The 128,450-nt window shown below is 39.9% G+C and overlaps 1 protein-coding gene and 1 non-coding gene across 3 annotated transcripts; both read left to right on the top strand.

Annotated features, from left to right (window-relative positions):
• Window positions 1-4,771: 4,771 nt before the first annotated feature.
• Window positions 4,772-4,875, top strand: LOC114110351 (U6 spliceosomal RNA). The gene has a single exon (XR_003586632.1). It is a non-coding gene; the product is annotated as a U6 spliceosomal RNA (small nuclear RNA).
• A 27,381-nt stretch (window positions 4,876-32,256) lies between these two features.
• On the top strand, window positions 32,257-109,640 carry ASAH2 (N-acylsphingosine amidohydrolase 2). 2 transcript variants are annotated; one of them, XM_042238522.2, is made up of 22 exons: window positions 32,257-32,372; window positions 33,445-33,560; window positions 36,566-36,723; window positions 40,761-40,960; window positions 42,637-42,786; window positions 49,398-49,574; window positions 49,840-49,967; window positions 51,080-51,157; window positions 68,797-68,917; window positions 70,418-70,543; window positions 72,310-72,396; window positions 74,677-74,781; window positions 74,891-74,972; window positions 77,451-77,566; window positions 78,554-78,648; window positions 80,529-80,568; window positions 81,350-81,445; window positions 87,855-87,950; window positions 90,094-90,240; window positions 101,402-101,461; window positions 104,554-104,642; window positions 106,857-109,640. In XM_042238522.2, the coding sequence occupies exons 3-22, from the start codon at window positions 36,597-36,599 to the stop codon at window positions 107,047-107,049; spliced, it is 2,313 nt and encodes a 770-aa protein (XP_042094456.1). In that variant the 5' UTR covers window positions 32,257-32,372; window positions 33,445-33,560; window positions 36,566-36,596; the 3' UTR covers window positions 107,050-109,640. The 2 variants fall into 2 exon arrangements, with proteins under 2 accessions (XP_042094456.1, XP_042094455.1); XM_042238521.2 differs by lacking the exon at window positions 32,257-32,372 and having other exon boundaries at window positions 33,356-33,560.
• The last annotated feature ends 18,810 nt before the right edge of the window (window positions 109,641-128,450 follow it).

Here is a 128,450-nt window from a genome sequence, read left to right as displayed (position 1 = left end):
ACATGCATTTTTAGGTTGGCATCCAATTTTTTCCCTCATATTTAAAAACACAGGCATACCTCAGAGACATTGTGGGTTCAGTTTTAGACCTCTTCGATAAAGCAGATACTGCAACAACATGCAGAGCCACATGAAATCTTTGGTTTCCTAGTGCACGTAGAATTTATGTTTATATACTGTAGTCTATTAAGTGTGCAACCTGTCTAAAATAACAATATATATCCCTTGATTAAAAGTAACTTATTGCTAAAAATTGCTAACCATGATCTGAACCTATAGAAAGTTGTGATTTTTTTTTTTATAATAGTAACTTCAAAGATAACTCACTGATCACAAATCGCCATGACAACTGATCATAACGAAAAAGTTTGGTCATGAGAATGACCAAAATGTGACACTGAGCCAGTAAGGGAGCAAATGCTGTTGGAGAAAAATGGCTCCTTTAGACTTGCTCCTTTCACGGTCATCACAGATCTTCCGTTTATGAAAACTGCAACGGCTGCAAAGCATGATACAGTGAAGCAATAAAGTGAAGTATGCCTGTCGTTAACGAAGGTTAGCAGCTCTCGCTATGTGGTCATTCAGGCTGATGGAGGCTTTTCACTTTCTTCTTTCCATAACCTCCAACGTCACTAGCAGTATCTCCCTCCAAATCTTTGCCTGGAGCCCAGAAGATCACACACAGGAAGATATTATAGGTTGAAAATGGAATTGGTACATACCCCTTCTGCTCACTTTCCATTGGTCAGACTTCCAGTTGCATGGTTATTCCTGATGGCACGGGAGGTGAAGAAGAAGAGAGGAACACAGATTCTGTAACAAGAACTACTGAGTTCTTGCTACAGAACATAGGTAAAGCGTTTAGCTCATTGGCTGCCAGACAGTAAGCATTTAACCTAGTAGCTACTCCTATTGCTACAATATCGCTATTATTACACATTCAGTTTACAGGCTGTGTTCTGTGCCCAGATGGATTTGTACTACCTTTGCTGGAGCTTACAGGCCCCCAGGTAGATGCAACTTTAGGCAAAGGAGGCCCTAGAGCTTTGGAGCCCAATCAGCAGCTGATAAACCCTAGCTGGCAACTCTGCAGCTCCAGTCAAAGGGGTAAGAAGAGAGAACTCTTGCAGTAAGTCCCCACACAATTGGCTATTTCCTGCCTGCCTGCAATAATCATTTCCAAACAAATGTCCCTCCCTGTACACTCCCCTCTCCTCCACTTCCTCTCCATGTGAATCCTAGGCTAGGCTCAGCCAGAGCCTGAAGAAAAACAAGGACTTGACCTAGGCTGGGAGCAAGTTTTTGCCCCAGCAGCTGCTAATTCAAGGGGCCCACCAATAACTGGAAAGGCAGTATGGGTTTTCTTTAGGAATTCTAACCTTCTGTGCCTTCTGTGTGTGACCTGGGTGGAATGAAATGGACTTCAAAGACTTAATCGAACCTTAGAAATCTTTGCTTTGCTTTCTTTTCCCTGCCTTCAATACCTGCTGATCTGGGCCCCAAGGGGTTAGAAGAATGAACAACGTTTTCACTAGGGATCCTTGTAACCATGTGATGAAAACAAAGACACTTGTGGGAAACTGATGTTTGGTTTAGCCTGGGAAAGACATCAGGGAAAACGTAAGCACTGTCCTAGTAGATGCTTTTCCAAATTACCAAGGTGACTATGTATAGTCAAGTTTCTCTGTCCGGTCACAAGCTTTCTAGAAAAGAGGGGGCATCTCCTTGCCCAAAGTGTTGGTTGCTCAGTCATGTCTGACTCTTTGCAACCCCATGGACTCTAGCCCACCAGGCTTTTCTCTTCATAGGATTTTCCAGGCAAGAATACTGGAGTGGGTTGCCATTCCCTTCTCCAGGGGATCTTCCAGACCCAGGGATTGAAACCTAGGTCTCCAGCATTGCAGGCAGATGCTTTACCATCTGAGCCACTAGGGAAGCCAAGCTGAAATCATTCATCTAACAAGGTCCTAACTTACATCTCTGTGCTGATTTGTCCTACAAATTCTCCTCTTAGTGGTGTGTGGTGGGTGTGGTGGGGGGGAAAATTTAGTATTTTCCAAATCAAATGGAAGGAGCAGTTCAGTGTGAGATAATGAATGATCCTTCCCCGACTGTGCGGGATGCAAAAAGATGAGATGAGCTCCAGGCGTGACCTTTCAAGGATGGTGCAGGACTTCAGCCCGTAAGCAGGCTCGGCTGGGGTGCGCCCTGCCCTGTGCGTGAGTCAGCACGTAAGTAGTTAAGTTGGTTGGCGAGCCTTGGCTTGCTGGGGTAGAGCATTCAGCCTACGAGCATTAGCCTGCAGGCTGACTCAGAAGAGCAGGGGCCGAAGATTCAGAAGCGTCCTGGCACTCGGGCTTGGAGCAGTGACACGCGGCTCTGAACAAGCAGCTGCCGCAGTGGGTCTAGGTATGTACGGAGCTTTGCTTTGATTGATAGTGTTTTGTTTTCTCCCGTGAGAACAAAGCAGTGGTTGTTCATGTTTGCAAACAAGAACCCTTGCACACTGAAAAGGAACAGCTGTTTATTAGCTGCTATTTATAATGAAATAATAGAGGGGCAGGGAAACAGATTCTTAATACTCATTTATGTTTCTGATTGGCTGAGTTTCTTTAATGTTTATCTGAATTCTGGTGCTGTGTGGTCAGGTCATTTGAATGTCATGGTTATAGTAGGATTCAAAAGGTATCATTTTGGCAGTTCCTTCTGTGAATGATCATATCTACATTCGGAGATATGGATTGAGTTTGGAGAATTATTTGCTGAATGGATGAAGCCAAGTGGCAGAAATCCACTTTCCTACCTCATTTTGGAAAGCGAGGTTCATATTCTTAAGCTTAAAGAACAAACTTCTCCAAATTTACCAAATGCCTGAGTGAGAGCAGTCACATTTGAATGTGGTATTTATCTTTCTTACAGCTTGACTTTCATCTCAGGTGTGTGCAGCATGACCTGAAATAACCTTTAGAATCTCAGTTCTTTTTGTAAATGAATCCCCTCATCTGGATCTCCTGGGCTTTCCCAACACTTTTAGTGACTTTCTCTATTCTATTGATTTTAGAACAACTCAGATTTAGAGTGGACTAGAACTACTCCAAAAACTTGGATTGGATGGAATTTCCAAGGATAGAGGGACTTAAGTTTGCGTGCATCTCATTGAATCTCCATTCTGACTCTGCAGCAACATCTATCAGCTGACACTGATGACCTTTTCACCAGTTAGTACCTGCAAGATTTAAAATGGCGGCAGGGGCTGGGGGGTTGCTACTTGTCGAGTTTATTTTTTAGTCTCTAAGTCATGTCTGATTCTTTTGAAAGCCATGGACTGTAGCCCACCAGGCTCCTCTGTCCATGGGATTTCCCAGGCAAGAATACTGGAGTGGTTTGCTATTTCCTTCTCCAGGGGATCTTCCCAACCCAGAGATCGAACCTGTGTCTCCTGCATTGGCAGGAGGATTCTTACCACTGAGCCACCAGGAAAGCCCTTGTCAGGCTCAGACCCTACTTAACAAGTTACTGCTTCTCAGCACAGTGATCAAAACTGGTCGTTAATCATCCTGGAATTAACCTAAAATATTTCCTCCCCAGTGCCCACTGGAGTGGGTAGCCTTTCCCTTCTCCAGGGGATCTTCCCAACCCAGGAATCCAACCCAGGTCTCCCGCATTGCAGGTAGATTCTTTACCAGCTGAGCTATGAGGGAAGCCCTCAGTGCCCACAGCTTCTCATATATTCACCTGAATTTCCAGCCCATGGGAGACTCCTTCTGGTAAGCAAGTTTTTCTTTGAAAAATGCAAACAATACTTTAAGATTTAGGTAGGCTGTCTCAGTCCTTAATACCTTCATACAAATCAGTTTAGTGTCTCTTTAAAATCTCTCTTCCTGAAGTAAAGGCGTTTTTCCAGAATGAAGGAAAGGTGGTGAGAATCAGGAATTTGAAGCCTAGGTTCTGAAGGCAGAGGGTTAGAGAGAGAAATCTAGATGGGCACTGCAGTAGTGGCCAGGGGGCCGGTTTGAGAATCCTGAGGCACGAAAGAGGGAAATTTGGGATGTGAGAGCAGGATCTAGAAGGCATCGTTCACAGCAGCGCAGGTAAAGGTACCTAAAGATTTCAGGGGCTGCTGGGCATAGTTAGCATTGAAGGGGATTAACTTCCAGATTCCCAACTTCCATTTCAACTGCTTTCCAAGAACTTTTTTTGCTGGAGGATCCATATGAGTTCTGCTTCAGCAAGTAAAGGCAAACTTCTACTCATCTGGAGCCTCACTCTGGGCATATAGTCTCACTCTGGTTTCAAGACCCATAGAAATCTCCTGGGCATCACCCCAGAGATGATTTCAGAGCACATTGTTCCAGAGAGCGAGCCTGGTAAGCCCAAAGCAAGCAGAAACAGACCGCATCTTGTTTCTCTAGGTTTCAAACTGGTGCCAAGTACTGTGTCTTGTTTCAGGGTTTCAATGAAGGAGTGAGAAGGTTATCACATAGATAAAGTGTATGTATGAATATGTATGAATATGTCTATTGAAATTGAAACTGAAGTCTGATAGTTTCTAGTAGTAATTCTGGTTTGTCAGCCCAATTTGATAAAAATGGGTTTGACTAAGGTCTGTGGATATTTTTTTGTAAATCTAACATACAGATTCTTCTGCTTAAGGTTTTGGCCAAAATAAATTTCAAATATGTGTACAGTATATAGAAATTTAGAAAATACAATTTTTCCAAGTATTTCAGCATGTGAGAGCTTTAGATGCCCTCTTTTGAAACACACGAGACTGCTCACTTTGGCAGCACATATACTAAAATTGGAATAATACAGAGATTAACATGGCCCCTGCACAAGAATGTTACTCAAATTTGTGAAGCATTCCATATTTTTATTTATTTTCAGGGAAGCAATGGAGAAACAGACATAGAGAATAGTCTTATGGACATGGGGAGAGGCGAGGAGAGGGTGAGATGTATGGAGAGAGTAACGTGGAAACTTACATTGCCATGTGTAAAATAGATAGCCAATGGGAATTTGCTGTATGTCTCAGGGAACTCAACAGTGACTCTGTATCAACCTAGAGGGGTGGGATGGGGAGGGAGGTTTAAGAGGCAGAGGACATGTATACCTATAGCTGATTCATGCTGAGGTTTGACAGAAAACAAAAAATTCTGTAAAGCCATTATCCTTCAATTAAAATATAAATTAATTCAAAAAATACACAAGGAAGTAGAAAATTCTTTTAGGGGTTTCAGGAACCAAAGCTTTTGAAGACCACTTGTCTGTATTATCCTTAAGGTGTGATATGCCTGCCTGACAGCAAGTGCCTCTGCCGTCAGAGAGCCCCAGAGTCTGTGCCTTGTTCTGTGCCTCCTGCATCTTTATTTCCACCCCCAACCCCAGCTTCAGGATCCTGCCATTTCCATCACTCAGCCCCCATAACTTCCTCTATGAACTAGCTGATTGATTGATTTTTTGTATTTAGTAGCTGCCTGGTGATCTGAAGATAGAGTGTGAGTGGTAGAGGAACATTTTCATCAGGCCAGGGTTAAAGAAAAGGAGGGTTTATCGGGCATGTTACTGATCACCTCTCCTGTGTGAGGGTGATGTGATGGCGGCAACTGGAATCCAAAGATGTGAATTCGCATCCTGTATCTGCAACTTCCTAGCTCTTTGAACTTCCTTGAGCCTCAGTTGCATCACTGGTAAACTTAGGGTTCTGTGTGTGAAACTCTAGGATGGTGCAAGTGATACAGGGAGGAACAGAATGGGACTCAAACACCAAATTGACATATGCTCATTAAATAGTAAGTTCCAGAATAGAAGAGTGTATAAAGTTTAAGAGGAAGAAATAAATTAAGCCCTTGACTCCATCTGGGGGATCACTGTGAAGATAATTAATGCCTTTTCAGCACTCCGCAGCTTTCACAGTGATATCACACATTTCCTCTGGGTACGGCTTCCGCATGCTGCGAAGTAGGTTCTCGGCAGGAAGATGAGGAAAGGCATGCCCCCCACCCAGTCATCTTTGCCAAAAGGAAACAGTTGTGCTGTGAAGGGATAACAGGAGACTGAGCTCATTGGTTAAAGCAGAGATGTCAAGAGCCAGCTCCAAGTTCAGTTCAGTCACTCAGTCGTGTCCGACTCTTTGCAACCCCATGAATCACAGCACGCCAGGCCTCCCTATCCATCACCAACTGTCGGAATCTACCCAAACCAATGTCCATTGAGTTGGTGATGCCATCCAACCATTTCATCCTCCGTTGTCCTCTTCTCCTCCTGCCCCCAATCTTTCCCAGCATCAGGGTCTTTTCAAATGAGTCAACTGTTCACATCAGGTAGCTAAATTGTTGGAGTTTCAGCTTCAGCATCAGTACTTCCAATGAACACTCAGGACTGATTTCCTTTAGGATGGACTGGTTGGATCTCCTCGCAGTCCAAGGGATTCTCAAGAGTCTTCTCCAACACCACAGTTCAAAAGCATCAGTTCTTCAACACTCAGCTTTCTTTATAGTCCAACTCTCACATCCATAAATAACTACTGGAAAAACCATAGCCTTGACTAGACAGACCTTTGTTGGCAAAAGAATGTCTCTGCTTTTTAATATGCTGTCTATATTGGTCATAACTTTCCTTCCAAGGAGTAAGTGTCTTTAAATTTCATGGCTGCAATCACCATCTGCAGTGATTTTGGAGCCACAAAAAATAAAGTCAGCCACTGTTTCCACTGTTTCCCCATCTATTTGCCATGAAGTGATGGGGCCGGATGCCATGATCTTAGTTTTCTGAATGTTGAACTTTAAGCCAACCTTTTCACTCTCCTCTTTCACTTTCATCAAGAGGCTCCTTAGTTCTTCTTCACTTTCTGCCATAAGGGTGGTGTCATCTGCAAATCTGGGTTATTGATATATCTCCCAGCAATCTTGATTCCAGTTTGTGCTTCCTCCAGCCCAGAATTTCTCATGATATATTCTGCATATAAGTTAAATAAGCAGGGTGACAATATACAGCCTTGACGAACTCTCTTTCCTATTTGGAACCAGTCTGTTGTTACATGTCCAGTTCTGTTGCTTCCTGACCTGCATACAGGTTTCTCAAGAGGCAGGTCAGGTGGTCTGCTATTCCCATCTCTCTCAGAATTTTCCACAGTTTATTGTGATCCACACAGTCAAAGGCTTTGGCATAGTTAATAAAGCAGAAAGAGATGTTTTTCTGAAACTCTCTTGCTTTTTCAATGATCCAACGGATGTTGGCAATTTGATCTCTGGTTCCTCTGCCTTTTCTAAAACCAGCTTGAACATCTGGAAGTTCACGGTTCACATACTGCTGAAGCCTGGCTTGGAGAATTTTGAGCATTATTTTCCTAGTGTGTGAGATGAGTGCAGTTGTGCAGTATTTTGAGCATTCTTTGGCATTGCCTTTCTTTGGGATCAGAATGAAAACTGACCTTTTCCAGTCCCATGGCCACTGCTGAGTTTTCCAAATTTGCTGGCATATTGAGTGCAGCACTTTCACAACATCATCTTTCAGGATTTGAAATAACTGAACTGGAATTCCATCACCTCCACTAGCTTTGTTCATAGTGATGCTACCTAAGGCCCACTTGACTTCACATTCCAGGATGTCTGGCTCTAGGTGAGTGATCACACCATTGTGATTATCTGGGTCGTGAAGATCTTTTTTGTACAGTTCTTCTCTGTATTCTTGCCACCTCTTCTTAATATCTTCTGCTTCTGTTAGGTCCATACCATTTCTATCCTTTATCTAGCTCATCTTTGCATAAGATGTTCCCTTGGTATCTCTAATTTTCTTGAAGAGATCTCTAGTCTTTCCCATTCTGTTCTTTTCCTCTATTTCTTTGCATTGATTGCTGAGGAAGGCTTTCTTATCTCTTCTTGCTATTCTTTGGAACTCTGCATTCAGATGCTTATATCTTTCCTGTTCTCCTTTGCTTTTCCTTCTCTTCTTTTCACAGCTATTTGTAAGGCCTCCCCAGACAGCCATTTTGCTTTTTTGCATTTCTTTTCCATGGGGATGTTCTTGATCCCTGTCTCCTGTACAATGTCACGAACCTCTGTCCATAGTTCATCAGGCACTCTGTCTATCAGATCCAGTCCCTTAAATCTATTTCTCACTTCCATTGTATTTGATTTAGGTCATATCTGAATAGTCCAGGGGTTTTCCCTTCTTTCTTCAATTTAAGTCTGAATTTGGCAATAAGGTGCTCATGATCTGAGCCACAGTCAGCTCCTGGTCTTGTTTTTGCTGACTGTATAGAGCTTCTCCATCTTTGGCTGCAAAGAATATAATCAATCTGATTTTGGTGTTGACCATCTGGTGATGTCCATGTGTAGAGTCTTCTCCTGTGTTGTTGGAAAAGGGTGTTTGCTATGACCAGTGCTTTCTCTTGGCAAAGCTCTATTAGCCTTTGCCCTGCTTCATTCTGTATTCCAAGGCCAAATTTGCCTGTTACCCCAGGTGTTTCTTGACTTCCTATTTTTGCATTCCAGTCCCCTATAATGAAAAGGCCATCTTTTCTGGGTGTTAGTTCTAAAAGGTCTTGTAGGTCTTCATAGAACCATTCAACTTCAGCTTCTTCAGTGTTACTGGTAGGGGCATAGACTTGGATTACTGTGATATTGAATGGTTTGCCTTGGAAACGAACAGAGATCATTCTGTCGTTTTTGAGATTGCACCGAAGTACTGCATTTTGGACTCTCTTGTTGACTATAATGGCTACTCCATTTCTTCTAAGGGATTCCTGCCCACAGTAGTAGATATAATGGTCATCTGAGTTAAATTCACCCATTCCATTCCATTTTAGTTTGCTGATTACTAGAATATTGAAGTTCATTCTTGCCATCTCCTGTTTGACCACTTCCAATTTGCCTTGATTCATGGACCTAACATTCCAGGTTTCTATGCAATATTGCTCTTTACAGCATCGGACCTTGCTTCTATCACCAGTCCCATCCACAACTGGGTGTTGTTTTTGCTTTGGCTCCATCCCTTCATTCTTTCTGGATTTATTTCTCCACTGAGCTCCAGTAGCATATTGGGCACCTCCCACCTGGGGAGTTCATCTTTCAGTGTCCTATCTTTTGCCTTTTCATACTGTTCATGGTGTTCTCAAGGCAAGAATACTGAAGTTGTTTGCCATTCCCTTCTCTAGTGGACCATGTTCTGTCAGACCTCTCCACCATGACCCATCCGTCTTGGGTGGCCCCACATGGCATGGCTTAGTCTCAGTGAGTTAAACAAAGCTGTGGTCCGTGTGATCAGATTGGCTAGTTGTGATTGTGGTTTCAGTCTGTCTGCCCTCTGATGCCCTCTCTCAGCACCTACCATCTTACTTGGGTTTCTCTTACTTTGGACATAGGGTATCTCTTCACGGCTGCTCCAGAAAAGCACAGCCGCTGCTCCTTACCTTGAACATGTGGTAGCTCCTCTTGGCTGCCGCCCTTGACCTTGGATGTGGGTAGCTCCTCTCTGCCGCTCCTCTCTGCCGCTCCTGCGGCATCACAGCCGTAGCTCCTTCCAAATAGGCACCATTCCAAAGCCTTTCTGCAGTGAGTTCTTTGCTAGTCTCTCCAATTCCTCATCAGAGGAGGAGGTGCCTGGTTCTCTGCTAAGAGCTAAGGACAAGTCAACACTGGGTGAGAAAAGTGGAGAACATGTCAAATATCAAGTGCAAATACCTTGTTGAGAGGAATGGGAGGAACTAAGCTTACGTGGACCATCTCTCAGGGCAGGCATCAGGGCAGAATGTGTATCCCTGAAAAAATTGTAATAGGAATTTTGATATGGCCCGTTTTCCATGCCCAGGATCAAGACTCCAAATCAGGAGGACAACTACCCCGTGTCACTGGACATGAATGTGTGAGGTCACCCTAAAGAGACGAATCTGTGACACCCAGGCTCCCTGCAGTGCAGGATGCTTCCGGCTGTGACTCCCAGCTACTTTCCCATTCAGATGAGGAAATTTCCCCCAAATTTTTCCAAAAGGTGTGCCCCAGGACAGCAGTGTCATTTCAGACCATACATGAGAAATGCCTCATTGGTGGCTTGAGAGGTGGTTTGTGTACTGACAATGATTTATTCAAGAAAACGTTTATTTTGGCTCATTGGAGCAGATTGTGCATAGATCTTCCAACTTAATATTCCTTTGGTTGCTTGAAATCAGCCATGGTAGAAGCAGTTTTTGTGTTGTGTGCTTTAAAAAAAAATTGAAGTATAGTTGATTTACAATGTGTTAGGTTCGGGTATATAGCAGTGATTCAGTTACACACACACACACGCACACACACACACACACACACATTCTTCAGACTCTTTTTCCTCTTAGGTTATTAGTTTCCTGTGTTTTTATGCAGTAAGTCCTTATTGGTTACCTATATTATATAGTAGAGTGTATATGTTAATCCCAAACTCCTAATTTATCCCCTGCCCTTTCTGCTTTGGTAACCATAAATTTGTTTTCTGTGTCTGAGTCTCTTTCCATTTTGAAAATAAGTTTATTTGATTTTTAGATTTCACATATAAGCAACATCATGTGATGTTTATCTTTCTCTTGTCTGGGTTACTTCACGTAGCATAATATTTAGGTCCACCCATGTTGCTACAAATGGCATTATTTCATTCTGTTTTATGGATGAGTAATTGTCTGCCTAACTTCCTATACAGGAAAGACACCTCAGAGTGGGGAGTCCTCTGAGAATTCCCTTTACAGAAGGCATTAACTCATTCGCAGGTCTTAAAGTTCCTCCTCTACTCATGCCAAGTCAAGCGAAATTTTTGTTGTAGAAAATAGGAGATCTCATGGGTTAGACTAAAGTATGAGAGGAATTATTCATTAGTGCTTGGTAAAAGTATCTATACCAGAGAGAGTAATTGTGAAGCAATCCTGTTTAATAACTTTTGAGTGCACTTACCATGTGTTTCTCAATTAATCCTCACCAGAACCTTTAGAGGTTATGATTATTTCTGTTTTACAGATGAGAGACTAGAAGCATAGAGAAGTTAAGTGACTTCCTCTCATTAGAGCAGTAGTGGGATTTGAACTTAGGAAATCTTGAGCCAAACCCGTATTCTAAACCGCAGTTATTTATCCTCTCCATGCAAATTTGATGTGCGTGCATGTTCAGGCATGTCCAACTCTTTGCGACTCCAAGCAAAGAGCTAAAACTCCAGCCCCTTTCCTCTGTACGTGAGACCCCGCTTTTATTGTGTGAAACCCTATCTCAACCAGCAGCAGAACAGTAGATTTCATAATTTACTGGAGTCTCTCGTGTATCTCATTAAGTGCGAACTTCAGACACAGAACAGAGTTGGAAGATGGAACGTGGAACATCAGGTTTCAGCTTGCTCAGCCGCGGTCCATTAGGCAAAACAGGAGCCATTCCTCCCAGTGTTTCTTATGCAAAAGTAAAACAACACTCTTGGGCAACCATGTTTTCACCTTTCTTCCATTTCTGGATTCTGCCAGAAATCTTGAACAAGGTTGTAATACTTTTAGGGAAAATTAAGTCTATTTCTCTCCCATATGCATTTTTTAAAAATTCCAATTTGCTAGACTCTTGGAAGAACTGCTATATTCATGAGATTTTTGTTCTCTCTTGCAGTCACAAACATTAACCTCAGGTTTCACTCTAATGCTTTTAGACCTGCCTGAATAGCCAGTACTCGAATCCGTTTTAACAATTTGTTTTCCCTCATCTCCTTTGGTTAGTGGCATCAAATTCTCTCAATCTTAAAAAAATTTAAGTGACGTCTGGTTTCCCCCGTCCTTCACCTCCCTCATTGAGCAATTGTCAAATCCTGGTGACAAGCTTCACCAGTACTTCCCAAATTATGCCCTCTTTCCATTCCCACGGCCACCTCCATGCACCGCCTTGGTTCTGCATCCCTCCCAAATGGGATTCCACCTTTCTTTTTAAATGGTTGTCCATCTCTAGCCCCAGGTTCCAAAATGTTTTTTTAGCTTCCGAAATATTTGTCAGCATCCTTTTTTTTCCTTATTACCAATTTTTAAAAATTGAAGTATAATTCATTTACAGTTTTGTATTAATTTCAGCTATACAGCAAAGTGATTTAGATATATATACATTCTTTTTTAAAATATTTTTCCATTACAGTTTATCATAGAATATTGAATAGAGTTCTCTGTGCCATACAGTAAGACCTTGTTCATCCATTCTATACATAAAAGCTTGCATCTCCTAACCCCAACCTCTCTCTATATCCTTTCCTTATCTGACTAGTTTTTTTGTTGTTTTTCATTTAATGTTTACTATTTTCTATGTCTGTGAGTGTATTTCAGAAAATAATTTTGAATAAAGGAAGCAATGGATTAAATTGGCAGTTGCAACTTGTGGTTGACATATGTTAAGTGGTAAAACATTTATTCAGAATTGTTTGCCTGCATTTGAAATCAAGAAATTAAGATAAATATTGATATCACTGGCTTTTTGGACATAAAGGTTATCATACTAAGTGAAGTCAGAGAAAGACAAATATCACATGATACTTCATATGTGGAATCTAAAAAAATGATACAAATGAACATATTAACAAAGCAGAAACAAACTCACAGACATAGAAGAGAAATTTATGATTACCTGAGGGGAGGGGAGGGGAGAGATAAATTAGGAGTTTGGAATTAACAAACTCACTACTACATATAAAATAGATAAACAACAAGGACCTGTTAGAGCATAGGGTGCTATATACAATATCTTGTAATAAGCTATAATTAAAAAGACTGATAAATATGTATATGTATGTATTTGCATGTGTATATGTATAATGGAATCACTTTGCTGTACATTTGAAAGTGACACAATGTTATAGATCAATTATACTTTACCTACTGACTTTTCATTAAAAAAATGAGAAAATCTGTCAACACTGGCCTTTCGTCCCCTTCAGATGGGCATACACTTTCTGACTGTGATAGTCCTCACTGATCCCATTTTCTCCTCAACACCTGGTGTTGCTATGATGCACCTGTCTTGCAGATGTCTTTGAGTTGCAGTCAGCTAAAGCACACCTCAGTCCTTGGGAGAGTTGCTGATAAACATGTCCACTTATTTACTTCTACCTTCAATGTGCATATGATGTAGGCAGTCTCCTTCCTGGGCAAGATTTTAAGCATCGCTTAGCATCTCATTTTCTCCTCTACAGATTGGGTTTGTTTTTTCTCCCTGCAAAGACTTTTCAAGGATAATTTGGCTTATGACCTGCTTAAACTAGAGCAAGATGTTTTCTTTTGTTTCATAATTCAGTTTCATTATGGCAGGAATTGTGGTTTGGCTAGAGATGTCCTCTCCCAGCAGTGCTGGCAGGCCTGTCAGGAGCATCACGCCAATTTTCCCATGTTTTTTTCTCCCTTTAATTGTGCTGTTAAGGGCCTACATATCCTGCTATTGGTGGCCTGTCTCTTTCAAGATATTTTGAGGTAGTTTTTCAGCAGTGTGATGTGAGACTGGAAGCCCTTTTTCTTTTTTTTTTTTTTTGGTTGACTACTCATTCTGTTTAAAAGGCTTATAGCTCAATGGTTTGGTTTTTGAAAGAAATAGTTCCTCAGCCAATTTATAATTCCAGCTTTTAAAAAGAAACTCACTAAGGCTGATTGATGTTCAGCAAGAATGCATTGATATAAACAGACCAGTTGTTTACCCTGGCATCTCTTTAAATGTGTCAGTGATCAGGCTAAACCTCAGTAATTAAATCTTTTGAATATACCAAGCTGGGAATTGGCACACTGGAATGGAAAAAATATGAATCTTCCATCCTGTCTTTATCTGTGGACTTATTTGTTAGGCAATGGTCACAGCCCTATGTCACATTGTGGCCAGTTAGTTAGTTAGTACAGTCATTCAGTCGTGTCCAACTCTTTGCGACCCCATGAATCGCAGCACGCCAGGCCCTCCTGTCCATCACCATCTCCCGGAGTTCACTCGAACTCACGTCCATTGAGTCGGTGATGCCATCCACCCATCTCATCCTCTGTTGTCCCCTTTTCCTCCTGCCCCCAATCCTCCCAGCATCAGAGTCTTTTCCAATGAGTCAACTCTTCATATGAGGTGGCCAAAGTACTGGAGTTTCAGCTTTAGCATCATTCCTTCCAAAGAACACCCAGGGCTGATCTGCTTCAGAATGGACTGATTGGGTCTCCTTGCAGTCCAAGGGACTCTCAAGAGTCTTCTCCAACACCACATTGTGGTACCTGTCCTTTTAGGAAAACACCAATATCCTTATCAAATTCAGGATAACTTTGATCTCTTATGATACATGCAAGGTTTAGCTCACCTGGGCATGAAGAGGCAGCTCAGCCTATTTACTGATTAGAGAAATTAATAAGCAGGTAGAACCTGCTCTGTTCCATTAGACCTGACTACACTAGTTGATGCCTTAGTTTTTCTAAAAGTGCCACATGATCCGATCATTGATGGGTTGGTTGGTTAGGAGCTCAACCAAGATGTAGTCAGGTGAGCACTGTCTGCCTCATGTTTCCACGAAAAAAAAAACCAAACTGTTTTCAGTGGTGTTTTTCATTTGATGATGCCTAAGATTGGCTAATTACAGCCATGAAATTAAAAGACGCTTACTCCTTGAAAGGAAAGTTATGACCAACCTAGACAGCATATTAAAAAGCAGAGACATTACTTTTGCTGACAAAGGACCGTCTAGTCAAGGCTATGGTTTTTCCAGTGGTCATGTATGGATATGAGAGTTGGACTATAAAGAAAGCTGAGTGCCGAAGAATTGATGCTTTTGAACTGTGGTGTTGGAGAAGACTCTTGAGAGTCCCTTGGACTGCAAGGAGATCCAACCAGTCCATCCTAAAGGAGATCAGTCCTGGGTGTTCATTGGAAGGAGTGATGTTGAAGCTGAAACTCCAATACTTTGGCCACCTGATGCAAAGAATTGACTCATTTGAAAAGACCCTGGTGCTGGGAGGATTGAGGGCAGGAGGAGAAGGGGACGACAGAGGATGAGATGGCTGGATGGCATCACCAACTCGATGGACATGAGTTTGGGTAAACTCCGGGAGTTGGTGATGGACAGGGAGGCCTAGTGTGCTGCAAGAGTCAGACACAACTGAATAACTGAACTGAGGATTGGCTCAGTGGATAATGAATCCACCTGCAGTACAGGAGACACAGGAGCTGCTGGTTTGATCCCTGGCTCAGGAAGATCCCTTGGAGGAGGAAATGCAACCCATACCAGTATTCTTGCCTGGAGAATCCCATGGACAGAGAAGCCTGACAGGCTATAGTCCATGGGGCTGCAAAGAGTTGGACACAAGCATGTCCTTGTCCAAGAGTAGATTAGCAGGGTTGACACCGTTTTTTTTAACCTAGTTGAATTAGTTACTCAGCATGACTTTTTCATACCCTACATTCATCCTTTAAAAAAATTAGCTTTGTATCACAAAAATAATACATGATCATAGCACAAAAATTAAATGTTTAAGTAAAATGCAGAAAATAAAAATTCTCCAAATCCCAACTTAATAAAACCTTGTAGCATTTGGAAACAGATTTGTTTGTTTTTGTCTCTTCATTTTTATTTTTTAAATAGCTTTAAAGCATGAAGTTCTTTCTTTTAAACCCCAAACTTAAAAAAAAAAATCTTGGAGGAAAATGTTTTCAAATATGGTACACATTCTTCTGCTGACTTACAGACTATTAAACAAAAATGACTCAAGCTGTTTCTCTGATCACTGACTATTGTCATAGACTGAGTCATTTTTCATTTGAGCCCTCTTTCAGCTATCACTTTTGCTACCCATGTGCCTGCTTCTAGAAACAATCTGTGATTGGAAGACAAAGAGTGGTTGGTTAGAATTTTATGTAAATTAAAAATCACCAAGCCCTGCATGAGCTGAAGAGACTCTCCTGTGGTACAAAATGCACGGATTTTCTTTCATAAGTTTTGATGACCTGGGAGCCTTTTATATTTCCTCCCCATTTTAGCCATGTCTTAGAGTTGAGAGTTGGAGAAGGCAATGGCACCCCACTCCAGTATTCTTGACTGGAAAACCCCATGGATGGAGGAGCCTGATGGGCTGCAGTCCATGGGGTCGCTATGAGTCGGACACAACTGAGCAACTTCACTTTCATGCATTGGAGAAGGAAATGGCAACCCACTCCAGTGTTCTTGCCTGGAGAATCCCAGGGACGGGGGAGCCTGGTGGGCTGCCATCTATGGGGTTGCACAGAATCGGACACGACTAAAGTGACTTAACAGAGTTGAGAGTACATGAAATGTGATCTCTAAATTAGAGAAATTTTAATATATTTCAAAATGTTGAGTATCCTTTGATATACCCTTTCATCGTTTGGATGTCTTTGGGAAAAAAAATCTATGTATTTCCTCTGCTTATTTTTCAATTGAATTGTTTGTTTTTTGGTTGTTGAGTTGTATGAGTTCTTTATATTTTGTATATTAACTTCTTATCTAACATATGGTTTGCAAATATTTTCTCCTGTTCTGTAGGCTGTCTTCTCATTTTGTTGATTGTCTCATCTGCTGTTTGGAACTTTTCCATTTGCTCTAGTCCCACTTATTGATTTTTTTGTTGCTTGTGCTTTTTGGGGGGGGCATATTCAAAAAAATTATTGCCAAGATCAATGATCTTGCCTATATTTCTTCTAGGAGTTTTGTAGTTTCAGATGTTATGTGTAAACTTTTCATCCATTTTGAGTTAATTTGTGTGAGTATTGTGAGATAGGATTTCAATTTCAGTTTTCTATATGTGGATGTGAAACCATTTGATTCATGGCATTTATTGGACTGAAGGAAACTCTAAAAGAGGATTTATAATTTGGATAAGGAGTCAGTGTCATTAGCTGCTTTAATCAGGTGGCTGTGTTAGTCATGATGGATGGGGGTCTTTGCCGTGGTAAAATCTTTATTTGCTTAACACATAGGCATTTACTTCTTTATGCAAAGCACACTCCTGTCTGAGGACTCTGAGGTAGATTTCTTCCAAATGGTGCTTCAGAGATTTTGTAACCTCGGGGATATGCAGTTACCAGGGTCACCAGAGCAGAGAGATCACGGAGAACTCACACTTGCTCTCAAATGCCTCCACGTTAATACTTCAATCCAGACATGATACCCGTCAATGCCATCTCCAGTCCATTGACCAATGAAATGACTGCCAGAGGGCTGGAAAGTGTGAACTTCCTGCGTGTTTGCAGAGGAATGGAGAATCAGGTATGGATGAGTATGAAGTCTCAATGACAGTCACTTTGGGCAAGTAACTTATCCATATGACATGGAGGTTGGACTAGATGATTTTAGAATCCTTACCTCTTCTCACAGTTCCTGAGTGTAAATATTTGACCTCCTATTAGCCTTGGTTTTATAAAAAAAATATTTATTTATGTATTTATTTGACTGTGTCGGGAGTTACTTGCAGCACTTGGGACATTTTGTTTGGCTCATGGCCTCTCTAGCTGTGGTGCACGGGCTTGGCTGCTCTGTGGCATGTGGGATCTTAGCTCCCCAACCAGGGATTGAACCCATGTCCCCTGAATTGCAAAGCAGATTCTCAACCACTGGACCCCCAGGGAAATCCCAGCTCTGTGCTTTTAACTACTTTGTAGGAATTATTTGATTGTTACCCTAAGGAGGTTGGTCTTCCCTGGTCACTCAACTGGGCTGCAGTGCAGGAGACCTGAGTTTGATCCCTGGGTTGGGAAGATCCTCTGGAGAAGGAAGTGCCAAACTATGCCAGTATCCTTGCCTAGAAAATCCCATGGACAGAGGAGCCTGGTAGCCTGCAGTCCATGGGGTTGCAAAGAGTCAGGCACGACTGAGTGACTAACACTTGCACTAAGGAGGTCAGGTATGTTAATACTATTAATAGTAAAAGACTTTTATTGCATGGTGTAGCCGATGGTCAAGCTGGAAGGCTCTGAAGACAGATGATCTGGTTTTGAATCCAGCTTCATCTCCTGCTTGCAGTAGGACTCTTGGCTATTTGTTTAACTTCTCTATGATTGTTTTTCTTTTCATTCAAATGGAAAATAGGGATAGGAATAATACCATCCTCAAAGTATGAGTATTAAATGAAGCAGGTTGTGTCATGGTTTTTTTTAGAAGAGGTCAGGAACATACAAAGAGTCAATAAATTAATTTCATTTTATTTTTTATTGTTATTTTAAAAAGATAAGTCCTCCTTGTTCTGTTTTAATAAATTTCTTTGTGGCAGCAGCTCAGTTAAGTTGTCACCCTTTGTGTTGCTGTGATTAGCCAGCCCAGCCCATGCAAATCTCCTTAATCTACTGACGTGCAAAATGGAGTCACAAACACTACCTATAGGTGATCTGGGTCTTTACACAAGACTGCTAACCCTTTGGGTTTTGTGTCTCATGTGCTTTAACTTCGATTTCATCCCTGCCTGGCCCTGTCTTGACTCCATATCTGATGGATCCTGCCTTTGACTCCTGCAAGCTTGAGATTCCTGCCTGGTTCTGACTTCATAGGCTGACCTCCTTGATTCTTGGGGAATCCACTCACCTCCAGTGAGACCTCCCTACCCTAATCTCAGCCTCTCAGGATCAAAACCCTTCCTCCGCTTCTGGTTCACAATGAGGCTTGGTTCTGACCTCACACAGTGGAGGGAGTATCAGATAGATACCCCTCTCAATTCATTGGCCATACCATTTGAGTCTGGCTATCTCAGAGGCCACCTAAGCCTATAACCATCCAAAATCGATGACAAACCTACAATGTTAAGTTCTCCTGCAGACATTTTATCATTCCAGGTAGAACACATGAGTAAGAACTTTTTCTTCTTTCCCCTGGATCTTCAGTGGGTTATCCTTGGGGAAAAGTCGGACAAACTGCAGCAAGAAAGAGCATGAGATTGGTATGCATTTGCTCTATAGCATGGGGATGGCCTGCTTTCCTTCCTCTTAGCATTTTGGCTGATCCAAGGCAAGGGTGGGTGGTGGGTGGGAGAGGGGATGGAATCCTCTGTGAATGGTTCAAGTACATTTGCTCCAGGCAGGCGAGACAGTAGTTTTCACCAGGCAAGCTTCCTTCTGAGGCTGGTTCTGCTCAACACAAGAAAGACAGTGTACTTAAAAAAAAAAAATGATTATCTCTCTTTAAAAAAAAAATTACTTTTATTTAGTTTTGGCTATGCTGGGTCTTCATTTTGCCTCATGGGCTCTTTGTTGCTGTTTAGGTTTTCTCTAGTGGCAGGTTTTCTCTAAGGCAGTGGATTGCTGCTCACTAGTTGCAGAGCATGAGCTCTAGAGTGCACAGGCTCAGGGGTTGTGGCACTTTTAGTTTCTGACCAGGGATCGAACCTATGTTCTCTGCACTGGCAGGGGATTCTTAACCACTGGGACACCAGGGAGGTTCTGACAATGTGCTTTAGTGTCAAGCTCCCATTGGGCTTAGAGAGTGTTGAGTCCCATTGGACTTTGATAAGGAAGTTGCTTTGTTTCTCTCGGTCCTTTTTCCCCCCAAGTTCTATCAAAGGATTGTTTTGGGATTTTTCTGGTGGTCCAGTGGTTAAGACTCTGCATTCCCAATGCAGGGGGCACAATTTTGATCCCTAATTGGGGAACTAAGATCCCAGATGTGGTGAGGTGCAGCCAAAACCTCAACAGCAACGAAAAGGACAGTGAGGTACTCTTCCCCACAAGTGCACAGTACAGGTGGGAGATGCTATGCATCTGAGATTTATGTGGAAGGAAAAATTACATCAAAGATATTGTCCTTTGACCCTGAAATCATCATGATAAATGCAGCTGTAGCCCACTTTCCTCCAATCGGCCTTCATAATCTTGTAGGGCAAACAGGTAAAATTTGTCACTGAGAAAGGCAGTAGATTCTTATGTGTGGTTTTGGAAAGAGACAAATCATCAGAAAAATTTCCAAATGCTCTGCCAAGTTATATAGCTCCACACTGTTTATCTAACGGTAGAGAAGTAGGGAAGTTTGGCAATTCCAATTTTATCTAAATTTTAAAGTCCTCTGGAAGTTTTGAAAATAGCAAAATCCTACTTCTCCCCAAGGCTGAGTACATCAAACTCTAATAGGGAGATCTATAGAACCAAGCTTGAGGAATGCACCAGGAAAACGACTGTGCTATAGGGTTTTAAAGGTACAGAACCTGCCACACTTGGGCATCCACATTCAATTTATTTATTTTTTAAATTTTACTTTATTTTACTTTACAATATTGTATAGGTTTTGCCATACATTGACATGAATCCGCCACGGGTGTACATGAGTTCCCAATCATGAACCCCCCTCCCTCCTCCCTCCTTGTACCATCCCTCTAGGTCATCCCAGTGCACCAGCCCCAAGCATCCTGTATCCTGCATCAAACCTGGACTGGTGATTCGTTTCATATATGATATTATACATGTTTCAGTGCCATTCTCCCAAATCATCCCACCCTTGCCCTCTCCCACAGAGTCCAAAAGACTGTTCTATACATCTGTGTCTCTTTTGCTGTCTCACATACAGGGTTATCGTTAACCATCTTTCTAAATTACATATATATGCGTTAGTATACTGTATTGGTGTTTTCCTTTCTGGCTTACTTCACTCTGTATAATCGGCTCCAGTTTCATCCACCTCACTAGAACTGATTCAAATGTATTCTTTTTAATGGCTGAGTAATACTCCATTGTGTATATGTACCACAGCTTTATCATCCATTCATCTGCTGATGGACATCTAGGTTGCTTCCATGTCCTGGCTATTATCAATAGTGCTGCAATGAACATTGGGGTACACGTGTCTCTTTCAATTCTGGTTTCCTCGGTGTGTATGCCCAGCAGTGGGATTGCTGGGTCATAAGGTAGTTCTATTTGCAATTTTTTAAGGAATCTCCACACTGTTCTCCATAGTGGCTGTACTAGTTTGCATTCCCACCAACAGTGTAGGAGGGTTCCCTTTTCTCCACACCCTCTCCAGCATTTACTGCTTATAGACTTTCGGATTGCAGCCATTCTGACTGGTGTGAAATAGTACCTCATTGTGGTTTTGATTTGCATTTCTCTGATAATGAGTGATGTTGAGCATCTTTTCATGTGTTTGTTAGCCATCTGTATGTCTTCTTTGGAGAAATGCCTATTTAGTTCTTTGGCCCATTTTTTGATTGAGTTGTTTATTTTTCTGGATTGAGCTGCATAAGTTGCTTGTATATTTTTGAGATTAGTTGTTTGTCAGCTGCTTCATTTGCTACTATTTTCTCCCATTCCGAAGGGTGTCTTTTCACCTTGCTTATAGTTTCCTTTGTTGTGCAGAAGCTTTTAAGTTTAATTAGGTCCCATTTGTTTATTTTTGCTTTTATTTCCAATATTCTGGGAGGTGGGTCATAGAGGCTCCTGCTGTGATTTATGTTGAGAGTGTTTTGCCTATGTTCTCCTCTAGGAGTTTTATAGTTTCTGGTCTTAAATTTAGATCTTTAATCCATTTTGAGTTTATTTTTGTGTGTGGTGTTAGAAAGTGTTCTAGTTTCATTCTTTTACAAGTGGTTGACCAGTTTTCCCAGCACCACTTGTTAAAGAGATTCTCTTTAATCCATTGTATATTCTTGCCTCCTTTGTCAGAGATAAGGTGTCCATAGGTGTATGGATTTATCTCTGGGCTTCTTTCTATTTTGTTCCATTGATCTATATTTCTGTCTTTGTGCCAGTACCATACTGTCTTGATAACTCTGGCTTTGTAGTAGAGCCTGAAGTCAGGCAGATTGATTCCTCCAGTTCTGTTCTTCTTTCTCAAGATTGCTTTGGCTATTCGAAGTTTTTTGTGTTTCCATACAAATTGTGAAATTATTTGTTCTAGCTCTGAAAAATACTGCTGGTAGCTTGATAGGGATTGCATTGAATCTGTAGATTGCTTTGGGTAGTATACTCATTTTCACTATATTGATTCTTCCGATCCATGAACATGGTATATTTCTTCGCTCCTCTGTCCATGGGATTCTCCAGGCAAGAATATTGGAGTGGGTTGCCATTTCCTTCTCCAGGGGATCTTCCCGACCCAGGGATCGAACCCAGGTCTCCTGCATTGCAGGCAAATGCTTTAACCTCTGAGCCACCAGGGAAACCCATATATAGGTCTTTAGTTTATTTAGGTAGATATATTCCTAAGTATTTTATTCTTTTCGTTGCAATGGTGAATGGAATTGTTTCTTTAATTTCTCTTTCTGTTTTCTCATTATTAGTGTATAGGAATGCAAGGGATTTCTGTGTGTTGATTTTATATCCTGCAACTGTACTATATTCATTGATTGGCTCTAGTAATTTTCTGGTGGAGTCTTTAGGGTTTTCTATGTAGAGGATCATGTCATCTGCAAACAGTGAGAGTTTTACTTCTTCTTTTCCAATTTGGATTCCTTTTATTTCTTTTTCTGCTCTGATTGCTGTGGCCAAAACTTCCAGAACTGTTGAATAGTAGCGGTGAAAGTGGGCACCCTTGTCTTGTTCCTGACTTTAGGGGAAATGCTTTCAATTTTTCACCATTGAGGATAATGTTTGCTGTGGGTTTGTCATAGATAGCTTTTATTATGTTGAGGTATGTTCCTTCTATTTTTGCTTTCTGGAGAGTTTTTATCATAAATGAATTTTGAATTTTGTCAAAGGCTTTCTCTGCATCTATTGAGATAATCATATGGCTTTTATTTTTCAGTTTGTTAATATGGTGAGTTACATTGATTGATTTGCGGATATTGAAGAATCCTTACATCCCTGGGATAAAGCCCACTTGGTCATGGTGTATGATCTTTTTAATTTGTTGTTACATTCTGATTGCTAGAATTTTGTTAAGGATTTTTGCATCAATGTTCATCAGTGATATTGGCCTGTAGTTTTCTTTTTTTGTGGCATCTTTGTCAGGTTTTGGTATTAGGGTGATGGTGGCCTCATAGAATGAGTCTGGAAGTTTACCTTCCTCTGCAATTTTCTGGAAGAGTTTGAGTAGGATAGGTGTTAGCTCTTCTCTAAATTTTTGGTAGAATTCAGCTGTGAAGCCGTCTGGACCTGGGCTTTTGTTTGCTGGAAGATTTCTGATTACAGTTTCAATTTCCATGCTTGTGATGTGTCTGTTAAGATTTTGTATTTTTTCCTGGTTCAGTTTTGGAAAGTTACACTTTTCTAAGAATTTGTCCATTTCTTCCACGTTGTCCATTTTATTGGCATATAATTGCTGCAGCTGCTGCTGCTAAGTCGCTTCATTCATGTCCAATTCTGTGTGACCCCATAGATGGCAGCCCACCAGGCTCCCCCATCCCTGAGATTCTCCAGGCAAGAATACTGGAGTGGGTTGCCATTTCCTTCTCCAATGCATGAAAGTGAAAAGTGAAAGTGAAGTCACTCAGTCATGTCCAACTCTTAGCGACCCCATAGACTGCAGCCTACCAGGCTCCTCCATCCATGGGATTTTCCAGGCAAAAGTACTGGAGTGGGGTGCCATTGCCTTCTCCATAATTGCTGATAGTGGTCTCTTATGATCCTTTGTATTTCTGTGTTGTCTGTTGTGATCTCTCCATTTTCGTTTCTAATTTTATTGATTTGATTTTTTTCCCTTTGTTTGTTGATGAGTCTGGTTAATAGTTTGTCAATTTTATTTATCCTTTCAAAGAACCAGCTTTTGGCTTTGTTGATTTTTGCCATGGTCTCTCTCTCTCTCTCTCTCTCTCTTTTTTTTTTTTGCATTTATTTCTGCCCTAATTTTTAAGATTTCTTTCCTTCTACTAACCCCAGGGTTCTCCATTTCTTCCTTTTCTAGTTGCTTTAGGTGTAGAGTTATGTTATTTATTTGACTTTTTTCTTGTTTCTTGAGGTATGCCTGTTTTGCTATGAACTTTCCCCTTAGCACTGCTTTTATAGTGTCCCACAGGTTTTGGGTTGTTGTGTTTTCATTTTCATTTATTTCTATATATATTTTGATTTCTTTTTTGATTTCTTCTGTGATTTGTTGGTTATTCAGAAGTGTGTTGTTCAGCCTCCATATGTTGGAAGTTTTAATAGTTTTTCTCCTGTAATTGAGATCTAATCTTAATGTATTATGGTCAGAAAAGATGCTTGGGATGATTTCAATTTTTTTGGATTTATCAAGGCTAGACTTGTGGCCCAGGATGTGATCTATCCTGGAGAAGGTTCCATGAGCACTTGAGAAAAAGGTGAAATTCATTGTTTGGGGGTGAAATGTCCTATAGATATCAATTAGGTCTAACTGGTCTAATGTATCATTTCAAGTTTGTGTTTATTTGTTAATTTTCTGTTTAGTTGATCTGTCCATAGGTGTGAGTGGGGTATTAAAGTCTCCCACTATTATTCTGTTATTGTTGATTTCCCCTTTCATACTTGTTAGCATTTGTCTTACATATTGCAGTGCTCCTATGTTGGGTGCATATATATTTATAATTGTTATATCTTCTTCTTGGATTGATCCTTTGATCATTATGTGGTGGCCTTCTTTGTCTCTTTTCACAGCCTTTGTTTTAAAGTCTATTTTATCGGATATGAGTATTGCTACTCCTGCTTTCTTTTGGTCTCTATTTGCATGGAATATCTTTTTCCAGCCCTTCACTTTCAGTCTGTATGTGTCTCTTGTTTTGAGGTGGGTCTCTTGTAGACGACATATACAGGGGTCTTGTTTTTGTATCCATTCAGCCAGTCTTTGTCTTTTGGTTGGGGCATTCAACCCATTTACGTTTAAGGTAATTATTGATAAGTATGATCCTGTTGCCATTTACTTTATTGTTTTGGGTTCGAGTTTATACACCCTTTTGTGTTTCCTGTCTAGAGAATATCCTTTAGAATTTGTTGGAGAGCTGGTTTGGTGGTGCTGAATTCTCTCAGCTTTTGCTTGTCTGTAAAGCTTTTGATTTCTCCTTCATATTTGAATGAGATCCTTGCTGGGTACAGTAATCTGGGCTGTAGGTTATTGTCTTTCATCACTTTAAGTATGTCTTGCCATTCCCTCCTGGCCTGAAGAGTTTCTATTGAAAGATCAGCTGTTATCCTTATGGGAATCCCCTTGTGTGTTATTTGTTGTTTTTCCCTTGCTGCTTTTAGTATTTGTTCTTTGTGTTTGATCTTTGTTAATTTGATTAATATATGTCTTGGGGTGTTTCGCTTTGGGTTTATCCTGTTTGGAACTCTCTGGGTTTCTTGGACTTGGGTGATTATTTCCTTCCCCATTTTAGGGAAGTTTTCAACTATTATCTCCTCAAGTATTTTCTCGTGGTCTTTCTTTTTGTCTTCTTCTGGGACTTCTATAATTCGAATGTTGGAGCATTTCATATTTTCCTGGAGGTCTCTGAGATTGTCCTCATTTCTTTTAATTCATTTTTGTTTTTTCCTCTCTGATTAATTTATTTCTGCCATTCTATCTTCTACTTCACTAATCCTATCTTCTGCCTCCGTTATTCTATTTGTTGCCTCCAGAGTGTTTCTGATCTCATTTATTGAATTATTCATTATATATTGACTCTTTTATTTCTTCTAGGTCCTTCTTAAACCTTTCTTGCATCTTCTCAGTCCTTGACTCCAGGCTATTTATCTGTGATTCCATTTTGATTTCAAGATTTTGGATCATTTTCACCATCATTATTCGGAATTCTTTATCTGGTAGATTCCCTATCTCTCCCTCTTTGGTTTGGTTTGGTGGGCATTCCTCCTGTTCCTTTACCTGCTGAGTATTCCTCTGTCTCTTCATCTTGGTTATATTGCTGCATTTGGGGTGGTCTTTCTGTGTTCTGGGAATTTGTGGAGTTCTCTTTATTATGGAGTTTCCTTGCTGTGGGTGGAGTTGTATCAGTGACTTGTCAAGGTTTCTTGGTTAGCTTGTGTCGGAGTTCTGGTGGGTGGAGCTGGATTTCTTCTCTCTGGAGTGCAGTGAAGTGTCCAGTAATGAGTTATGAGATGTCAATGGTTTTGGAGTAACTTTGAGCTGCCTGTATATTGAAGCTCAGGGGTGTTCCTGTGTTGCTGGAGAATTTGTGTGGTATGTCTTGCTCTGGAACTTGATGACCCTTGGGTGGTGCTTGGTTTCAGTGTAGGTATGGAGGCGTTTGATGAGCTCCTATCGATTAATGTTCCCTGGAGTCTGGATTTCTCTGATGTTCTCAGGATTTGGACTTAAGCCTCCTGCTTCTGGTTTTCAGTTTTATTTTTACAGTAGCCTCAAGACTTCTCCATCTATACAGCACCAATGATAAAACATCTAGGTTAAAGATGAAAAGTTTCTCCACAGTGAGGGACACCCAGAGAGGTTCACTGAGTTACATGGAGAAGAGAAGAGGGAGGGGGAAGTTAGAGGTGACTGGAATGAGATGAGGTGGGATCAAAAGAGGAGCGAGCAAGCTAGCCAGTAATCACTTCCTTATGTGCACTCCACAGTCTGGACTGCTCAGAGATGTTCATGGAGTTATACAGAGAAGAGGGAGAAAGTAGACAGAGGTGGCCAGGAGGATAAAAGAGGGAAATGAAAAGGAGAGAGACAGATCCAGCCAGTAACCAGTTCCCTAAGTGTTCTCCACCATCTGGAACACACAGAGATATACAGAGTTGAGTAGAGAAGAGAAGGGGGAGGGAGGAGACAGAGGCAACCTGGTGTAGAAAAAGGAGAGTCCAATGGAGGAGAGAGTTGTCAAGCCAATAATCTTGCTCTCAAGTAAAAATGGGTACTGAATATTGGGTTTTTAAAGGTACAAAATTGATAACAAATACCAAAAAGCAAAGATTAAAAATCTAGGGTAGAGGTTGGATTTTTCAAAAATACGATATTAAAGAAAAGAAGAAGGAAAAAAAACAGTCACAAGAATTATTAAAACAACAACGACAACCACAAATATATATATATGGCATTTGCTTTAAAAATAGGGCCTTTTTTTTTTGAAAAGTAATAGTAGGTTATAAAAATAAAAATTAAAGGAGAAACAGAGGACTTAAAAATTAATGTTTAAAAAAAGTAAAAGAACAGAAAAAAACAAAACAAAACAAAAAAAAGAAGGATCATAAAAATAGTAAAGATATATCTGGGACTTTCTCTGGTGGTGTTGTGGGCAGTGTGGGATCAGTTCATTTTCGGATAGTTCCTTGGATGTTTCTCAAGATCTATAGGCCCCTTCCTATGTAGTTGGTACTAACGACAGGGTTTTAACCTACTGCAGCTGTCACTTCCAGTGTGGTTCCCTCTGTTTTAGCTTCTTCTGTTTGCTGGTCTCTTCAGTGTCCGATTTCCACCCTGACACAAGGGGGGCGGTGGTGGACATTTTTTTAGGCTCACTTTTTCAGTCGTGCTGTAGGGAGGAAGGGACGCTGCAAACGAGTAACACTGGCGTGTGCTCGCAGTGTCAGCCACGCTGGGCCTGCCACTGCTCAAGGCACACAGCTCAGGCTCTGGGTGGCTCCGCTGGAACCACCCGAGGCCGGCCCCGGGCTGCATGCACCTCCCTGGTCTAAGCCGCTCAGGCTCGGCTCTCAGGTAGTCCTCAGAGGCGCAGACTCGGTTGGGCCTGCGTTTTGTGCCCTTCCTAGGTCCGAGTAGCTCAGGTCTCTGGCACAGTCACTGCGGCTTATCGCCTTTCCCATCCCTGCTGCTCAGTTTTCTGGGTGTACCATGGGCGCCCCTTCTCAGGTGGATGGTGACTGTCCAGAACCCCAAGAAGTCTTAGTTAGCAAAGGAGCTTGTTTGCAGTTTGGTAGGTAATGTCTCTCTGGGGCTGCGATTGCCCCCTTCCTGCCCTTCCATCCCTGGCTGCCTGTCGCTGGAGGGGGATGGTCTACAGCTGGCTAATTCGGTTCTGCCCTTTGTTCTGTGTGCAGTCCTGGCGGTGTCTTATGTTAGAGCTTTTCGCGTGGTAGCTATCCCACGGTCTGGTATGCTAGCCCAGGTTAGTTCGCTCTGGTTACACTTGGGGCATTCCGGCCCGATTCTTAAAAAGCATTGCAGCCCGCGCCTCCCTGCCCAGCCCCCACTTGCTAGTGGTGGATGCAGGCATCTGCGCTGCTTCTCCACTGGGGGAGTTACCTGTTGGGCTCGTAATCTGTTGATTTTAATTATTTACTTATTTTTCCTCCTTGTTATGTTGCCCTCTGTGCTTCCAAGTCTCGCCACAGATGCGGCAGTGAGAGTGTTTCCTGGTATTTGGAAACTTCTCTCTTTTTAAGACCCCCTTCCCGAAACAGGACTCCTTTCCAGGGACGGAGCTCCCTCCCTGCCTCTTTGGTCTCTTATTTCATCTTTTATATTTTTTCCTGCCTGTTTTTGAAGACAATGAGCTGCTTTTCTGGGTCCCTGATGTCCTCTGCCAGCATTCAGAAGTTGTTTTGTGAAGTTTACTCAGCATTGAAATGTTCTTTTGATGCATTTGTGGGGGAGAAAGTGGTCTTCTTGTCCTATTCCTCAGCCATCTTAGGACTGCCCCCCACATTCAATTTAATAACTCAATGCATCATGCTGTAGAGTTAGCAAAGAACTTAAAAAAATACCTATATTAATCAGGTGATTTTTGTGTTAGTCTTTATTTTTCACACTAGGAAAATGAAACTTAGAGGGATAAAGATCACTGAGAAAAAAGCCTCAATCTTTAGATTCTTAATTACAATCTTTTCCATACCCTCAATGTTTCTGTTTATCTTTTGCCCTTTGTGTTGAAAGTAGGACTGGGGTATATTTGTGAAGAGGAGCTCTGTAGACTTGGAATAGTTTCTCTACCCTTTTGTCTGAGAAAAGCAGTACTGTCAGTATTGCTGGGAACGTGTATGAATGTTAAGTTGCTTCTGACTAAGCTAAGTCATGTCTGACTCTTTTATGACCCCATGGACTGTAGCCTGCCAGGCTCCTCTGTGCATGGGGTTTTCCAAGAAAGAATACCTAAGTGGGTTGCCATTTCCTTCTCTGGGGAATCTTCCCAACCCGGGGATCGAACCCACATCTCTTATGTCTCCTGCACTGGCATCCAGGTTCTTTACTACTGGTGCCGCCCGGGAAGCCTGTGAACATGCCTGGGAATATGGGTTTGGAAATTGCTAGGGGAAGGAGAGCTATGGTGAGCTCCTCGATCGCATGCAGTCTTCCTCCCACTGTGGCCAGAGCTGGGACCTCCTTTGTAGAACTTGGGCTCCCAACGGAAGGGAATAACATTCCTTAGTTGTATTTTCAGGTTTAACATATGACGGGTACATAAAGAACTCAATAAACATTCTCTCCAGTTTGGAACAGAAAGAACCCTGTTCTCTCTTCTATTCCTTGTGGTTTGAGGTCGAGATTCAGCTGCAACAAGTGAAAACATCACTCAATTGATGATGGGACTGCTTTTGGGTTCAGGGGGATTTTTCAGTCCTTTGTAAAACCTATAAAGTGGTAAGGTATCACTGTGTTAGCCCTGTGTACTTAAAATTACTTTCTTTGCCAGCATAATGAAAAGTTCATTGTGCCAAACTGCTCGTCAATTTTAATTTTGAAAGTGTTCCCAGAGGTGGCTTGGCGTACACAGTGTCCAATACACATATTCTCCAAAGAGGTCCATTACTCATTCTTGTGAGATTTCGCTTAGATGAGTTCTTTATTGGAGATAACAGAGTCCCCTCCTGTCAGCTAAAGAAGAAAGGGCTTTATGAAGGGAGAGAGGTCACTTGCAGAATCTTTGTGAAGGTTGAAGACAGAGAATTGAGACTGAGCTTCTAGGAACATCTCCCCGCCCCCGCCACCACCAACTTAAAATGCAGAACTGATCTGGTTAGGGATGGGCTATCTTGGTCATAGTCATGGAATAAGGGAGCAGCTCAGAGTCATGCTGCCATGCCGTGAACTAGGAAGACGGATGTCCCATGCCCTTTCTCCCCAAGTAGCTCAGTTCTGAATCAAGATCTCACACGAGTGCCTCTGAAAGGCAAAGCCTAAACTACATCTGGCATTCAAGGCAAATGAGGATCCAGCCTCTGCACACAGGTGGGCCTGGAAAGGGTGTGGAGCGAAGTTTGCCACAGTATCTGCTGCAGGGCTTTAAACTGCCTCTCTGCTGTCCACTGGCATATTAAAGAGCACAGCTGACTTCCCCTCCACTGGTTCTCCCATCTGTCCTCTCTATCACCCATCCATTGATCTGAGTTTTGCACTTTTGGTATTGTTTCCTTTTGCAAACAAAAACAAGAACAAAACCTGATACTGAATGTATTTGAAAGATAAAGATTTCAAAAAATACATAATCACAGAAGCATTATCTCACTAACATTCTAAATAATAATCCCTTAATATCACCAAATAGCTAGTTAGTGTTCACATTTTCCCAATTGTCTCGTAATTTTGAAAAACAGTTTGAATCAGGTTCCATGGAGACCACAATCTGGGTGTTATATGAAATACTTCAGTTCAGTTCAGTAACTCAGTCATGTCCGACTCTTTGCGACTCCATGAACTGCAGCATGCCAGGCCTCCCTGTCCATCACCAACTCCCGGAGTCCACCCAAACTCATGTCTATTGAGTCGGTGATGCCATCCAACCATCTCATCTTCTGTCGACCCCTTCTCCTCCTGCCCTCAATCTTTCCCAGCATCAGGGTCTTTTCAAATGAGTCAACTCTTCGCATCAGGTGGCTAAAGTATTGGAGTTTTAGCTTCAACATCAGTCCTTCCAATGAACACCCAGGACTATCCACCATCTCCTTTAGGATGGACTGGTTGGATCTCCTCGCAGTCCAAGGGACTCTCAAGAGTCTTCTCCAACATCACAGTTCAAAAGCATCAATTCTTCCGTGCTCAGCTTTCTTTATAGTCCAACTCTCACATCCATACATGACTACTGGAAAAACCATAACCTTGATTAGACAGACCTTTGTTGGCAAAGTAATGTCTCTGCTTTTTAATATGCTATCTGCTGCTGCTGCTGCTAAGTCGCTTCAGTCATGTCCGACTCTGTGCAACCCCACAGACGGCAGCCCATCAGGCTCCCCCGTCCCTGGGATTCTCCAGGCAAGAACACTGGAGTGGGTAATATGCTGTCTAGATTGGTCATAACTTTCCTTTTTAAAAGTAAGTTATTCTTTAATTATTCTAAGAATTAAAGAATGAAAAAGGATGTGACCATTATCATGGAGTATATAAAATTAGCCTGAAACCTTTTAAGGCCCCTACCCCACAGGCATAAGTAAAATATTAAGAAAATTCATAGTGTTAATAACTATCAGTTAATGGTTTAGGAGTTGGGCACTTGGGAAAGTCTCCCTCAGTGTCAGGATGTTAAGAGACAGAGGGCATGGTCAGCTTCATCATCCGCTAATGAGGAGTGAACACATGACTTTATCTATCCCCAGAGACTGCAATGCCAGGGCCAGGGTGGGAGTGTGGTAGACAGCAAGAGTTTGATGAAAAGCAAGAGATCTTGTCTGGGAATCTGGAGACCTGGGTTCACATCCTAGAATAATTATTATTTAATCATGCTCACTTTTAACCATCCTTTCCTGTTGTGGAAGCCCTTTAACTTTTGTGTGTTTCCTCATCTGTAAAATAGGTAGAAGATAAGTGAGTGTCTTGGGGTGATGAATTGAAAAGGATAGCCATCCTATCCTAGCAAACAGGATTTGTCTGGCCATTCACAAGGCAGAGTACTAACTACTATATAATCACGGCTGTGTGGCCATTCAGACAGAAATAAAATACATGTACAGATAATTCACAGTGATTACATTTTCCCCTCACCCGGAGATAGTCTTATTGCTGACTATTGGAGCCCAGTGTCTTGCTGGATGCCACAAATCCCCTTGGCCCAACATTTTTCCTGCACTGACTCTGTCACAGTGCTTGGAATCTCCTTGATTCTCACGTTCTTAGTGTTCTGGTATGGGCATTCAACTGTTGTATGGGAGAAATGATACATTATGCCATGATTGTCTTCTAACACCCAGGTTAAAGTGACTCCATCTTATCTGACTCCATTGTGGATCATCTTGCTAGACTCAGTGCGAACGATCATGGCGTGGCTCCATATTATAGAGAGAAAGATGGCTGAAGAGGTCCCGAAGAGACCATATTTTAGATCAAAGGGCCAGTGTAGAAGGCCTCCCCCATAAGAGAGAAGGATGGGAGAAGGAAGTCGAATGCCAAGTCAGTAGTGGATATGTTGTTTCTGTTGCACCTTGATTATATTTTGGAGAACTAACCTTCCCTCTTTGGTTATAGTCTTGTTATATATCCCCTCAGTGGAATATGGGGATGGGGAGGTATATATACAGGTATATGATCTGAGCTAAGTCAGGCAGATGCTGTCTTTTAGGTACTAAATCCAGAGTGGAGCGATCGAAAGACCTAACACAGTTGGTATGCATCTTGAGCGTGATGCCCTGAAGAGATGATTCAATAGCTCCTGCCACATAGAGCTTCCCTCTGGGCTTCTGGTAATTTTTTTTCTTTCTCTTTCCCCAGCTATCTTTAAGTTAGCTAGAGTTGGTCTCAGAATTCTTGGTGTCAAGCAACAAACATAAATAAGCATGAAAAGGGAAAACAAAATCTTATCTAATACCATAGTTTAGCTTTTCCCCTCTGTTGTAGCAAAGAGGTAGCTAAGACACATTACTAAATGCCCTATCTGAAAGCACTTAAATCTAATGTTTCCATCAGAACTTTGGAGTTGGTCTCTCTTAAAACTCTGTGTAAAACTTAGCAGCCTGTGTGGTCTTCAAATTGCTTCCTGAACAACATGAATTTACTAGGAAAGAAGGAGAACTTTGGTCTATTTCTTGTCTCTGTCTTTTGTGGGCCATTGATTAACTTCATGCTGTTATATAGGATACATTCTCTGAGATGAGGTAAGATAGATATTTACAAAAAAGCTGCATGGCTTATTATAGAAAATGCCAAGAACCAAAAAGTTGAAAACAAAACTCACTCATGATCTTCTCACCAGATAATTGCTTCTTAATATTTTTTTGCTATACTTTTTTACAGTCTTTGTGATCAATACATAAACATTATACATTTTATATATATTATATATTTTGCAAAATATTGTAAATATTGTATATTTTACAAAAATGAGGTCATAATGTTTTGAAATTTTAATGATGTAAAAAAAATTAAATGTCTTGAAATTGTTGTAAATGTTGCCTAGTGGGGCCCATAGCCCACACTAAGGTCCAGCATACATTATCATTCCCTCTTGATAAACTGGTTGAATGACCATGGGTAAATAAATAAAATGGGTACTTTGTGTGTGTGTGTGATCCAGGTTAGAGCTATCGCACAGATCTTGATGGGCTGAAAGAGTTGTGTTGAAATCTGAAATGACCTTCAGCCTGGCAGGCCTTCTGCAGCTCAGTTCCTCAGTATCAGGCTGTGCCAGGGGAGAATTTGCTAATAAGCCATTTGTTATCAATACGCTAATCTCTTCCAAGTACCAAACCCACAAAACTGTGCTAACAAGAACTCTTAACTTGCTTGGACATAACTGTGAAGATCTTTCCTCGGTAGGTTTCAGAAAGTGCTGAGAAGTCTCAACTGAGCAGCGGTCCAGGGGACGGGGGACAAGATTCTGGGCCACCATTTGCTTTACCAGGACACACAAGTTCATCTGAGTGGTTGAGTCGGTAAGAATGCCTGCATTTTCTTGGAGGGAGGGATCTTGAATCATTTTGTCTCAGGGATCTTAATTACAGCTGGTTTTCTTAGCTTTGGAAACCTTTTTGCCAAAACACTACTTTATACTGTTGCAGTCCTGAAAAATAGGGGACCTCAGGGTGATATGGCAAGTGACATGCTGCTGGATCATTAGTGCCTTGCCAATGACCTTGCAGGATTAAGTGGGAAGTATTTGAAAATGTACAGTTCTTTATTTTTAAACATTTATTTATTTGCTTACTTTTTGTGGTGAGTGGGCTTTCTCTAGTCACAGTGAGCGGGCTTCTCATTGCAGTAGCTTCTCCTGTTGCAGAGCATGGGCTCTAGGGGCATTTGGGCTCAGTAGTTGCAGCTCACGGACTCTAGAGCGCAGGTGGCACGTGCACTTAGTTGCTCCACAGCATGTATGATCTTCCTGGACCAGGGGATCAGACTCATGCCCCCTGGCATTGGCAGACAGACTTTTTTACCACGGGACCACCACGGAAGTATAACAGTCCTTAAAAATATAATCACTGGTTCAGCTCTCCAAGGCACATTTCCCTTTCAAAGAGACGTATAAGGCATTTGCTTTCATGTTTACATTCAGATTTTAATCATTTTTGAAGGATAGTGTGTTGAAAAAAAAAGGTAACATTGGATTGGCCAAAAAGTTCATTCAGGTTTTTCTATATGAACTTTTTGGCCAACCCAATATGTTGGTGGTAATTTTGGGAACTAAATCGAGTGGTGAAATACTTGAGCTATATCACTGTAATCCACATAAGAAGTAAACTCTAATGTTAAGTTAAGTGCCATTGTTGACTTGTGTAAAAGGTCAGTGGTGACAATTAGTTTAGCAGAGCAAAAGTAGCAAAAAAAATCTGTCTACACACATGCATATACATATGTTATATCATGTCTATTACATAGGCTTTTACCATGGAGCCTCATTTCCACATGTGATCTGCATATACATGCTTTAGGGTTGAGGGGTCTAGCTGCCAGTCTGGACCATTTTTAATGGCCTTCTTTGTGCTATCTCAGCTAGCAGGAAGGCTCATAGGAACCAAAGCTTTAAGTAAGAACTAGGTTTACAAGGTCTGAAGTCTGTTACTGAAAACAAACAGCAACTGACTAGCAAACTTCTTTGAGTTATCAAAATTTTAGATGCACATCTTAGATGTACTTTCTGACTCAGGGCCGAGAGTGAAAGTTGTTTTGCCCTAAATTTGAAGGTGTCCCTACCAGTGGTGGTGAGATTGACTGCAGCGGTGATAAATGGTTGAGGAATGCCTACTAACAAACCACCAGGAAGTACAGGAAGATGTTTCAAGCTCTTCACCCACTCCCAGTTCAGCACTACCTCTGAAGTGTTTGCTCTCAGACTGTTTATTAACCTTTAGTCCAAGGGTTGCAAAATAAAATGATGACAAAGACCATATAGATAAGGCTCACTGGGTACAGACAGTGGCAGGTTGCAGAAGGGCTGCCCCATTGAAAAGAACAGCAGCTAATAAGCTTTACAAAACTCCTGGTGCACAGGAATGCTGGCTCAGTGTTGCCATATATTATGGAATATTTTGAAAGGAAGCCTGAAATTTCATATTTGTAGATATAGGTTCTATTTTTACTGATAAACTGTCACCTTTTATCTTTCATCTTGTTGACTAAGTCAAATTGAAATGAAAAATTGGGCCATAATAAACACAGTTGATTGTTGCCAATTTACAGCTCTTGGGGTAGCACCATCTTACCCAAGTCTTGGGACTCCAGTCCCACCTTACTACGCAAGCGTCCTTAAGGTTAAGATTCTGAAGTTCCCACCTTGGATTTGTGATTCTTGAATACTAGTCTCATATAAACTCTCTTAGGCCAATGAGGAGCACAGAGCCTTTGCTTTTTTTTTTTTTTAATTTAAATTTTATTTTTTTACTTTACAATACTGTATTGGTTTTAATTGATAAATGCTAACATTCTGGACACTTACTACATTCCTTGTAACAAAGTATAACTGCATCATCTCATTTTTATAAAAACTATGTGATAGGTACCAAAAGTATCATCGCCACATCCCTATTTACAAATGGGGAAACTGAGGCTCACTGTCAGGCGTAATTTCCCAGGGTCATCTAGTAAGTGGCAGATGTGAGATTCGAACTCTGACACCAGACCTCACAACCCCATTTGTAACCATATTATACTTTCTCCTACTGCATCATGTGAACCTGCATAATTTGCGTATTCACGAAGCTTCTCTAGTCCCTCTGAGCTGTGATGAGTTCGAGGCCTAAAACGTCTTCATGAATCAGTAAGGACGTTTTCTGCTTTTGTAGCACACAATGGCACTCTCTTGATTCTCATCCTTTGACTTGGGGTTTGCAAAATGTGTGGGATCCTTCCAATCCCTGAAGAGAGAAATTTTACAAATGCCTGGCTTTAGATCAGAGACGCCAATCTCCTTTTCCATGTTGTTTTCTATTTGGGTAGAAATCAAAAGTTAGGACAGGAGGTTTAAAGGCCAGAGTTATGTGTTTCACCTCCTTGTTGACAAGTTATTTAACCATGGCCACAAAGTACGGCCCTAACCTCAACCAGCTTTCTCACAAGTACAAGCCATGTGGGTACCTCAGTTATCCTTGTTGGCAGAAATGCTTCAGCCTAGACCAATATACAGAGAGTACCACTGCCGTGAATGAAAGCTGTATGATGTATCCTAGGAGTACATATATGTTTTAGCTTTGTTGTCAATGCCAGATGACAGGTGGTGGCTTCTAAGATGAGCACTGTGCTGAAAAGCATTTGGAAACCCCATGTGAATTCATCAGAGTGCTGTAATTGATTGGTCATGTCTTGCATGAAGACATGGGAGATATGGGACATGGACCTAGTGGCATTCCTGGTACAATCTGTTCTATGAAAGAGCTAAGATATCTTTGCCTTTGCAGCTTGAAACCTGTGTATTTTGTTATTCTTTTACCTGTCTCTTTCACAGTTCTTCTGACTCTTGCTTCTCCTGGGAAAAAATGGCCAAACGCACCTTTTCCAGCTTCGAAATATTCCTGATTTTCCTCCTTGTGATGATGACAGGGATCACGGTGGCTCTTCTCAGTCTGTTGTTTATCACCAGTGGGACCATTGAAAATCACACAGGCAAGTATCGTGAGTACTCTTAGATGCTATTCCTGCTGCTGCTGCTGCTAAGTCGCTTCAGTCGCGTCCAACTCTTTGCAACCCCATAGACGGCAGCCCATCAGGCTCCGCCATCCCTGGGATTCTCCAGGCAAGAACACTGGAGTGGGTTGCCATTTCCCTCTCCAATGCATGAAAGTGAGAAGTGAAAGTGAAGTCTCTCAGTCATGTCCAGCTCTTAGTGACCCCATGGACTGCAGCCTACCAGGCTCCTCCGTCCATGGGATTTTCCAGACAAGAGTACTGGAGTGGGTTGCCATTGCCTTCTCCGATGCTATTCCTAGCCAGTAGGAAATTTCTTCATTATAGGGAACACCAAGGTAAGAAACAGTGTCTGCTGATAATAGGGCAGTTCACTGTATACCTAAGCACCAACGGATGGTCATCTAACCTTTCCATTAGTTGCTCTTTATGCAACGATAGCAATTTTTATCAAGTTTACCTTTGCTCCCAAATAGCCAGTGTGGTGTTCTGACACGCACTTATTTGTTTCACTTTCCCATTGATCTAAGTACAGCTTAGGATTCTTCAAGGCCCAGTGACTCCTGAGCCTCTTCTTTTTCTCTTTGCCTTCTTTCTGGCATCATCTCCTGGGGGGCAAAAGGAGAAGGAAAGACCTGCTGAATGTCAATTAGTCTGTGAAACTTTAGAGAAGGGATCTTGAACTCAAATGCTATGAAGGTCAATCAAGTTCCATAAATGAGGGGAGGTGGCCCAGGGTGGGTGCAGGTGTATTTCTGGTGAAGAGGGTCCACAGGCCCTCCTGAGTGCCAACCGTTTGTTATCATGTTGTCACGTGGAGTCAACTCTCCTGAGTTTTCAATGAAAGCTAGAAATTGGGGGAGGCAGTTTAGATACCTTCCAATTTTTTTTAAGGTTGGAGACTAATTTAGATTTTGGAAACTAGGCTACATTTACAGGCAATCAGGTCCATAGGCCTTTGATGGTGCCTCTTCTTTGATAGGTTATATACCTAATAAAACTGCTGAGATTTTCCTGCTGAGACAATTGCTTCTCAGTAGGAAAGCTATGACAGACAGACAGTGTGTTGAAAACCAGAGACATTACTCTGCCAACAAAGGTCTATATAGTCAAGGCTCTGGTCTTCCCAGTGGTCACATATGGTTGTGAAAGCTGACTGTAAAGAAGGCAGAGCACCAAAAAATTGATGACTTTGACCTGTGGTGCTGGAGAAGACTCCTGAGGGTTCCTTGGGCAACAAGGAGATCAAACCAGTCAATCTTAAGGGAAATCAACCCTAAATACTCATTGGAAGAACTGATGCTGAAGCTCCAGTGTTTTGATCATTTGATGCTCACAGACAACTTGTTGGAAAAGTTCCTGATGCTGGGAAAGGTTGAGCGCAGAGGAGAAGAGGGCATCAGAGGATGAGATGGCTGGATGGCATCACTGATGCAATGGACATGAACTTGGGCAAACTTCGGGAGATAGTGAGGGACAGGGAGGCCTTGTATGCTCCAGTCCATGGGGTTGCAAAAGAGTCAGACATGACTTGGTGACTGAACAACAACAATAACTAATCAACAGTACAAAAGACAGGTGGGGGATTGAATGCTTTGACCAAAGTAAAGGGTGGGCTTTACAAACGAGTTCATCTCTATCATTTTTCTAGATTCCAGAGATTGGACTTGACATAAAAACACTACTGTGTATCAAACAGATAACTAATGAGAACCTACTGTGTAGCACAGGAAACTCTACTCAGTGCTCTGTGGTGACCCAAATAGGCAGGAAATCCAAAAAAAGAGGGGATCTATGTATACATACAGCTGGTTCACTTTGCGGTATAGTAGAAACTAACGCAAGGTCATAAAGCAAATGCATTCCAACAAAAGGCAGGGAGGGCGGAGAGAGGGCTGTCCTCAGGCCCCGTGTAGAAACAGGCAGTGTTTTTCAGCTCCGTTTTCTCTTTTGCGGCCTCTTCTCTTTTCCAGTGTGTTCTCTACCTGTCTTCGTATTTCAGATTCCCTGAAAACCCAGAAAAACAGAGATCCTCTTTTCTGGCAGTGGACAGAATGAGTATTATTGCTAGAAATGAAAGAATCCATAGGACTGAACCTAGTTTTCTGTTCTAAAATTAGAGAACCTAGAGTCTGAGGCTCAGAGAGGTAATAGTGAAAATACGAGCCGCTATTTTCGTTTAGTGTACAGGTGGGTTTAGTTGCTCAGTCGTGTCCAACTCTTTGTGACCCCATGGACTTTAGCCCACCAGGCTCCTATGTCCATGGGATTCTCTAAGCAAGAATACTGGAGTGAGCTGTTATTTCCTTCTCCAAGGCATCTCCCAACCCAGGGATTGAACCTGAATCTCCTGCACTTCAGGCAGATGAAATGAGAAATTTACCTAGAATGCTTGCCATAGTGGTTGATGCGAAGCAATCCTTCAATAAACAATAACTTCTATGATGCAAATAGTAAGCATTCTATGTAAATTTCTCATTTAATTCCTACAAAACTGCCATAAAGCTAGGTGCTAGCCTTAGCACCATTTTAGACATCTGAAACTCCGAGATGGAGAATAAGCCCCACGGCTATGTGACTAGATTTGGCATTGGCCTCCACCACATTTCTTTGTTGGTATCCGTAAGGCAGAAGCGAAGGTGCCTATTTTCCTTCCTTGCAATACTTGATGTTTTGTAGAATACTTGGGTTTAGGGGTAGGAAGGCATGGATTCTAACTGCACTTAGCATGTGGATGAAAGAGCAGCTGATTCTGAGCTGGAGGGTCTGATCGGGCACCTGATTCATCATATGCTTTCTATGGAAACTTGGTTAAATCCTTTCTCTGGGTTTCAGTTTCTTTATAAGTAAAACGGAGGTGATTGGATGATGTGATCTCTACACTTTCTTGAGTTCCAGAATTCTGGAACCCAGAAGAAGTCTGCTGTCAATCTCTTGCCTAAGCACTCTCTGACCACTGATGCATGTAACACTGACGTGTGTTGCTTTGACCAACCCTGGCTGTTGTCTGAGGTAGAAACAGACAAAATGAAATATACAAGATGTCTAAATGTGTAAATAAAACTGAAGCTATATGTCAGCCATCAGCCATTGCTCTAAATTTTGACTATGTCTTGAGATATTAATTGTCAATAAACTCTAGTCAGTAGGAGACGATTCAGGTTCTGAGAAAGTTATGTTACTTTTCTTCATAGACGAAAAAAGTTGAGGTGAAATAGGTTAAGTCATTTATTCAGCTAGTAAAGGTAGAGTTAATTTTCAAACCCCAGTTGTTTCTGACATCTGCCCTGTTAGTCTCTATCCCATTTGGCCTCCCTTATATTGGGATGTGTGTGTGATGTTAATATAGGGTATATATATTAGTGTGCATACCTATATGGTGATATGAGAGCAGTTAACATAAGGTGGGACTTAAATACAATAATTTAAGTTGGCATTAAGCATTAAAGATCTAGAAGACCTTTTAAGAATAAAAGATCTAGGTTGCATTAAGCATAAAGCATCTAGAGCAGGACAGAGACAGTAGGGTTACCTCCTGGAGGTAAGGAGTTGAGCTGGATTTGGGTAGGGTGGAAATGGACCACTCTAACATGTAGTGGAGATTGACTGGTAAAAATGGAGAGGAGTAAGGTCTCTGGATGGAGAGAATATTAGAATCCAGAGGCCGGGTTTAGTAGACTGTGTGCCAGGAACCTGGTGCCTGATTTGTTTGGCTGGAGTAGAAGTGCCAGGTGAGTGAATGAAGGGCTACAGGTTTAACAGGAACAGCCTGAGGGAGAAGTTGAAGGACATTTGTCAGAGACCTTTATTGTTAGGCTGAAACATTTCTGAGCCATGAAAAAGATCCTCCTTGGGATTATGATATAAACCAAGTTCCTAGGATATTTCTCACAGTGTATCTTGAATGTAAGAAAATACACAGATTCTTCCTTAAGAAGCTGAATCTGTGTGTCCTAACTGAGGCCAAGTGCAAGGGTTAAAATTTCTTAAATATCTTATTTTGGTTTTTGATTCAGGTGTTCCATCCACCCAGAGCCCTCCAGCTACCCAGGGCTCTGCAGCCCCTCAATACTCAACACCCTCCCGGGCCCCCACAACTACCCAGGTATCTCCAACACCCAGCACCCCAAAGACTACCCTGTTTCAGAACTTCAGTGGCTACCATATTGGTGTTGGGCGAGCTGACTGCACAGGACAAGTATCAGATATCAATTTGGTAGGTAAATCATGGGATCCTTGAAGAGACTGTGAAACAAATGATTTTATTTGTTCAATACCCTGCATTTATTCCTAATTGTTATGTCTTAATCTTCATTTGTATTGACTTCACTGCTATCTAACATTATGAATATTGTACTATAAGGAAGAGGGATTTTTTACTTAACCACAACTTCCTTGTAAACTCAACTGGCCCTTTTTTATGAATGAAACTGGCAGAGTGGGCAAACTCTGATACTACAGGGAGGGGATGGGAAGGTACCCTAAATGATTGAAGCAGGCCAATATAAGATAAATGTCTAGTACATCCTAAGTGTGGGGGGCAACAGAAAGTGGGTACAACTAGAAAGTTTGAGTGGTTTTAGCTGATCATTGGCATGTAAGAGTGTGAAACTAGGGCTGCCTCACTTTACAGTATTTTAAAGAGAAGCCAGGGATTCCCTAGAGGCTCACACAGATTAAGAATCTGCCTGCAATGTGGGAGACTGGGGTTTGATCCCTGGGTTGGGAAGATACCCTGGAGAAGGAAATGGCTACCCACTCTAGTATTCTTGCCAGGAGAATTCCATGGGCAGAGGAGCCTGGCAGGCTACAGTCCATGAGCTCACAGAGTCGGACATGACTGAAAGACAGAGAGAGAGAGTGAAAAAGTTCCTGGATTGAAAATCTGAGGATTTAAATCTCTCTGTGGGAAAATGTAAGCAACTCTAGTTAAAACCGGAAATCTGGTGTGGGCCAACACTGTGTTAGCAAAGTAAAACCCTTTTTGGGGCCAGAGATGGCCTGTGGGCTGCTGGCATGCAACCTCCTGGCTGTGATGTTAGACACACACATCTAGCTACCCTTTCCTAGGGAATCAGAGCATGAGATTTCCTGATAGGATATTTTTCCCCCCTCCAACCAAATAATCTTTAGATTCTAGAAATTATTCTTAGTTGTCCTTTCTGAAAAGTGACTCTGGAATGTAAACTCTAAATGAGCACTTGCATGAGGGATAAGCAAGCAGTAGAGGGACCATGCTGGAGACCTGGGTGCAGCTTTTATGGGTACGCTTTGTGACATGGTGAGAGAAGGGGTTTAAGATTGATGTATTTGGTGGGCTACAACGTTGGGAGGGACAACATTGTAAAAGCCAGGGTGAGGTACCCTCAGTAAAGATAACTGTCCTAAAGAAACCATTTTTTTTAGGAAAAAAAAAACAAAAAACAAAAAAAAAACAACCCACACACCAGAAAACCAAAGTGAAGAGGCCTTCAGTCTTCAGGGTATTCCTGGAAATGTAGGATGATACTTGAAGAAATATTTCCTTCTGTAGTACCTTACATAGGCTCGAGAAAAGATCCTGTTTCAAAGAACAGAAAAACCCTGACAGGTCTCCAGCATTATAACACAATTCCCAAGTCACACCAGCTCCTGCCTTGTCCACAGGCCAGCGAGTAACTTCTTCCAACCCGGCCATTACTTTGCCTCTATCTACACAGAACAGTAAAGACTTTTGTGTGTGTGTGATGTTGGCTTTACTCTTGAAAACACATATGCTGTCTCACTCAGAGCCATGTTGTCAAGTGGATTGCTTTTCTCTGCCTACATATCTCTTGTGGGGTTGTGCCTGGCTTCTGGTAGCAGGGGAATGAGAAGAAGTGAGGAGTGGTCTGATGCTCTCTTCCTCTTTAGATGGGCTTCAGCAAAACTGGCCAATATGCACGGGGCATCCTCACGAGGTTGTACAGTCGTGCATTCATCATGGCGGAGCCGGATGGGTCCAATCGCGTAGTGTTTGTCAGCATCGACATAGGCATGGTATCCCAGCGACTCAGGCTGGAGGTAAGTGATTGGGGTGAGAAAGAGTTGCCGTGCTTTAAAGGCAAAGCCTGCAGGTGAATTTAACTAAGTAACTAAGCTCTCCTGGGTTTCTCACCCAGTGAATTTCCACTACCCTCAGGATTATAAGCTTTTGACAATCCAGCTGATAATCAACTGAGGAGGATGAGCCTTATTATTCCATTGTAAATCAGCTTGGTCAGAACTTGCTTTCCATACTGCTGATGGCTTGTCATCATTATTAATGCCAATGTATTTCACAAGCTTATTATGTCCCACGTTACTTTCCTGTACACTGGCATTTAATCTTCCTTTTTAGAAGTCTGAGAGTGCCAACTAATTACTAACCCTTCCTTCATGGTTTTAGACAATTGAAAATAGTTGCAAGGAATGAAAGAGAATTCAAGTGCAACTCTAAGATGAAATTGGCCATAAATTGCCGAAGCTGGGTGAAAGGCACATTGTACACATTCTGATGTGTACATATTTGAAAATGTCCATAATAAAATTTAGAAGAATACAACATTAACCCTCTTAATCTCTAAACTGTATTGTAGAATATCGCAGGGCCTGTGATTTCCCCCCAGTTTAGATCATGTTACCCCACTGTGGGAAAGATGAGCTCAGCAGCAAGGTACCTGGGAGTCCTGGGCAGGCAGCTTGTAAGATGCAGGGGGTAAAGGAGGAAGAGAGAAAAAGTGACAGACAGATGGACTTCCAAGTCTGTCTCTCAGCCAATTTCTAGACCCTGATCCAATTATATTTTCTCCAAGGATCAGGACACAGAAAGAAAGTATACTCTCAGTGTCTTCTCACGTATTCACAAATGTGAGAAAGAGGAGCGTTTAGAACCTCCAGAATATCCACTATTATCCATCAAATATCCGCTATTCAGTGTCATGTTCTATCAGTCCCACCAAATAAGACTTGCTCCTCTTGTGTGAAAGGGCTGTGTGAAGGAGCCCAGAGGAGGGATGACAAGAGAGCTTAAAAACATGTCTCCAGTGTCACCCACTTATGGGGAGTAGGATGGGAGCCTCTCACATCTGTGGAAACATGCTGAGCAGAGAATGCAGTGCTTTTCCAAGCCCTGCACTTAACACAACTATGAGGTGGATCTGTTATTACCCCCAATTTATAGATAAAGAGACTGAGTCTTAGAGAAGGTTGAGTAACTTTCCAAAGTTCACACAAGTTAGCAAATGGTAGAGCTGAATTCTGAATGCATATATATGCCTGGTACCAGAGCCTACATTCTTAAAAGGAGGTCATTCTATTATCTTGGAGAGCATCGACTTTTTGCAAGGCACTTTGTTGGTCACTTCAGGGGGCACACAGCTAAATGAATCATAAGCCGTGTTGATGAACTCACTACCTGGTTGGGGGATTAGAGGAAGGACTGTACCAGAAATACGCAAATAACTTTAATTTATTGGAATAAAGGACAATGGTTTATTATAGTTATCTATTCATGAGTAATAAATAGCTCCTCCCAAATAGGGACTTAATGAACATCTGTTGTTTTATCTCACCATTCTGTTGATGAGGAGTTCAGAGCTGGCTTAGCTAGGTGGTTCTGAATTAGGGTAGTTGGCTGTCAAGGTGTTGGCAGAGGCTGCAGTCATCTGAAGGCTCAAGTAGGCTAAAAGATCCACTTTCAGGATGATCCAGTCTTGTGGCTACTGACCACTTCCTCACTGTCCATATCCTCATGACACAGCAACTCCCTTATAGTGAGTAACTCAAAAGAGCAGTGGAAACGACACTTGAATGGGTAGTTTTATTTATTTAATATTTGTTGTTATTTATTTATTTGGCTGTACCGGGTCTTACTTGCAGCATGTGAGATCTAGTTTCCTGATCAGGAACTGAACCCAGGCCCCCTGCATTGGGAACATGGAGTCTTAGGCCCTGGACCACCTGTGAAGTCCCTGAAAGAGTAGAATTGGTTGATTTGGGGGAGAGAGCTATCAAATCAAGGGGACAGCTTGGTTTGTACGTGTACAAATCATATACACAGAAACACAGGGAGAAATGCAAATGGAGAAATGCCTGGAAGATATGTTGGTCATAATTTGTAGGTCTCTGGAATGCTTGGTTGTTTATGATTCTGGGTGATGGAGATTCTTAGACAACTTTTGCAAGGGAGTGATGCAAACACAGTTCTACTTTAGGATGATTAATCAGACAGTGATGTTTGAGGTGGGTTGAAATAGACCAGAGCCAGAGGTGAAGACGCACATTGGGAGAGTCCTTAAGTTAACATCAAGGCTCTACTGATGAGAGTTCAGTTGGGAAAACAGTAATCACACCAGGCATTTCAAACAGGGGATAAGGTATGGGGAGATTTCCCAAGGCTAAAAGAACTGAAAAGGGAAACTAGCACTGCAGGAAGGATTCCCACTTTTCCTGGCAATTCCCCCTGTATTGTGTGATGCTGCAGAAAAGTCTTGAGCCAGTGGGACAGCAGTGAGACTATACGGCGCTAGGAAGTCAGATGTTAACGTGACTTGGGGATGAGTTGGCATACGAACTAACGCTTAACATAATCCTATGATAAATCAGGTATTGTTCCAAGTGCTCCATATACATTAGTTCATTTAATCCTCCAAAAAACTGTATGAGGGATATACTATTATTATGTCATTTGACAGATTGGGAAACTGAGTTTCAGAGGACCAAGTAACTTGTCCAAGGGTACAGAGCTAGAAACCATCAGAACTGGGATTCAAACACTGACGCCTTCCTGCTGGAGAGTATGGTCATTACCACAGCACCATACTGTTTTTCTGAGGAATCAAAAGTGGTTCTGATTGGGAAATGGTGGGGTCATTAAGTAGAAATAAGACTTCAAACCTCTGTCTCTCCATACTCTACCTTTGGGGGTAGAGTATGGAGGGGATGGGGATTTAATGTGTTGGGTTAGAGACCACTATCCAGTCAATAGTTGGCACCATTTAACCATCTCTTCCAATTTTTACTTCCCCCTGCAATCTGAGACCCAGAGGAAAGACTTTGAAATGAACCCACTTACTTATCCCAAGTTAATCCAAGGGGAAAGTGTGAAAAATAACTCTTAACTAGACTAGTGCCATTAAGTTTATTATAACATCCGGTTTTAGTCAGGTTCTCAGTCTCACCTTTAAGAGTGATAACATTTTCAGCATGGAGAAAAGATTAAAGAAAGGATCTCTAAGCAGTGATGCTGGACAGGAAAACAGAATGACTTTCTAGCTCTTTCTATGTCACGTTTCCAAGAGTGTCAGCAATAGGAAATGGAATAGAAACGGAAGTCAGACAATTGAGCTATAGACATTAATATAACTTTATAGGTCTATGATAAAAATACCCCTCCTTTCATGAAGTAGGAAACATGCTACTTATAATAGTTATTGGCAGGCATTGTTATTAGATGATGGAGTCTTTAATTTTTTTCTTTTTTCCAGAAGTCTCACATGTCTGACTTCATCTCAGAGACTATAGTTTAGGATAAGATTTCTGTGAGCTGTTTGTAGTCTTTTCGTTTTAAAATTCAAGATTCATAACTTCTGTGTTTTTAAGAGCTTGATTCCTGCATAGAATGTACTTAATTCTAAAAATCCTGTTACAGTTCATTAGAAATAAAAATGGGTGGGACATTAGAGCTGTAAAGTTGACTGGCAGTTCCTTCTTTTCCACAACCTTCTTGCCTTGGTTACAGGATTGTAAAATTATCAGCTTCTACTTTTAATAAAGTTTTTATTTTATATTGTGGTATAGCCAGTTAACAACGTGATAGCTGCAGGTGCACAGCAGAGCGACTCAGCCATACATACATACTTATCCATTCTCTGCTAAACTCTCCTCCCATCCAGGCTGCCCCATGACATTGAACAGAGCTCCCTGTCTTTCTGGTAGGTCTTTCTTGGTTATCCATTTCAAGTATAGCACTGTAGAACGTCAGCTTTTTAACTGCTTAAGCTTTCATGTTGTCCATTCATTGATGGTTTCCCCTTCTCCCTACAGACATTTCTTCTTCATGAAGAAGGGTGCTTGCCCCACCCAACTCTGGTATTACACAGTAATAGTTACTGTGTAAAAGAGTATGTAAGAGTGATGAAGCGTTGGGCTGGAATTAGAATCAAACAGAAAGAACATGGAACCTCACTGGGATGGAGAGTGTGGGCTTGTAATGTTGGTCTTTACTGTTGTTCAGCCACTACGCTCTGTCCTACTCTTTGCGACCTCCATGGACTGTCCATGGGGTTCTCCTGGCAAGAATACTGGAGCGGTTTGCCATTTCCTTCTCCAGGGAATCTTCCCAGATCAGGGGTTAAAGCTGTGTCTCCTGCATTGGCCCGTGGTGCAGATTCTTCATCACCGAGCCACCAGGGAAGCCCAGTGTTGGTCTAATTACTTTCTATTTCTTTTCCACATTTTCCTGGTGTTGTTTGGTTGCTTACATGGATGTGGTAAACCTAGCAATCAGTATATGGGGCATGGAGAGGTTAAGGAGACTAGATGGTTTGTGATATCTCTTCCTGATTCAATGACCACATGACTAGAATGAGGGTGGTGGAGCTCTTTACCTAAAATAGAAGAAGTTAAATGGATGTGTTTATGTAGGTTCAGTAGGTAACACACCAGTTGCTGCTGTTTCCTTATGTACCCGTGATGTGCTGGAACGGGCTTGTACCACCTCATGAGGGTTGATTGTTAAATATGTAGAAACTTTGTGAACTGGTTAAACTTTTGGTAGCTTGAAATTCACTATGGTGAGAGTATTTACACCATGGAAATTGGCAGATGATACAAATAAGGGTTTTCTTTTAATCAAAGTGGACAGCACTGCCAATCAAAAAAGGCACTCTTTGGGGTCTTCCCTGCTGGTCCATTGGTTAAGGTTGTGTCCTCCCATTGCAGGGGGCTTGGGTTTGATCCCTGGTCAGTGAACTAAGATCCTACATGCCCCATGACATGCCACCCCCACCCCAAAAGTACTGTTTTTTGCTAAGCCCAGATTTGGATTCAGAATCCTTCTCAGCACATTACTTCTGATAGTAGCCACCCACGAACAGGACTAAATGCATGAGATAAGCAGTATTTGCCAGCTCTGACGTAAATGAGTTTTCACCATTGTCCCTGGTATTAGGTTATAGTATCTTACATCGAGGAAGGTTGCTTTGGGATTGACACTTTCACTGGAACATTTTAATAATTTTTGACACAAAAAAGTCAAAACATCTTTCACAAACCACAGTGATACCAAACTTTTTATTGCAGATGATTAAAGCAAAAATAGAAATAGGTATTCGGCACTAATGCAGTATTTTGAAGTCAATTATACTTCAATAAAAGGAGTCATTTTAGCCAAAAAAAAAAAAAAAAAAAAAGAGAGAGAGAGAGAAATAGGTACTTGGCAACATCACTAATTTTCTGTTGTTTTCTTGATGTGTGTATATCCTCCAAAGACCTTATTTATTATTTCTTTGGATGTTCATTGACTAATTCAGTGAACACTTACTGACTCTTTAAGGTATCTACTGCTGTGCAGCAAGTCATCAGAAAATTCAGTGGCTTAGAGTAACAAAATTTTGTATTATTGCTCAGGATTTTGGTGAATGGCTGGGTTGGGTGAGTCTGACTTGTGTTAGAGCCACAGTCATTATCGTTACTTTTGTTATCATGAGGTTTGACTCAAGATATTGGCTGCAGCTGCAGGTGTTTGAAGCTTGACTGAGGCTGAAGGATCACCTTCTATGGTTGCTCACCAAATGGCCAGCAAGTTAATGATGGCAGGGTGATTCCTTTCCCCATGGGCCTACCCACAGGGCTGCTGGGGTGTTCTCAGGTCATAGCAGGTGGTCTTCCCAGACCAATAAGTGTAAGTGTCTGTGTCTGGGAATACGGAGTTCTTCATTGTGGGAAATGAGACAGTAAAGAGGCTTTTTCCCTGTCTGTTCACTGCTCCCAGGGTGCTTGCTCCACCCAACTCTGGTATTGCATGACCACCTTGCTCTCTTTGGTTAAGCCTCTGATGAAAGGAAACATCTGTGGAAAGATCTTTCCTCACTAATGCCTATCACATTATTTATCCTTACCTAGCAATATTTTTTCTCAGCATTTATCACTCTGTAATATAATATTACATATTTATCTTTCCCTCACTAGAATAAAAACTTTTTCAGGGTAGGGACCTCATATATCCCTAGTGCTTGAAACAGTGTCTGGACAACGAACTGGTGAGAGCACTAGGTCTACAGGTAGGCTTGGATCTAGACTCTGACTCTGCTATTTATTATATCACTGGGCAACTTATTTTAATTCTGGACGCATCAATGTTCTTAGCTAAAAGATAAGATTAAAAACGCCTACCTCTGGGTGGTGGTATAAAGATTTTAAATGGCATGATGTAATACCTAGCATTGCTTGCACACAGCAAGAATCTATAAAATGTTAGCAGTTGCAATTGTTGTTGACGTCGTTGTTACTGAGATGATGAACTCAAGCACAGAGTGAAAGGTCACGTGATGGGGATGTCCAACGCAGTGATTAGCCTCATCAGAGCTTTTTCTCAGGCTAAGCACCTGTGTTATTCCTCTTCTTAGTTCTGATTGTTCTTTTTTTTCTTCAAGGTCCTGAGCAGGCTGCAGAATAAATACGGCTCCCTGTACAGAAGAGACAATGTTATTCTGAGTGGCACTCATACACACTCGGGTCCAGCAGGATATTTCCAGTACACAACATTTGTAATTGCCAGTGAAGGATTTAGCAATCGAACTTTTGAGTACATGGTCACTGGCATTGTGAAGGTAGGCAAGGGGACTTAGAGGCAACTGTTGTTTAGCATTGCTTACAGCACCTTAGGAGAGGTCTCTTATGATACAGAGTTCCTATAGGATCTTGGATACCAGCCCAGAATGACACCAGCTCTGTGGCTCTCCAGCTTTCATCCCATAGTAGGGATAAGTTGGAGATGAAAGAAATTGTCCACAGGGCTCTTCTATTTATATCAACTAAGTTCTTATGCCCACTAGGATTTCTAACTTTACAACTTTTTTCTTTTTTAACCCATAGAGCATTGAGATAGCACACACAAATATGAAACCAGGCAAAATCTTTATCAATAAAGGGACTGTGGATGGTGCACAGATCAACCGAAGTCCTACTTCTTACCTTTGGAATCCACAGTCAGAGAGAGCAAGGTGAGGGGGCCAGTTATCGGAATGAACTGCGTGTGCTTTCCTTTAGGAACTATCAACAAAATTTAAGAACAGGGTTGTTAGTTGATGGATATAGTGAAGCCTGAAAGAGTATTAAAGCTGAAATAATTTAAAAGCATGTCTGTAATCTAAGACAACCAGAAATGAGACTGTAGAGGCACAGAAAAACCTGTGTACACATCTTTCCACTTTGCTGGCTGTGGGAACTGGATGTGAACGTTTGAAGGACTCTAGGCTTTCAAATCAGGTGCACCTGTGGTCTTGTCTTGATCACTTTGTAGTTGTGTGACCTTTATTGATTTACTTAAACCTTAATTTATTGGCTCTCAGCTTCTCATCTGTAAAATATAAAAATATGCATAACGTATTTGTTCAATTAATGAATAGCTCTTTTTATTACGTTATTCAGAAGAAATCATTTTAGTCCAGGGGAATGTAGCAAGATAGATAAGGTAAAAGAATAAAGAGGTTGGCATGAAGAGCAGGCCCTAAGACTGGCATAATTAACAACTTAAGAAAGGCCATTATTTAAAAAATTTTTTTAATGTGATAAACTGGGTTTTTGACAGAAGAGAAGTACTTGGTTACTATGGCAGAATAAAATAATATCTCAGTCCAACCTGATATTTTACATTTGTCTACATATTTTTTGATAAATTTCAAAGGAGTTGATTTTTAGAAAATACACTCTGATTTCCCTTCAAAGGACATAAAAGAACGCTTTAAGTTGTAGGTCAGGCATGCTTTTGATTTTGCACATTCCCTGCTATTTTTAAGAGATTTCACTAAAATGTGATATGAGTAGAAATTTCAAAAACTAATCCTTTCCATGAGAAATAATATATGCCCTATAATATTTCAAAAATGTATATTTCATCTCCAGTGAGCTGACCTATGCCCCTAACTTTGGTCACATTTGCAAACATTTCTTTAGCGAAGAAATAAGACCCTGGATGCCGTTTGTAGGATTACAGGTGCCAGGGAACCTTGCTTACTGAGAGTCATTTTGTTTTTTGTGTCAGCTTCTGCTTTGTCATACACAAGGGCCAGGCTCTAGCCTAGAACTCACTAAGTGTGTTTATTTTGCTGACTAGGTATTCTTCAAATACAGACAAGGAAATGGTGCTCTTGAAAATGGTAGATCTGAATGGAGAAGAGCTGGGTCTTATCAGGTACTGTTTACTTTTTTTAAAAAATTCTGTCTGGATAAATTTCTTTATATGACAGAGAGGGAAAAAAGAGACCAGAATATTGGCAGCAGAGGCTAAGAATAGGCTGAGTGGTGGAGTTGGAGCTGGGATCCAGCCATGTGCCCTAGGGTATGGTTCTCAGCATCCTAGGTCTAACAAAAGGATTATATGAATGAAGGATCTGAGTAAAGGAGTTAAGCAGTGTCTGACATATGATTGGCTCAGTAAATGCTAGTGGTTATTACTGTATCAAGATCTCATGTGGAGGTTATTACTACTTTATCAAGATAATCATAGATAGAGGACAGTGATCTCTTGGAAATGAGAAAACAATCTGACCAACCAGGCAAGTGACTATGAGTTTGAGATTAATGACCTGTGTTTTTCTAAAAGGAGTGTGTGTGTGTGTGTGTGTGTGTGTGTGTGTGTATGTGTGTGTGTGTTAGTTGCTTAGTCATGTCCGACTCTTTGCAACCCCAAGACAGCAGCTCACCAGGCCTCTCCGTCCCTGGGATTCTCCAGGCAAGAACACTGGAGTGGGTTTACATTTCCTTCTCCAAAAGGAACTATAGAAAGAAAGTGAAGTCGCTCAGTTGTGTCCGACTCTTTGTGACCCCATGGACTGCAGCCCACCAGGCTCCTCCATCTATGGAATTTTCCAGGCAAGAGTACTGGAGTGGGGTGCCATTGCCTTCTCCGTCTAAAAGGAATAAGTTAAGTCTAACGCAGTACAATGCCAATTAGTGATGAAAGCAGAACCGAGACCACCTAATGGAAGCCGATGAGGTAAAATCACAGCTTGGCAGAGATTGCGGGCTCCATTTCATATGTAAGAAAACACATGGATTCTGTTTTCTTTGAAAAGAAGTCATTTGTATTCCTGTGTGATTTTGGTGGCTGTAATTGAACTGGCTAAGGAATTGCCTGGGTAGGTAACAGTCCCAGACACTCTGTCCAGTGGACTTCCAGACTGATGCACGAATGCCCTAAGGAAGTGGATGCTAGCACATGGGTGCCGGAGTCAAATGGCTTGGGTCCACTCTGGACTCTCATTCCTAGTAGCTGTGTGACTTTGGTCGAGTTTCTTAACTTCTCTGTGTCTGTTTTCTTACTCTAAAATTGAGGGATGAAATGAGTCCTTAAATACTGATAATAACTTTGTAAAGGAAGTAGGGATCTATCAGGGAGGATTATAAAATATCTAGGTGAAAGTTTCTATGTGAGTAAAATTAAGTAACTTGAAAGTAATAAGAGGCGAAGAAAAACATTAAAGATTATGATTAATCAGTTCAGATACTAGGGGTGGTCCTAACTGCATGGAGAACACACGGTGGCAAGGAGCTCATGTTTCAGCCTTAGGTACAGGTTTTCAGATTTGAATTCAGGCCCAGCCCTGTCACTTACTAACCCTGGGTCTTGAGGAAAGTAATTTATCTACTTATATGTCAAACTATCCTGTGTGAAAATGAGACTAGTAATAATACCTCTTAGGATTCTTTGAAGATTAAATGAGATAATGCATGCAAAACTCTAGTTCTGTGCCTGACATAGAAAGAATTTCATAATTTTAACTGAAAGGTAAGAAGTAAGTAATACAGTACCTCTTCTGAAAATTCCATTGTTGGCGTATTGGTGTGGTTGAACTTCTTAGCATTGGAGTTAGTTCTTTGGGGTTAAAGTGAGGTCACTATAAATTCCCTGATAAAATAAACATTATTGTGTGGGTTGATGTAATAGAATTCCTTCTTTGAGTACAGTTAATTCATCTACTGATTAGTTGCCACCTAGCATTTAACGCAGTAGTCTTCATAAATATCAGACATGCAATTATGTTCTTCAGGTATATTGTTATGAATCAAACATAGACACTATCTTCAAGAGTCGTACAGGCTAGTGGGATGGTTAGGGCTGGAGAAAGAGACAGAGGCAGACAGACAAGTAATCATAATGTAAATCAGATGGTTGTCAGTGCTATCACCTGGGAACTTAGAGGCACTGGGCTCTACCTGGGAGCATAGTGGAAGGCTTCAAAGAGGAAATGACATTTGAACTGGACTTGAAGGAGCCATGGGTTTCTCAGGGGGCCATGAGAAAATTGCATTATGAGGCCAGAGTATGGGCTTAGGTCAGGGAGTGGGTGAGAGATGAATCTGGAAAGGCAAGCTACCTCTCGATTTTTGAGCACCTTCAGGGGGAATTTGGTTAGGAGACAGTCAGGATAAGAACACATATGTATGACTAGTTAGATGGAAAATCCCCAAATTTGTTAGAAAAAGAAGATGCCTTTTCCCTTATAGTTTCTACCTAATTCTTGGCTGAATGACTAAGACCATTCATGATTCCCTTTTATTAGTTTCTGAGTCATTGGACAATGCCAAGAGAACATTCAATGATATTTTGGGGGCCAGATGTTCTTTGCTTCCTTGCATGTAACTGTATAATATATCTGGAAGTTCCAGGGTCAACTGTCAAGGTTATAATGATGCTTCTCCATCTGCTGTGCTTAACAGCCTGCAATAACTTTCTATTGTTTCTATAGCTCCCATATGTTATCCTTGATGTAATTGCGCCTGCATTTGCCTCTTGTTGCACAGGGATAATTGCTCTCTGAATACATTAAAAATGATCCAAAACATAAAGTCAAATCTGGGCTGCTAAGTAACTCAGCCACCATATGTAGGTACCTGCTGTGAGATAGAATCCCAAGGTATGAGGAGTTTGGAAGCACAGCATCTCAGATTTACAGAGTATAAAGTCACCGAGTTTAAATTTCAGCTGAAGCCTACAAAAGTGATGCAACCTGCCCAATGTTACGGCCAAGACTATTCACTATGAAAACCATGTTGAAGTTCATAATTTGTTCTTGGCTACTTTCATTTTTATTTTCATTTCTTCTCTTAAAAGTCTGCACCAGTCACCTACTATATGCCAGGCAGTGCTTTCCAGTCCTTGAAACGATTCATTTCTAGGAAAAGGTCCTAAAGTCAGAAGTCAAATACCTTTGTCTGTGCTTCTTGAGCAAATCCTTTAAAATCTGAGACTCCACTTTTACATTTCTCAAATGTTATAATATGATAACGTCCCTCCACATGCAGATTCTTATGCATTCATTTATTTATAAAGTATTGTAGAATACATGTGTCATGAACTGAGCTAGTACTATAGAATACGCTAATGAGAAAAAAATCGATGTCCTAGGTATTGCTCCTTATAGAACCTATAGTCTATTGGTGGAGACAAAGGTGATCAAATAGTGATATAAACCAATGTACAATTATAACTGCATTGAGTGCTGAAAAAGGAAGGTATGCAGAGCTGTGAAGTGACTTGGCTTGATCAGGAAGTTGGGAAAGGCATCCCTGATGGCTCAGTGGGTGAAGAATCCAGCTGCAATGCTGAAGATACAGGAGACATGGGTTCTGTCCCTGGGTCAGGAAGATCCCCTGGAAGAGGAAATGGCAACCCACTCCAGTGTTCTTACCTGAAAAATCCCAGTGGACAGAGGAGCCTGGCAGGGTATAATCCAAAGGGTTGCAAAGAGTCAGACATGACTGAATACCCATGCAGATGTCAGTTGTCCCCAAGGATAAGACAGTGGAACTGAAAACCAAGGCAGGTTGAGAACTGACTGGCAAAATGTGAGGGTGGAAAAGAGCATTTAACACAGAAAAATATGTGCAGAAGTAATATAGCCTGTTTGAGGAGTTGATAGAAGGTCTGTGTGGCCGAAATACAGAGGACAGTGAGGTAGGGTGCTGTGAATTAAAAGTTAGAGGTAGAGGTTAGACACCTTGATAAAGATTTGGGTCTTTATACAGAAAAATAGGAAATCACTGAAGTATTTAAAGCTGCGGTTGGGAATTGGGGGCTCTTGAAGGGTTAGGAAGAATAGTGACTTGAAGGATGAAAGAATCATGTGTATGAAATTATTTCATAAACCATTAAGTTCTCTACAATTGTCCAACACTTGCCTTGGTTGATCAATCTATAAGAAAAATATTTCTTTTTGCCTAATACTACTGTTGGGTGCTGCTGTGGTAAATAATCTACCTGCAATGCAAGAGGCCCAGGTTCGATCCCTGGGTAGGGATCCCCTGGTGAAGGGAATGGCAACCCACTCCAGTATTCTTGTCAAGAGAAGTCCATGGGCAGGGGAGGCTGGTGGGCTATAGTCCGTGGGGTCTCTGAGTCTGACATGACTGAATGACTTAACACTACATACAGTAGAATGCAGACACGGTAAATGACTTTTCCCCAAACGTGGAGAACATGTTTGGGATGTTTTGAATTAAAATATAAGCTGTGTGGAAGTCAGAAATTCACTTTGGGAGATTCTCAAAGGCATCTCAAAGGAGTCAACCAGCGGAGATGACGATGAGTCCTGGGAGACCCTGAACGGGGAAGGGAGAGAACAAGACAGGTTTCAACAGACTTACAGACTTAGAGAACAAACTTAAGGTTACCAGTGGGGAAGGATAGGCAGAAGGGATAGTTAGGCAGTTTGGGATAGACATGTACACACTGTTATACTTAAAATGGATAACCAATAAGGACCTACCATACAGCACATGGAACTCTGCTCAATATTATGTGGCAGGCTGGCTGGAAGGGGCGTGTGGGGGACAATGGACGCACGCCACATGTGCACGCATGGCTGAGTGCCTTTGCTGTCCACCTGAAACTGTCACAGCGTTGTTAATCAGCTGTACTCCAACATAAAATAAAAAGTTTCAAACATGTTTCAAATGTCTGCACCAAACAGAAAGTCATAGGGTCGGGCACTTCATCTGAATGGCTGCTCTGGGTGGTGGACAGTCCCTTCCTATACAGTTGAAAAGTGCAGGTGGCTCTGGGAGAGGCAGTTGGGAGCACTGACTCTTTTCAAGGGTAGTCCAGCAGGACAGCCTCTGTCTCACTTCTTTTCCCTTCTCCTAGCTCATTGCATTGGCCAAGCTTCCTTCCTCAATTATGCAGCAGTGACATGGACCCTCCTTTTTTCCTCATCTCGTTAGCCCTCTAGGAGTCAGTATGGCATGGCTTCTGTTTGTCAGAGCTGTAAGAAAGGTCTGAGCAGGGTTTTGAATGATTTCTCTATTGCCTTCTGTTTTATGCATTGCAAATCCTTTTATTACAGAAGGGGGTTAGCCTTTCAAGGAACATTTTCAAAAGATAGCAAGGGATGGTAATTTGCTTAACCTATTTGAAGAATTTTTGCACACACTTAGAAAAACACAATTTATGAAAATAATTCATTTGAATGATACTGACTTATAGAGCTCATTTGGGGGGGGTGTGCGTATGTGTGTATAAATCTTCTCTATAATCTCTGCCTATGACTTTCAGGATTACTTGAGAATTATTTATTCTCAATGGCTTGCTATCCTCCCTGCTGCATTCTCCTTTCAGTGTGCTTAACTTCACACCAAGAACAAATGTGGAAATCTCAGTGACTGCCCTTCATCAGCCTTTCTTGACCTCTTCTCTTCTCTCCATCTCACTGCCTCATGTCTTTATAAATACATCCTCCATTAGCCTTCAAACTCTGGTTCCTGGAGCCTCACTCTCTGTTTCTGCATCCTGAATTTCTCTTTCCTCTTCTATGTTGTTGTGAAGCCTGATGCTGTCTTCCTGCTCCAACTTTCCTATCAGCTTATTTGTGCTGTTTCATTCCAGTGAAGTGAGTGTAGGCCTTGGTTGTGTAGTGAGTCTTCTGTGTCTAGTCCATCCCTATGTAAAGTGAAGGTGCTTAATAAGGGCTTTCTGATGACAAGGATGATGATAGTTGACTGATAACAGATTAATCATGCTTGTTAATGTAAAGGTCCCAAGTTTAGAAACCAGAGCTATAAAAGCCAGTTGTCATAACTGGCAGAAGACATTGGACTTACTTCCCAAAGTCAACCATGGTTAATATTCAGGTACATTTTCTTCTGCCTATTTCCTTAGAGGTATGATAAGAAATATGCACAATTAAAAGGTCATTCTGTAAAGATAGATGCTTTCTTAGTCTTATGCTGCTGCTGCTGCTAATGTTGCTTCAGTCGTGTCCGACCCTGTGCGACCCCATAGACGGCAGCCCATCAGGCTCCCCCGTCCCTGGGATTCTCCAGGCAAGAACACTGGAGTGGGTTGCCATTTCCTCCTCCAATGCATGAAAGTGAAAAGTGAAAGTCAAGTCGCTCAGTCGTGTCCAACTCTTTGTGACCCCATGGACTGCAGCCTACCAGGCTCCTTCGGCCATGGGATTTTCCAGGCAAGAGTACTGGAGCGGGTTGCCATTGCCTTCTCCATTCTCAGTCTCATATACTATGGGTATTAAAAACTTTAAAATACTGTGAAAAATGTTAATGATGCTATCTCCATGTATCTCAGTGTCTTTTGTTTTTTGTAGTGATTCCCTTTATATCTAATAATTTTTTGTCTCAGTTCAGTCTTTCAGTTGTGTCCGATTCTTTGTGACCCCATGGACCACAGCACGCCAAGCCTCTCTGTCCATTGCCAACTCCTGGAGGTCACTCAGACTCAGGTCCATTGAGTCTGTGATGCCATTCAGGCATCTCATCCTCAGTCGTCCCCTTCTCCTCCTGCCCTCAATCCCTCCCAGCATCAGAGTCTTTTCCAGTGAGTCAACTCTTCACATGAAATGGCCAAAGGATTGGAGTTTCAGCTTCAACATCAGTCCTTTCAATGAATACCCAGGACTGATCTCCTCTAGGATGGACTGGTTGGATCTCCTTGCAGTCCAAGGGACTCTCAAGAGTCTTCTCCAACACCACAGTTCAAAAGCATCAATTCTTCGGTGCTCAGCCTTCTTCACAGTCCAACTCTCACATCCATACATGACCACAGGAAAAACCATAGCCTTGACTAGACGGACCTTTGTTGGCAAAATAATGTCTCTGCTTTTGAATATGCTATCTAGGTTGGTCATAACTTTCCTTCAAAGCAGTAAGTGTCTTTTAATTTCATGGCTGCTGTCACCATCTGCAGTGATTTTGGAGCCCCCAAAAATAAAGTCTGACACTGTTTCCACTGTTTCCCCATCTATTTCCCGTGAATTGATGGGACCAGATTCCATAATGTTCGTTTTCTGAATGTTGAGCTTTAAGCCAACTCTTTCACGCTCCTCTTTCACTTTCATCAAGAGGCTTTTTAGTTCCTCTTTACTTTCTGCCATAAGGGTGGTGTCATCTGCATATCTGAGGTTATTGATATTTCTCCTGGCAATCTTGATTCCAGCTTGTGCTTCTTCCAGCCCAGCATTTCTCATGATGTACTCTGCATATAAGTTAAATAAGCAGGGTGACAATATATAGCCTTGATGTACTCCTTTTCCTATTTGGAACCAGTCTGTTGTTCCATGTCCAGTTCTAACTATTGCTTCCTGAGTTGCATACAGGTTCTCAAGAGACAGGTCAGGTGGTCTGTTATTCCCATCTCTTTCAGAATTTTCCACAGTTTGTTGTGATCCACACAGTCAAAGGCTTTGGCATAGTCAATAAAGCAGAAAGAGATGTTTTCTGGAACTCTCTTGCTTTTTCCATGATCCAGCGGATGTTGGCAATTTGATCTCTGGTTCCTCTGCCTTTTCTAAAACCAGCTTGAACATCTGGAAGCTCACGTTCATGTATTGCTGAAGCCTGGCTTGGAGAATTTTGAGCATTACTTTGCTAGTGTGTGAGATGAATGCAATTGTGCAGTAGTTTGAGCATTCTTTGGCATTGCCTTTCTTTGGGATCGGAATGAAAACTGACTTTTTCTAGTCCTGTGGCCACTGTTGAGTTTTCCAGATTTGCTGGCATATTGAGTGCAGCACTTTCACAGCATCATCTTTGAGGATTTGAAATAGATGAACTGGAATTCTGTCACCTCCACTAGCTTTGTTCATAGTGATGCTTTCTAAGGCCCACTTGACTTCACATTCCAGGATGTCTGGCTCTAGGTTGATGATCACACCATCGTGATTATCTGGGTCATGATGATCTTTTTTGTACAGTTCTGTGTATTCTTGCCACCTATTCATAATATCTTCTGCTTCTGTTAGGCACGTACCCTTTCTGTCCTTTATTGAGCCCATCTTTGCATGAAATGTTCCCTTGGTATCTTTAATTTTCTTGAAGAGATCTCTAGTCTTTCCCATTCTGTTGTTTTCCTCTATTTCTTTGCATTGATCGCTGAGGAGGGCTTTCTTATCTCTCCTTATCATTGAACCTATACTGACAGATTGTTGTCACCCAGAGTCATAATTTATATTAGCATTCAAGCTTGGTGCTATATTTTTAAAAATCTTCCTTTTCTTCGTGTATTTCCAAAAATTTCAATAGTGAATCAAAATAAAACAAAATTTAAAATCATCTGGTAATCCGGGGACTCAGTGGTATGATTTAGTTACTGTCATGTCCAACTCTTGAGACCCCATGGATTGTAGCCCACCAGGCTCCTCGGTCCATGGGATTTTCCAGGCCAGAATACTGGGGTGGGTTGCCATTTCCTTCTCCAGGGGATCCTCCCAACCCAGGAATTAAACCTGGGTCTCCTGCATTGCAGGCAGATTCTTTACCACCTGAGCTATGAGGGAAGTTCTAGGACTCAGTAATTTCTAATGTTTTGTTATATAATCTTTCCTAGTTTTTTCCTAATCATGTTTATATCTTTTTATTTTTAAAGAGATTTTACTTTTAAAGAGATTATTGTATATACAATTTGGTAACTTTTTCATTCAGAAATTCTTTATGACTGTATTTCAGTGCTACTTAGTATTTTTAAAATCACCATCTTTAAATTGTTGTATAGTATTTCATTATAATACAGGAGACATGGGTTTCATCCCTTGGTCGGGAAGATTCCCTGGAGAAGGAAATGGCAACTCACTCCAGTATTCTTGACTTGGAAAGCCCATGGACAGAGGAGCCTGGCGGGCTATTTTCCATGGTGTTTCACCATATGTATGGTAATATATCCAATGAGTCACCAACCATTTGACGTTTTAGTTCATAGTTTTTCTTTCATACACTGTTATAAGCATTTGTGAAGAGACCACTCCAGCCTGGGAAACCCATGGACAGAGGAGTCTGGCAGGCTAGGGTCCACGGGTTTGCAGAGTCAGCCATAACTTAGTGACTAAAACAAAACAACAATCTTATATATATTTGCCAGTGATTTCCTAGAAGTGGGGTTGCTGAGTCAAAAAGGAACGTTTATTATTAAGGATTGCCTCATGAATTTCCACACGATTCTCTGGCAAACTTGTGTTGGTTTGCAGAGCTTCCACCCAAACATGCATGGAGTGTTGTTCCCAGTGCTCTTGCCAATCTTAGTATTTTCAGACTTTACACATGTTAAGTGATAGACCCAAAAAAGATGAATCATTTTTGTCTTCCTTTCAATTCTTCAATTCCTGGGTAGTTAGGCTGAATTAAAATAAATACTCTATTGGCCTCTTCTTGCTTTACTACCGTGGCTTGTTTAATGATACTATTTAGGCTGCAAGAATTTTGATTGCAGTAACTTAATGCACTTAATGGAATCCACCAAACCAACTGTCTCTCCATTAACATTATTGAGAGGTTTTTTTTTTTTTTTTCTATCCAGAGCTTTTAAAGAAAACAAAATGAGTAGGTGAGAATGGACATCTCTCTTTGGAGTAGAGGTGGTCGATTCTCCAGGATACTGGCCACGGAGTTTACCTGTAACTTCAGAAGCTGTTCTTTGGCTATGGCTCATCGTCTTTTAATTTGAGCAATCTGGTCTGTAGTCATCGCATCTGCTTGTTTCAGATTCAAGTTGTCCTTTGCATAAAATTCTGGGCCTAATAGCCCTCCCAGTATAGCACAATGAAACATTCTTTGCTTTCCTTTTCCCAACTGTCTGTAATGGGGGGGGGGCAAGGAGGAACATAAGACAGGTGAAAGAGAGGTCTGTTGATTAGGTGTGTGTTAAGAGATGAATTAATTAATGCCAGGTGATGCAATCCAGTACTCTTGCCTGGAGAATCCCATGGATGGAGGAGCTTGCTAAGCTGCAGTCCATAGGGTTCCTAAGAGTCGGACACGACTGAGCGACTTCACTTTCACTTTTCACTTTCATGCATTGGAGGAGGAAATGGCAACCCACTCCAGTGTTCTTGCCTGGAGAATCCCAGGAATGGTGGAGCCTGATGGGCTGCCGTCTATGGGATTGCACAGAGTCGGATATGACTGAAGTGACTTAGCAGCAGCAGCAGTAGCAGCAGGCGATGCAATAGACCTTGAAATTACAGTGGCTTAACACATGGCAGATTTTAATGTACACATTTGCCATTCATGCAAAATGTCATAAAATGTGGGTGGTCCTTCTGCACACGTTACTAGCCAGATTCACATGGTCCACCCGACCGGTGCAATTGGGAACTAGAGGGCATACTGGTATTTTGTAAGCCCTCAAGTCCCTGTCATAAGAGGGAAGGGTTTCTTCATTTAATTATTTAAAGCTTATATTATATGGGGTAATATACATGTGTTGGGCACTAAGCTAAAAAGCCTCTTGATGAAAGTGAAAGAGGAGAGTGAAAAAGTTGGCTTAGAGCTCAACATTCAGAAAACGAAGATTATGGCATCCGGTCCCATCACTTCATGGGAAATAGATGGGGAAACAGTGGAATCAGTGGCTGACTTTATCATTTTGGGCTCCAAGATCACTGCAGATGGTGACTGTAGCCATGAAATTAAAAGACGCTTACTCCTTGAAAGGAAAGTTATGCTCAACCTAGATAGCATATTCAAAAGCAGAGACATTACTTTGCCGACTAAGGTCCGTCTAGTCAAGGCTATGGTTTTTCCAGTAGTCATGTATGGATGTGAGAGTTGGACTGTGAAGAAGGCTGAGCACTGAAGAATTGATGCTTTTGAACTGTGGTGTTGGAGAAGACTCTTGAGAGTCCCTTGGACTGCAAGGAGATCCAACCAGTCCATTCTGAAAGAGATCAACCCTGGGATTTCTTTGGAAGGAATGATGCTAAAGCTGAAGCTCCAGTACTCTGGCCACCTCATGCGAAGAGTTGACTCACTGGAAAAGACTCTGATGCTGGGAGGGATTGGGGGCAGGAGGAGAAGGGGACGACAGAGGATGAGATGGCTGGATGGCATCACGGACTCGATGGACGCGAGTCTGAGTGAACTCCGGGAGTTGGTGATGGACAGGGAGGCCTGGCGTGCTGCGATTCATGGGGTCGCAAAGAGTCGGACACGACTGAGCGACTGAACTGAACTGAACATGTGTTGAATACACACGTGCACATGCATCATTTATTTTAATATTGTGTTTATCTGATTAACTATACATATATGCACACGTAGCTTTGTATCCTTTTTTTCCGTTCAATCCTCATCATTACTGCAGCAGCAGTAGTATCAAAACCAGCATAGCGTCATCACAGTGATGATTTATTCCATTCTTAGCACAGACCAGCCTATGTGCTAAACACTTCGGATATATTTGTTCTCTTAATTGTCAGATGTCATGAGGTGGATACTGCCTATCATGTTACAGATATGAACATTGAGTTTCATATAGGTTAGGTATGATAACTTATGTCCAAAGCCAGAGCTCTAAGCCACTAAAATGTACGGTCTCTGTATTAGTTTCTTAGAGTTTCCTTAACAAACCGCTAGAGACCTGCTGGTTTAAAACAGCAGAAATTTTTCCTGTCACAGATCAAGAAGTGCCAGAAGTCTGAAGTCAGAGTCTTGGCATTGCCAGCTTAGTTTGTTTCTCTCCCTCAGTTCTTATCTCATTCCTACAAAGATTCGGAACGATGGACTAAAGAGTTTAAAACAACAGACAAATTACAGCTCAGGCAGACAGATCTTTTATTAAACAGACACTCCCAAGTCATAGGAATTGTAACAATCCCTCTTGACTTCCCCTTTTTATACTTCCCATCTCTTCCTCCTTTTGGTGCAAAATAGGGCTTGTATTTACCACCAATAAGGAAAGGAAATGCAAATGGGCATATACTCAAGGCTGACTGACAGTTGCAACTTATATAACACCAGGCTTTGTGGCGCATGTCTTTCCATAATTCAGTCTGTTATAGTCAGACATATACATATGTAGAATATTTATGAATCCTTAATAGGCTCCTAGATGTCTAAGGTTGCTTGAGGAAGCCCCCGAGGTTAGTTTGTATCCACTGTGTGCAGGGGGCACCTGTGCAGGACTTGGAAAGTCTCTGTGGTTATTCTTGAAGTGTATCTGTGAGCTCTCCTGGATGTGTCTGGGATGGGGTTTAGAGATCAACCTGTGCAGAGGGCACCTGTGCAGGACTTGGAAAGTCTCTGTGGTTATTCTTGAAGTGTATCTGTGAGCTCTCCTGGATGTGTCTGGGATGGGGTTTAGAGATCAACCTGCATCTTTTTGTCTACGACTCTCCTGGTTGCTCAGGCCTAACTTCCTACCTAACGGGAAGCTTGGGTATTCCTGGAGGCTCTGAGGGAGAGTCGACTCCATGCCTTTCTCGTAGCTTCTGGTGACTGCCAGCAGTCCTGTCCTTGGCTTGCGGATATGTCACTGCAGATTGTGCCTCCATCTTCACACTTCCTACATCCCCATATCTGGGTGTCTGTCTGTCACTTTCCTCTTGTTATCAGGGCACCAGTCATTGGACTGAAGGCCCAACCAAAGATAGTATGATTTTACCTTGTTTACATCTGCAAAAATTCTGTTTCCAAATAAGATCCCATGCTGAGGTTCTGCTAGGCATGAATTTTGGGGTGACACTTTTGACTCCAGATGACACCACCCTTATGGCAGAAAGTGAAGAAGAACTAAAGAGCCTCTTGATGAAAGTGGAAGAGGAGAGTGAAACAGTTGGCTTAAAGCTCAACATTCAGAAAACGAAGATCATGGCATCTGGTCCCATCACTTCGTGGCAAATAGATGGGGAAACAGAGGCAACAGTGGCTGACTATTTTTTTGGGCTCCGAGATCACTGTAGATGGTGACTGCAGCCATGAAATTAAAAGACGCTTACTCCTTGGGAGGAAAGTTATGAGTAATCTAGACAGCATATTAAAAAGCAGAGATATTACTTTGTCAACAAAGGTCCATCTAGTCGAGGTTATGGTTTTGCTATTAGTTGTGTATGGATGTGAGAGTTGGACTATAGAGAAAGCTGAGCGCTGAAGAATTGATGCTTTTGAACTGTGGTGTTGGAGAAGACTCTTCAGAGTCCCTTGGACTGCAAGGAGATCCAACCAGTCCATCCTAAAGGAGATCAGTCCTGAGTGTTCATTGGAAGGACTGATGTTAAAGCTGAAACTCCAATACTTTGGCCACCTGATGCCAAGAGCTGACTCATTTGAAAAGACCCTGATGCTGGGAAAAATTGAGGGCAGGAGGAGAAGGGGATGACAGAGGATGAGATGGTTGGATAGCATCACTGACTCAATGGACATGGGTTTGGGTAGACTCCGGGAGTTGGTGATGGACAAGGAGGCCTGGTGTGCTGTGGTTGATGGGGTCGCAAAGAGTTGGACACGACTGAGCGTCTGAACTGAACAGTGTCCTATATTGTATTTGTCCAAAGATCTCCCATGTTGTTACACATTTTCATGAACGCTGCCTTTGAATGGAAGTACCATGTTCTCATTCCCCCCTTTGGTGGACATTTAGGTTGGAGATGGCCATAGCTGGCACAGGACTTGCTGCGTAGCACATAAAGATGCCCCATTCTCTGGGCTGATGGAGGTGTGCTTCACTCGGGGAGCTGAGTGGGAGCCGGATTTCAGCCTTCACTTACCCCTTTGCCAGTCACCTTTGTTCAGACCTTGGCTTCTGTGTGAAGAGGGCAGCTCAGATCTGAGAGAACAGAACATGGGATGGGTTATTACTATTTCAGAATGTTTAAATAGCTCATTTCTGCATTTGGCTTTTCTGTTTCACAACAGGAAGTACACAATATCTGAACTGAAAGAGACACTGGAAATACCTCAGTTACACAGGAGGAGAGAATAATTATTCTGTATTAATCTGCAGTTTATTGATTCGCTGTGTATATGTGTATGTGCTCAGTTGTATCTGATTCATTGTGACACTATGGACTGTAGCCTGCCAGGCTTTTCATGGGATTTTCCAGGCAAGAATACTGGAGTGGGTTGCCAGTTCCTTCTCCAGGGTATCTTCCTGACACAAGGATCAAAACCCTGTCTCCTGAGTCTCCTGCAATGGCAGGCAGATTCTTTACCATTGAGCATGATTGAAATTGATTTTTCAGAAGTTTTTTAGAAATTTGAACGAACTTTGCTACTTACAATGATTAGATCTCAAAGCTCTTGACTTTCCTCAGTACCGGGATTGCATCATGATGAATCAAGTAGAGTCTTGGTCTAGCTGTGACATTATTTTAAAGTCATTGTTTCAAAATGTTTATTATCAAGGACATCGACATCTTTTTATGGCTATATTCTCACTTCTTTTGAAACTACCTAATGCCAAAGAATTCTCAAACTACCGCATAATTGCACTCATCTCACACGCTAGTAAAGTAATGCTCAAAATTCTCCAAGCCAGGCTTCAGCAATATGTGAACTGTGAGCTTCCAGATGTTCAAGCTGGTTTTAGAAAAGGAAGAGATCAAATTGCCAACATCCGCTGGATCATCAAAAGAGCAAGAGAGTTCTAGAAAAACATCCATTTCTGCTTTATTGACTATGCCAAAGCCTTTGACTGTGTGGATCACAATAAACTGTGGAAAATTCTGAAAGAGATGGGAATACAGACCACCTGACCTGCCTCTTGAGAAATCTGTATGCAGGTCAGGAAGCAACAGTTAGAACTGGACATGGAACAACAGACTGGTTCCAAATAGGAAAAGGAGTATGTCTAGGCTGTATATTGTCACCCTGCTTATTTAACTTATATGCAGAGTACATCATGAGAAATGCTGGGCTGGAAGAAGCACAAGCTGGAATCAACATTGCCGGGAGAAATATCAATAACCTCAGATATGCAGATGACACCACCCTTATGGCAGAAAGTGAAGAGGAGCTAAAAAGCCTCTTGATGAAAGTGAAAGAGACAAGTGAAAAGGTTGGCTTAAAACTCAACATTCAGAAAACAAAGATCATGGCATCCGGTCCCATCACTTCATGGGAAATAGATGGGGAAACAGTGGAAACAGCATCAGACTTTATTTTTTTGGGCTCCAAAATCACTGCAGATGGTGACTGCAGCCATGAAAATAAAAGATGCTTACTCCTTGGAAGAAAAGTTATGACCAACCTAGATAGCCTATTGAAAAGCAGAGACATTACTTTGCCAACAAGGTCCGTCTAGTCAAGGCTATGGTTTTTCCCGTGGTCATGTATGGATGTGAGAGTTGGACTGTGAAGAAGGCTGAGCGCTGAAGAATTGACGCTTTTAAAGTGTGGTGTTGAAGACTCTTGAGAGTCCCTTGGACTGCAAGGAGATCCAACCAGTCCATTCTGAAGAAGATCAGCCCTGGGATTTCTTTGGAAGGAATGATGCTAAAGCTGAAACTCTAGTACTTTGGCCACCTCATGAGAAGAGTTGACTCATTGGAAAAGACTCTGATGCTGGGAGGGATTGGGGGCAGGAGGAGAAGGGGACGACAGAGGATGAGATGGCTGGATGGCATCACAGACTCGATGGACGTGAGTCTGAGTGAACTCCGGGAGTTGGTGATGGCCAGGGAGGCCTGGCGTGCTGCGATTCATGGGGTCGCAAAGAGTCGGACACGGTTGGGTGACTGAAATGACTGACTGAAACCTTCCTTCCTCTCTTTTGAACTTTACTTAGATGAATATTTTTTGACCAGGTAAAATAAATAGTAAGTGTTTTTAAAATTAAAATGACCACTTTTCTGCATATCTTTATAAATATTCATCTCTTACCAAAGTACTTTGTTTGCTTTAACAAGCCTGATATTTTTATAGCATATATTTTAAAGGGCAGAGGAGGAAAGATACAGCATCTTCGTATTCTGAAATGCAAATAACTTTTCTGATTGCTATTTTTTTTCAGTTTGGTAGAGAAAAGTTCAATCAATTTTCTAAGGCCTAAAGTAAATGAAAATTAATAATTCAAGTTTATAATCTACTTAGTAGACCAAAATTTTTTGCTTTCGCTTTCTCCCCAGATATTATGGTATTTGATGGCCGATATTATATTATGGTTCCTTGATGGCAGAGAACATGCCTGAGTCTAGTGCTGAGGTTTAATGCCAACCACACACTACTAATGCATTCATTTTGATTAAATGAAAAGAGCAACTGCTCTCTCTCCTTCCCTTCATCCTTTCTACCCTGGTCCTCTTGACTATCCAGTCTCTGAACACACTGCATCCTTTCCTTCCTATCTCCATACCTCTGCTGCAGATGACTTCTCTAGTCATTCCCCTGCCAAGTTCCTACTCATCTTTCAAGTTCCAGCTCAGATGTCATATTTTTCAAGGGTGAAGCGTTTTTCAGGGGTTAGGTGATGCTTCATTCATCTCTATGTCTCTAGCGTCTGGCACAGAGCCAGAATTAACTACATGTATATTGAATGAGCAATTGAATGCTCAGTTTTGTGCACCATATTACTTGAGTAAAAATATTTTAAAAACTTTTGGTGAAGAAAAATCCAAAGGTTTTTAAAAAATCCCAAAGTAGCTTGAAAATCTATGAATTGGAATCTCTCTTTTCTTGAGTATTCCTGAGAGTCTGCTTTACAGCCTTCTATCCTGTAAACACCTTTTTCACTTGTGTGGAGGTTTGATCCTATGAAAGCCACTGGACAAGGTGTCACAAGGCCCAAACTTTAGCCTTGGTCCTCTGTGACAAATGGGCCACCATACTGCTTCTTTGAGTACCTTGTACCGTGCAAGTAATAAGAGCCTATCTCTCAGGGTTGCTGTGAAGTTAAAATGAGGTAACAGATGTGAAATTAACATGTAAACTCTATAGCTTTACAGTTAAACAAGGTATTACCATGCATAAGGGTATACTGAATTAGGCGTAGCATCCTTTTTCATACCCCTGTGCACTTGGTCTGCTGTTCTTTCTCCCTGGAGTGCCTTCAAGAATTAATTGCTAGTCATCTGTGGTCCCCAAACATTTTACGACTCCTTATTTAAAGCATTTGTCACACTGTATCAAGGCCATTTGTTTACATCTTTGTCCTCTGCAAGATTCTGGAGTAACCTGTGATTGATTCAGTGCTTGGTACACTGCAGACTCTCGGTAACTGTCTATTGAATTGGATAGGATTGATTCAGATAATTATTATGTATGTACTTGCTTGAAGGACAAAGTCTATGTTGATGCAATTCTGTAGGTATATTTTCTGTAACTATACCACTGGACACCTTGTCCAGTAACTAACCAGTATTGGCTCTTGTTAAAAGCTTACAATGAAGATGACAATAATGGGATATTTATAACAATAATTTTGTATTGTTAATTTAAATGATCAGACTTCTTGAGTATATTATTTGTAATTTAAGTTCATTAACAACGAAAGAATGCCTATTGTCAAAAGCACTTTTTTTCCCCTGCTGGTGGAAACTTAAGCTGCCAGATATCACTTGTGACTCCATTTATTTGATTCTCATCATTAACTTAGATCTTCTTGTTCTTTTACAGCTGGTTTGCCATCCACCCAGTCAGCATGAGGAACACCAATCATCTTGTAAACAGTGACAACGTAGGCTATGCATCTTACCTTTTTGAACAAGAGAAGAACAAAGGTTATCTACCTGGAGAGGTGAGAATTTATGTCACTGAAAAGCTTCACCTTAATCACTGAGTACCATCATTCATGCAGTGTTCAGAATAGCTGCTTCAGATCTTCAGAGGACAGTGTCATCCTGGATATCACATACTGATGTGCTTGGATAGGAAGAATTCTCCATCCTCCCTTATCAGGAAAGAAAAAATTTAAATGATTATTGACTTTGTGTCAAATACTACTTATATTGATGACTTCATAAAGTTTCAATTAGCAGGAGTAGAAGAACAAATTGAAGATTTTTGCGACATATAATAGTTTTTGATCAACTTGGATATGAGATACGAGCGACTGTTGATGTTTACTTTTGTTTCCAAAGATATGAAATTATTAAGCGCCTTCTTAACTTTGCAGGAATCCAAATGAGGACAGGGAATGAGTTCTTTTCTCTGGTCCAGGCTTCCCTCTTAATTTCCTTTGAAAGACTTTGTTCTACTTTCCTGCAATATGGCCTAAGTCAGAGACAATCCTAATCCGTTGGAATGGTATTTGAAATGCAGTGAGTGATGGGATCAGAGCTGGGGGCGTCCCAGAATCTAGTCCGTGTACTTCAGGAAGCTCGTCAGCTCTGTGTAGATTATGGACTGCTGATAGGTAAGCGGTGAGGAAGGACCCTGCTCTGCTTGACCACAGCATCCAAACCTGAAATGTAGCAGAATATATGACAAGATGAGGACCCCAGGCCCTAGACTAGACTAAATGTTCCGTTGTAACAATATTAGCCCCATGAACATTTGGCCTGACTTTTTAGCTCCTTTATTGACAATCTTCTGTTTTTTTCACTTTAGCCTGTTTTTTAGGAAAAAAGAAGTAATTTCCCATTATTCTCTTAGTATAAGAAATGACGCAATCTCCTATGCTTGATTATGTCTTTCCTTAAGTAAATTTAAGAGACTTAAGATGAAATGGTAGACCAGTTAGGTTGAGATTAAGGTCTTGCCCTACTGAAAAAAGATTATGTGTAGTTATTTCTGGTTGAAGAGATAGAGAAAAGATATGGGGAGGGCAAGTCTGGATGGTGGATGCTATATTTAGGTTCAGTTGTACAGCAGAAATATCCACATTGACTCTTTACTTTTTAAGCCAATAGGCTGTTTATTTTTAAAGGCAAAATGGGTCTCTGAGTTCCAGGTACAACACCAAACATGAGATTATGGGTCAGCATTTTATAACTTGTTGCGCATTGTATTTCTTGTCAAAATGTTGCTGTTTGAGACACAAATTTGAAACTCTCTTAAAATAGTTTCACTGGTAATTGGAATATTATGAGTAATAATATATATGTTGACTGCAATGTGAGTCTTTACAGAAACAAAAATCTTTCTCAGAATATTGTGCCTGAGAAATTTCCTCCTTTTATCCTATGCAAATGATTTTGAATAGTTCACCAGAGCGGGTTGAATGTCTGCCTTTTTAATGGAACTCATTGCAGTAAATAAGAAAGCATACAAGGCAATTGGATGTTTCTTTTGGCAGGGGCCGTATGTAGCAGCTTTTGCTTCATCAAATCTGGGAGATGTTTCCCCCAATGTTCTTGGCCCGCATTGTACCAACACGGGAGAGTCTTGTGAAAACGCCAATAGCTCTTGTCCCATTGGTGGGGTAGGTAATAATGACATTAAGTCTTTGTTTTTGCATCTCATGGGTATTTTATGTTTAAGTATTCACTGTTTATTTACAATTATGTTCTCCTCAGTATACTCTGGCCTACTTACTGCTAGCATTTGCTCTTCTCAAAAGCACCCACTAAATTTTGATTGGATAAAATTATAGTTTTCCATTTGATGCTTATATTTTTTGAATGGTAAGACAATTTAGTAAATGTCACAGATTAAATATCCTTTCCTAAACTTGGGCAGCTTGATACATTTTGCCTTGGCATTTCTGAAGTCACAATTTAGTATAAAAACTGCCTGCCTGAGACATTTCTCTCTGATTTTCACATCTTTAGGGTTTTTCTAAAAATGTAACATCAAAATTCTTTTTCTCATAAATTACAAAACAACAAAAAAAAGTGTTGCTGTGAAAGCTTGAGGCTTCTCTTGTAGCTCAGTTGGTAAAGAATCTGCCTGCAATGCAGGAGACCTGGTTTCAATTCCTGGATCAAGAAGATCTCCTAGAAAAGGAAATGGCAACCCACTTCAGTATTCTTGCCTAGAGAATCCCATGAACAGAGGAGCCTGGCAGGCTATAGTCCATGAGGTTGCAAGAGTCAGACATGACTTAGTAACTACACCACCACCACCACAAAAACTCAAACCACATGGAAATCTTAAAGAGCAGTAAAAAGTGAAAGTCCCTGCTTACCTTCCTCCCCTCCATCTGCTCCTTTTCCCCAAAATTACCACTATCACACCTCTTCCTACATGCGTGCATCCATGAACAACATTCTATAACTTATTTATTGAGGTTTTTTGTTTGTTTTTGTCCAGGATTTGGGTTTTCTATGTAATTTGTCTTTCAAAAATATCACTCTAGATAGTTCTGTGTAGTAAGCTTTACACTCAACAAGTGAGGCTGTACCATTGTTTATTTAGCTGCTCCCCCTCATCTGCGTTTAGATTTTTCATCTTTGACATGAGCAGCAGGTGCTAGTCTCTGGTTCTTATTCTTTGTGTTTACAGAATATTTCACCTGTGGTATTGCTTTTATTAAACACTATGTTTGGGCTATTTATTTTATCCCAGTCGAGTTCATCCTCCCAATGAGAAACATATTTTTAACAATTATACTTTTCTCTTATACTTTACTATTTTTATATAGAAAGTCTTCCTATTGTAAAGCAATGATACTCCAATGTTTAAAAAAGTAAGAAAAAAGAAAGTCTTCCTACAGCAGAAACTAATACATTTTTAATCAATTATAATTCAATGAAAAAATGTCTTTGTTATCCTTCATTTGCAAAATTTTTGCACATTATTAATTCACATTAGAGTGGATGATTGTTAAATTACAAAATTCATACATGAAATGGTTAAATAAATTGATACTTATTTGCAATAGAATATTATGCATCAATTTTATGTCTTATGTTGAAATAGATGAATACTAGCAATGTTCATTGCTCTAATTCCAGAATGATTTTGTTTTTCATAATCTGTAAATTGGGAGAACATCTGGAAAGAGATGCTGGAATGTGGCTTTAAAAAAAAATCTCTTTGCTGGGACTTCCCTAGTGGTCCAGTGGTTAAGACTCCGCTTCCTGTGCAGGGAACTTGGATTCAGTCCCTGGCTGGTTGAGGAACAAATGTCCGACAGGCCACACAGCCAAAAAGAAAGTCTGTTTGCTCAGACTCGCTTATCATTTTCCATCCCTTGAAAGAATCGCTTATTTCACTAAGAACATATCTCACGTCATTTTGTTCCAGGCTAGCATGTGTGTTGCTATGGGACCTGGGCAGGATATGTTTGAAAGTACGCAAATCATAGGACGGAAAATATATGACAAAGCAAAGGTAAGCTGTGGGCCCTGCTGTTTTTATCTTCATTCAAAACTATACTTTAAAATCCACTGACATTTTTCATTAGGAAGTTGGTCTTTGTAAGGAAGACAGCAGGAGCTCAAGCTGCACCAAGGAGTCTGAAGGTATGATGCTGTTTAGTGTCAATCAGGAAGGTCGTTTCACATACCACACAGGAACCTTCCTCTGACTGCTTGTGACTGACTTCCTACAGGAAGTACATTGAAAAGCGAGTAATCAGGAAAACGTTCTTTCAGCCAGAGTGCTTGCTTCACGCAGTTAAATGATAGATTGTAGTTTTCAATTCATGTAGTATCAGATATGACCAGACTGACCCAAATTCTCAGAAGTCTCTGGGGCCTTTGCCTGCCAAGTCCCCTGCCCATTTCCTATCTTTTCTTTGGGGACGAGGTAAAGCTGAGTGGCACAATTTCCAGTTCTTGCAGTTTGCATTCAAATTAGTCCCTGGTCTTTTTTGATATGGCAAACATCATCCATCTCATGTTTTCTTTTCTTTTTAAAAGATCTTTTGATGAAGAGAAAATCTGGTTTCAGAGAGCTTACTACCAGTTACTCTATCCTCCTTCCTCTCCTCAATTTTACCTTTCAAGTTTGCTCACATGTTTTGTATCAGCTCGGATGAAGATGTTTCCAGTGGAAAAGACAAAGGATAGCTTTGAGCTCAACCATCTCTAATAAAGATAGTTAAATCTCTGCCTTTTTATAGCTTACCCGTACCTTTAATGAGCATGCCCATCAGTGTGTGTGTGTGTGTGTGTGTGTGTGTGTGTGTGTGTGTGTGTGTGTTTATGTAAATATTGTGTCTCAAGGGTTCTGAACTGTTTCAGGAGCAATTAAGGAAGAACAAAAGCACCTTTAAAAACAGAAGACACCAGCCAGCCTAATTGCTGCAGTTTAATTACTGTGGTCTCATCAGCGGATTGTTCTAAATTAACAGATTCTATTTAGGGTGTACACCTGTGACACAATTTGGCATCAGAAATTTTGTTACCATTCTGAGCCTAGAGACATAGAGATCGGTCCCACATTCTCAGCAAGGCACAACTATCCTCTCAATCAGGGAGGCAGTCCTACAGGACTTAAGAGACTCAACAACAGCAACAACAACAAAATCAGGGGAGGTGGGCTGCAGCTGGTGTTTCTGACTTATCTCTTGCGTTCCCACATGGCAGTGGAAACTCGGATGGCAATAGAATGAAACTGAGTTAGATGTCAGGCCAGGGCCCTGGTGCTGAAGCAGGGTTTGCCTCCTCTATTGTAGGATGGAGGTGAATAAAAACAAGCATTGCCAGGGACCTCTTTGGTGTTTCAAGGCTCAAGACTTCACTTCCCACTGCCGATGGATCCCTGGTAGATGAGCTAAGATCCCGCATGCCTCAGGCCAAAACACCAAAGCACAGAACAGAAGCAATATTGTAACAGATACAATAAATACTTGAAAGAACACAAGCATTTCTAAATATATTTTTATTCACATTTCCCATAAGATTAAAAAAGGGTTCATATTTCTCATTAGATTAAAAAAGCATCAATTGATCCTATTGAAAAAAAAAGACCATCAAAAATGAACAGTGGGTGGGAGAACTGATGCAGATGAAGTGGGTCCTGAATTCTCTCAAGTCCTTCTTTGGTATGAGCCCTGCCAGAGAACTCAAGGACCATGAGAGGGAAAACTCCATGAGAGTCCCTGAGGAAACACTTGTTCTCTGCAAAGAAGATAATTTGGTCCACCTACTCCTAACCTTCCTTGGTGACTCAGATGGTAAAGAGTCTGCCTGTGATGCAGGTGACTGGGATTTGATCCCTGGATGGGGAAGATCACCTGGAGAAGGGAATGGCAACCCACTCCAGTATTCTTGCCTGGAGAATCCCATGGACAGAGGACCTGGCGGGCTACATTACAGTCCATGGGGTTGCAGAGTTGGACATGACTGAGCAACCAAGGCTTTCACTCCTAACCTTAAAATTTCTTGACTGTCTTTCCAGTGAGGTTGGAGCATCTTGTGCCATAGCCTGCATTACTGGAATTTTGTATCTGTGGGCAATAAACCCAGGTCAACAGACTCAGAGCCTTCAGGTTTCTGGGAAGTCACTGTGGGTTTGGCGGAGAGTTGAAAATGCTCTGGCTAATCAGCCAGCAGCACAAAACTTGACTGAGAGATGCTTTTCCAAATTGACACTTGTTGGGTAAACGTGTACAGTATTCATTTTAGCTCATCTGCTTTTCATGGTAAGGCTGTGTGGGTTTTCTAGGAACTGTATGAGTCCGCCTCCCAGGAGGTAACTGGGCCACTGGCTTCAGCTCATCAGTGGGTGAATATGACGGATGTCACCGTCTGGCTCAATTCAACACATACAGTAAGTGTCACTGAGTCATACTTATTATGTGCCACAAGGGAAGAGCTCTGGGCTGATCTTATTGTTGAAGTTCAACTTCTGTTGCTTTTGTTTAATTTTTTTCCTCTAGGCAAAAACGTGTAAACCAGCCTTGGGCTACAGTTTTGCCGCTGGCACAATCGATGGATTTGGAACCCTCAATTTTACTCAGGGTGAGGTGCAGTCTGATCAGGTTTATGGTTCTAGATTCTGAACTTCAGGATTCTGTTCCCTAACAGGATTTCACATAGCCAATACATTTACTATTTTAATTTTTAAAATTTAGGGGTAGGTAGGCTTTCCAGGTTTGTACGTGATTTCTCCAGGGTCAGTATCTTTCATAATTTAGCTTTCCACTGATTCAGATAAGAATCAAGAGATTCTCTCTGCATTTCAACCTGCGGAGGAATAGTTTTAAATTGGGCAGGAATGGAGTTGGAATGGTGCAGAGCAGGAGTGTCATTTTAACACCCACAATATGAATTGGCCCTTCCATCTGGTTTTTAGTGTCTCTTTCCTGGAATTCTTTATTGGAGCCCAAATTCCTCAGAACAGAAGACTTTAGGAGCATAAAGCATGTGATCCTGGGTCTTCTTCCTGTGTGTATTTCCATGAATTTATAACTGATTATTATAGGTTTAATACTTTATCCTGATTATCACTGTGATAACATGCATTGGAAAGTACACAAAGGTAAAGAAATTGAAAAGTAGTACCAACAGGCAACATTTTGGCTTATTTCATTCTGGTCTTTTATATACATGTATATTTTGGAACCATTAGTTGAAAAAGAAATACAATCGTAACATGATACAGTTGGCATCATCTTTCCTGGCAATGTTTCATCTAGCTTGGTCTAATGTTCTAAAACTAATAATTTTTGATAGCTTTGTTGAGATATAATTCACAAAACATAAAATTCGATGGTTTTTAATGTCTTCACAGATACATGCAACCATCGCTGCTATCAATTTTAGAACATTGTCATTACCTCAAAGAGAAACCCTGTACATTTTAGCTATCACAGCCCAGTCCCCATCTCTTCCAGACCTAAGAAACCACTAACCTCTATCTCTGTCTTTACCTCTTCTGGACATTTTGTATAAATGAAATCGTAAAAATATGTGGCTTTTTGTGTCGGCTTCTTTCGCTTAGCATCATGTTTTCAAAGCTCATCCGTGTTGTAACATAGATTCTAAAATAATTTCATTGCTTTTTTTCTTTTTAAAAATTGTTTTATTGAGGCAGAGTTGATTTCAGTGCAGTGTTAATTTCTGCTGTACAGCAAAGTGACTCAGTTATAAATGTGTATATATGTAATATGATTTTCCCTTGTGATTTATTATAGGATATTCAATATAGTTCCCTATGTTATACAGTAGAATCTTATTTTTTATCCATTCTCTATATAGTAGTTGCATCTGCTAACCCCAAGCTCCCAGTGCAGCCCTCCCCCTTGCAATCACGTCTGTTCTCTATGTCTGTGAGTCTGTTTTGTAGATAAGTTCATTTATGTCATATTGTGACTGAATAATATTTCACTGTATGGTTTTGTCAGATTTTATTTATGCATTCCTCAGCTGATGGACATTTGGGTTGTTCTGTTTTGGGCTGTTAGGAATAATGCTGTTATAAATATTGATGTCCAGGCTTTTGTGTGAGCATGTGAGTTCATTTCTTTGGTACATGCCTGGAAGTGGAATTGCTGGATCACTATGGTAAAATTCTATGTTTAATTATTTGAGGAACTACCAGAGTATTTTCAAATCAGTGCACAATTTTATGTTCTCATCAGTTTCTCTCTGAAGATTCTAGTTTTTTCACATCCTCACCAATACTTGTTTTTATCTTCCTTTTTTTAATTCTAGCTACCCTTGGGATGTGGAGTGGTATCTCATTATGGTTTTGATTGGCATTTTCCTGGGATATTGAGCATCTTTTCTTACGTTTGTTGGCCATTATTGTGTCTTCCTTGGAGAAATACCTGTTCATATATTTTTCTTATTTTTAAATTGGTCTATTTATCTTTTTATTATTGATCTGAAAGAGTTATTTGAGAGTCCCATGTGTGCTCTATAAGTAGGTCCAAATATGTTCATAGTAATTATATTTTCCTGATTATATATTCTATGTTCTTAGGTTTTGTAGTTAACATAGCTTTTTCCTAGATTATGGGTGTTAGGCTTGGTGGTTTTTAATTGCTCATGTGTGTGTATACACATAATTAAGTGGAGATCAAGAGAGGGTCTTTACAGACCACAAGTTAAACAGCTGGTACTTCAAACTGGAGATTTCTTTTATAGCTTTCAAAATAGGAAAAAGATAATTCAGCTCATTGACCTGCATTTAATTATATTTTAAAAATTGGCAACATGGCTGAGAAAGAGCAATAAAAGCAAAACCTGAAAGATGTAGAACATATATATTCTTTTACTCTATCACCCACATTAGAGGATCTAATTAAATAATGGCTCCTACTTTAATATGTACAGGAAATTTTACCTCTTCTATTTTGTAAACTGTTTGAAATCATTGAACAGCAAACTTAATAAAATCTCTCCAAGTTCTGAAAGCATTGTTGTACAACATTTGTCAAAATAATGGTGTTTTGCAGAGGGTTGCAATCATATTAATCGTAACATTCCTAATAGGGATGACAGAAGGGGATTCATTTTGGGACACTCTTCGGGATCAGGTTCTGGGCAAGCCATCTGAAGAAATCAAAGAATGCCATAAACCAAAGCCAGTCCTCCTTCATACTGGAGAGGTAATGCATTTGGATTATCATGGTGAAATGATTATATTGTTATTTTTAAATTTATGAATTATTAGCTATGAATAGGTCTGTGTTGAATAGTAGGTCTGTGTATTATACAAATGTTCCCAAATTAAATTTTTAATATTGAAAATATGGATGCCATAAGTTTAACTCTAAAGAAATAAGGGGTATGATTACTAAATATACTGACTTAGATTTTTACATCCATAGTAAATAACTGAAACAATTAGAACAGAGGAAAAGGAAGAATAAGATTAAGATTTATGAGCACAGAATTCCTCACAGAGAAAGACATCTCAGGTTATTTTCCACAATTCAGGCAACATTATTAACTAAAGCAATATTCTTTGAATACCCTTTGGAACATGGATTTTCATATTCATGCCAGTGTTCATAATACCATGACTTTTTGATGTAGAAACAATTTTTAAATATAGTGTTTTTTATAACATTTACTTAGAAAGTCTTCAAGAAGGAGAGGAAATGAAGGAAGAGAAGGGATAGACGGAAAGAGTCTGTGCTAATCTGAACATGGTAAAGGATATACTCTCTTGGAGGAGAAAAGTAAGGCAAGACGTAGTAACTGAAGATTCAAAGTGCTATCTAGAGTAAAAAGAGAAATAATTAAGTTATTCCAAATGATGGTGATTCCTTATTTGTCTTGTGTAAGGATAGTCATCATGGTAATATAGGAGAAACATCGTGATTCCGTAAAGATAAAGCCACCAAAAACTTCATTGATAAGAAAATAATTCCAGGTTAATGGGACACTGGTATCTGAAATTCACATATTAATACTAGACAGAATATTTAATACTACATGACTTAGAAAAAAATCTATGACTGTAGGATAAGACACCCAAACAACTGGAAACATTTAATATCCATTAACGAAGGAAATTCTGTGAGCAGCATTGGTCTCTTGAGCAAAGAGAGTGATATTCTCAACACCGTTTTCATGCTTTCGGTTCTTAGCTGTTAAAGCCTCATCCCTGGCACCCAGATATTGTTGATGTTCAGATTGTTACCCTTGGGTTCTTGGCCATCACTGCCATCCCTGGGGAGTTCACGTAAGTTCCTCTTTTTGATTTTGTGAGATTTTGTGATAGTTGTAGATGTGTGTCTGTTGAGATCACTTCTTATCATGGGCAGATAACCCTGTACTGACTCTCTTGTATCCTACTGTGCTATGTATGGCAACAGTGAGAAATATTCCCAACCCTCTTTTGGTGGGGCCTCTGAAGAATACACCTCCTTATGCCTCTCGCTAGTGGGTATCTTGAAGTAAACATAAAAATTTGAGAAGTTATCATTCCAGATTAAAATTATGCAGCGACTTCTTATGTCAGCAGAAAGACTTTATTTTTCTTCACATGATTTTATTTTTATTATTATTATTTTTTTAATTTTAAAATCTTTAATTCTTATATGCGAATAACATTAAAATACAGGAACATGAAACAATCAGTTTAGGTATTCGAAGCACAGAAACATGTTTTAAATTGGCTCTTTATGCCATATTTCCTGTCTTAGTAAGTAGCAGTTTTGTATCTTTCCATTGCTCAGGGCCTAAATCTCAGTCATCCTTGAATTCTTCTTCAGTTTTCCCTGCATTAAATCCCTCAGCTAATTCTGCCTGTTCTATTCAACACTTTCCATCATTCTGCCCCACCCAGCTCCTCCCCACTTGGGTCTGAGTCACCATCGCCCCTCCCCTGGATTTCTGCAATAGCCTCCTCACTCTCTTGGCTCTCCCTTACTTCCCTATAGTCTTTTCTCAACATTATAGCCAGAGATATCCCTATAAAGCATAGGTTAAATCATGTCACTTACCATAACCTTTCAATAGCTTCCCAACTCTCCAGATAAACCCTCACACCCTTATTATATCCTCTGCGATCCTCTCTTCAGCAAACTGTCTGATCTGATTTTGTACCAGCCTGTACAAAATTAATTTGCCTCAATCACATCTGCTGCAGCCACAATGGCTCAGACTACCGAGCATGCTCCTGTTTTAGGGCTTTTGACCTTAAACAGCTCCGTCTACCTGCAACATTTACCCTCCATATATCTCCATGGCCCACTCTTTCATTCCTTCATTTCTGTGCTGAGAACTCTAACAGAGATGCCAGTCCTGCTTACAGTTCATAACATTGTTTTCACCCACCACTGGCCCATGACATCGCTCTCACCATCACAACAGTGACCACCACCATCCTCTCATCCTTATCCTACCTTATATTCTCCATTGCACTTATTGTCATCTCACTTTTTTATTTTCTATTGACCATCTTCTCTTCTAAGAATGTAAGCTCCATACTGTTGAGTGCTCAGCAATTTGAAGTGGGTCTGGTATAAAGTTAGTAGCTCAGTTGTGTCCCTGGTGACTGTAATCCCCCAGGTTCCTCTGTCCATGGAATTCTCTAGGTAAGAATAATGGAGTGGGTATCCATTCCCATCTCCAGGGGGTTTTCCTGACACAGGGATCTAACCCAGGTCTCCTGCATTGCAAGTGGTTTCTTTACCACCTGAGCTAAATAAATGAATGAAGCCCAAGTTCTCTGTAGGCAGGAATACTGTACATTCTACTTAGCTGTTATTAACATAGAGTGTAACCAATTGTTGACTCCGTGAATGAAGACAATTGTGATCTTCTGCCAGTGATGTTCACTGATGCTGTTTTCCTCCTTCAGCTTATCTGCTTTTGGTTTAGGATTAATTTTGAAGATAGGGCAGTGTGGAAAAAAGCTCGACTAGAACTTGCGTTGTGTCTATACACTTAACTGTTGTGTGTGTTGTGTCTGTACACTTTACTGTTGTGTAGCCAGGCTAACGTTTTGGCTTTCCTTACAAGTTTTTGTGTGCCTTGCACCTTTTGTGTACCTTTCTGCGTACCTTGCATGCATTCTGAATAGGAAACCACTGCGATAATTCTGTTTTCTTGACTCAGGACCATGTCTGGACGAAGACTTCGGCAGGCAGTTCAAGAAGTAAGTTACAAATGAAATAATATACCTATGCATTTTTATTTGGAAAAGAGAAGAAGAATTCCCTATCCTTATGATCTGATATCTTTTAAATTAATCATTGCTAAGATGATAATAGTTTTACACTTCTTGAAAGTGAAGGCTGGAGGTGAATATGAAATATTGATGGCATAAGAATAAAATTTAAAAATATAAAGGAAATATAGTAGGATTAAAATTTTTATTTGTATTTATGTACTAATAATTTAAAATTGATGAATTGTATGGATTCAGTAGTAAATGACCCCAAGTACATTAATATCTGAAAGTCATATATAAAAAATCTAACACGTTGAAAATTATGTATTTTATCTATATTTGTGATTTTCTTTATTTCAGAAAGTATTGTCAATGTTTCTAAATGACATAACCAGCAAAAGTCTTATTATTTGGAGCTGCAAACAGCTACTGTGGTTAGCTAGTAATGCTCCCTTTAGACTTTTTAGGAAATTGATAAAACATCTATATTTTTAGTAGTAAAGTTCTGCATCAGCAAATACAATCATTAGGGTGTTCATAGACCCATTGCCTTGCCCAACTGGAGTGCAGAGTTAAGGCTTTTAACTTTTCACCAAGGACTCTCTGATACTTCTGTATTCCTGGGCAGTTTTGATCATTGCAAAAATATTAAGATAGATATCTTATAATAAAAATTCATATTGATAATTATATGTTAAATATAACAAAAATGATAATACACTTTAAGATGAAGAGTAATTTTAGTGCACTCTCCCCTTTGCCCTAGGAATTTGAAGCTTATGGGATGCTGAATATGACTGTTGTTATTTCAGGTCTATGTAATGTATATACACACTACATTACCACATACGAAGAATACCAGGTAAAGTAAAACGTTCTCATCATTTAAATGAATTATACCCTGGTCATAGAAGGAAATGGCAATGGAGAAGGAAATGGCAATCCACTCCAGCACTCTTGCCTGGAAAATCCCATGGATGGAGGAGCCTGATAGGCTACAGTCCATGGGGTCGCAAGGAGTCAGACATGACTGAGCGACTTCACTTTCACCCTGGTCAAGACTATTGTATCAAATGCAGATTTTCTTTCTGGACTTCCTTAATTATGGTTTTTAAGAGATGATTTTGTTTTAGAGCAGGTAAGAAAAGGATAAGCTAGAGGTCATATTTGGGAGTTCTAGGGTGACCATTTCCAAGTTCAGTTGAAAATTTTAGTCTCATTAACTTCCACTTTCCCTGAAATAAATTACTTGGTCAAGGGCACTGGTAATAAGCCTGGGTTATGGCATACAACGTTTCTAACTCAATCCGTAATGCTTTTGGTACCTTAAGCTTCTATAGAACCTGAGAAAATTCCCATTGGCAGCTGCTATCTAGGGAAAGCACTGGCTAAGCACCTTGCAAATGTAATTTTATGTAATCCTCTCAATTAGCCCTGACTGAAATAGGGTATTATTATAGCGTGATACAGATTAAGAAACAGAGCCTCAAAAAATTAGGGAGGCTGCTGACTGGTGATGTTTTTATTTTGTTTGTTACAAATAGTACAAAATGTAGCCTAAGTACTTTAAACACCAGTAGCTAAAAAACGTGAAAACAGGGTAGAAGTCCATACTTACTAGTTTCTAATACATCTGAAGTATAACTTGGCAATCCATAGTGTGGCACACAGGCTGCCTCTTGACAAATGCTCTGTAATTCCAGCAGTGGAGTCTGCCCTGCTGGCCTCTGTTGACTTTACTGAAGGTCCCTGCCTTTGAGTAATTCCTGTTGAATAAAGATTCTTAGCTGGGATAAATTTAGATGAGAATAATAAGTTAGATGAGAATAATTCCATTTTTGCCTTTATCTGTAACTGTAATTTAGCATTATAGTAAAGTAATGCTCAAAATTCTCCAAGCCAGGCTTCAGCAATATATGAACCGTGAACTTCCAGTAGTTCAAGCTGGTTTTAGGAAAGGCAGAGAAACCAGAGATCAAATTGCCAATATCTGCTGGATCATCGAAAAAGCAAGAGAGTTTCAGAAAAACATCTCTTTCTGCTTTATTGACTATGCCAAAGCCTTTGACTGTGTGGATCACAATAAACTGTGGAAAATTCTGAAGGAGATGGAAATACCAGACCACCTGACCTGCCTCTTGAGAAACCTATATGCAGGCCAGGAAGCAACAGTTAGAACTGGACATGGAACAACAGACTGGTTCCAAAAAGGAAAAGGAGTGTATCAAGGCTGTATACTGTCACCCTGCTTTTTTAACTTATATGCAGAGTACATCATGAGAAACGCTGGGCTGGATGAAGCACAAGCTGGAATCAAGATTGCTAGGAGAAATATCAATAACCTCAGATATGCAGATGATACCACCCTTATGGCAGAAAGTGAAGAGGAACTAAAAAGCCTCTTGATGAAAGTGAAAGAGGAGAGTGAAAAAGTTGGCTTAAAGCTCAACATTCAGAAAACGAAGATCATGACATCTGGTCTCATCACTTTATGGGAAATAGATGGAGAAACAGTGGAAACAGTGGCTGACTTTATTTTTTTGGGCTCTAAGATCACTGCAAATGGTGATTGCAGCCATGAAATTAAAAGATGCTTACTCCTTGGAAGGAAAGTTATGACCAACCTTGACAGCATATTAAAAAGTAGAGACATTACTTTGTCAACAAAGGTCCATCTAGTCAAGACTATGGTTTTTCCAGTAGTCATGTATGGATGTGAGAGTTGGACTATAAACAAAGCTGAGCACTGAAGAATTGATGCTTTTGAATTGTGGTTTTGGAGAAGACTCTTGAGAGTCCCTTGGACTGCAAGGAGATCCAACCAGTCCATCCTAAAGGAGATCAGTCCTGGGTGTTCATTGGAAGGACTGATGTTGAAGCTGAAACTCCAGTACTTTGGCCACCTGATGTGAAGATCTGACTCATTTGAAAAGACCCTGATGCTGGGAAAGATTGAGGGCAGGAGAAGGGGACAGGAGAGGATGAGATGGCTGGATGGCATCACTGATTCAATGGACATGGGTTGGGTAGACTCCAGCAGTTGGTGATGGATAGGGAAGCCTGGTGTGCTGCAGTTCATGGGGTTGCAAAGATTTGGACATGAGTGAGTGACTGAACTGAACTGAGGAAATGGCAACCCACTCCAGTGTTCTTGCCTGGAAAATTCCATGGACTGAGGAGCCTGATGGGCTATAGTCCATGGTGTTGCAAAGAGTCAGACATGACTGAGCACGCTCACATGTTATTGAGCACTTCTTTCAATTATGAATGTAGGCACCAGATGACAGTAACATTATCAGTACTATGATTTTTGTCATCAATAGGAACCAATAAAACTTTTATATCACACCTAGTTACCATATATATGGAACTCTCTTTTATTCTCATTGAAAGTGAAAGTCACTCAGTTGTGTGTGACTCTTTGCAACACCATGGACTATACAGCCCATGGAATTCTCCTGGCCGGAATACTGGAGTGGGTAGCCGTTCCCTTCTCCAGGGGATCTTCCCAACCCAGGGATCAAACCCAGATCTCCCACATTGCAGGTAGATTCTTTACCAGCTGAACCACCAGGGAAGTCTTTTATTCTCATTGCTATTTTAAAATCAGAGAGCTAAGAACAAATAATTTCACAATTTGTATGGAAATACAAAAAACCTCGAATAGCCAAAGCAATCTTGGGAAAGAAGAATGGAACTGGAGGAATCAACCTGCCTGACTTCAGGCTCTACTACAAAGCCACAGTCATCAAGACAGTATGGTACTGGCACAAAGACAGAAATATAGATCAGTGGAACAAAATAGAAAGCCCAGAGATAAATCCACGCACCTATGGACATCTTATCTTCGACAAAGGAGGCAAGAATATACAATGGATTAAAGACAATCTCTTTGACAAGTGGTGCTGGGAAAACTGGTCAACCACTTGTGAAAGAATGAAACTAGAACACTTTCTAACACCACACACAAAAATAAACTCAAAATGGATTAAAGATCTAAACGTAAGACCAGAAACTATAAAACTCCTAGAGGAGAATATAGGCAAAACACTCTCCGACATAAATCACAGCAGGACCCTCTATGACCCATCGCCCAGAATATTGGAAATAAAAACAAAAATAAAACAAATGGGACCTAATTAAACTTAAAAGCTTCTGCACAACAAAGGAAAATATAAGCAAGGTGAAAAGACAGCCTTCAGAATGGGAGAAAATGGTAGCAAGTGAAGCAACTGACAAACAACTAATCTCAAAAAATATACAAGCAACTCCTGCAGCTCAACTCCAGAAAAATAAACGACCCAATCAAAAATGGGCCAAAGAACTAAACAGACATTTCTCCAAAGAAGACATACAGATGGCTAACAAACACATGAAAAGATGCTCAACATCACTCATTATCAGAGAAATGCAAATCAAAACCATAATGAGGTACCATTTCACTCCAGTCAGAATGGCTGCGATCCAAAAGTCTATAAGCAATAGATGCTGGAGAGGGTGTGGAGAAAAGGGAACCCTCTTACACTGTTGGTGGGAATGCAAACTAGTACAGCCACTATGGAGAAGTGTGGAGATTCCTTAAAAAATTGCAAATAGAACTGCCTTATGACCCAGCAATCCCACTGCTGGGCATACACACCGAGGAAACCAGAATAGAAAGAGACACATGTACCCCAATGTTCATCGCAGCACTGTTTATAATAGCCAGGACATGGAAACAACCTAGATGTCCATCAGCAGATGAATGGATAAGAAAGCTGTGGTAGATATACACAATGGAGTATTACTCAGCCATTGAAAAGAATACATTTGAATCAGTTCTAATGAGGTGGATGAAACTGGAGCCTATTATACAGAGTGAAGTAAGCCAGAAAGAAAAACACCAATACAGTATACTAACGCATATATATGTGGAATTTAGAAAGGTGGTAACGATAACTCTGTATGTGAGACAGCAAAAGAGACACAGATGTATAGAACAGTCTTTTGGACTCTGTGGGAGAGGGAGAGGGTAGGATGATTTGGGAGAATGGCATTGAAACACGTATGATATCATATATGAAACGAATCACCAGTCCAGGTTTGATGCATGATATTGGATGCTTTGGGCTGGTGCACTGGGATGACCCAGAGGGATGGTATGGGGAGTGAGGAGGGTGGGGGGTTCAGGATGGGGAACATGTGTATACCTGTGGCAGATTCATGCTGGTGTATGACAAAACAAATACAATATTGTAAAGTAATTAACCCCCAATTAAAATAAATTTATATTAAAAAAATAAATAAAATCACAGTAGTTATTAGATCTCCTACAAGATCTTGTTATTCAAGGGCATCACATAGAAACACAAACATTGCTCTGTCACAAAGCTAGTTTATTATTTGATTTCATTTAACGGGTTTCCTTTGTCTACCCATGTATTTTATTTTATTTTATGTGTTTGGAAACATTACTATTAGTGGGGTCCATTGCCTCAACAGTCTGCCAAAGGAGACCATGGTATGAATAGTTAGAAACTCCTACTAGCTTGTCTCCTGATTAGGGACATGCAAAAATTAGTATTAATTAATTAATTGATTTATTCACTCATTCATTCAACAGAGGTGTTTTGTGACAGATATTGTATTAGCCACTATCTGGGCATGACAATGGTTATGAATCTGCTCCTGCCCTCAAACCCACTAGAATTTATGGGTCAGTAAAAGACATAAAAGACATAGAAGAAAGCAGATGATTCCATTTCTGTGAAAGAGATGCACAAGGTGTTATGAAGGCAAAGAGAAAGAGCATCAGTTTAGAGTGGGTGTTTGACATTGGGGACTGGCAAATTTTCATGAAGATATAGTGTTTGTCCAAGTCCGAGAATGAGTAAGGACTGATTAAGCAAATATAATGAAAGTTAATGGAAGGTGTTCCATATTGAGGGAGTTACATATGCAAAGGCCTGGTCACTCAGAGGTTAAAGCCTCTGCCTGCAATGCGGGAGACCTGGGTCGGGAAGACCCCCTGGAGAAGGGAATGGCAACCCACTCCAGTATTCTTGCCTGGAGAATCCCATGGATGGAGGAGCCTGGTGGGCTACAGTCCTTGTGTGACTTTACTTTCCTTTACTTCTCTACTTCCAGAGGGGCAGGCTTAGTATATTTAAGGGGCTGTACTTAGCTGAATACCCTGGGATAAACATGAGGAGGGTAGTGAGAGGGGCTAAAGTGGGAGGCAGGGGTTTGTCAGTGGAGAATCTTCTGTGCTATGCCACAGAACTCTGACTCAATAAGGAGGATTTTAGGTCACTGTAGTCAAATTCAGAGGAAGGAATGCTCTGATTTAGAAAGCTCACTAGGATGGCAGTGTAGAAAATGATTGGAAGGGCAAGTGTGGAGGCACAGAACTGTGGAGGCAGAGAACTAACTGATGAAGAAGCTGTAGTTATGATCTGGGTGAGAGCGAAGGGTTTGGCCAAGGTTAAAGCAGTAAAGAAAGAGGAAAATGAAAGAATTCAAGAGGCGTTTAAGGAATGATGACTTGGAGACTTGTAGGGTGACTGCCAGACGATCCTGGCATAGGCTTCACTGAGATGAAGAATGTTGCAGGGAAAGCGGATATATTTGGAGGGATACGTTCCATGTTAGATTTGATGAATTGAAGGTTTCTGTGAATAACCAAATTTTTGGACTGCAGGTGAAAGGAGATGTATTTGGTTTTATTTTATAGTTCTGTGATGGTTAAGTGGGCTCCCCAGGTGGCTCAGTGGTAAACAATCTGTCTGCTAAGGCAGGAAATGTGGGTTCAATCCCTGGGTCAGAAAGAGCCCCTGGAGAAGGAAATGGAAACCCACTCCTGTATTCTTGCCTGGGAAATCCCAGGGACAGAGGAGCCTGGAAGGCTACAGTCCATGGGGTCGCAAAAGAGTCAGACATGACCTAGCAACTAAACAACGAGAAGGATGGGTTAAATGTCCTTTTCCAGATAGTTCTATAACCATCCAATTTATTCAGGATGGTTTCTTTCAAATAAATCCCTCTTTCAAATAAAATGGATTGACTATCCAAATGGCATGTGCCGAGAGAATTCATTGCCTTTAACGAATGGTTGATGGGAACCATTCACTTCAGCTGGTAAATGGAAATGCTCACCTTCCTTTGTCATAATTAGTTTTGAATGATGTCAGTTTGGATTATGCAAGATATACAATCATTGCCTGTCACTAAAATGCAAGAAATGGATCGAACTATGCAGAATGGTGTGCAACTCTGCTCTGCCTCTCCTGCAGGCTCAGCGGTACGAGGCAGCATCCACAATTTATGGACCACATACTCTGTCTGCTTACATCCAGCTTTTCAGAGTCCTTGCTAAGGCCATTGCTACGGTAATCAAAAATTGTATGTTTGTATGTCTCAGGAGTGGGGAGATGAAGAGGGAAGCAAAAAAGACCTTCGCTTTGAGTGTTTGGTTCTTTTAAAAATCTTTATATTTAAAAATATTATAGCTGTGAGGTATCTTTTAAAATTGAAACTGATAAAATGAATTCAGTTAGTCATCTTTGGGTGGTGACCACTTTTTTCACATATATTATCTCATATTATTCTTGCAATCATCATGTGAAGTATACAGTCATCATTTTCCCCCATTTTTCAGATGAGCAAATAGGTTCAGAGATGAGAATGATCAAGTTTGCTATAATTGAGAGTTGAGCGAGAGTTCCCTAATCCTGGTCAGTTTCTCTCCAATTGCTTCATGAATTGAGTGGTTTATCAATTCTGACATACCTGTTTTCTTTATTAGAACATCTCTGAAATTGGGATGTATCTTCCAATCAAAGGAATCGTACAATTATACATTAGCATGTTTTTACTTTCTTGGTGGTTCAAAAATAATAATAGTTATTAGAATCAATAGAGCCTTGGATTTGATAAAGTATAAGAGTTGTCTTCAACTGTACATATACATTGTATCTACCTAGAATATGTACACCTAAATGAATTTATTTAAAGAAACAACACTCTTGGAAATCTTACCTCTGGTATACAGTTTATATACAAAGGTGCATTCTGGTGGCAGAAGATTAGTCAATACGCAGGATAATGACTCTAAGATAATAAATGATCCTTGTATAATACCACATAAGCCCCAAAAAGCTTTTTGAAGCATAGCCAAGACAATAAAACCTTTTCAAAGAAAAAGCTTGGATATATCAAATTGAAACAAAACTGCTATTTCTGTAGGTCAAAACAGTGAAGTATTGGAAATTTCATATGCCTCCACCTAATTAGCTATTGACTGTGTATTTGAAATCTCAGTAGAAGGAATCTATTTAAAGTATATAGGGTTGGCCAAAAAGTTCATTCAGGTTTTTTGTAATGTCTTATGGAAAAACCTGAATAAACTTATTAGCCAACCCAGTATCTTAATTACCTGATTATTGTTTTATCATAATATGCCTTTCAATTTTAGATCTGATACTTTCTTTTCAGTTATTTTTAGTTTTTATCATAAAACCTGTACCTATTTGTAGAATATTCAGATTATAAAGATATGTATAAACCTATAAGCTATCTCTAGAGATAACCACTGTTTAACTTTCATGCAATTACAGGTTTATAGCTCTTCCCATAGAAATAGAGGCATCAAATTTTATAGTGATATTTAGGAAGTGTGATTCACTTTGCAGAAACTTGTTTCAGAATTTTATGGTTATGTGTCTAAGAATATCTCTGTGATCTTGGGCCAAAAATACCACTGAGTGTCTGCAAACTTATTTTCCCATTTGCAAAATGGGAATGATAATGAGTAGATTATATGGCTGGTGTAAAGATTAAGTATATAGAGCAAGGATTAAAGTATATTAAATACATGTGAAGGGCTATTTAAAGTTTGAGATTAGAATTCTGATGGCACTATTAAAGGTGACACATTTTATGGAAAACATGGATTAAACTGGGCATGTTGTAGGCTGATCTTAACTTTTAAATTAAAACTATGTTTGTTACATTCGTTAATTAGCACAGAGAAGGAGTTAGGAAAATACTTGGTAGTGACTTTGGATAAGATAAGAGAGACTTAACACTTTTTGAATATTTAAAAGAATAATTACAATGTCACGTTACAGAGGCTGACCATGTGTTCCTATTCAGAGTCATACACGTAAAGAATGGTTGTCCCAGAGTCTAAACTCATGTAGCACGATTCCGAGCTTACACTCAGATTATGCTGATGAGGGGGGTGAAAGTGTTTCCTGTGACCGAAATGTTCTTCTGTCACAAAAGTTAAAATTAAGGACATCTAGGCTCCAATTTCAGCAAAGTTCCCCTCATATTTTGTTACAGTTGTTAGCTCTTGGGAAGAGAGAGAAAAAGTGAAAGTGAAAGTGTGTGTGTGTGTGTGTGTGTGTGTGTGTGTATGTGTGTGTGTGTGTGTGTGTTCCAGTGAAGACATTTTGAGGGGGATGTGGTCAGGGAAAAAGTTCTCTACTCTACATTGTACGCCTCTTAAGCAAATGCTCTCTGTTCTAGGATACTGTAGCCAATCTGAGCAGTGGTCCAGAGCCTCCATTTTTTGAACAACTGATGTCTCCATTAATTCCAAATATTGTGGATAGAGCGCCTGCAGGCACAACTTTTGGGGATATCCTGCTGCCAGCAAACACTACATACAGAGTGGTAAGACTTGGAAAAGGATATTGGGATCCTTATGAAGCCTATATTTGAAGATGGGGGGAAGATGTTGTTTAAAAGTCACCACCTGCCTTGAATCATGCCACGGGCCAGTTTGTTAGCAATGATTTTGAAAATTGTTCTTATCTCTGCAGAGGCTCTGCAAACATGAGAATAGGGAAGTATTTATTTTTCAGATGGCAATTTTGGAAAAAATTGAATTTCTAAAATTCAAATTGTTCCTTTTTTTTTTTTGAAAGATAGACATGGAACCATTCATTGCAGCATAGAAAAGTGGTTTCTTAAATCAAGGGTGGGAAAACACACAGAAATGAAGCAGGTTTTCTACCCCACTAGTGCTTTCATAGATCTTGTTTATTGTAACTTTGCTAAATCATTTATTAGTTTCAGTAGATTTTCTTTGGTGTGGATTCCTTAGAAATGTCTATGTGTAGTATGTCATCTGTGAATAAAAGCAGGTTTACTTCTTTTTTAGTTTATTTTCTGGATACATTTTATTTCTTTCCTTATTGCATTAGCTAGAGTCTCCAATGCAATTTTGAAAAGAAGTTGTAAGAATGGACACCCTTATCTTGTTTCTAATCTTAGGAGGAAAAGTATTCAGTTATTAAGTATAATGTTTTCATCAGAATTTCTGCAGATGCCCTTTGTTAGGTTAAAAAATTCCCTTCTATGTCTACTTTGTTGAGAGTTTTTATGAAGAAATGGTGTTGACTGTTTTCCAAATGCTTTTCTGTGTCTACTGAGATGATCATGTGGCTTTTGTTTTTTATCTATTAATAGGGTGTATTTTATTAGTTGATTTTCACATATTAAATAAATACCCTTTAGTCATGGTATACAATACTTTTTAGATGTTGTTAAATTTGGGCTTCCCTTGTAGCTCAGTCGGTAAAGAATCTGCCTGCAATGCAGGAGACCCGGGTTCCATGTCTGGGTGGGGAAGATCCCCTGGAGAAGGAAATGGCAACCCACTCCAGTTATCTTTGCCTGGAAAATCCCATGGACAGAGAGGCCTGGTGGGCTGCGGTCCACAGGGTCACAAAGAGTCGGGCACAACTGAGCAACTAATGCTTCACGACTAACACTTCACAAATTTGGTTTGCTAATATCTTTCTAAAGAGTTTTGTATTCATGTTTATGAGGGGCATCTGTAGTCTTCTTTTCACGTGTTGTCTGCTCTTGCTATCAGGGTAATACTGGTATCAGAGAAGGAGTAGGAAGTGTTTCCTCTCATATTCTGAAAATGTATGTAAAAGATTAATATTATTTCTTCTTTAAATATTGGATCAGATTTACCAGCAAAGTCATTTAAATTTGGGTTTCTCTTTATGGCAAAAATTTAAATCAGTAATTCAATTTCTTTACTCAATTTAGGCATATTTAGATGTTCTATTTTTTCTTGGGTCAGTTGTATGTCTTTCTAGCAGTTTAATTTGTCTTTAGGAATTTTCCCATTTCTTTTAATTGTCTGATGTGTTGGGATAAACTTGTTCGTAGCATTTCCTTATAATTTGTTTAATTCCTGTAAGGTTGGTAATGATGTGCCCTCTTTCTTCCTGGTTTTGCAGACTTGTGTTTTCAAAGAGCCATCTTTTGCTTCATTGATTTTATCTGTTGTTTTTCCATTTCATTGATTTTTGCTCTAGTGTTTAATTTTCTTCCTTCTGCCTGCTTTGATTTTATTTTGGACTTCTTCTCATTTCTTAAGGTGGATGCTTAGGTTATTTTTATGTGTAGTGTTCTTTTATAAATTTCTCTGTTGGTTTTTTCTATGTATATTTTTAGCTATTTTCCTGATATTAGGGACTTGGAAAAGAACTCTCTTTCTGCTCTTAACCTTCCACTCTCAATACTTCTGACAGCAATTGTGTGGAGGTTCCCCCCACAGTAATTGTGTGGAGGTTCTCCTATTCCCTGTGGACACCAATTTGATGCCCTACAATTCAATTCTGATGTTATTTACTTGGAGGTAAGGGCTCAGTGGGCTTCCCTGTTGGCTCAGATAATAAAGAATCTGCCTGAACTTCAGGAGACCCAGGTTCGATCCCTGGGTTGGGAAGAGCCCCTGGAGAAGGGAATGGCTACCCCATTCCAGTATTCTTGCCTGGAGAATCCAATGGACAGAGGAGCTTCAGTCCATGGGGTTGCAGAGTTGGACCCATCTGAGCTACTAACACTTTGACTGTTTGTTTTTTTTTTTGCATCTTTTTTTTAATTTATTTTTTTAATTTTAAAATCTTTAACTCTTACATGCGTTCCCAAACATGACCCCCCCCTCCCACCTCCCTCCCCACAACATCTCTCTGGGTCATCGCCATGCACCAGCCCCAAGCATGCTGCACCCTACGTCAGACATGGACTGGCGATTCAATTCTTACATGATAGTATACATGTTAGAATTCCCATTCTCCCAAATCATCCCACCCTCTCCCTCTCCCTCTGAGTCCAAAAGTCCATTATACACATCTGTGTCTTTTTTCCTGTCTTGCATACAGGGTCGTCATTACCATCTTCCTAAATTCCATATATATGTGTTAGTATACTGTATTGGTGTTTTTCTTTCTGGCTTACTTCACTCTGTATAATTGGCTCCAGTTTCATCCATCTCATCAGAACTGATTCAAATGAATTCTTTTAACGGCTGAGTAATACTCCATTGTGTATATGTACCACAGCTTTCTTATCCATTCATCTGCTGATGGACATCTAGGTTGTTTCCATGTCCTAGCTATTACAAACAGTGCTGCGATGAACATTGGGGTACATGTGTCTCTTTCAATTCTGGTTTCCTCGGTGTGTATGCCCAGCAGTGGGATTGCTGGGTCATAAGGTAGTTCTATTTGCAATTTTTAAGGAATCTCCACACTGTTCTCCATAGTGGCTGTACTAGTTTGCATTCCCACCAACAGTGTGGGAGGGTTCCCTTTTCTCCACACCCTCTCCAGCATTTATTGCTTGCAGATTTTTGGATCGCAGCCATTCTGACTGGTGTGAAGAGGTACCTCATTGTGGTTTTGATTTGCATTTCTCTAATAATGAGTGATGTTGAGCATCTTTTCATGTGTTTGTTAGCCATCCGTATGTCTTCTTTGGAGAAATGTCTATTTAGTTCTTTGGCCCATTTTTTGATTGGGTCGTTTATTTTCTGGAGTTGAGCTGCATAAGTTGCTTGTATATTTTTGAGATTAGTTGTTTGTCAGTTGCTTCATTTGCTATTATTTTTTCCCATTCAGAAGGCTGTCTTTTCACCTTGCTTATAGTTTCCTTTGTTGTGCAGAAGCTTTTAATTTTAATTAGATCCCATTTGTTTATTTTTGCTTTTATTTCCAGAATTCTGGGAGGTGGATCATAGAGGATCCTGCTGTGATTTATTTCTGAGAGTGTTTTGCCTATATTCTCCTCTAGGAGTTTTATAGTTTCTGATCTTACATTTAGATCTTTAATCCATTTTGAGTTTATTTTTGTGTACGGTGTTAGAAAGTGATCTAGTTTCATTCTTTTACAAGTGGTTGACCAGTTTTCCCAGCACCACTTGTTAAAGAGATTGTCTTTACTCCATTGTATATTCTTGCCTCCTTTGTCAAAGATAAGGTGTCCATATGTGTGTGGATTTATTTCTGGGCTTTCTATTTTGTTCCATTGATCTATATGTCTGTCTTTGTGCCAGTACCATACTGTCTTGATGACTGTGGCTTTGTAGTAGAGCCTGAAGTCAGGCAAGTTGATTCCTCCCATTCCATTCTTCTTTCTCAAGATTGCTTTGGCTATTTGAGGTTTTTTGTATTTCCATACAAATCTTGAAATTATTTGTTCTAGTTCTGTGAAAAATGTGGCTGGTAGCTTGACAGGGATTGCATTTAATTTGTAAATTGCTTTGGGTAGTATACTCATTTTCACTATATTGATTCTTCCAATCCATGAACATGGTATATTTCTCCATCTATTAGTGTCCTCTTTGATTTCTTTCATCAGTGTTTTATAGTTTTCTATATATAGGTCTTTAGTTTCTTTAGGTAGATATATTCCTAAGTATTTTATTCTTTTCGTTGCAATGGTAAATGGAATTGTTTCCTTAATTTCTTTTTCTACTTTCTCATTATTCGTGTATAGGAATGCAAGGGATTCCTGTGTGTTGATTTTATATCCTGCAACTTTACTATATTCATTGATGATCTCTAGTAATTTTCTGGTGGAGTCTTTAGGGTTTTCCATGTAGAGGATCATGTCATCTGCAAACAGTGATAGTTTTACTTCTTCTTTTCCAATAGGAGCACCGCAATATGTAAGACAAATGCTAACAAGTGTGAAAGGGGAAATCAACAATAACACAATAATAGTGGGAGACTTTAATACCCCACTCACACCTATGGACAGATCAACTAAACAGAAAATTAACAAAGAAACGCAAACTTTAAACGATACATTAGATCAGTTAGATCTAATTGATATCTACAGGACATTCACCCCAAAACAATGAATTTCACCTTTTTTCAAGTGCTCATGGAACCTTCTCCAGGATAGATCACATCCTGGGCCATAAATCTAAACTTGATAAATTCAAAAAATCGAAATCATTCCAAGCATCTTTTCTGACCATAATGCATTAAGATTAGATCTCAATTACAGGAGAAAAACTATTAAAAATTCCAGCATATGGAGGTTGAACAACACACTTCTGAATAACCAACAAATCACAGAAGAAATCAAAAAAGAAATCAAAATATGCATAGAAACTAATGAAAATGAAAACACAACAACCCAAAACCTGTGGGACACTATAAAAGCAGTGCTAAGAGGAAAGTTCATAGCAATACAGGCATACCTCAAGAAACAAGAAAAAGTCAAATAAACAACCTAACTCTACAACTAAAGCAACTAGAAAAGGAAGAGTTGGAGAACCCCAGAGTGAGTAGAAGGAAAGAAATCTTAAAAATTAGGGCAGAAATAAATGCAAAAGAAACAAAAGAGACCATAGCAAAAATCAACAAAGCCAAAAGCTGGTTCTTTGAAAGGATAAATAAAATTGAGAAACCATTAGCCAGACTCATCAAGAAGCAAAGAGAGAAAAATCAAATCAATAAAATTAGAAATGAAAATGGAGAGATCACAACAGACAACACAGAAATACAAAGGATCATAAGAGACTACTATCAGCAGTTGTATGCCAATAGAATGGACAACGTGGAAGAAATGGACAAATTCTTAGAAAAGTACAATTTTCCAAAACTGAACCAGGAAGAAATAGAAAATCTTAACAGACCCATCACAAGCACAGAAATTGAAACTGTAATCAGAAATCTTCCAGCAAACAAAAGCCCAGGTCCAGACGGCTTCACAGCTGAATTCTACCAAAAATTTCGAGAAGAGCTAACACCTATCCTCCTCAAACTCTTCCAGAAAATTGCAGAGGAAGGTAAACTTCCAAACTCATTCTATGAGGCCACCGTCACCCTAATACCAAAACCTGACAAAGATGTCACAAAAAAAGAAAACTACAGGCCAATATCACTGATGAACATAGATGCAAAAATCCTCAACAAAATTCTAGCAATCAGAATCCAACAACACATTAAAAAGATCATACACCATGACCAAGTGGGCTTTATCCCAGGGATGCAAGGATTCTTCAATATCTGCAAATCAATCAATGTAATTCACCACATTAACAAATTGAAAAATAAAAACCATATGATTATCTCAATAGATGCAGAGAAGGCCTTTGACAAAATTCAACATCCATTTATGATAAAAACTCTCCAGAAAGCAGGAATAGAAGGAACATACCTCAACATAATAAAAGCTATATATGACAAACCCACAGCAAACATTATCCTCAATGGTGAAAAATTGAAAGCATTTCCCCTAAAGTCAGGAACAAGACAAGGGTGTCCACTTTCACCGCTACTATTCAACATAGTTCTGGAAGTTTTGGCCACAGCAATCAGAGCAGAAAAAGAAATAAAAGGAATCCAAATTGGAAAAGAAGAAGTAAAACTATCACTGTTTGCAGATGACATGATCCTCTACATGGAAAACCCTAATGACTGTTTGTTTGTTTGTTTTTCCCACAAAGGCTCAGTTCCACAAGACAGTACCCTCTCTTCCCACCTCATTCTCCCCATACATACATATTTCAGACACCAATGGTAAATCCAAGTTGTCACCTGTGCGTCTAACAGCCTGGTTGTAAATTGAAGATGCTCTGGCTATAAACTGGAGATTCTCCTTCTCAGGTTTAATAACTTGCTACAACAGCTCACAGAACTTTGGAAAATAGTCTACTTACTAGATCACTAGCTGATTATAAAAAAGATACAACTCAGGAACAACCCATGGAAGAGATGCGTAGAGCAAGGTATAGGGGAAGAAATGCAGAGCTTCTCCAGGCGCTCCACCTTCCAGAATCTCTGTGCGTTCACCAGTCTGGAAGCTCTCTGAATCCCATGCTTCAGGGACTTTTGTGGAGGCTCCCTTACCTGGGCATGATTGATTAAATCATTGGCCATGGGTGGTTAACTCGCCCTCTAGCTCTTTTCCCTCCCCAGAGTTCAGGGAGTTTGAGTTGAAAGGTCTAACTCTCTAATCACATGGTTTGTTCCCCTGACAACTAACTCCCATTCTGTGGTTATACAGAAGCCCCCAGCCACCAGTCATCTTATTTTCATCCAGAAAGACACTTTAGTAGACATTTTATGGCCTTCCCGACTCTGGTTGAACTGTAGTAACACAGAGGATGAGCACAACCCTGGTAAGAAAACCAAAAACTTGTACTGTGCTTACCCTAAGTTTAGTTTTAATGAATAAACATTTCTCAGTTTGCAGTTATTTGAAGTGCCCAAATGGTTGTTTTTAGAGTTGCGTGTGATCCAGCAGTCCCACTTCGGGAGTATATCCAGAGGAAACTCTGATTTGAAAAGATACATGCACCCCAGTGTTCATGGCAGCACTGTTTACAATGGCTCAGGCATGGAAGCAACCTAAATGTCCTTCAACAAATGAAAGGCTAAAGAAGATGTGGTGTATATAATATCAGCCATGAAAGAGGAGGAAACAATGCCATTTGCAGCAGCAGGGATGGACCCAGAGCTTATCATACTAAGTGAAACAAATGTCATATGGTATCACACATGGAATCTAAAATATGATACAAACAAACTTACTTACAAAACAGAAACAGACTCATAGCCATAGAAAATAAACTTTGGGGTGCCAAAGGGAAAAGGGATGGTGGGGGGGGGGGGAATAAGGAATTTGTGATTAGCAGATACAAACTACCATGTAGAAAATAAACAATAAGTTCAACTGTATAGCACAGGGAACTATATTCAATATCTTTTAATAACCTATAAAAAACTAAAATGAAAGTGAGTATGAAAAAATATATAATTGATCACTGTATACCAGAAACGAATATAACATTGTAAACCAACTATATTTAAAAAAATAAAATTTAAAAGTGGTGATTTTGATAGTTTTGTCAAAATACATAGTGGCTTTTCAGGGAAAGGACATACTGACCTCCTCATGCTATCATGTGAGAAATGTCTGTTCTATACCACTACCATTAGGAAAGTTACAACCAACCTAGACAGCATATTCAAAAGCAGAGACATTACTTTGCCAACAAAGATCTGTCTAGTCAAGGCTATGGTTTTTCCAGTAGTCATGTATGGATGTGAGAGTTGGACTGTGAAGAAAGCTGAGCACCAAAGAACTGATGTTTTTGAACTGTGGTGTTGGAGAAGACTCTTGAGAGTCCCTTGGAGTGCAAGGAGATCCAACCAGTCCATTCTAAAGGAGATCAGTCCTGGGATTTCTTTGGAAGGAATGATGCTAAAGTGGAAACTCCAGTACTTTGGCCACCTGATGTGAAGAGTTGACACATTGGAAAAGACTCTGATGCTGGGAGGGATTGGGGGCAGGAGGAGAAGGGGATGATAGAGGATGAGATGGCTGGATGGCATCACTGACTCAACGGACGTGAGTCTGAGTGAACTCCGGGAGTTGGTGATGGACAGGGAGGCCTGGCGTGCTGTGATTCATGGGGTCACAAAGAGTCGGACGCGACTGAACTGAACTGACCATTTGAATTTGCACATTATCTGTAGTGGGGTTGTCTTTCGTTGTTAAGGTGAGTGTGAGTGAACAGGAATTATGATGGTAGGGAAAAAATCAAGGACAAGAACATGTAAGGATTAGGAAAATTTGGCTAATCATGAAAATTTTATTTTTTAAGTGAACCATGGTATGATTTGCAGGGATGATTGCTGTATATAGAGTGATTTTTGCAGAAAATTCTAACTGCTTTTGAAACATTTTGCTGGCTGGTGAGGCAGGCTAATTTGATAATCTCATTGGTGAAAATGAAGAAAATCAGAAAAAATAAATTGATGGTAGTTATTCAGGGGAGTTACCAGTAAATAATTGAGCTGAACATCTCTATTTAGATGGTCATCATTGATTATGAACACATGGAATATTTTTCTTAAAAAATGGTTTTAATATGGGGTAGGTCTAGGAGGATAGGTAGGAGTTTATAGTGCCCATCAAGAGACCTGGATCTCCTGCATTGCAGACAGGTTCTTTACTGACTGAGCCACCAGGGAAGCCCCAAGACATACCGCCTGTATGTATATGGACTTTAAGGGCTTAAGGTGGAACAGCAGGTGGGAACTTACTGTAAAAGGTCTTGTATACCATGGTAAGTCATGTGAAGACTTATTTGTTAGTTTGTTATTTAAAAATATATTTTTTTGATGTATAAATCACACACAGTAACACATATTTAAAGAGTACAGTTTGGTAAGTTTTCACTATTAAGGGCATCTACTTCTTGAGTAATCTTTCAGTTCAGTTCAGTCGTTCAGTTGTGTCTGACTCTTTGTGACCCCATCAATTGCAGCATGCCAGGCCTCCCTGTCCATCACCAACTCCTGGAATTCACCCAAACTCATGTCCGTCAAGTCAGTGATGCCATCCAGCCATCTCATCCTCTGTCATCCCCTTCTCCTCCTGCCCCCAATCCCTCTCAGCATCAGAGTCTTTTCCAATGAGTCAACTCTTTGCATGAGGTGGCCAAAGTACTGGAGTTTCAGCTTTAGCATCATTGCAGTTTCAGCTTTAGCATCATTCCTTCCAAAGAACATCCAGGGCTGATCTCCTTTAGGATGGACTGGTTGGATCTCCTTGCACTCCAAGGGACTCTCAAGAGTCTTCTCCAACACCACAGTTCAAAAGCATCAATTCTTCGGCACTCAGCTTTCTTCATAGTCCAACTTTCACATCCATACATGACTACTGGAAAAACCATAGCCTTGACTAGACGGACCTTTGTTGGCAAAGTAATGTCTCTGCTTTTGAATATGCTGTCTAGGTTGGTCATAACTTTCTTTTTTCTTTTTTTTCCTTTGTTGATAATCCCCATAGTCTCTCTCTTTTTTTTTTTTAGTTTTTTATTTTTTAAATTTTAAAATCTTTAATTCTTACATGCGTTCCCAAACATGACCCCCCCTCCCACCTCCCTCCCCACAACATCTCTCTGGGTCATCCCCATGCACCAGCCCCAAGCATGCTGCACCCTACGTCAGACATAGACTGGTGATTCAATTCTTACATGATAGTATACATGTTAGAATTCCCATTCTCCCAAATCATCCCACCCTCTCCCTCTCCCTCTGAGTCCAAAAGTCCATTATACACATCTGTGTCTTTTTTCCTGTCTTGCATACAGGGTCGTCATTGCCATCTTCCTAAATTCCATATATGTGTGTTAGTATACTGTATTGGTGTTTTTCTTTCTGGCTTACTTCACTCTGTATAATTGGCTCCAGTTTCATCCATCTCATCAGAACTGATTCAAATGAATTCTTTTTAACGGCTAAGTAATACTCCATTGTGTATATGTACCACAGCTTTCTTATCCATTCATCTGCTGATGGACATCTAGGTTGTTTCCATGTCCTGGCTATTATAAACAGTGCTGCGATGAACATTGGGGTACATGTGTCTCTTTCAATTCTGGTTTCCTCGGTGTGTATGCCCAGCAGTGGGATTGCTGGGTTGTATGGCAGTTCTATTTCCAGTTTTTTAAGGAATCTCCGCACTGTTCTCCATAGTGGCGTAGTAGTAGTAGTGTAGTAGTTTGCATTCCCACCAACAGTGTACGAAGGTTCCTTTTTCTTCCAGCACTTATTGCTTGTAGACTTTTGGATCACAGACATTCTGACTGGAGTGAAATGGTACCTGATTGTGGTCATAACTTTCTTTCCAAGGAGTAAGTTTCTTTTAATTTCATGGCTGCTGTCACCATCTGCAGTGATTTTGGAGCCCCCCCTCAAAAAAAGTCTAACACTGTTTCCACTGTTTCCCCATCTATTTCCCATGAAGTGATGGGACCAGATGCCATGATCTTCGTTTTCTGAATGTTGAACTTTAAGGCAACTTTTTCACTCTCCTCTTTCACTTTCATCAAGAGGCTTTTTAGCTCCTCTTCACTTTCTGCCATAAGGGTGGTGTCATCTGCATATCTGAGGTTATTGATATTTCTCCCAGCAATCTTGATTCCAGCTTGTGTTTCTTCCAGTCCAGCGTTTCTCATGATGTGCTCTGCATATAAGTTAAATAAGCAGGGTGACAGTATACAGCTTTGACACACTCCTTTTCCTATTTGGAACCAGTCTGTTGTTCCATGTCCAGTTCTAACTGTTGCTTCCTGACCTGCATATAGGTTTCTCAAGAGGCAGGTCAGGTGGTCTGGTATTCCCATCTCTTTCAGAATTTTCCACAGTTGATTGTGATCCACACAGTCAAAGGCTTTGGCATAGTCAATATTAGTAATTTCTGTATCTTGAGGAATTTTTCCATTTCATTTCATCTAAGTTATTTGAATTTGTATATCTATATCTTCATCTATATCTGACTCTACCAAAAGCAAATTATTGATCCAAAATTCTGAAGTAATTTACTGGGTCCAAGTTCCTGTTCCCATTGTTACAAGGGTATGTTCTCTAATATTCTCAGAAGTTTCAATTAAATACAATATAATCTCTACAGGTACCCAGACTCCTAGGAATGTTTAATGACCCAAATATGAGCATGGAAAAGTACTATTATTAGAACTAATGAAATCAGTTTTTGTTTTCAGGGAGAAGTTGTTGAAGTTACCTTTGTAGGTGCTAACCCAAAGAATTCAGCAGAAAACCGGGTAAGCATTAATGATTCTTTTTACGAATTTAAGTCCACTTCTTTAGCCTTTCACTTGCGTATCCCTCTGAAGATTAAAAGACAAAGATTAAATGTTCCAACTTGCTTTTCATCGTATTTTATAGGTGTGAAAATTTTCAGGGGGAACAGTTACTGTAGAGCTGGGTCTAAAAAGATAGACCCCAGGAAACATTTAATTGGCTCTACTTAGGACCTCTTATAGCACAATGCATAGAAAACTGCGTGGTCTCTTGAGATGATGTAGATTTGAATACAATTCCCATTTATGAATTCCAAATTTAAAACTACTGAATCTGGTAAGCTAATCCAAGGGCCAGTGTGAAGTGTATCTCTGGTTCCTTTTCACCGCTCTTTGGCTCCTCTCCTCTTCTGCACTCCTGACTGTGGTCCTGCCTCCACTGTTGTGGAATGATCACGGATCCCCGAGCAGACACTTTAATGACTGGAACCCTGGCCCACATGCTCTCCTTTTTCTTGCACTGGCCATTTCCCTGCTCTTTGCTATTGGCACTAATAGAGTGTTTATTTATTAATCTTGCAAAAATGACATGAGAAATACAGATTCCATGTAAAAACAGACAGTACAGAAGTTCTTTAATAGACTGTGAAAACACCTCTTTTCATGAACATTTTTAGATGCAATCGCAGTTACCAGTTTCTTACATATCATTTCATACTTCTTGTCATATATCTGTATTTATGTATATGATGAAGTATATAATATCTATAAATAAAATGAAGTAATTTTATTCCTCTGGAACTCCCTTGAAATGTTCTTATAACTACACAAGCAATAATTAGATATGTTCTATCTGTAAGATTTCAAACAGTAAAGAAATATATAGAGGAAAAAGAAAATGGGTCCATGAAAGTGATTTCAAGGTGAGATTTTTTTTTCTGTGGCAGAGAATGCATTAACTCTATGGAAGAGTCATTCCTCCCAGAGCCCATTGTTGCTTATAATCCAAAATGCCTTTCTTTCAAGTGAGCCTTCCCATTTCTGTTTATTAAAATAGGATTCCTTTGATAAAAGTTGTGACAATGTGACATTGTCAGATATTATATTGGGAAAGATTTTTCTACTGCTTGGATCGTCAACATGCACCTGTTTGAAATAATTTCTCTAGGCAGTCAAGTCATGCCAGAATATTTACATGTTTACAGCATTATTTTCTAAAGATATTAAAGTGTTGTAGCAAGAATGCAGGATTAGCTGTCACCTGACATCCTTAGGGTTGAGAAATACTATCATCACTGTTGCCTGGAGAAGCAGGAGACTAAATTACTTAAAGAACCATGAGAACAGAATTAATTCCTAAGGCTGTTTTGGGACTTGGCATAAAACAATTTCTAGTGATCATCACATCCTTACCATCATGTGTTCAATGCTTACCATGTGCAGGTACTAGGCTAAAGGCTTTATTTACATACATCATCACATGAATCTGTTTAATCCTCCCTTCTACTCAGTGAGATACATTTTATTATCTTTGTTTTACAGATGAATAAAGTGAGACTGGGAGAAATTAAGTAACTTGCATGAACTAATTGTGTATCTAGAAGAGAGTAAGTCTGGGAGGCGAGGAGAGGATGTTCACAGAGTCTGCATGTTTGGCATCCTAGCCTTGTTCTCTGATCTGCACTCTAGACCTATACACTGGGGCCCTTCCTGTTTCCTTCTCCACTGAAGGCCTTCCCAGTGTCACTCTGCCCTAAGTGGCCATGAACAATTCTCTTTTCAAGTCACTGTGGTTATGGAAACTTTTTTTTTTTAATTGAATATTATCCATTAGTTGAGTAATCGGGGCTTCCCTGGTAGCTCAGATGTAAAGAATCTGCCTTCAGTACAAAGACCCAGGTTCAATTCCTGGAGAATAAAATGGCAACCCGTTCTAGAATTCTTGCCTAGAGAATCCCATGGATTCTCATGGAAGAACCTGGCAGGCTACAGTCAGTGGGGTCACAAAGAGTTAGACACGACTGAGTGAGTAATTAAAGTTGAGTAATTAAAGAAGAATTTTAAAGAATCCCATGGTCCAGCTAGCTATAAATAAGTGATTCATTCAGCAAAGTTTTATTTGAGCACCTGTAAATGACAAGGTTGTAATGGTTAAAGGTGAATTAGACACAAGTTCTGGCTTCCCAGGTGGCTCAGTGGTAAACAATCCATCTGTCAAGCAGGAGATACAACTTTGACCCTGGCTTGGGAAGATCCCCTGGAGAAGGAAATGGCAACTCACTCCAGGAGGCTTGCCTGGGAAATCCCATGGACAGAGGAGCCTGGCTGGCTACATGGGGTCACAAAAGAGTCGGCTACTACTTTATCGACTAAACAACAACAACAACCTGAACTTAAGGGCCACGATCTAAAGATTTTTAAGGAAAATTGGAGATTCATGGTGCTTGTATGTTTTATTATTATATTATTTAAGAATGTGCTTTATTTGAAGCTGAATTCTTGGTCTAAAACAAATTACTATGACCAATGTGGAAATTTTTATTTTCCACTGGGAAAATAAAATCTGCTTATGATGTGGTTTCTAGGCATCCGTTATGACAAAATAAAAGGATTGCTTTTAGCTCCCCAGGAGTAAGAAGATGTACATATGCTTTTCAATTCTTTCACTCAGACTAGTAACTCATTTACCTGGAGATGTAAAGATGAGGAAATTTCCCCATTTTTCCCTCCTAAATCTGGAGGTGCCTAGAGAAGGTCTTAAAGTACAGATCAATGAACATGTCAGAAATGGTTTGCTGCCTTTTCTAAATCTTGTTTTATTTACTCTCTTCTTTGCTCTAATTTCCAAAATTTGCTGTCAGCTCTAAAATTGTTCTTCGTTCAATTTTCTAAAGAGAAGTCATGGTTTTTAATAGACTGGATGAGTTAACATTCTGAAGATATTGCATAGATTGTTAAGAGGAACACCTGAGGATTTGTATGAAATTCTAATACGATATACTCATCAGGTCTTGGGAGGTTAGCAGTGGTCAACAGGGGATTTGGGGGTTTCTACAGTTAGATTTCTTCTGTGACTGTGCAGTGTCTGATCACTTATATTAATTGCATTTCAGACACATCAGACCTTCCTCACTGTGGAGAAATATGAGGCCACATCAGGAACATGGCAGATAACACATAATGATGCCTCCTGGGAGACTCGGTGAGCATGTCTGTTGAATATTTTGTCTTTCAAGCCCTGAAAAGAGTTGGTTAGTAATGCAGAGAAGACAAATGGGAAGACTGGCTCAGTGCATGATATTAATGATATCAAATTGCCCCAAAGTCTTCTGGCTTTATTTAGTTGATTTGTTAGATTTCATCTTGATCCTATTTTTCTACAAAACAATGTGCTGCGTGCATCAGTAAGATTAGGTGCTAATGAGGTTATGACCTCCATGCTTACAAATATCTGTTAGTTTTGTTTTTTTCCATGGTCACAGACATAACCCCTAAAAGCTAATTAGTCTTCCTGCAAAGTGGTTGCAAGGCCTCCTGGTGGAAGGTGTATGAGATAGTTCTGTGGAGCTTGATATTTCCCCTGAGATAATAATGAGTCTATACTTACCATCTGTTGCATGTTTGTATGTGGTCATTGGTTCTGGATTTGAATTACTAAAATACAGTAAGCTTGAGTGTTTAATTCTTGCTGACCCAGTAGGAAAGGAATATGCTTATAGAGTTTCCTCAGAGAAACTTTTCTCTGTACTTTTTGTTATCAAATACCTGAGCTGAATAGATAATATGAAGATTTGAAAATATATTTGGAAATGTTTCCATTCCTATGTATATAAATTTTATACCATGGAACAGTAATATGGACATGAGCAAAATTTTTGGCCATTTGGTCTAATTCAAATGACCTCAAACTAAGTGATTATTTGTATGTTAGTTTGGTTTCCATGGTTAATGGAAAATAGAGATTTGACCTTATCGTGGCCTATCTGATGGCCTCCCAAAATTATGGGCATAATGTTTACTCTCTGATCTTTAAGACTCTATGTAATATTTAAACAAGTAATATGTGCATATTTATTGTTAAAATATGGTTATACAGGTAACAAAAAAGGATAATTTAGTTTCAAAAGCCTGAAGTCAGAATGGTAGTTAACACCAAGGAAACGTAGTAGTCAGCCTTTTCGCAAGCAGCACTATCACCAGCAATTTTAGAGAACTCTGGACCTGTCACTGAGGAAACATAGGATGCTGAGCACAGCCTTTCTGCCCAGGGGGTTTATCCTCTACATAACCAAGGGTATCAGTCAGTTTGCCCCCGTGCCTCTCTGTATTTAGTAGCTGACCTCCCTGCCATGATCTACAAGGAGCAACGTGATCTGATTCCATCTGATTCTGTCATCTCAACCATTCTGCCCTGATCCTGCTCGTGCTTTCTGTCTCTTGGCTGCACCGACTTTGCTTCTGTCTCTGTTCCTTCTTTCTAGAATGTTCTTCTACTAGACATGTGTGCGTTCAGTATAAAGGACGTCTCCTTAGAGATACCTCTCTTACTTTCTTCATGTCACTTATCTTTTTAACTTTACTTTTAAATTATTTATTCTTTTTGGCTACGTTGGGTCTTCAATCGCTGCCCTCAGGCTTTCTCTAGTTGCAGCAAGCAAGAACTATACTTCATTGCGGTGCATGGCCCTCTCCTTGCAATGGCTTCTCTTGTTGTGGACGGCACAGGCTCTAGGGCACATGGGCTCAGAAGTTGTGGTTCTTGGGCTTCGTTGCTCTGCCGCATGTGGGATCTACCCAGACCAGGGATGGAAATTATATCTCTTGCCTTGGCAGGTGGATTCCTAACCACTTGACCACGAGGGAAACCCCTCACATTTCCCTTTTAAAATTATCTGTTGGTTTGCTTTTTTATTGCTTTTTACTATGCTTGTCCTAGTTTGGCCATAAGCTCTGTGAAACTTTGGACCATGTCTGTCTCGTTCACTACAGCCTTCTCAGTACCTCTAGCATAGCGTCTGGCACATGAACTCATGAAATGCATATTTTGAACAACTGAATCTAGATGCAAAAAGTGTCAAGTTGAAGTAGAGGATGGCAAGGGCTGAAGGGCTGCTATAGCAGTTCTAAAGCAGGGGACATCTTTTGTTCTGAATATCGGGTAAAGCTGTCCTAGGATGGATAGAATTTAGGAGGTTAGGTAGAACAAGTAAAGATATTTCTACAAATGACTGTTTTTTGAAGATCTGCTTCTGGAGAGTATTTATCTCTGTTTTGTTCATTGCTATATTCTCAATATCTAGTAGAGTGCCTTGCTTATTGTCAGTACTCTTTTAATATTCATTTATTGACTAATCGAACACTTTTTAATCACACATTTTTAAGAGTAAAATTGGGTTTGTTTGTTTCCTACCAACAGTTTCTATTGGCACAAAGGATTACTGGGTCTTAGCAATGCAACGATACAGTGGCACATTCCAGATACTGCCCAGCCTGGAAGCTACAGGATAAAATACTTTGGACACAGTCGGAAGCAGGATTTACTCAAGCCCGCTGTCCTACTTTCGTTTGAAAGCAGTCCCTCTGTTTTTGAAGTCATAACTACTTGGTGAAAAGTTGATAAAACATTTAAAGAGCAGCTGTACTCTGTATGATTTCTATGACTGATTTCATGTGAATGTAATCTATTATGATGACTTCAGTAATTGTCCTTTGGGGACAGATAGTTTACAGCTAATGGGACAGGTATGTGTGTGTGTGTATGAGAGAGAGAAAGAAAGAGAGAGAGAGAGAGAGGTGTATCCTGTTTACCTTGCTGTTGTAGCTTACTTTTACCTTATGGTTTCTGCCTAAAGCATAATTTCCCTTGGGGCCCTGTGGCTATTTTAAGAGACAGTTCTCATCAATATGGAACCTCTGAGATGTTAGTGAGAGTGGTTGAAGATGTGTGAACAATGTTTAAACTATTTATTTATAGAAATTATGGAATGTTAGCACTTAAAAAGCTGAAAGATGTTATCTACTTGGATCCTTCATTTTATAAATGGAAAAATGAAGTTTTATGGACTTAAGATTAGCATAAGGCTAGAGCCTTTCCTTTCATTCACATTTAAAAAGTATTTATATAAACATTGACCATAAATGTGTAAGCCTAGTTAGAGAAAGTTAGCATGCCAGTTTTTCCTATATTGAGGGGTAGCCTTTCCAAGCAGTCACCCTGGCATTGATATGGCCAATCCAGAGTTGTTTTGGATGTTCAAATCATTTCTGGAATTGCCTTTAGAGCCCAACTGTGGGAAAGTCAGACTTGTAATATTTTGATCTTGCCTATGTTTCCCTAAGTGCCCTTATCCCACTGAATTGAGTCTCATATTCCCATGACTTGTTCTCAGTGATTTTGGATTGTTTTCACTAATCTAATTCTCTGAAAACCCACAAAGTTTTGTTATTAGTGTAGATACTAAAATGAAAGTGATATGGGCTTGAAAGGAGTCCTCGAAGAAGAGGCTCTGAATTCATTTATCTGTCGTTACTTATTCACTCACTCACTCATGGACCTGTTCAATCATAGCATATTTATGAAGGCATGTTCTCATTCCCAGCACTGTACTAGTGTGGCTCTGACAATTAGATATTTAGGATGAATGTATGTGTCAAAAGGTCACTATTTCAAAGGAGAAAATATTCAATTCAATGTGTAAATTCTGGGGAGGCATTGAAAAATCAATAATCTTCAGATCACATCTTGTATATCACCTTTGCTGAGTATTCTATTTAGGGGGTAAACTGAGGCTCCAGGCAATTTGGAAAAACCTGTTTTGAAAGCTATTTTGGGGTATTGTGAAATATCCAGTCTAATGTCCCGAAGAATAAGCTATGACGATCTGATATTGATTGCCTGAGAGTAGTAATTGCATTTAAAATTATCCAAGTTAGCTAAGAGCTCCCAGGTTGCAAAATAAATTTCTCAAAGCTGAGTCATGCTTTTGCATGGGTACAAATGCTTTAGCATTTTTTGGAAAAATCAACTTTTCCTTAAAAAATAGCTTTCAAGTTTGAAAATAATAATGATACCAATAATAATATTTACATCTATTCACATAAGACTTAACATGCTATATTGTACCTGGAACATTTTTTGATGAATCAGTGCTCTAGAGCAGGGGTCTGCAGCCTCCAGAATCTAATGCCTGATGATCTGAGGTAGAGCTGATATAATAATAGAAATAAAGTGCACGAGAGATGCAATGCACTTGAGTCATCCTGAAAGCATCCCCTCTTCCTAATCAATGGAAAAATTATCTTCCACAAAACCAGTCCCTGGCGCCAAAAAGGTTGGGGACTGCTGTTCTAGTGGCCATTTCTGTGCAAGTTAATTGTGGAGAATTAACTAGTTATGGTTTCAATGGGCAGTGGTCATTTTTCCTAAGGACACCACACTATTTAGGGTAAAAATTCAGAGACCTAAAAGAGTAGATGCTTCTGAAAGTAGTCGATCTCAGAAAGACAAATTGTGTTACAGCTGACGATAATGTTTTTAAAAGTATTTCTGATGACTCAGAAGAGCTTTTGAATTACTTTCCACCACCTCCGTGCCTCCCATTGAAACTTCTCAGCCGGCCTGTGAGTCCCTGCTGTTTACTTGCAGCTGCGCCAAAGCCGCCTCTCTGTTGCCTACTGATCCTTCTACACCCCGCCCTCTGCCACCAGTGTGCTCTTGGCCACATGTAACCCCCAGAAACCTATTTTCTGACTAGCTGCCATCTCTTCCAACTGAAGTTCCATTTCTGCAGTTTGTAAGTAAAAACAAAACCAGATCCCTACATCATAGATATTATAGTTATTCATTTGAACATGAAAAACAGCACATAGATGCCGATCTGATCTGTCCACACAAAAATGGATCCAGTCAGTGTCTGGGGGTGTTGCTGGGAGTGGCTCATTGGAGCCAAAGCACATGGAGAAAATGAACACTGGTGGAGAATGTATAAATGCCGATTGAGTGTGTGGGAGAATTCTGTTGAAGGTCTTGTTTCTCATGTCAAAGTGTCTGTTTTCCATTTGTTGTACTCTGTCTACTCTGGTGTTAAGGATGCTGTGACTTCTTTAAAAAGCACTGAATGATCCATCTATATTTTCAATCAGTATTATGTAAATTGTCAGTATTCAATAGAATGTTTAATAAATTAATAATTGCACCTGGGACATTATTTTCTAATGAGAGGTGTAGACACTTGAGTCATTTTTTCATTTTAAGAGATGGAACAAATGGTGGTAGATTATATATAAATCAGGTTGGAAAGTGATATTGCTGTAGGTTTTGTGGAAGAAGTGACATTTAAGCTAAGACCTAAAGAGATTTAGCTAGGAGGAAGGTAAAGGGGCGTGTGCATGTGTGATGTGCGTACTTGCGTGTGTGTAAGAGAAGTAAACTGTTCCAGGTAGAGGGCGTATCAAGTAGTTTATCGAGGCTGTAATTAGATTGCAAGGGAGCAGTGGTCAGAAATGCTGCATTGGACTTTGCCCTCATAAAAGCAATTTGGTTTTAGATTGTATTAGCATTTTTTCTCCTTGAGACTTGTCCCTTATAACATAAAGATGCCTGAATGCATTTCCCCTTTGCTGTACTGGTAAAAGACATATTTTATACCCAAGGAAACTGATTTTGATTCTCAGTCTGCAGTGATATGAGATACCACCCATCTGTCTTCATGGACTGTTCTTGGAATTGAATTTCAGAGACTCCTTTGCTTCTGTACATCTCATGTTTTCAAATCTTGAGCTCCTTTTGCTTTTTCATACCTGCTGAGTTGTCAAGTGTAGCCAATAAAGACCACTCTCTCTCTTTGGATGGAGTTCCAGAGCTGTATCCTATATCTTATAAGTACTTATAAGCACTGAAAAAACTGATCCACCCACATGAGTTTCACAGTACATTGGCATGCATAATTCCCAGTCTCTGTTTTTCTTTTTTTAAATTTCTGGCTGTATTTTAAGATAATATGCAAACTAGAAGCTTGAGCTATTGGCTTAACACTAGTCAGAGAAGAACAGGCAACCTACCACCCCACTATTTGCCTGAGTCCATGATAGTACCTGATAACCAAATCGTTCCTTGACTGCTTATTCTCAGATGGTTAAGTGAAGAAAAAATAAATTTCCACCTCATTTTCCACTGTTACATTTTGTTGTTAGAATAGTTGAAAGCAGTATTCTAACTGCTATACTGATTATAACCCCCATGAGGACTGTAATTTAGACCCTTTCTTCTGCTGTAGCTAGAACAAATATCAATATATTTGTATAAAATCAGGAAGCAGATCTTTCCTAGCTGACCTAAGGAAAACAGTATGGTGACCTCTTTCTATTTCTTGACTCTCTGCCTGTTACGGATTGAATTGTGTTCCCCGAAAAAGTACGCTGAGTCCTCAACCCCAATACCTCAGAATTTGGAGAAAGGATCCTTGCAGATGGCAATTAGTTAAAGCAAGATCATACTGGATTAGAGTAGGTCCCTAATCCAAAATGACTGGTACCTTTACACAAAGAATGCCGTGTAAAGAGATGTACGCAGGAGACCTCCACGTGAACAAGAAGGTGGAGAGAGTGCTGGGTCTGCAAGCCAAGGAATGCCAAAGATTGCCAGTAAACCATCAGAATCAAAGAAATACGCACAGAGCACATCTCTCACAGTCTTTGGAACAAACCAACCCTGGTGGCTTGCAGCCCCCAGAACCATGAGGCAGTAAATATCTGTTGTTAAAACCTACTAGTGTGTGACATTTAGTTATGGCAATTCTAGGAAACAAATTCACTGGCCAGTGGATTAAGGCACCTCTAAACTCACTTTTGTGAGGCTCCCCATTTGTAGGACCTAGGAGATGTGTCCTTTACTCTCCTGGATAATATGGTCACTTTTTGGCAACAGGTCCCATCTATTATATCGCTGACTGCCAGTGAGCATCATCCATCACTATCACAGACTATTAGTTTTCTGAAACTAATTTACATATAATAAAAAGCCAAGTGAGTCAGCTATGATGCAGCTCTAACTAAAATTTTATGAAGAATAAACTTTCCGTAATTTGGAAACCGATCTTTTATGGCTTGTGAATAAGACTACGAATATCTATTATATTTACTTATGAGATGACAGAATGAGAACACAGAATAATGCGTGTTTATTCTTGGTGCTTATTGAACTGAGTTGGGTTTTTTCCTCCCCAGTTTATTATATAGCAAATAGGGGACAGGTCGCTGTAGGGTCCATATTTGTGTTTACATGGAGGCAAAGCTAAAAGAGAGTCATGAAATGCCTCAAGAATTTGTGCCAATTTTAAATTAAGGCAGAATATGTTTGTATTCATGTTGTAGAAAGTGGTTGCAAAAAGTAGTGAGGTTTTTTTTTTTTCCCCTCTCAATGGGTGATTCACTGCATGTTTAAATAAATGAATAGTTTCTATTTCAAGAAATGTTTTTATGAATAAGAATGCTTTCAAGACTGTTGAAGAGAAATCTTTCTATTTTTGGAGGGCCTTTTATTTTCTCTGGGTTAACCAAATAGCATCTCAGTGCCCATTTTTAGAATAAATTTATTGGGGTCCTGTGAGAAATGTGATGTTTGCTTCTGGTTGGGGCATGAAGCCACACAGGGAAGTCCAAAAATCTCTTTCCAGAGAGATCATTTTTCCTAAGCCTCCACTATGATTCCAAGGTTAGATGGTCATTGAACTTCTTGATCTTAAAAAATATTTCTTACAGAAACATGTAGAGAGAATAGTATAATAATACCTCCTACATTCCATCATCCAGCTTCAGAAATTATAAACATGTGCCCTATCTCATTTCATCTCTCCCTTCATATTTTGTGAGGTGGGAGTGAGGGGGGGGAAGCTGCAGTGTTTCCCTTTTAAATACTTTATTATATATATATATAATTTTTTTTAACAGATAAAAGTGTTTTTAACTGTAAGGTCACTCTTATATCTAACAAAATAATCCCTTAATTTCATCTACTATTTAGTCCATGGTCAAATTTCCCTAACTGTTTAAAAAAATGCCCTTTTACAGAAGTTTCTTTATTAAAAGGTCCAAATAAGTTCAGTATATAGCATTTGGTTCAATAAGAGCATTTGCTTTTGATATGTAACACTTCTCCTCATGGTACCCCCTCTGCATGCTATTTGCTTAATAAAGAAACCATAGAGTGTATCTAATATATTTTCCCACATTCTGACCTTTTGCTTTCTCATGGTGTGTTTTAACTTTTTAAAAATTTTATCTCTCCTTGCTGTTTCTTACAAATAAATCTAAAATGTTGGTTAGATTCAAGTTAATATTTTTTTTGACTGGCGATTAGTTTATTATATGATATTATACATGTTTCAGTGCCATTCCCCCAAATCGTCCCACCCTCTCCCTCTCCCACAGAGTCCAAAAGACTGTTCTTATTTATCCATTCATATATAAGAGTTTGCATTTACTATCCCAAACTCCCAATTCATCCCTCTTTCTACTCCATCTTCCCCTTGGCAACCACAAGTCTGTTCTCTATATCTATGAGTCTGTTTCTGTTTCATAGATAAGTTGTGTCATATTTTAGATTCTGCATATAAGTGATATCATATGGTATTTGTCTATCTCTTTCTGATTTACTTCAGTTACTATGGTATTATCTAGATCCATCTATGTTGCTCTAAATGTCATTATTTTAATTTTTTATGGCTGAGTTATGTTCTATCATATATATGCATAACATCTTCTGTTTTTATCAATCAATGTATATATGCTTTTTTAAAGAAATTATTTTGTATTGGAGGATAGCTGATTTACAGTGTTGTGTTCTTTTCGTGTGTACAGAAAACAATTTAGTTATACAAATACATATATCTATTTTTTCAGATTGTTTTCCCATATATGTTATTACAGAGCATTGAATATGGTTCCTGTTCTATACAGCATGTCTTTATTGACTATCTGTTTTATTTTATTTATTTTATTTTTTTAATTTTTATTTTTACTTTATTTTACTTTACAATACTGTATTGGTTTTGCCATACATTGACATGAATCCACCATGGGTGTACATGTGCTCCAATATTTTTGTTCTCTTTTGGCAAGAATGCTTTGTTGTTAGGACTGGTTATTTTTTATTTCATAAAATAGGATGCACATAATATCTGGTTGTCCCACTTATCTTAGGATTGACATGACATTCAGTTGTCAGCCTGATCCATCCATCAAAAAGGTCCCTGTCAACCTTTGGTCTTGGATTTTCACAGTCATAGATGTGTTAATTAGATGCATTATTTCTTTAGGAATTAGAAAGTGGTAATTTTTTTTAACCTTTACTGAGGTATAACCAACAAAATTTTAATGTATTAAAAGTGTATAAGGTACTTTTATATATGCGTATATTGTGAAAGAATTCTCACCACTGAGTTAATTAACACACCCATCACCTCAAACACTTAGCTTTTATTTGTCTTTCTCTTTTTTGCTGAGAACGCAAAACTTTTACTCTCTTTGTTGTTTAGTTGCTAAGTCATGTCTGACTCTTGGAGACCCCATGGACTGTAGCCCAGTAGGCTCCTCTGTTCACAGGATTTACCAGGCAAGAATCCTGGAGTGGGTTGCCATTTCCTTCTCCAGGGGATTTTCCCGAGCTAGGGATCGAACTTGCATTTCCTGCATTGGCAGGCAGATTCTTTACCACTGTGCCACCTGGGAAGCCCTCTATGCTCTTAGCAAATTTCAACTATGCAATACAATGCTATTGACAGTTACCATGTTAAATATTAGATCCTCAGACTTCATTCATCTTACCAGAATTCACCTTTCTACTTTTGTTTCTATGTGTTCATTTTTTTTTTTCAGATTCCACATATAAGTGATTTGTTGTTGTCGTTCAGTTGCTAAGTCATATCTAACTCTTCGCAACCCTATGAACTGAAGCATGCCAGGCTTCCCTGTCCTTCACTGTCTCCCAGAGTTTGCTCAAACTCATGTCCACTGAGTCAGTGATGGCAACCAGCCATCTCATCCTCTGTCACCCACTTCTCCTTCTGTTCTCAATCTTTACCAGCATCAGCGTCTTTTCCAGTGAGTCAACTCTTTGCATCAGGTGGCCAGAGTATTTGAGCTTCAGCATCAGTCTTTCCAGTGAATATTCAGAGTTGATTTCCTTTAGGATTGACTGGTTTGATCTCCTTGCAGTCCAAGGGACTCTCAAGAGTTTTCTCCAGCACCACAGTTCAAAAGCATTAATTCTTTGGCCCTCATCTTTCTTTATGGTCTAACTCTCACATCCATACATGACAATACCCATGAAGGGGATATAAGTGAGACTGTCAGTATTTTTTCTCAGTCTGGCTTATTTCACTTAGAAAAATGTGTCACCCCCAAGTTTATCCTGTTATTTGCAGATGTTAAAGCATATTTATACCCCAGGGGTTAATCCCACTTGATCATGTGGTATGATCCTTTTAATGTGCTTTTGAACTCAGTTTGCTAATATTTTGTTGAGAATATTTGCATCTATATTTATCAGAGTTATTGGCCTATAATTTTCTTGTAGTGTCCTTTTTGCTTTGGTATCAAAGTAACACTGGCTTTATAATGAGTTTGAGAGTGTTCCTTTCCTATTCGTAAGGCAGCGTGTTATACATTCTCCTTTGCATCTTCCTCATTTCACTTAAAATATACCAAGAGATCATTCCATTTCACTATATCAGTATTATTATTTTTATAGCTTTCCAATACCATAGTTTGTGCATATGTTGTAATCAGTCCTCTGTTTTAAACATTTGGATTGTTTCCAGTCTTATGTTATTACAAATGAAGTATATTCTTGCCAGTATATCTTTGAGATAGATTCCTTGATATGAGATTGCTAGATAAAAGGTGAATGTATATGCAATTATTAATTGCTAAATTTTTCTTTAATTCTTTTTATTTTTTTTAATTTTAATTTTTACTTTATTTTACTTTACAGTACTATATTGGTTTTGCCATACATTGACATGAATCCACCACGGGTGTACATGCGTTCCCAAACATGAACCCCCCTCCCACCTCCCCTCCCCATAACATCTCTCTGGGTCATCACCGTGCGCCAGCCCCAAGCATGCTGTATCCTGCATCGGACATAGACTGGCGATTCGATTCTTACATGATAGTATACACGTTTCAATGCCATTCTCCCAAATCATCCCACCCTCTCCCTCTCCCTCTGAGTCCAAAAGTCCGTTATACACATCTGTGTCTTTTTTGCTGTCTTGCATACAGGGTCGTCATTGCCATCTTTCTAAATTCTATATATATGTGTTAGTATACTGTATTGGTGTTTTTCTTTCTGGCTTACTTCACTCTGTATAATTGGCTCCAGTTTCATCCATCTCATCAGAACTGATTCAAGTGTATTCTTTTTAACGGCTGAGTAATACTCCATTGTGTATATGTACCACAGCTTTCTTATCCATTCATCTGCTGATGGACATCTAGGTTGTTTCCATGTCCTGGCTATTATAAACAGTGCTGCGATGAACATTGGGGTACATGTGTCTCTTTCAAGTCTGGTTTCCTCAGTGTGTATGCCCAGCAGTGGGATTGTAGGGTCATAAGGCAGTTCTATTTGCAACTTTTTAAGGAATCTCCACACTGTTCTCCATAGTGGCTGTACTAGATTGCATTCCCACCAACAGTGTAGGAGGGTTCCCTTTTCTCCACACCCTCTCCAGCATCTATTGCTTGCAGATTTTTGGATTGCAGACGTTCTGACTGGTATGAAATGGTACCTCATTGTGGTTTTGATTTGCATTTCTCTAATAATGAGTGATGTTGAACATCTTTTCATGTGTTTGTTAGCCATCCGTATGTCTTCTTTGGAGAAATGTCTTTTTAGTTCTTTGGCCCATTTTTTGATTGTGTCGTTTATTTTTTGGAATTGAGCTGCATAATTTGCTTGTATATTTTTGAGATTAGTTGTTTGTCAGTTGTTTCATTTGCTATTATTTTCTCCCATTCTGAAGACTGTCTTTTCACCTTGCTTATATTTTCCTTTGTTGTGCAGAAGCTTTTAAGTTTAATTAGATCCCATTTGTTTATTTTTGCTTTTATTTCCAGAATTTTGGGAGGTGGATCATAGAGGATCCTGCTGTGATTTATGTCGGAGAGTGTTTTGCCTATGTTCTCCTCTAGGAGTTTTATAGTTTCTGGTCTTACATTTAGATCTTTAATCCATTTTGAGTTTATTTTCACGTGCGGTGTTAGAAAGTGATCTAGTTTCATTCTTTTACAAGTGGTTGACCAGTTTTCCCAGCACCACTTGTTAAAGAGATTGTCTTTAATCCATTGTATATTCTTGCCTCCTTTGTCAAAGATAAGGTGTCCATATGTGTGTGGATTTATCTCTGGGCTTTCTATTTTGTTCCATTGATCTATATTTCAGTCTTTGTGCCAGTGCCATACTGTCTTGATGACTGTGGCTTTGTAGTAGAGCCTGAAGTCAGGCAAGTTGATTCCTCCAGTTCCATTCTTCTTTCTCAAGATTGCTTTGGCTATTCGAGGTTTTTTGTATTTCCATACAAATCTTGAAATTATTTGTTCTAGTTCTGTGAAAAATATCGCTGGTAGCTTGATAGGGATTGCATTGAATTTGTAAATTGCTTTGGGTAGTATACTCATTTTCACTATATTGATTCTTCCGATCCATGAACATGGTATATTTCTCCATCTATTAGTGTCCTCTTTGATTTCTTTCACCAGTGTTTTATAGTTTTCTATATATAGGTCTTTAGTTTCTTTAGGTAGATATATTCCTAAGTATTTTATTCTTTTCATTGCAATGGTGAATGGAATTGTTTCCTTAATTTCTTTTTCTACTTTCTCATTATTAGTGTATAGGAATGCAAGGGATTCCTGTGTGTTGATTTTATATCCTGCAACTTTACTATATTCATTGATTAGCTCTAGTAATTTTCTGGTGGAGTCTTTAGGGTTTTCCATGTAGAGGATCATGTCATCTGCAAACAGTGAGAGTTTTACTTCTTCTTTTCCAAATTGGATTCCTTTTACTTCTTTTTCTGCTCTGATTGCTGTGGCCAAAACTTCCAGAACTATGTTGAATAGTAGCGGTGAAAGTGGACACCCTTGTCTTGTTCCTGACTTTAGGGGAATTTCTCACCATTGAGGATAATGTTTGCTGTGGGTTTGTCATATATAGCTTTTATTATGTTGAGGTATGTTCCTTCTATTCTTGCTTTCTGGAGAGTTTTTATCATAAATGGATGTTGAATTTTGTCAAAAGCTTTCTCTGCATCTATTGAGATAATCATATGGCTTTTATTTTTCAATTTGTTAATGTGGTGAATTACATTGATTGATTTGCAGATATTGAAGAATCCTTGCATCCCTGGGATAAAGCCCACTTGGTCATGGTGTATGATCTTTTTAATGTGTTGTTGCATTCTGATTGCTAGAATTTTGTTGAGGATTTTTGCATCTATGTTCATCAGTGATATTGGCCTGTAGTTTTCTTTTTTTGTAGTATCTTTGTCAGATTTTGGTATTAGGGTGATGGTGGCCTCATAGAATGAGTTTGGAAGTTTACCTTCCTCTGCAATTTTCTGGAAGTTTGAGTAGGATAGGTGTTAGCTCTTCTCGAAATTTTTGGTAGAATTCAGCTGTAAAGCCATCTGGACCTGGGCTTTTGTTTGCTGGAAGATTTCTGATTACAGTTTCAATTTCCGTGCTTGTGATGGGTCTGTTAAGGTTTCCTATTTCTTCCTGGTTCAGTTTTGGAAAATTGTACTTTTCTAAGAATTTGTCCATTTCTTCCACTTTGTCCATTTTATTGGCATATAATTGCTGATAGTAGTCTCTTATGATCCTTTGTATTTCTGTGTTGTCTGTTGTGATCTCTCCATTTTCATTTCTAATTTTATTGATTTGATTTTTCTCTCTTTGCTTCTTGATGAGTCTGGCTAATGGTTTGTCAATTTTATTTATCCTTTCAAAGAACCAGCTTTTGGCTTTGTTGATTTTTGCTATGGTCTCTTTTGTTTCTTTTGCATTTATTTCTGCCCTAATTTTTAAGATTTATTTCCTTCTACTAACTCTGGGGTTCTCCATTTCTTCCTTTTCTAGTTGCTTTAGGTGTAGAGTTAGGTTATTTATTTGACTTTTTTCTTGTTTCTTGAGGTATGCCTGTATTGCTATGAATTTTCCTCTTAGCACTGCTTTTATAGTGTCCCACAGGTTTTGGGTTGTTGTGTTTTCATTTTCATTAGTTTCTATGCATATTTTGATTTCTTTTTTGATTTCTTCTGTGATTTGTTGGTTATTCAGAAGTGTGTTGTTCAGCCTCCATATGTTGGAATTTTTAATAGTTTTTCTCCTGTAATTGAGATCTAATCTTAATGCATTATGGTCAGAAAAGATGCTTGGAATGATTTTTATTTTTTTTAATTTATCAAGTTTAGATTTATGGCCCAGGATGTGATCTATCCTGGAGAAGGTTCCATGAGCACTTGAGAAAAAGGTGAAATTCATTGTTTTGGGGTGAAATGTCCTATAGATATCAATTAGGTCTAACTGATCTAATGTATCATTTAAAGTTTGTGTTTCTTTGTTAATTTTCTGTTTAGTTGATCTGTCCATAGGTGTGAGTGGGGTATTAAAGTCTCCCACTATTATTGTGTTATTGTTGATTTCCCCTTTCATACTTGTTGGCATTTGTCTTACATATTGCGGTGCTCCTATATTGGGTGCATATATATTTATAATTGTTATATCTTCTTCTTGGATTGATCCTTTGATCATTGTGTATTGGCCTTCTTTGTCTCTTTTCACAGCCTTTGTTTTAAAGTCTTTTATTGGATATGAGTATTGCCACTCCTGCTTTCTTTTGGTCTCTATTTGTGTGGAATATCTTTTCCAGCCCTTCACTTTCAGTCTGTATGTGTCCCTTGTTTTGAGGTGGGTCTCTTGTAAGCAGCATATAGAGGGGTCTTGTTTTTGTATCCATTTGGCCAGTCTTTGCCTTTTGGTTGGGGCATTCAACCCATTTATGTTTAAGGTAATTATTGATAAGTATGATCCCGTTGCCATTTACTTTGTTGTTTTGGGTTTGGGTTTATACACCCTTTTGTGTTTCCTGTCTAGAGAATATCCTTTAGCATTTGTTGGAGAGCTGGTTTGGTGGTGCTGAATTCTCTCAGCTTTTGCTTGTCTGTAAAGCTTTTGATTTTTCCTTCGTATTTGAATGAGATCCTTGCTGGGTACAGTAATCTGGGCAGTAGGTTATTTTCTTTCATCACTTTAAGTATGTCTTGCCATTCCCTCCTGGCCTGAAGAGTTTCTATTGAAAGATCAGCTGTTATCCTTATGGGAATCCCCTTGTGTGTTATTTGTTGTTTTTCCCTTGCTGCTTTTAATATTTGTTCTTTGTGTTTGATCTTTGTTAATTTGATTAATATGTGTCTTGGGGTGTTTCACCTTGGGTTTATCCTATTTGGAACTCTCTGTGTTTCTTGGACTTGGGTGATTATTTCCTTCCCCATTTTAGGGAAGTTTTCAACTATTATCTCCTCAAGGATTTTCTCATGATCTTTCTTTCTGTCTTCTTCTTCTGGGACTCCTATAATTCGAATGTTGGAGCATTTCATATTGTCCTGGAGGTCTCTGAGATTGTCCTCATTTCTTTTAATTTGTTTTTCTTGTTTCCTCTCTGATTCATTTATTTCTACCATTCTATCTTCTAATTCGCTAATCCTATGTTCTGCCTCTGTTATTCTACTATTTGTTGCCTCCAGAGTGTTTCTGATCTCATTTATTGCATTATTCATTATATATTGGCTCTTTTTTTTATTTCTTCTAGGTCCTTGTTAGACCTTTCTTGCATCTTCTCAGTCCTTGTCTCTAGGCTATTTATCTGTGATTCCATTTTGATTTCAAGATTTTGGATCATTTTTACTATCAATATTTGGAATTCTTTCTCAGGTAGATTCCCTACCTCTTCCTCTTTTGTTTGGTTTGGTGGGCAACTCTCCTGTTCCTTTACCTGCTGAGTATTCCTCTGTCTCTTCATCTTGGTTATATTGGTGCGTTTGGGGTGGCCTTTTAATATTCTGGTAATTTGTGGAGTTCTCTTTATTATGGAGCTTCCACACTGTGGGCGGGGTTCTATCAGTGGCTTGTCAAGGTTTCCTGGTTAGGGAGGCTTGTGTTGGAGTTCTGGTGGGTGGAGCTGGGTTTCTTCTCTCTGGAGTGCAGTGGAGTGACCAGTAATGGGTTATGAGATGTCAAAGGTTTTGGAGTAGCTTTGAGCTGCCTGTATATTGAAGCTCAGGGGTGTGTTCCTGTGTTGCTGGAGAATTTGCATGGTATATCTTGTTCTGGAACGTGTTGGCCCTTGGGTGGAGCTTGGTTTCAGTGTAGGTATGGAGGCATTTGATGAGCTCCTATTGCTTAATGTTCCCTGAATTCAGGAGTTCTCTGATGTTTTCAGGCTTTGGACTTAAGCCTCCTGCTTCTGGTTTTCAGTTTTATTTTTGCAGTAGCCTCTAGACCTCTCCATCTACACAGCACTGATGATAAAACATCTAGGTTAAAGATGAAGAGTTTCTCCACATTGAGGGACACCCAGAGCGGTTTACTGTTTTTGAAGACAATGGTCTGCTTTTCTGGTTGCCTGATGTCCTCTGCCAGCCTTCAGAAGTTGTTTTGTGGAGTTTGCTCAGCGTTGAAATGTTCTTTTGAGGAATTTGTGAGGGAGAAAGTGGTCTTCCCATCCTATTCCTCTGCCATCTTAGGACCGCCCCCTGCAGCTCAAACTGATTCCAGTAGACCAAAGTTTGAACACACCAGTTTCCTCCAATGTAGGACAAAAAAAGTAAAGTGGAGAGTCAGCAGCAGCTCTGCATCCCTTTTCTGTTCTTTCTTGAAAGTGCCTAATTGCTAAATTTTCCTTCACAGCATTTGTATCATATATTTTCTTCAATTTGAGTGAGAATGTCTGTCTTCCTAGAGCCGTGCTAATGGTTTATACCGTCATGTTTTCTAATTCTTGCTAACCAATTAGGTAAATGGTGGTATTTCAATGTTAGTATTTTGGGTTTCTCTTATTAAGACTGAGATCACATTTTCCCACTTATTATTCATATATTTTTTTCCATTTTAGTTAGTTGTGTGTCAATTTTTCTTAGGTTTTGTTTTATTAATTAAAATTTTAATTATTTTATTGACATAAATATTATATATATAAGTTGTATTAATTTCAGGTGTACAATGTGTTGATTTGATACTTGTATGTATTATGAAATATTATAAAATGATCACCACAGTGAGTCTAGTTAACATCTGTTATCATACATAGTTATACAACTTTTTTCTTATAATTAAAACTTTTAAGACCTGTTCTCCTAGCAAGTCTTGAATATCTAATACAATATTATTAGTAATAAAATGTGACATGTGTATATACATATGTTTGCATGCGTGCATGCATGCTCAGTCAGTTCTAGCTATTTGTGACTCCATGGAGTCTGCTGGGCTCCTCCATGAATTCTCTGGGCAAAAATACTAGAGTGGGTTGCCCTTTCCTCCTCTAGGGGATCTGCTTTAACCAGGGATCGAACCTACATCTCTTGCATTGGCAAGTGGGTTCTTTATTGCTCAGCCATCTGGGAATTCCCATGTATATGTATATCACATTTTATTTATCCATTGATGGGCACAGGTTGCTTCTAAATCTTGGCTGTTGTAAATAATGCTGCAATAAACATGGGGTACAGATATATTTCCAAGTTAAAGTTTTTGTCTTCTTTGGATAAATACACAGAAGTGGATTTTGCTGGATCATAGGGTAGTTTTATTTTTAATTTTCAAATATACTCTGTACTGTGTTCCATAGTGGCCCCATCTGTTAACATTCCCACGAGTAGTACACATGGGCTCCCTTTTCATCCTTACCACACTTGTGGACTTTACTGCATATGTTTTCCTCTAGGCTTTTAAAGTTTCAGGTCTTGTGCTCAAGTATTTAATCCATTTTAAATCTAGTTTCGTTCCATAGTGTACAACAGTGGGCCGGTTTCACTCTTTTGCATGTCCTGGTTTCATTGAAGAGACTGTCCTTTCCCACTTATGTATTTTTGGCTCCCTTGTTGTAAATGTAGGCACCATTTTATTTTTAGGCTCTGTGTTCTATTCCATTGATCTATGTGTCTGTTTTTATGCCAATACTATATTGTTTGATTACTATAACTTTGTATAGTTTGAAATCAGGAATATTTTTCTTAAGTTTTAGAAGTCATTACATATTTGGTATATTGGCCCTTATTCAGCAATTTAATTAGTTAATTTTTCCCCAGTTTGTTCCTTGTCTTTTGACTTTGCTTATAGTAGTTGTTTTCCACGTTAACTTAAAATTTTATTAGCTGTATATTATTTATTATTTTTTTGTACCTGGATTTTGAATAAAGAAAATTTTCTCTGCTTCTAAGCCTTAAAGGAATTTACCCATATGATCTCCTCGTGCTCACCTGGCTTCATTATTTACATTTAGAAGAGTAATCCATTTGAATTTACCTTGGCGTATGGATCATACGCCATTCTGTCTTTTCAAATGACTATCCAACTGTCCTAATACTAACTCAAGTCTGTGTTTTCTTCACTGATTTGAGATTCTGTCTTTATTGACTACTAAATCTTTAATGCACTTGGATATAAGGACTTGGACTTCTAGATATTTGTCAAGAGTCTAAATTCCAGTACATTGCTTCCTTGGCCTCCATTTTGTGTGGTCATGTGTCTTGCAGGGGCCATCAGCTGACATTAGCCTATGCTGTGCGTGCTCTGGATAATTACCCACAGAGTCTTAAGTAGATGTGAATTCCAGATATGACTTTCTTAGTGGTCCTTATGACAGAACAATGCCCCTCATCTTCCAGGGCACTCACAATTTGTGCCCCTCAGATAAGACCTTGTAGAGCTCACTGAAACCCTGGTCTTTTGGGGTTTTAATTAACCAATCTGGCCTTAGCCTTGGCATTCTTTTTTAATTTTTTTGGTCAAGTATCTTTCTGACATCTATGGAGTGATTGTATGATTTTTCTGTTTAACTCTATTAATATGATATTCCATATTCATAGAGCTTCTAATATTGAGCTCTTTTGCATTCTTGAAATAAAAATAATTTTGTAATGATGTACTTTTTAATAGATTGTAGCATTATGTCCTCAAAATATTTAAGATTTCTGCAACAATATTTATAAATGAAATTGATTTGTTTTGTATGTATGTTTTCAGTATTTTCCTGGTTTTTAGTAACAATGTTATACTGAATTTATATAAAGATTTTGAAAATTTGAACCTATTTTTCCCTTTTTGTGCTTTAGACCATTTAAAATGTTTCAAGGATTACATAATAGTTTAATGTTTTATATAATGCTCTTGTGGAAAGATCTAGGCCTGATGGCTTTATTTTTATTTTATTTTTTAAAATTTATGGGAAGCTCTTAGACATTATTACTTCTGTAGAGATTGGTCTATTTAAACTTTCAACTAATTTCCTAGGCAGTTATCAATTTTTTCTAAGTTATATTTATTTGATAGCATTGTACAAAACAGTCTCTCACGAGATTTCAAAATTTCCCTTTGGTTTTCCAATGTGTTTTTCATGTGCTCTTTCTCATATTTGTACTTCTCTCTCTTGGCTTCCCTGGTAGCTCAGCTGGTAAAGAATCCACCTGCAATGCAGGAGACCTGGGTTCATTCCCTGGGTTGGGAAGACCCCCTGGAGAAGGGAACAGCTACCCACTCCAGTATTCTGGCCTAGAGAATTCCAGGGACTGTATAGTCCATGGGGTCGCAAAGAGTTGGACACAACTGAGCGACTTTCACTTTCGTCCACTCTTACCATGTAATTGAATTTCCCCTTATCAGAGACACCCTCCTTGATCACCTTATCTAACATAGCTCCCTCCCTCTTTTTCTCTTGTCTGTATTATTTCCTTCCCAGCAATTACTACCTTATGAAATTGACCTATGGAATTGTTTGTCTTGTTTACTGTTGTGGTCTCGATACCTAGAAGATGGCCTGATTAATAACGTTTCTGAAATGAATGAGTAAGTGAAAGAGTGAATGCATCTTTTATGTGCCCAGAGATAGACACACGTTTTAGAAGAGAGGAATACTAATTTCTGGCCCATTTTTGGTGCCTTTCTCCCCAGGAAGAAATTATATAGCTCCTTAATCTGCTATAGAAGAGGAAGGTCAGTCTTTTGGTTAGGCCTTGATGTATCTTTGAAATTAAAGTTCTTTCCAAATACAAGGGTATTCACTGCAGATGGTAACTGCAGCCATGAAATTAAAAGACACTTACTCCAGGGAATGGCAAGCCACTTCAGTATTCTTGCCTTGAGAACACCATGAACAGTATGAAAAGGCAAAATGATAGGATACCAAAAGAGGAACTCCCCAGGTCATTAGGTGCCCGATATGCTACTGGAGATCAGTGGAGAAATAACTCCAGAAAGAATGAAGGGATGGAGCCAAAGCAAAAACAATACCCAGTTGTGGATGTGACTGATCCGATGAAACAAGATCCGATGCTGTAAAGACCAATATTGCATAGGAACCTGGAATGTCAGATCCATGAATCAAGGCAAATTGGAAGTGGTTAAACAAGAGATGGCGAGGGTGAACGTCAACATTCTAGAAATCAGCAAACTAAAATGGACAGAAATGGGTGAATTTAACTCAGATGACCATTATATCTGCTACTGCAGGCAGGAATCCCTCAGAAGAAATGGAGTAGCCATCATGGTCAACAAAAGAGTCCGAAATGCAGTACTTGGATGCAATTTCAAAAACGACAGAATGATCTCTGTTCGATCTCCAAGGCAAACCATTCAATATCACAGTTATCCAAGTCTATGCCCCAACCCGTAATGCTGAAGAAGCTGAAGTTGAATGGTTCTATGAAAACCTACAAGACCTTTTAGAACTAACACCCAGAAAAGATGTCCTTTTCATTCTAGGGGACTGGAATGCAAAAGTAGGAAGTCAAGAAACACCTGGAGTAACAGACAAATTTGGCCTTGGAATGCGGAATGAAGCAGGGCAAAGACAAATAGAGTTTTGCCAAGAAAATGCAATGGTCATAGCAAACACCCTCTTCCAACAACACAAGAGAAGACTCTACACATGGACATCACCAGATGGTCAACACCGAAATCAGATTGATTATATTCTTTGCAGCCAAAGATGGAGAAGCTCTATACAGTCAACAAAAACAAGACCAGGAGCTGACTGTGGCTCAGATCATGAACTCCTTATTGCCAAATTCAGACTTAAATTGAAGAAAGTAGGGAAATCCACTAGACCATTCAGGTATGACCTAAATCAAATCCCTTATGATTATTCAGTGGAAGTGAGAAATAGATTTAAGGGACTAGATCTGATAGATAGAGTGCCTGATGAACTATGGACTGAGGTTCGTGACATTGTACAGGAGACAGGGATCAAGACCATCCCCATGGAAAAGAAATGCAAAAAAAGCAAAATGGCTGTCTGGGGAGGCCTTACAGATAGCTGTGAAAAGAAGAGAGGTGAAAAGCAAAGGAGAAAAGGAAAGATATAAGCATCTGAATGCAGAGTTCCAAAGAATAGCAAGGAGAGATAAGAAAGCCTTCTTCAGCGATCAGTGCAAAGAAATTGAGGAAAACAACAGAATGGGAAAGACTAGAGATCTCTTCAAGAAAATTAGAGATACCAAGGGAACATTTCATGCAAAGATGGGCTTGATAAAGGACAGAAATGGTATGGACCTAACAGAAGCAGAAGATATTAAGAAGAGGTGGCAAGAATACACGGAAGAACTGTACAAAAAAGATCTTCACGACCAAGATAATCATGATGATGTGATCACTAATCTAGGGCCAGACATCTTGGAATGTGAAGTCAAGTGGGCCTTAGAAAGCATCACTAAGAACAAAGCTAGTGGAAGTGATGGAATTCCAGTTGAGCTGTTTCAAATCCTGAAAGATGATGCAGTGAAAGTGCTGCACTCAATATGCCAGCAAATTTGGAAAACTCAGCAGTGGCCACAGGACTGGAAAAGGTCAGTTTTCATTCCAATCCCAAAGAAAGGCAATGCCAAAGAATGCTCAAACTACCGCACAATTGCACTCATCTCACACGCTAGTAAAGTAATGCTCAAAATTCTCCAAGCCAGGCTTCAGCAATACGTGAACCGTGAACTTCCAGATGTTCAAGGTGGTTTTAGAAAAGGCAGAGGAACCAGAGATCAAATTGCCAACATCCGCTGCATCATCAAAAGAGCAAGAGAGTTCCAGAAAAACATCTATTTCTGCTTTATTGACTATGCCAAATCCTTTGACTGTGTGGATCACAACAAACTGTGGAAAATTCTGAAAGAGATGGGAATACCAGACCACCTGACCTGCCTCTTGAGAAATCTGTATGCAGGTCAGGAAGCAACAGTTAGAACTGGACATGGAACAACAGACTGGTTCCAAATAGGAAAAGGAGTACGTCAAGGCTGTATATTGTCACCCTGCTTATTTAACTTCTATGCAGAGTACATCATGAGAAATGCTGGGCTGGAGGAAGCACAAGCTGGAATCAAGATTGCCAGGAGAAATATCAATAACCTCAGATATGGAGATGACACCACCCTTATGGCAGAAAGTGAAGAGGAACTAAAAAGCCTCTTGATGAAAGTGAAAGAGGAGAGCAAAAATGTTGGCTTAAAGCTCAACATTCAGAAAACGAAGATCATGGCATCCGGTCCCATCACTTCATGGAAAATAGATGGGGAAACAGTGGAAACAGTGTCAGACTTTATTTTTGGGGGCTCCAAAATCACTGCAGATGGTGACTGCGGCCATGAAATTAAAAGACACTTACTCCTTGGAAGAAAAGTTATGACCAACCTAGAAAGTATATTCAAAAGCAGAGACATTACTTTGCTGACTAAGGTCCGTCTAGTCAAGGCTATGGTTTTTCCAGTGGTCATGTATGGATGTGAGAGTTGGACTGTGAAGAAGGCTGAGCTGAAGAATTGATGCTTTTGAAGTGTGATGTTGGAGAAGACTCTTGAGAGTCCCTTGGACTGCAAGGAGATCCAACCAGTCCATTCTGAAGGAGATCAGCCCTGGTATTTCTTTGGAAGGAATGATGCTAAAGCTGAAGCTCCAGTACTTTGGGCACCTCATGCGAAGAGTTGACTCATTGGAAAAGACTCTGATGCTGGGAGGGATTGGGGGCAGGAGGAGAAGGGGACGACAGAGAATGAGATGGTTGGATGGCATCACCGACTCAATGGACATGAGTTTGAGTAGACTCTGGGAGTTGGTGATGGACAGGGAGGCCTGGCTTGCTGCAGTCCATGGGGGTCACAGAGTCAGACATGACTGAGCAACTGAACTGAACTAAGCTGATGTATCTTTGAAATTAAAGTTCTTTCCAAATACAAGGGTATTCATTTCAAAGCGTAGTTACCTGGGACTGTGGATAATTCTGTGGACAAGCTAGGTAGGAGAGAAAATGGAATAAACCAATTAAGACCCTGGCAAACCTGGATGCTCACTTAGCTGCCCAGATAATTTGTTTATGGTCATCTAGGCAGAGAGAACAACGTTGGTCAAGGCAACATTGGGGCTTTGGGTCCTATACCCTAGAGACTAGGACAGGACCATATGTGAAGTGTAGGAACTCTAATACATATTTCCTGATAAGTCTACATCAGTGTTTATCAAACTTGAGTCATAAATTAGCTGCAGTTAAAAGGAAAAAAATTTATTATGGATACCATAATTTTACTTAAAACCTATCAATAAAATATTGTTTAAATATGCAGAAACAAAATTAAGCATACATTTATTTTATTTATGGGGCTTCTGAGGTGGCCTTAGTGGTAAAGAACCCATCAACCAGTGCAGGTGATGCCAGAGACACGAGTTCAATCCCTGTGTCCAGAAGATCACC

The sequence above is a fragment of the Ovis aries genome, chromosome 22 (genome assembly GCF_016772045.2).
Source record: "Ovis aries strain OAR_USU_Benz2616 breed Rambouillet chromosome 22, ARS-UI_Ramb_v3.0, whole genome shotgun sequence".
Classification (NCBI taxonomy): domain Eukaryota; kingdom Metazoa; phylum Chordata; class Mammalia; order Artiodactyla; family Bovidae; genus Ovis; species Ovis aries.
The sequence above is the reverse complement of the archived record's forward strand: the minus strand, read 5'-3'. Positions and strand labels throughout refer to the sequence as shown.

What these genes read in the sequence shown, in the direction of transcription:
- ASAH2 (XM_042238522.2), top strand. Translation starts at nt 36,597, where the DNA reads ATGGCCAAACGCACCTTTTCCAGCTTCGAAATATTCCTGATTTTCCTC. An exon ending in CCACAGTCAGAGAGAGCAAG is followed by an intron (nt 49,968 to 51,079) that starts GTGAGGGGGCCA and finishes TTTGCTGACTAG; the next exon opens with GTATTCTTCAAATACAGACA. An exon ending in GCCATCCCTGGGGAGTTCAC is followed by an intron (nt 78,649 to 80,528) that starts GTAAGTTCCTCT and finishes TTCTTGACTCAG; the next exon opens with GACCATGTCTGGACGAAGAC.